This window comes from Lynx canadensis, chromosome A2 (genome assembly GCF_007474595.2).
Source record: "Lynx canadensis isolate LIC74 chromosome A2, mLynCan4.pri.v2, whole genome shotgun sequence".
NCBI classification, from domain to species: Eukaryota; Metazoa; Chordata; class Mammalia; order Carnivora; family Felidae; genus Lynx; species Lynx canadensis.
Window position 1 is genome coordinate 162623509 of NC_044304.2, and position 119421 is coordinate 162742929.

Sequence of the window (119421 nt, forward strand, 5' to 3'; positions counted from 1 at the left end):
TGTGGGTTTGAGACTGAGAGGAAAATGCCCTTGCTTCATCCTTGTCAGCCTATCATGAGGGCTCAGAGAGGTCTGGGCAGTGAGATCTCTCCTTGTCCCCCCCTACGCCCTCTCCACGCCATTCTGCATACAGGGCTGGGGACATGGGCCCAACATTCCAGCTCTGTCCTGGGAGGGACCACAGCATTGTGTGACAGCAAAGGCCACAGTCGGCAGGCATGAGGTAAGAAATGATGGTGTGGAGATAGAAGGCAGTGTTGCAGCACATACTGGTAAATTTACAGTAAACAGTCTTGTTCTTATAATTTGAGGCAGTTCTGAGAAATGGACTGACATCAAATGTATATACACAGACTTCCTGGATATGCACACGAACAAAAACCCCACTGCATTATTTAAATAGAAAACAGATGTCACTGAACGAAGCTAAAAAATTCGCTGAACGAAGCTAAAAAAAAAAAAAAAAAAGCAGGTTATTCATACAAATAAAACTTTTGCAAGACTACTTGACCTGGGTCATTTCTTGCTTCTGCCTCTGGAAATCAAAAGCAAAACTTAAACTGTTACCTAAAACCGGTATTAGGGAACCAGTTACCAGTTTCCTACCATTTAAGAAAATTCTAATATTATAACCCACCGCTTGAAGAATACACAGTCGCTGCCGTCTGACTATACAAGTGACTTTACAACCACACACCCCGGAGCCTCATCTCACATTTGGTGTGAGTGTTCATGGTTTGCACTTGTGCACAATAACCTTGTACTAATTATCACTTTGGCAATTCATTGGTTTTCCTTCTGTGATTTCTGAGTTTTTAATATCTAATAAAGTCATGCAAACTTTGGTGAGTGATGGAGAACATGTGTAAGGACAAGATGTTAAATTGCCTATTTTGTGCCAAGAGGTAGACAAAACTGACTTAATTTAGCCTGAAATGTCTCCAACTCAACACTTCTCTGATGAACCCAGAAGACAAGGCTAGTGGGTTTTTATAGGCATTGCCCTGACAGACCCCTGGTCTGGTCACTACTTATGGTCTCCCATTAGGAATCACTAATCCTCTGAGCCCACCCTGAGGTGAGAGCCTCATGCCACCTGGCTCTCTATGAATCCAGTCAGTCCCAATGGGTTGGCGTGGGCTGGGGCTTACAATACAGAGTGAGCAGGGAGGCACACATGCTGAGATGTCAATGGGAAAGTCCGACGCTGGAAAACCAGCATCCCTGTGATGATGAAGACTCCTGATGTCACTACATGGTCATAATCAGCACTATGGCACCACTCAAATGTGGTAAGACCTGATGTATTGGCAGGAAAGGGCAGAGATGATTCCAGAGGAAGACTAGGGAAAAAGTCCCATTATGTTCATGCAGGAGAACAAAGGTTTGGGAGTTCATACACTGCCCTTTGTTAGCATCTGCACAACTTCCTTGTTGAAATTCAAATTCCTGTCATCATGTGAGAGTGTTTCTAGTGGCCAGTGGGTCACACTTACAGGAAAAGGGGACTCTGCAACCACCTCTGAGCACCCTAGCCTAATGGCCTGCCTGCGTCCTGCAATTTCCTCCATCTCTTGGAAAAGAAATCATTGCTTAGTCTCCAGATTAAAGTAGCCTTTGAAGAAAATTCCTCCGTAGAGGAAAGCTCACTCAGAAAGGATAAAACCTAAAAGTAAAGGTTGGGAATGGGTCAGGTGCTGGCCACCATGCTGTGTGTGTGAGTGTGTGTGTGTGTGTGTGTGTGTGTGTGTGTGTGTTATGTATTTTGGTTGGGGTACTATCTGAGGAGCAGCTTGGGCAGAGCCTTGGAATAGCCTTTCCAGAAGAGTCTATGCCTCTCTCTACTCTTTGTGAGCACCAGGACCCATCTGTTCTGGAACCTGTCAAGACTACAAGCCAGGATTAAGGGGAAGGGTGTTCTGGAAAGGTGGGGGACTTAGATTCCCTGATATAGGGGCTAAGGCACTGGTACACTGTGCAAGAGAGAAATGCAGTGAGGTGGGAGAGAGAGTGGCAGGCAACAGTGGGTGACATAGGGGTTGGGGAGTAAGAGGAATGAGAGAAGGGAGAGAAAAGAAAGAAGATAGAAGGAACTTCCTTGTTCTGGTTTCACTTCTTTAATTTAATCCACATTTACAATGTCAAGATTATGCAATTCAGATTTACCATGTATCTGTTGCACAAGAAACCATTATCACTGTAGGCCATCACTGTAGGTCAATGACCACATTGGAAGATGTGTTTTGGCCACATGTGATCGCTGATGCACTCTGGGAAGTGAAAAATGTTGGAGGAGGGAATTGTTTGGGGCAAGGAGGGAGAGGGCAAGTTAGAAATAGGCCAAAGAGGGGCGCCTGGGTGGCGCAGTCGGTTGAGCGTCCGACTTCAGCCAGGTCACAATCTCACGGTCCGTGAGTTCGAGCCCCGCGTCAGGCTCTGGGCTGATGGCTCGGAGCCTGGAGCCTGTTTCCGATTCTGTGTCTCCCTCTCTCTCTGCCCCTCCCCCGTTCATGCTCTGTCTCTCTCTGTCCCAAAAATAAATAAAAAACGTTGAAAAAAAATTAAAAAAAAAAAAAAAGAAATAGGCCAAATAGATCAATGTCTACAATTTCAGTGGATAATATTCAGACCCAAGATAGTAAGTTAGACTTGCACAGTTCATCTTTTTTGTAAGATGCTGCCCATCTGGGGCACCTGGGTGGCTCTTTCCACTGAACGTCCAACGCTTGATTTTTGCTCAGGTCATGATCCCAGGGTGATGGGGTCAAGCCCCACATCAGGCTTTGCACTGAGCATTAAGCCTGCTTAAGATTCCCACGCTCTGCTCTGCCCCTGTCCTCTCCTCTCCTCTCCCCTCCCCTCCCCTCCCCTCTCCTCTCCTCTCCGTCTCTCAAATTAAAACAAACAAAAGAGATGCTGCCTCTCCAGTGCTATGGGTCACAGACTATACCAAACAAACCATCTAGCTGGTGTCTGAGGATTTGAATCTTTAACTCTGCTTTGATCTGTATTTGGCTCTTTTGACCTTCTGAATCTCTCCCCATGTGTTGTTTTGTTTGCTTCACCCTATCCTGGGGAAAACCTTTACTCATAAGAGAAGAATGATATCTCAAGAGTAGTGGGTTGCAGGTGTGTGTTTGGACAGAGGGGAATTTCAGTTCCTTCAGATGACACCAGATAAGATGGTTCTCCACCCCCTCAGAGCACAGAGTTTGCCTCAGAAGCAGCTTTGGTGCTTGTGGTTTCCTTTCACTAAACCAGAAAAGTTATTTTTCAGCCTTGGCAAAAACACCTAGAAACCAAGTTCTTTTCAAGACACAGTTGAACTCAGAATGAATTAGAAGTAAACATGAAAAGCTTTTGTGCAGAAGTTGTTGGTGAGGGAATAGAGGGCGGACAGGATCCTGAGTACAGGGGAAGGTGTCAGGAGACATATTGGGGCAAAGACTCCATGTGCTCACCTCCCAGGTCACATCCAGGGCTTCTCTCCAGTTTGCCTTAACCATAACTGTTCTGTTTTGGTGCACTAAGAGGGTGGGATGTAGCAAGGCAGAGGAAGTGAAGGAGGACCCCAATAAGAACACCCAAATGCAGATCATGGAACACACAACGAGGGACAGGTTTTTGAATCTATTCTTCACACAGCCAACAGTCACACACATCTGACTGTGGCCTGATTAAAACAATCCTGGAGTGATTTTCCATTTTTCGTAGGAGAATATTCAGGATCCAAACTTGATGACAAGTCCCCATATGAATTGAATCTTCTACCTCAAACTCCAGCCTCATTACCACACAATCTGACTTCTTGTCTCTGGGTTCTAGACATCCTGGCTTCCTTTGAATATCCGGGAGAATGCCATGCTGTCACTTTCCTTGGAATACCCTGTTTCCTTTTCTTTCAATCCCTCTAGTTTCTACTCACTCTTCAACTTCAGCTCATGTGATGTTAATTCTAAGAACTCTTTTCCGATTACCCCTCTCCGCTCAGTTTAGCTTCTCTCTTACATGCTCCCAAGCTACCTTGCATTCCCCTTAATAACACTCATAATGCTAAAATTTTTGTTCAATGTCAGGTTTGCCTAAGAAAGGAGGTAGTGATGGGGGAAAGATAGTGATGGTAAAAATATTATTCTCTTAAAAGATAGAACGATAATTCCTCTGGAATGGCATAAACTGTTCAGAAAAACAAGATGGCTGTCATGTTTGGAAGGAAGAGGGAAGCCCAAAACCTGATACAGCTGGAACCAGGGCAAAGGAGCAGCCAGTGAGCTGGAAAGACAGCCTAAAGTAGCTATTAGCAAATAGAATCCAGCAATACCTTAAGTGGAATGCAAAGAAGGTTTAATATTGGGAAATACTTTCATCTAATTTAATGTATTATAAAGCCATGGGGCCACGTAATCTGATAATCCCTTTAGCTATTGAAAGGTAATTTGATAAAATTCAACATCTAATAACTGGTTATTTTTTTAGCATAAGAAAATTTTCCATCTGAACCTCAAAACATATTGTTTAATGAGAAACATTGAAGTATTTCCACAAAAGTTAGGAATAAAACAAGGAGGCCTACTGTCATTGTGATTATTTGGCATTCTTCTAGATACCAGCCATGATAAAAGTGAACAAAATTGGAAGTTAAAAAGAGAATCCAAGAGGAAGAGGTAAAATGATCATTTGGGGCCCCATAAAGAACTTCTACAAATCAAGATCAAAACGTTTAACAACAGAATTCAAACATGGGCAACAAATATATAAGACAGTAGTCAATAAAGAAAACGACAATTCTTACACATATGAAAAATTTTCATCCACATTCATATTGAGTAACGCATATAAAAATCACATTAAGGGGCACCTGAGTGGCTGACTCAGTTGAGCATCCAACTCTTGATTTTGGCTCAGGTCATGATCTCAGGGTCGTCGGATCAAGCCTTACATCAGGCTCTGTGCTGGGTGTGAAGCCTGCTTAATATTCTCTCTCTCAAGGGGAACCCTCTTGCACTGTTGGTGGGAATGCAAACTGGTGCAGCCGCTCTGGAAAACAGTATGGAGGTTCCTCAAAAAAAAATAAAAAGTAGAACTACCCTATGACCCAGCAATAGCACTACTTGGAATTTACCCAAGGGATACAGAAGTGCTGATGCAGAGGGGGATGTGTACCCCAATGTTTATAGCAGCGCTTTCAACAATAGCCAAATTATGGAAAGAGCCTAAATGTCCATCAACTAATGAATGGATAAAGAAGATGTGGTGTATATATACAATGGAATGTTACTTGGTAATGAGAAAGAATAAAATCATGCATTTGCAACAACATGGATGGAACTAGAAGGTATTATGCTGAGTGAAATAAGTCAGTCAAAGAAAGACAGATATCATATGTTTTCACTCATGTGTGGATCTTGAGAAGCTTAGCAGAAGACCATGGGGGAAGGGAAGGGGAAAAAATACTTACAAACAGGGAGGGAGGGAGGCAAACCACAAGAGGCTCTTAAATATAGAGAACAAACTAAGGGTGGATGGGGGAGTGAGGGAGAGGGAAAATGGGTAATGGGCATTGAGGAGGGCACTTGTTGGGATGAACACTGGGTGTTGTATGTAAGCCAATTTGACAATAAATTATATTAAAAAAATAAAAAAAGATTCTTTCTCTCCCTCTCTGCCCTTCTCCCCCATTCATGCACTCTATCTCTCTAAAAATAAAAATTAAGAAGAAATTTTTAAAAGGAGGACATCACACTAAGATACAATTTTTCACTTATTAGATTGGCAGACAAAATTATGAGCACGGATATGGGGAAATAATAAAATGCTGATGTATGCAATTTGGTTAACATTTTGTTATAGGCAATCCAGTAATATCTATCAAAATTACAAGTACATGTACCAATTGTCTAGCAATGCCACTTCTAAGAATCTATATGGATGACCCAACTCTCTCTTGCTGTATAACAAACCACTCCAAAACTCAGTGCCATAAAACAACAATTTTATTATGCTCATGATTTCGTGTGCCAGCAATTCAGGAGGAGACAGAGGGCACAACTTGTTTCTCCTCCATGCAGACTGGGACTTCAATTGGTGTGACTGGAATGGCTTCAGGGAGCTGGGATCCAGCTAGATGAGAGCCACACGGTTGTGGCTTCTTCATTGTCAACCGTGTTACGAGGTTCTTCATGCTGTGCCTGCTGGGGCTGGAACATCAAAGATAGCTCCTCCACTCCTTTGCCAAGGTGACAGCACTCTTGACCTGGTTGTTTCAATTCCCTAGTTCCTCACACTGAGGTAAAGTCCAGAATTTAAAGGGATTATTGGTCAGCTTTAATCACTGAGAGGGGAGGGAGGTCAAAGAGCAGTCACAGTGGTTGTTCAGAGTGATTGAGATGGTGTGGGGGTGAACTGGTATAGGAGAGAGCAGAATGACCCATGCCTGAGACTTGTCTGTGTCCCATTCCAAGGAACTGAGAACTGTCTTCAAGTCATGGTACTTGATGCTCTGGAAGGGGATGATTGTGATCCGTCCTCTCAGATCATAGACAAAGCAATGGAATAAAATTCAAAATGGACATCTCTTTGCATTCCCTCACTTGCCAGCATACACCCTTGGTGATGAGATGCTGCTGGTAATCCCATAATCTAATTGAATGCTTCTGTTAATGTCTTTTGTATGACTTAAAATTTATTAAAAAAAAATTTTTTTTGGTGGTGCCTGGGTGGTTCAGTCATTTGAGTGTCCGACTTCTGCTTAGGTCATGATCTCACTGCTCGTGGGTTCGGGCCCCATGTAGGGCTCTGTGCTGACAGCTCAGAGCCTGGAGCCTGCCTCGGATTCTGTCTCCATCTCTCTGCCCCTCCCCTGCTCATGCTCTGTCTCTGTCTCTCTCTCTCTTTCTCTCAAAATATAAAATAAAACATTAAAAAATGTTTAGGGAGAGAGAGCAGGGGACAGGGGCAGAGGGAGAGAGAGAGAGAGAGAGAGAGAGAATCCCAAGCAACCTCCACACACAGCACAGAGCCTAATGTGGGGCTTGATCACATGACCCTGGGATCATGACCTGAGCTGAAATCAAGAGTCGGACACTCAACCAACTGAGCCACCCAGGTGCCCCTAAAATTTTTTAATTTAAAAGTTTAGTCATTAATTTAAAAAAAATTTTTTGAATATTTATTTTTGAGGGGGAAGGGGGAGAGAGAGAGGGTCACAGAATCTGAAGCAGGCTCCAGACTCTGAGCTGTCAGCACAGAGCATGACACGGGGCTCAAACCCAGGGACCACAAGATCATGACCTGTGCTGAAGTGGGATGCTTAACCAACTGAGGCACCCAGGTGCCCCTAGTCATTAATTTTTATACTATGAGACTGACCCTTCTTAAAACTTTGGGCATCAGTTCAAACCAGTTCCTTGGCAGCAAATCCTGTGCTATGTTAAGCTAACAATTCTTCACACTTTTCAATGGACAAGCCTCTAAATCTAACCTCTTTTAAAAGATCCAAATTGGGAGTTCTTGTTTGTTTGTTTGTTTGTTTGTATGTATGTTGTATTGTGTCTTTCGTTTGTTTTGCTTTGCACTCATCACTTCCATGAAACTTTGGAAGTCAGCAATAAACGTCAGGTATGGATTGTTCCACACTCCCCACCCCCGCCTTTGCTAGTTCACCTCACGCACTCTCACTGCACTTCTTTATGAGTGTGCTGAGGTTGCTTCAGATCTGCTGTCTCAACAACTTTCAAGGGTACAATCCAGAATTATAACTGTAGTCATCATGCTGTACGTTAGATCCCCGGGACTTAGTCATCTTATAACTGAAGCCTTTTACCTTTGACCAGTATCTCCCCATCTCCCCGTGAGATCATGACCTGAGCCAAAACCAGGAACCGGATGCTTAACTGACTGGGTCACCCAGGTGCCCCTAAGTGTTTATTATTTTTTTTAATTATATATAAGTGTTTTACTGAATTTTATATATGATTTAGAAAATTGATAGGCTTTGGCTTGATGTATTATATTTACATTATATTTGTTTTACATATAAAACAATAGGAAATAGGTCTCTGTTACTGTTTTGACACAGAATATCTTATTTTTAGAAATAGATTACTGATATTAAGCAGGAGTTACCCACATTGTATTGTTCTTTAGCACACTTAAGGAACTGCGTAGAAACGAATCTGGAAGAATACAAAGCAAAGTAATAATAGCGTGTGTAGCAAGGTAGTGATGTTCACCCAAATCCCACGGCTCCACTGCATTTCCCAGCCTTACTGTAGTGAGGCCAGGGTTGTGGGACTATTCCTCATCAGTGGGTTGGGAGAGAAAGCCACATGAGGTTACTGCAAATCTGAGATGAAGGCAATGTAAACTCCATATTCTCTCTCCCCTGCTGTGATGGCTGCCACATAAATAAGAAGAAAGAGCATTTGAACGATTTCAACTTTAACTCTTTGGTTTGTTCTTCCTGAATGCCCACACTCGAATTATTACTGTAGACACGACTAGATCTTTGATCCCCAGAAGTGCGTCCCCTGAAATTACAGAGCTGGACAGGAAAGAAAAGCCAGGGTGCCAGGAAAGCCATGAGTGAGTTATTTCAAAATGCTTTAAGAGTTAATGACTGTTAACTTCCAGTCTGACTCAGGAAGTGGGCTTCTCTCAGGTTCCTCTTCCCGCAAACTTCTGTCTCTGCACAGCACCCCATTAGAGGTGCCCCTTCCATGCTCTTGTCCTCCCCAGTCCACACTTGCCTTTAGAACAGTCGCTGCCACCAGTGAGAAAGAGGCTTAACTTCCACGAGGGGCGGGGCTTTGCACTTGGGCAAACTTGAAACAGTGAGGACACAGCCCTGCAGAGAAGGGATCAAATCTGCCAGAGGCAGTCCTGCCTTTCTTTCCTGTCCAGCTGAAATCATTCGAACACTGGTGTTCCACTACTGGCAAGAAAACACGGTCAACCTGATAGCAAGTAACTACTGATTAAAATTTCCTATTTTAACTGTTTATTGTGTGCATGTGGCATAAATGAGAATGTCAGACACAGGCACATGGTGGGGCTCTTTTGCAGCAGGGAGGCTCTGTGGAGATTGAGAAGAGGAAGAAGATAGACTGCACTTTTGTTTTATTTTCTTTCTCTTTGAGCTGAGCTGGCAAGTCACAGGTTTTAACAAGGAGTCATCTGGGTTTTTGTTTTTGTTGTTTGTTGTTTGGTTGTGGTTTTTTTTTGACAGTAAATCAGATAAGCTCACATTCACGAAAAGCTCCTCAGTGTTGATTTCTACTTCCCAGGCTATGCTTGAAAAAAAATTTTTTTTAAGAACAATTTTCCTGATTTTAAGGGAAACAATTTAGAGTGACTGCTTTGCCTGAAGTATAGTCAGTTTACAGGAACTGTAAACATCGTATAGTTTAGTTTACATGTTACTGGCAAACAGAGCTTCCTTAACATAAAGTCAGTGAAAAGAATTTGGACATTCCCATGTGCTCATGAGTTTTCTGTGCCTTGTCACTTTGGTATATGCTGTGAGAAAAAGAGCTCTTTAAGCAAAAGAGAAAAACTATCTGATGAAACAAAGCGATGTATAGGTAAAGGGATAGACCCCAGGGCTTCTTCATGCTGTTGAGGAAAGAAGAAAATGCAAGCAATTGATGGATTGAATGAAATGTATTTCTGGATTCAAAGATAGTATGCTTGATTCATGGAGTCTCTTGCAAGGACTGCAAGGCAGAGTGGTGGGGTTGGAGAGAGAGGAGAGGTAGGGAAGAAGGGAGCAAGGTGGGGAAAGGAGAGAAGGAAAGAAAAGACTGAACCTCACATCTGGGGAAGGCAGATTTAGAGAGGAAGGTGAGAGAGGGAAAGGGTGAGACCAAAGAGAGCAGGAGGGGCAGGAGGTCTTGGGAGGATGGAGGAAGTAGAGAAGAGGTAGGTGTGGAGACCAGGAGCAGGTAGGGCTTACAAACTAAACCCACTTCTCAACTCACTGGGTGACTTTGGGCAAGGGACTCTATTTCTCTGTAAGACAGATTAATTATCTCCCCCATCAGCTATGAGTAAACAAACGAGCCATGGGTATGACAGTGCTCTCGGAATACAAGAGTCTTTCATGATGCAGAACTAATAAACTAAAAACATAAATATAAATGTAAGTATATAAATGTATAAATATAAATATAATATAACATATATTATACACATATACATTGTATATATAATATTTATAAACATATATAATATATATTTATAATAATATTTATATATAATATATATATTATTGGTCTCTGGCCTCTCTGTCCCTCAGGAACAGCAATGGACCAACAGGAATGCAGTCATTCTGGTAAGAATATGAATTCTTGTGTGTGTGTGATTTTTTTACCATATTTTCTGCCTATTTTATATAAAAATCATTCTACCCTCTCTAAGCAAAGCATAAGCTATCAGATGCTTCTTCATTAGAGAGAAAAATTTTATGCTGCTCATTTCAGTATTTCCCTGGTCCAGCCATTTCACTAGTGGTCAAGAACACACCCCAGCCCAGAGAAGTCAGAGGAACCATCTCTGACCTTGGAACGGAGTCAGGTTACTTAACCGACTGTGAGATGGAACTCACAGTCTTGACTACACATCTCTGATCTTCAGAAAATGTGTACTTTAGACAGCCAGCACTGGGTGATTTGGGCAAGCCTTGCATGACAAGATATGTTTCTTTTCTTTTTTTTAACATTTATTCATTTTTGAGAGAAAGGCAGAGCGTGAGCAGGGGTGGGGGTGGGCGGGGGCAGAGACTGAAGGAGACACAGAATCCGAAGCAGGCTCCAGGCTCTGAGTTGTCAGCACAAAGTCCGATGCGGGGCTTGAACTCACAGACCACAAGATCATGACTTGAGCTGAAGTCGGACACTTAACCAACTGAGCCATCCAGGCGCCCCATATGTTTCTAAATCCGTCTCGTCCCCTGAGTATGTTTTTCTAAGATCCAACGTGGCATTCCTAGAGAAACTGAGATGTTTTAAAAATCATTGTTTGTTTTATTTGATAATGGAGTTAGCTTCTGTTTTATCAATACAGTGTATTGGAAGATTCTCTTTGCCCATAAGGTGGGAATATCTCCCATTGTTAAAAATATTCCATTGGCATAAGCAGTATATTCATGACACTGTAAACTTGCTCTACAGAACCATGTATGAAGAACCAACGTGCCAGAGGATCAGAGCTGAGAATCATGCTGGTGGGCAAAACAGGAACCGGCAAAAGTGCTACAGGGAACAGCATCCTCAGGATGCAAGCATTTGAATCGCGGCTGAGTGCCCAGTCCATCACTAAGACTTGCAGTAAACATGAGGGAAGCTGGGGAGGGAGGGAGATGGTCATTGTTGACACACCGGATATGTTTTCTGGGAAGGACCACTCTGATTCCTTGTACAAAGAGGTGTGGAGATGCTACTTACTCTCTGCACCAGGACCCCATGTGCTGCTCCTGGTGGCCCAGCTGGGCCGATTCACTGACCAGGACCAGCAGGCTGTGCAGAGGGTGAAGGAGATCTTTGGAGAAGATGCCATGAGACACACAATTGTCCTCTTCACCCACAAGGAAGACCTGGAGGGAGAATCCGTGACGGATTACATCCGCGACACAGATAACAAAGCCCTGTGCAAGGTGGTGGCAGCATGTGGGGGCAGAGTGTGTGCCTTTAACAACTGTGCTACAGGGAGTGAGCGGGATGGCCAAGTGAGGGAGCTAATGGATGTTATTGAGGACCTGGTGTTGGAGAAAAGGGGTGACCACTATACCAATGGGCTCTACAGCCTAGTAACAGCATCAGAATGTGGACCTGTGTGGTCAGAGGAAAGGTTCAAGGATTTCAAAAGAGATCTTGTGAAGTACATGCAAATTCAGAGACGTTACTCAGCTGAATCAAATGGCCTGAAACAAGGCCTAATCAAAACATTCGTCTTTATTTTATTTTGTATTCATTTGTTCGCCAAATTCCCAGTTCTGTTATTGTGTCCATTGTACAGAGTGTGCAACTTGTTTTACTGCTTTCTCGTTAGAATGTGCAGTTTGTCCTGTAGATTGCTGTTCTTTATAGCTGGAATACTGATGACAATTTTGAGAAAGATCACTGGGCTGGAATGCATAACTCGTAGAGCATAGTTACAGGTCAGCAATTATTTACTCACTGCCGTGTATGGGGTGAGTCCAAGTGCTTCCCCTGTAAAATGCAGTGCCTGACATCAGTAAATGTTTGAGATTCTGTAAAGTGTTTAAATCTTGACATTGCTTGGGGCACCTGGGTGGCTCAGTGGATTAAGTGTCTGACTTCAGCTCAGGTCATGATCTCACGCTTCATAGATTCAAGCCCCACGTTGGGCTCTGTGCTGACAGCTCAGAGCCTGGAGCCTGTTCAGATTCTGAGTCTCACTCTCTCTCTGCCCCTCCCCCACTCATACTCTCTCTACTTTCTCAATATAAATAAGTACACTTTAAAATAAATAAATATTTTTGAAAAACAAAGAAATGAGGGAAGGAAAATGAAGCACGCCCAAAACTTCTCCAATAAGAATAGAAGAATGAGGGGCGCCTGGGTGGCGCAGTCGGTTAAGCGTCCGACTTCAGCCAGGTCACGATCTCGCGGTCTGTGAGTTCGAGCCCCGCGTCAGGCTCTGGGCTGATGGCTCAGAGCCTGGAGCCTGTTTCCGATTCTGTGTCTCCCTCTCTCTCTGCCCCTCCCCCGTTCATGCTCTGTCTCTCTCTGTCCCAAAAATAAATAAAAAACGTTGAAAAAAAAATTAAAAAAAAAAAAGAATAGAAGAATGAAAATTAATAAATTCAATTCCCATACCAAAAAATACCCATGAAAAGGAAGTAAACTAAAGGAAAGTATGGAAATAATAAAAATAAAAACAAAAATTAATGTGGTGGGGAATAAAACATACAGGGCCTAATTAATAAATTAAAACTCTGGTTTGTTGAAAAAAAATAAACTACTCATCTTTTTGGATAAGAAAAGGGGAAAAGGACACAAATAAAATTTTCAATATGATAAGAAGTTGTGACAACTAAATCAGAAGAAATTTTTAAAATTTAAGACTTCTTTGCAAATAAATGTGAAGATCTGGATGAAATGGATAACTTTCCTGGGGAAATACAGAGTAGCAAAACTATTTCCACTAGACAGATGAAGGTGAAATAGACCAATTTACATGGAAGAGATTGAGAAAGCCATTCAGGGACCACACCACAAAGTAAGTACCAAGGCCAGATGGTTTTGCATGGGAGTTCTTCTGAACCTTCAACATTCAGATAGTCCCAGTGCTCTTTAAATTGTTGCAGAACATTGGAAATGAAGGGAAATTTCCCTAACTGCTTTTTCAAAAGAAGTATAGCATTGATACCTAAGCTTGATAAAGACCATACAAAAAGATGAAACTATAAACCAATATCTCTCATGAGTATCAAAACAAAAATACCAAATAAAATACTAGCAAATAGACTCCAACACCACATTCTTAAACATAAATGAAAAATTGATTCGTTATTGGAAAATCTATTAATGTCATTCACCTTATCAATAGACTTAAGGAAAAATAATCATAAGGTTATTTCCATAGATGACTTGTGAAAGCCTTTGACAAAATTTAACAGCTATTCATGATAAATAATATAATAGCTATTCACTCAAGAAAAGAGTAGACAGGGGCACCTGGGTGGGTCAGTTGGTTACATGTCTGACTCAATTTCAGCTCAGGTCATGATCTCACAGTTCTTGGGATTGAGCAGCGCATCTGACTCTTTGGGACAGTGTGGAGCCTGCTTGGGATTCTCTCTTCCTCTTTCTGCCACTCCCCTGCTCACACATGCTCACTCTCCCTCCCTCTCTCTCTTTCTCAAAATAAATTTTAAAAACTTTTATAAAAAGTGGAGAATACTTGTTTAAAATATTTATACACACACAAATACAAATTGTATACTACTGTAATCCAGTATCTCACTTACTTAACTGGGAATCACTGAAGATATATTGAGGAACAAAGCAAGCCATGTCCATCCTTTACTATTCAACATCGTGATAGACGTTTTAGCCAATGCAATGAGATAAGAGCAGTCAATTATGGGCATAAGACTAAATAAAAAAGAAGTGATAAACTGTGGTGCAACCATAAGATGGAATCCTAGTCAGCAATTAAAGAAGACAAGCTATGGACACACACCACATGGATGACTCTCAAAGTTTTTATGCTGAGTGAGTGAAGCCAGTCTCCAAAGGGACTTTGTTTTACTTATCTCTAAATTCTCAGTGCACTCTTTTGTTGTTGTTTTGTTTATTTATTTACTTTGAAACGGAGGAAAGGGAGAGTGAGCACAAACAGGGGAGGGGCAGAAAGAGAGGGAGAGAGAGAATCCCAAGCAGGCTCCAAGCTGTCAGCGTAGAGCCCGATATGGGTCCCCAGCCCACCAATGGTGTGATCATGACCTGAGCCGAAATCAAAAGTCAGTCACTCAACCGACTGAGCCAGCCAGGTGCTCTTAGATTCTCATTGTAGTATTATGGTATAAAATCTACCCTGAAGTAAAACAATCAATCAATGTTAATGAATGGATAAATAGATATAAACTCTTGAAGCTGGAGAGAAGTGAATGTGTCGCACATGTCATTCTATTCTGTGAACCACCATGTGTAATATCTATCAAGGACTTTCTACCTGCATTCTGCCATGGGAGACAAATGGGAATCACTGCTCTCAAGGTATTTCAATATTTTTTAATGTTTATTTTATTTTTGAGAGAGAGAGACAAAGACAGAGCATGAGTTGGGGAGGGGCAGGGAGAGAGGGAGACGCAGAATCTGAAGCAAGCTCCAGGCTCCAAGCCCTCAGCACAGAGCCCATGCAGGGCTCATACTCATGAACTGTGCGATCATCACCTGAGCTGAAGATGGACACTTAATTGACTGAACCCCTCAGGTGCCCCTCTCAGGGTATTTCACGTGGGACTCTCATCTCCCTAGTGCTTCTCAGGAGTAGAACCTTTGGCTTTGCCTCATCTACAGCATTAACCTGAATGCAAAGGTGACAATAATTGAATGTACTTAGGAAAGAATCGCTGCAGTTAAAGACATTTTTTTTTCAGATTAAACCTGTATTCACTTTTTATTGGGAGGTATGTGTGTCTCTTTGTTTAAGTATTTGCTCACAGAAGGTTATAATACAGTAGGATGTTAAATTCATAATGGAACTTTGGCTAAAATTCCAATAATGAAAACAGTAGATGCAAAGTGTATGCACATTCTACAGTGAAACCAAATCTATCTCAATCTGAGTGACTATTTCTTTTTTTTTTTAATTATTACTTCTTTTTAAAATTTTCATTCCTTAGTTAGCATATAGTGCAACAATTATTTCAGGAATAGAATCCAGTGACTCATCTCCTACATATAACACCCAGTGCTCATCCCAACAAGTGTCTTCCTTAATGCCCTTTACCCATTTAGCCCATCCCCCCATCCACAACCCCTCCAGAAACCCTCTGTTTGTTCTCTATATTTAAGAGTCTCTTAGGTTTTGTCCCTCTCCCTGTTTTTATATTATTTTTTCCTTCCCTTCCCTTATGTTCATCTGTTTTATATCTTAAATTCCACATATGAGTGAAGTCATATGATATTTGTCTTTCTCTGGTTGACTAATTTCACTTAGCATAATACCCTCTAATCCCAACCATGTTGCTGCAAATGGCAAGATTTCATTCTTTTTGATAACTGAGCAGCACTCCATTGTGTATATATACATCTTCTTTACCCATTCATCTGTTGGTGGATGGACATTTGGACTCTTTCCATACTTTGTCTATTGTCGGTAGTGCTGCTATGAACATTAGGGTGCATGTGTCTGAAATTTATCCCTTGGATAAATACCTAGTAGTGCAATTGCTAGGTCATAGGGTAGTTCTACTTTTAATTTTTTGAGGAACCTCCATACTGTTTTCCAAGTGGCTGCACCAGTTTGCATTCCCACCAGCAGTGCAAAAGGGATCCTCTTTCTCCTCATCCTCACCAACATCTGTTGCCTGAGTTGTTAATTTTAGCCATTGTGACTGGTGTCAGGTGGTATTTCATTGTGGTTTTGGTTTGCATTTTGCTGATAATGAGTAATGTGGAGCATTTTTCCATTTGTTATCCATCTGGATGTCTTCTTCTTTTAAACAATTTTTAACGTATATTTATTTCAGAGAGAGCGAGAGAGAGTGTGAGCAGGGGAGGAGCAAAGACAGAGAGGCAGACACAGAATCTGAAGAGGGCTCCTGGTTCTGAACTGTCAGGACAGATCCTGACACAGGGCTCAAACTCATGAACCATGAAATCATGACCTGAACCAAAGTCGGACGCTTAACCAACTGAGCCATGCAGGCACCCCTTTTTAGATGTCTTCTTTAGAAAAGTGTCTATTCATGTCTTTTTCCCATTTCTTCAGTGAAGTATTTCTTTTTTGGGTGTTGAGTTTGATAAGTTCTTTATACGTTTTGGATCCTAACCCTTTATCTGATATGTCATTTACAAATATCCTCACCCATTTTGTCAGTTGCCTTTTAGTTTCGCTGATTGTTTCCTTTGCCCTGCAGAAGCTTTTTATCTTGATGAAGCCCCAATAGTTTATTTTTGTTTTTGTTTCCCTGCCTCCAGAGACACATTGAGTAAGAAGTTGCTGCGGCCAAGTTCAAAGAGGTTTTTTTGTTTGTTTGTTTGTTTGTTTGTTTGTTTTTTACAGAAAAAAATATCTTTATTTCAACAGATAATGAATTTGGTAAAATTTAATACAAGCTCAATTTTTTAAAATGTAGCAATCTGGTAATAGGAGATAGCTTCCTAAATTTGATACTGGATCATACATCTCTACTAACATTATAGTTAATAATGAAGCAATAGACACATTCTCATTAATTAATATCTGCTGTCAGCACTTGTATTTCATAGGATGCTAGAGTTCCCAACCAGAACAATAAGATTATAGAAATAAAATAAAGGTCATAGGACAGAAGACAAAGAATTAAAGCTCTCACTTTTCACCATAATCATTGTGTATATATAGGTTCAGACAATAATAACCTCCTCTCACTCTAGAGTATTTGAATTCCTAAGCAACAATTTATTAGGAAATAAGAATCTTTAAAATGCTACAATTTATAGCAACAACAATGGCAACAACAAAAACTCCTCATATTTTTGCTGAGTACCTTGTTACAAAGGTATTGAAAAACACATTTTTACTAAGCAAATATGAAGACCTTGGAGGAAGATAAAAATTTCATTGAAATGCATAAAGAGGTTTTTGCCTGCTTTTTCCTCTAGGATTTTGATGGCTCCCTGTCTTATGTTTAGGTCTTTCATCCATATTGAGTTTATTTTTGTGTATGATGTATAAAAGTGGTCCAGGTTCATTCTTCTGGATGTCGCTGTCCAGTTTCCCCAACACCATTTCCTGAGGAGACTGTCTTTATTCCATTGCATATTCTTTCCTACTTTGTAAAATATTGGTTGGCCGTATGTTTGTGGGTTCATTTATGGGTTCTCTATTCTATTCCATGAATCTAAGTGTCTGTTTTGTGCCGGTATCATACTGTCTTGATTATTACAGTTTTATAATACAACTTGAAATCTGGAATTGTGATGCCTCCAGCTTTGCTTTTCTTTCTCAAGATTGCTTTGGCTATTCGGGGTCTTTTATGTTTCCATACAAATTTTAGGATTGTTTGTTCCAGCTTTGTAAAAATGCTTGTGTTATTTTGTTAGGGATTGCATTGAATATTAGATTGTTGGGGTACTATCAACATTTTAACAATATTTGTTATTCCAATGCATGAACATGGAATATTTTTCCATTTTTTGTGTCTTCTTCAATTTCTTTCATAAGCTTTCTATAATTTTCAGTGTATAGATTTATCACCTCCTTGGTTAGGTTTATTCCTAGGTATTTTATGGGTTTTGGTGCAATTGTAAATGGGATCGATTCCTTGATTTCTCTTTCTGTTGCTTCATAACTGGTGTATAGATATGCAATCGATTTCTGTGCATTGATTTTATATCCTGTGACTTTTGAATTCATATATCAGTCCTAAGAATTCTTTGGAGGAATCTTTTGGGTTTTCCATATAGAGTATCATATCATCTGCAAAGAGTGAAAGTTTGACTTCCTCCTTGCCAATTTGGATGCCTTTTATTCCTTTGTGTTGTCTGATTGCTAAGGCTAGGGCTTCCAATACTGTGTTGAATAACACTAGCAATAATGGACATCCTTGTCCTTCTCCTGACCTTAGGGAGAAAGCTCTCAGTTTTTCACCATTGAGGATGATATCAGCAGTGGGTCTTTTGTATATGGCTTTTATGATCTTGAGGTATGATTCTTCTATCCCTACTTTCTTGAGGGTTTTTATAAAGAAAGGATGCTGTATTGTGTCAAATGTTTTCTCTGCATCTATTGAGAGGGTCATGTGACTGTTTTCCTTTCTTTTATTGATGTGATGTATCACATTGATTGGTTTGTGGATATTGAACAAGGCCTGCATCCCAGGTATAAATCCCATGGATCATACTGAATAATTATTCTAATGTATTGTTGGGTCCAGTTGGCTAGTATCTTGTTGGGAATTTTCACATCCATATTCACCAGGGAAATTGGTCTGTAGTTCTCGTTTTAGTGGGATCTTTGTCTGGTTTGGGAATCAAGATAATGCTGGCCTCGTAGATTGATTTTGGAAGCTTTCCTTCCATTTCTATTTTTTAGAAAAGCTTCAAAAGAATAAGTGATAACTCTTCTTTAAATGTTTGGTAGAATTCCCCTGGAAAACCCTACAGCCCTGGACTCTTGTTTGTGGGGAGATTTTTTTTTTATTTTTATTTTATATATATATATGGAATTTATTGACAAATTGGTTTCCATACAACACCCAGTGCTCATCCCAAAAGGTGCCCTCCTCAATACCCATCACCCACCCTCCCCTCCCTCCCACCCCCCATCAACCCTCAGTTTGTTCTCAGTTTTTAACAGTCTCTTATGCTTTGGCTCTCTCCCACTCTAACCTCTTTTGGGAGATTTTTGATTACTAATTCAATTTCTTTACTGGCTATGGGTCTGTTCAAATTTTCTATTTCTTCTTATTTCAGTCTTGGTCATTTATATGTTTCTAGGAATTTGTCCATTTCTTCCAGATGGCCCAATTTATTGGCATATAATTGTTCCTAATATTCGCCTATTATTGTTTGTATTTCTGCTGTGTTGGTTGTGATCTCTCCTTTTTCATTCTTGATTTTATTTATTTGCATTTTTTCCTTTTTCTTTTTGATCAAACTGGCTAAGGGTTTATCAATTTTGTTAATTCTTTCAAAGAACCAGCTTCTGAGTTCATTGATCTGTTCTACTGTTTTTTGTTTTTGTTTTTCATAGCATTGATTTCTGCTTTGCTCTTTATTATTTCCCATCTCCTGCTGGTTTGGGGTTTATTTGCTGTTCTCTTTCCAGTTGTTTAAGGTGTAAGGTTATGTTGTGTACCTGAGACCTTTCTTCCTTCTTTAGGAAGGCCTGGATTGCTATATACTTCCCTCTTATAACCGCATTTGTTGAGTTCCAGAGGTTTTGGGCTGTGGTGTTATGTTCATTGGCTTCCATGTACTTTTAATCTCCTCTTTAACTTCTTGGTTAAGCCATTCATTCTTTAGCAGGACGTTCTTTACTCTCCAAGTATGTGTTGTCTTTCCAAATTTTTCCTTGTGGTTGATTTTGAGTTTCATAGTGCTGTAGTCTGAAAATATGCACGGTATGATCTCGATCTTTTTGTACTTGTTGAGGGCTGATTTCTGTCCCATATGTGATCTATTCTGGAGCATGTTCCATGTGCACTTGAGAAGAATGTGTATTCTGCTGCTTTGGGATGACATGTTCTGAATATATCTGTTAAGTCCACAGGTCCAGTGTGTCATTCAAAGCCACTGTTTCATTGGTTTTCTGCTTAGATGATCTGTTTATTGCTGTAAGTGGGGCGATGAAGTCCCCTACTCTTATGGTATTATTATCAATGAGTTTCTTTATGGTTGTGATTAATTGGTTTCTATATTTGGGTGCTTTCATGGTGGAGGCATAAACGTTTACAATCGTTAGGTCTTCTTCGTGGATAGACCCCTTAATTATGATATAATGCCCTCCTTCATCTCTTGTTGCTGTCTTTATTTTGAAATCTAGATTGTCTGATATAAGGATGGCTACTCTGGCTTTCTTTTGGAGACCATTAGCATGATAGATGGTTCTCCATCCCCTTACTTTCTATCTGAAGGTTACTTTAGGTCTAAAATAGGTCTCTTGCAAACAGCATAAAGATGGATCTTGTTTTCTTATCCATTCTGTTACCCTATGTCTTTTGATTGGAACATTTAGTCCACTGACATTTAGAGTGAGTACTGAAATTTATGAATTTATTGCCATTTTGTTGCCTGTAGAGTTTGAGTTTCTGGGGATGTTCTTTGGTCCTTTCTAGTCTTTGTTGCTTTTGGTCTTTTTTTTGTTTTGGTTCATCTTTTCTCCCCTCAGATAATCCCACTTAAAATTTCTTGCAGGGCTGGTTTGGTAGTCGCAAACTTCTTTATTTTTCATTTGTCTGGGAAACTCTTTATCTCTCCTTCTATTTTGAATGACAGTCTTGCTGGATAAAGAATTCCTGGCTGCATATTTTTCTGATTCAGCACATCGAATATATCCTGCCACTCCTTATTGGCCTGCCAAGTTTCTGTGGATAAGTCTGCTGAGAACCAGATCTGGCTTCCCATGTAGGTTAAGGACTTTTTTCCCTTGCTGATTTCATAATTCTTTCCTCGTCTGTGTATTTTGTGATTTGATTATGATAAGCCTTGTTGATCTTTGATTTTTGTTGAATCTAATGGGAGTTCTCTGTGCTTCCTGTATTTTGATGTCTGCGTCTTTCCCTAGGTTAGGAAAGTTTTCTGCAATGATTTGTTCACATAAATTTTCTACCCCTTTTTCTCTCTCATCTACTGGGGCCCCTATTATTCAGATGTTTTTCCTCTTTAATAAGTCTCTGCATTCTCTAAATCTTATATCATACTCTTTTGCCTTCGTTTCCCTCTTTTTTTTTTCCTGCTTCATTATTCAACAGAAGTTTGTCCTCTACATCGCTGATTTGCTACTCTGCTTCATCCATCCTTGCCGCCGTGGCAACCATTTGAGATGTATCTCAGTTCTAGCATTTTTAATTTAGTACTGACAAATTTTAATTCTTTTATCTCAACAGAAAGGGATTCTATGCTTTTTTAAGCTTCAGCTACTATTCATACCATTGAGATTCTAAATTTTGGTTCAGACATTTTGCTTATATCCGTGTTAAGTCCCTGGCTGTCATTGCTTCCTGTTCTTTTTTGGGGGTGAATTCCTTTGTTTAGGAAGAAAAGGATTAATAAAAGAAAAACTAAAAATTAAAAACAATACAAAAATATCACATAAGGGATGTTAGGTCCTAAGTGTGTTTTGGTCTGATTGTTGAAAGGAGCTTGATGTAACAGAGGAAAAGGGGAAAGAAAAGAAAAGAAAAAGAAGGGGAAAAAAGTAGGAAACATTTGAAAATATTTTTTATAAAGAATACAATAAAATTGAATAAAATGAAATTATGAAAGTAAAATAGAATAAAAATTTACAAAAGAAGTAAAAAATGCAGTAGAAAATTTTAAGGAAAATATTTTTTATAAAAATGGAAAATAAAAATAATTTTTCTTTCTGTACTCAAGAACAAGAAAGGAAGAGAAAAAAATATTAAATAAATGGATCAGCAAACAGAATGAAATATGAATGAAATTACATCCAGTTTCCCCTAGAAGTTGAACTATGGAGCACTTTATAGTCCAGAGAATACACTAAGCAGGTGGAGAGACGTGTTGTAGTCCTCTAGAGCTTCATTAGCGCAGTTGGATGGGGCTTGGTGTAATGGCTCTGTTCTCCACTGTATGGCGCTGCTAGGGCTACTGGTGTGGATCATTGTGGCATGTTTATGCGTGAATGCGCATGCATGGGAGAGGTGTAAATGGCGTCACCCAGGTACCCAGTCTCCAGAATCAGAACTTTGTGCTCTCACCCACTGGCAAACATGCAACCGTCCTTTGTCTCCAGCTTCCATCCACTCCCCACTTCTACACTATCCATGACCAAGCAATCAAGTGGCACCTCCCTTCTGAATTTTATCTCAGATGGAGCTGTGTTTCCAAACTCCTCATTTCTGAGGGCCCTGGGGCTTGAACCCACTCTGATCCTCTGTGGAAGTGTCTTGCCAAGCAATGGCCGGGTGCTGGTGGCTCCTGGGAATGTTTGTGTGGTGGTGCTACTGCAGATGCCCAGAGACAACTACTGCCAACCTGCCCCACAAAATTTTCACGTGATCATGTAGCAGCAGCGTCTCAGAGATTATGGCAAATCACAACATACATGTGGTGCCATAACGCCCTTGTTCCAACACCAGCAAATAGCTGTTCTCTGAAGTCCGCTGGGACCTTTGACTGTGGGTAGGCCACACGGCTTCTACCAAATGTCCTCTTATCAGGGTAACCACCTCTCGCCATGTGGCCTGAGGAGCCCTCAGACCTCACTGTCTGCTCCTAGGGATTCGCCCTCCCCACCACAGCATCGCCAAGTATTGAGCTGCAGAGTTTCCAACTCTGTGTTCCCCTGTTTATAGAGTCCCCCTTAATGGTATTGAAACTCTGCTTTATTGTTTCTATGTTTCCTTGGTCAGTCCCTTATGGGTGTTTCCACTCTTTCTCTTTCTCTCCAGCTGCTTTTGGGGGGAGTATTTTCCTGTACTCTATCCCCTGTATCTGTCCTTCTCTACACAAGCAAAAACAACTCCCTAACCTCCTTGGGTTCTCTGTCCCCAAATCACCTTTCTGTGCCTCGTACCCGCCAAGTTCTGTGGCTCAAGTTATGCAGATTGTTGTATTAATCCTCAGGTACATTTTCTGGGTGTGCAAAAATGCTTTGGTGCTTATCTACCTATATTTCAGGGTCAAGAGAAGCAGAAAACTTCCATGCTACTCTGCCATCTTGGCCCTTCTCCTGAGTGACTATTTCTAAAGAGATTGTGAGCTTCTTTGTGTTGTGCTTCTCTTATCCTCAAGATTAACTAAAAGTACAGTCTAAACCTATGTGTGTTGAGGAAAACTGGGAGAGATATATGTCCCTTCGGGCAAAATGGGTTTGGACATGGAGAAGCCAATTTCAAGATGGCAGAGCAAGAAGAGTTTCCATAAGTCACATATGACTACTAGAACATATTGGTACAACATGTAAATGTGCTTTGGGAAATGCTAGAATGGATTATGTGAGAAGGACCAAGTAGAAAAGTAGAAAAGGGATAAAGACCCTCCCACTGCTATCCATATATTAAAAGGAATTTTTGCTCCAGGAAAACCAGAAAGGCCTCTGAGGCCTTGGTTACACATAATTTCTATCAGTGCATAATGAATGAATCCAAGGAGAATGTGGTGTTTGACTGGCAGAGGGTTTAAGGATATGGCTGGGAACTTCCAAGGAAAAGGAGGAGAAATATCTTGAGGGTAGACCAAGACTAGTTCCAAAATCATCTTGAACTGTTACCAAAAAGTGAAACTCACCCCTGTGTTCTTAGAATAGGTAGCAAAAGTGGAGTGCCTGGGAGGCTCAGTCGGTTGAACATCCTACTCTTGGTTTCAGCTCTGGTCATGATCTGATGGTTTGTGGGTTCAACCCTGCATTGGGTTCTGCACTGATGTGTGGAGCCTGCTTCGGATTCTCTTGATCTCTGCCTCTTCCCTGCTCATGCTCTCTCAAATAAATCAATAAATACATTTTAAAGAAAATAATAAAGAAAATTATAGCAAAGATGTTTTCCAAGAAAAAGAGCACTCCAATTTTATAGAAATATGAGAGAACAGAAAATTTTTATTATAACAACAACAAACAAATAATTCAACTGGGAGGGGGCGGTATGTGCAGAAAGTAATAAAGGTCTGAGTTGATGGAGGTGAAGTGGCAACAGTTAGTTTCACATGAAAAGGAGAGAACTGGTTATTCAGCAAATATGTTGCATTGAAGTCAGTCAAAGAGTTGCTGTAGATATATCTGAATACAGCAAACAGTTCTCTTCTGTGTTGAATCTCTGTCTTTCAACTGCTCTTTCTGGCATTTCACTTAGTTGAGTTCTGAGAGGTCTATTTTCCAAACAACTCTTTGTTCTTCAGTGGGCAGCTTATAAGGAACAATTTGAATCCTTCTGTAAAACTGTTACTAAATAAATTTCCATTCATCTGGAAAGAATTCTATAAGCATCTCCATCAATAGATTATCCAACACAAAGAACCAATCTTTCTTTTTTTATTTTGTATTTATTTATTGAAATTTATTTATTTTTGAGAGACAGAGAGAGACAGAGCACAAGTGGGGGAGGGGCAGAGAGAGAAGGAGACACAGAATCTGAAGCAGGCTCCAGGCTCTGAGCTGTCAGCACAGAGCCCCACGTGGGGCTCGAACTCACAACCATGAGATCATGACCTGATCTGAAGTCCGACACTTAACCGACCAAGCCAGGCAGGCACCCCAAAGAACCAATCTTTCTAACAAACTGTATGGGGAAGGTGATCACTGTGTCCCAAAGGCAAAAACAAGTGAGTAGAAGTCACAATGGGAGAGGGTACACCAATCTAGAAAGAATCTAGATTTTATTCAGGATAAATAGGTAAAGTTTGGGGTCATCTTCTTAGAAGAGCATCAATATGTTTTACTCTGGAGTTCCACAAATTGAGAATTTGTCCCTCCCCTGTTAAGTCAATCAAATATCTACCAATCGCCAACAGTGAACCTGATTATACCCCTTAGTCTTGAGAGTCTGAGAGACAGAAGGAAGAGTGCTCCAAGGTTGGTGAATGAGTTGGGGGTGAGGGGTTGGGGAGGGCCAGCACAAAATGGGTAGGAAATAAGGAGATCTTCTCATTCAAGTTAATCTTCCATAAACAGGTGAAAGAAAAAAAACAAAAGCCTTCTTCAGTGCTCCTATGATAAATTCAAGTAGTCAACATTGACTCTCAATTTGATAACTGGAATTTTGTTGCTTTAGGACATAGAAAACCTCTTTCTCTGCCAATTCTCTCTCCATGTTTTGCTTCATTTCTGTCACTCCAGTTTATCTTCCAGCTTTCTGACTTTGTCTTCAAACTCCCTTCTTATCTGCACCCTCTGTCTCTCTAGCTCTGCTCTGTAAAGTTTTTGCATCACTTGTATTTGTTTCTGAATTTCCTCTTCGGCCTTTTGGTACATCTTATTAGTGTAGCATCTTCCTTCATGCTCAGCCACCACTCACTGGACCAGGGCCAGCAGCTGGTTTCTCTGGGCCTCCTGCTCAGCTTCTGTCGCCAGATTGTTGAAAATGCAGTAGCGATCACTAAACTTCCCCACCAGCTCTTGGATACCTTCTGGTGTTTCCTTTAAGTATTCATGGAAATTGATGCTGTCCAAGTCATCTTTCCGGGTGAATAAGAGAATCATGTATCTCCTAGCTCTGAGTCCAAACATTTGCAGGATCTTTTCCATGGCCTTGTGCTCTTCCTGCATGTACCGGACCAGCAGGACCACCAGGAGCAGAGCATGAGGCCCTGGGGAGGTCAGGAAGATGCAGGGAGCAATCTCCTTGCAGGTGTCAGCATCCTGTGCCTCGGTGTCAAAAATGACAGGCGTATCCACGGCCACAATTTCTCTTCCCTGCCACCTGCGGCTCCCTTTGTTACAGGTCTTGGTGACTGATGTTGCCGCAATGCTGGAATGAAACACTTTCTCTCTGAGGATGCTGTTGCCTGTGGCACTTTTCCCTGCTCCGATCTTACCCACTAAGACAAGTCTCAGCTGTGAAGCTCTTCCATCTTGGTCTCTAAGCCCTGGTACATCAAGAAACAAAAGCCACAGCATTAGGATGGACCTCCAGCTGCTTCCTTATAGGGCCCCCCATATCCCCTCACACACACCCCTCCTCTGTTGCCCCAGGGTCCCCTCCCATAAGTGACTGCTGCACTCCCAGGAACTCTATAGAAGGCTTCTAAAGAAGCCTATTCGAAGTCTATAGAAAGCCTGAAGTTCTCTTGCAATACTTGGGGAATGCCCAAGTACTTTCCAGGATTTCCTGGAGCTTCTAACTCTTCCTGGGTAAGAGATTTTTCTGTGGGCTCTAAGTAGCTCACAGAAGAGGAAACAAAATACTGTAGTTTAAGAAGAGAATTCTGAGCTGCTGCTGCTGGTAGTTGTTCCTCATAAGAGCAATGCAGCAAGTAACACAAAATTTGACTTTGGGGCATCTCAGTGGGAGACCCCTGCCACACCATTTTTATTCAAAATGGAAATTTTCTTCTGCCATTAAGAAGCCAGCCAGGGGGGTTACACAGGCCAACACAACCTTGCAGGGCACAAAAGGGATGCTTGTGTGGAAAGACAAAGTGTCTTTTTCTATTTCATGTGTGCAACCACCCTGTCAGGGATTGTGACATGAGAGAGAACAATATAATTTATATTTAAAGTTAAAAACCTTAGCTTAGAATCCAGTGAAGCTTTTATATTCTAAATTAAGACATTAAAGAATTATAGCCAGAAAATACTGACATTTCTCTAAAATTATTACAAAATCTCTTGATACACAAAAAATTAAAGAAACGGAGCACCTGGGTGGCTCAGTCGATTGAGCATTGGACTCTTGATATCGGCTCAGGACACGATCCCAGAATTTTTGGGTTGAGTCCCACATCAGGCTGCATGCTGAGCATGAAGTCTGCTTAAGATTATCTCTCTCTTTCTCTCTTTGTCTCCCTCTTCCTCTCTTCTCCGTCTCTGTTTCTTAAAAATATGGAGGGGCACCTGAGTGGGTCTGTCGGTTGAGTGCTGGACTTCTACTCAGGTCATGATCCCGCTATTTATGGGTTCCAGTCTAGCTTTGGGCTCTGTGCTGACATCTCAGAGCCTGGTGCCTGTATCCAATTGTGCGTGTCCCTCTCCTTCTTTTTGCCCTTCCCATGCTCATTCTCTCTCTCTCTCTCTCTCTCTCTCACACACACACACACACACAAATGAATAATTTTTTAAATTTTTAATGAAAGAAAAAACGGATACAGTTGAGTGCATTAGTAGAGTTATACTTTCTTAGCTTCACTAGATTAAGCATATTCTACTTCCTAGGACAGTTGACAGGTAATCCCAGCTCAGCATAACAATTCTCACATTTTTCAGAATAACTGTGCCTTAAGTTAAACAACAAATCATCTATATAGCTCTTCTGCATTTCTTTTCAGTAATTCATTGCATATCTCTTCACTGTCTCTATATGGTCCCCATCTTCAGGATTTATAAAGCACAGAACCGCCCTCGACCCAGGTGGAAGATAAGTGTGAATCATATTTGAAAGCCTGTTTCTCCAAGGAGGCAGACCCTGCCAGAACAGCCCTTGAGTGAGGCTGATTCCTGAATGGGAATCCTGTATTATACCCATCCATCTCTCTGTGAACATAATGCATATGGTATGACACTCACAACATTAGAGACACTACTATAAACTGCATTTATTTGTCAGAGACACCAACGGCATTGATCCAGTCCCTTAGACCCAAAATCTAGCAACTGCCCTCGATTCTTCCCTTCCCTTCCCTTCCCTTCCCTTGCTTTCCCTTTCCTTTCCATATCAGCACATTGTCTGAGCTCCACCTACAAATCTGTCTACTTTTCTCTCTCCACTTTGAAGGCCACCACACTAGCTCCCACTACCATCAGAATCCAGACCTCCAGCGTCTCCCAGCTGGTCTCTCTGCTTCCATTTGGTCCCCTTCCATCTACTCTGTCAATTGGAATACTCTTTTTAAAATGCCAATGGAGCAGGGGCGCCTGGGTGGCACAGTCGGTTAAGCGTCCGACTTCAGCCAGGTCACGATCTCGCGGTCCGTGAGTTCGAGCCCCGCGTCGGGCTCTGGGCTGATGGCTCAGAGCCTGGAGCCTGTTTCCGATTCTGTGTCTCCCTCTCTCTCTGCCCCTCCCCCGTTCATGCTCTGTCTCTCTCTGTCCCAAAAATAAATAAATGTTGAAAAAAATTTTTTTTAAAAATAAAATGCCAATGGAGCAGAGAAGAGATATTGCAGAAGCTCCAGCTCTGGGTTCCACAAAATCTGTAGTTGGTCCCCACCTCCTTCCAAGGATTAGCAAAACCATCCCCAATGCAGAGTCCACACATGATAACCAGATCCCTGACCTGAGACAGGTAGATTTCCAGAAACCGAGAACACTGAATACAGAATGGCTAAGATTATCAAAGGAAACATGTGGATGGGAGTTCAGATTATTATTTAGTTAGCATCCCTATGCAAGACTCCAACTTTGGGACAGCCTGAGGCCATCTCCCTAGCGAGGAGGAGTAGGGAAATCACGGGAGGAGAAACAGAAAGGTGTTTTACCCGGAGAGAGTGGACAGGGTGGACAGGAAAGAAAAAGCAGAGGAGATGAAGAGGAGATCAGATACAGGGGTGGAAACATTTTGCTCCAGCCGGATGAGGGCTGGCTGTCAGCACAAGAGAACCCCTCTGCTCGCTGTCCTCCCCCAGCCCAGCCCGGGAGGACTGGATCTCACTGATCTCACCGCAGCTGCTCCTGGGGTCACCGGGGCTGCAGCACAGACCGCTGTTAGAGGTTGCCATTCAATGTGAATTCCTGCCATAGAGAAACATAATGTGTGGTTTTAGGGAGGTGGACGGTACTGGAAGCCTCAACCTCGTGTAGCCAACAGTTTCTTCTCTTCTGCACACTTGCCACTTGGTTTCCCTGCCCTATTTCCCAAGGCTTCTCTGCTCTCCACATTTGGGCTCATCTTCAGATTGTTCCCTTTTCTCCACACAATCATGCACTTCTGGTGGTCTGTTAGCACTCCTTCAGGGTGGCCTTCCCCTGGGATACTGAGGATTTACTGACAGACCCCTTCCACTCCCCTTAAGAAGCCAGACTTGCCTAAACAACGCATTCCTTGTTAATAAATTCCTTTCTTTGTCTTCTCTTTTAATGCCGTCTCCCTGCCTTTAAAGACCTTTCTTCTGTAGCTCAGTGGAGAGCCCCCCTATTTGCAGGATGAGATGCTGCCTGATTCATGAATCTTCCATAAAACCAATTTTCTTCCTGAATAGTGTTTCCTAACAAAATTACTGGAGAAAACTTTGACAAGGACAGGCTGAAAATGCTAGTTGTTCAGGACAGGCTCCTCTGACGGGAAGTTGTTGCATTCACACGACTCCTGAAACAGAATGCTACGGGCACCAGTGAGAGTTACAACAAAGTTTATTGCAATGAGAGTCAAGGCCGACCGATCGGGACCAACACTATCAGGGTGCGGCTTCGAACAGCCGGGGTACAGAGTTTTTATAGCCGATTACATCGTTTTATCATCACCTGGGAACAAAACAGAGAAATAGTTCCCAGATGAGTTAGAAACAGTTCCCAGATGAGTCAGAAACAGTTCCCGGATGAGGTGATTATTTTAGACTTTCTGCCATTAAGTTGCAACCAGTGGATCTCCTTGACCCTGCCTCTGATGCTCTTTTCTTTGAACTTTTGTTTCTTTCATTGGTGAAGCCTAATTTACAAGAGTAAAGCAAGGCTGTTATCTCTTAACCTTCAGTGTCAAAACAAAGCTGTTATTTTTCAAGCTACAGTGTCAACACAAAGCTGTTATCTCTCAAGCTACACGTTAGCCCTACACTACAATTTCACCCTTACAAAGTCATCAAAACACATCAAAACACATCAAAATGTACAACACTGTGAGCAAGACAGACTTCTCTTGTAAGAAGAGTTCTTTGTTTATCCTTTTAGGACAGGGAATAGGAAAGAGCTTCTTGTAAAGGGAGAAGAGAAATCACAGAATTTTTAAAAACCATCTTTGGACACAAGTTGGTGTTGGTGATGGGTGTTAGGGAGGGGGAGGATAACAGAAATACCGAAACAAAAGTTATCTGGGTGTTTCTTAAGGTCCTTTTTCCAGCTTGTGGGCTCTGTTTTCATTCTGGAGTGCTGTTCTGTGTATCCCAGCTCAGATGTCAAATCAAAAGATTGCACTTCTGGACATTCGGATGGCCAACAGGCACATGAAAAGATGCTCAACGTCGCTCCTTATCAGGGAAATACAAATCAAAACCACACTCAGATATCACCTCACGCCAGTCAGAGTGGCCAAAATGAACAAATCAGGAGACTATAGATGCTGAAGAGGATGTGGAGAAACGGGAACTCTCTTGCACTGTTGGTGGGAATGCAAATTAGTGCAGCCACTCTGGAAAGCAGTGTGGAGGTTCCTCAGAAAATTAAAAATAGACCTACCCTATGACTCAGCAATAGCACTACTAGGAATTTACCCAAGGAATACAGGAGTACTGATGCATAGGGGCACTAGTACCCCAATGTTTATAGCAGCACTCTCAACAATAGCCAAATTATGGAAAGAGCCTAAATGTCCATCAACTGATGAATGGATAAAGAAATTGTGGTTTATATACACAATGGAGTACTACGTGGCAATGAGAAAGAATGAAATATGGCCCTTTGTAGCAACGTGGATGGAACTGGAGAGTGTGATGCTAAGTGAAATAAGCCATACAGAGAAAGACAGATACCATATGGTTTCACTCTTATGTGTATCCTGAGAAACTTAACAGAAACCCATGGAGGAGGGGAAGGAAAAAAAAAAAAAAAGAGGTTAGAGTGGGAGAGAGCCAAAGCATAAGAGACTCTTAAAAACTGAGAACAAACTGAGGGTTGATGGGGGGTGAGAGGGAGGGGAGAGTGGGTGATGGGTATTGAGGAGGGCACCTTTTGGGATGAGCACTGGGTGTTGTATGGAAACCAATTTGACAATAAATTTCATATATTGAAAAAAAAAGACTGCACTTCTGACAACACAAAGAAATAAAAGGCATCCAAATTGGCCAAGAGGAGGTCAAACTTACACTCTTCGCAGATGACGTGATACTCTATATGGAAAACCCAAAAGATTCCATGAAAAAACTGCTAGAACTGATCGATGAATTCAGCTAAGTTGCAGGATATAAAATCAATGCACAGAAATTAGTTGCATTCCTATACACCAATAATGAAGAACAGAAAGAGAAATCAAGGAATTGATCCCATTTACCATTACACCAAAAACCGTAAAATACCTAGGAATAAATCCAACCAAAGAGGTGAAAAATCTGTACACTGAAAACTAGAAAGTTTATGAAAAATGGAAAAAGATTCCATGCTCCTGGATAGGAAGAATAAATATTGTTGAAATGTCAATACTACCCAAAGCAATCTACATATTCAATTCAATACCTATTAAAATAACACCATCATTCCTCACAGAGCTAGAACAAACAATCCTAAAATTTGTATGGAACTAGAAAAGACCCTGAATAGCCAAATGAATCTTGAAAAAGAAAACCAAAGCTGGAGGCATCATACTCCCAGACTTCAAGCTGTATTACAAACCTGTAATCATCAAGACAGTATGGTATTGGCACAAAAACAGACACTCAAATCAATAGAACAGAATAAAGAACCCAGAAATGGACCCACAAACGTATGGTCAACTAATCTTTGACAAAGCAGGAAAGAATATCCAATGGAATAAAGATAGTCTTGTCAGCAAGTGATGCTGGGAAAACTGGACAGCGACATGCAGAAAAATGAACCTAGACCACTTTCTTACACCATACATAAAAGTAAACTCAAAATGTATGAAAGACCTAAATGTAAGACAGGAAACCATCAAAATACTCAAGGAGAATGCAGGCAAAAAAAAAAAAAACCTCTTTGACCTTGGCTGCAGCAACTTTACTCAACACGTCTCTAGAGGCAAGGGAAACAAAAGCAAAAGTGACCTATTAGGACCTCATCAAAATAAAAAATCTTCTGCACAGCAAAGGAAACAATCAGCCAAAGTAAAAGGCAACTGACGGAACGGGAGAATATATTTGCAAATGACATATCAGATAATGGGTTAGTATCCAAAATCTATAAAGAACTTATCAAATTCAACATCCCCCCCAAAAAATAATCCAGTGAATAAATGGACAAAAGACATGAATAGACACTTCTCCGAAGAAGACATCCAGATGGCCAACTGACACATGAAAAAAAAATGCTCAACATCACTCATCATCAGGAAAATACAAATCAAAACCACAGTGAGACAGCACCTCATACCTGTCAGAATGGCTAACATTAACAAATCAGGCAACAATAGATGTTGGTGAGGATGTGTAGAAAGAGGATCTCTTTTGCACTGCTGGTGGGAATGAAAACTGGTGCAGCCACTCTGGAAAACAGTATAGAGGTTCCTCAAAAAATTAAAAATAGAACTACCCTACGACCCAGCAGTTGCACTGCTAGGTATTTAGCCAAGGGATACAGGTGTGCTGTTTTGAAGGGGCACACGCACCCCAGTGTTTATAGCAGCACTATTAACAATAGCCAAAGTATGGAAAGAGCCCAAAGTATGGAAAGAGCCCATATCAATGGATGAATGGATAAAGAAGTGTGGTATATATATGCAATGGAGTATTACAAGCAATCAAAAAGAATGAAACCTTGCCATTTGAAACTATGTGGTTGGAGCTAGAGGGTATTCTGCTAGGTGAAATTAGTCAGAGGAAGACCAATATCATATGACTTCACTCATATGAGAACTTTAAGACACAAAAAAGATGAACATAAGGGAAGGGAAGCACAACTAATATAAAAACAGGGAGGGGGACAAAACATAAGAGACTCTTAAATATGGAGAACAAACAGAGGGTTCCTGGAGGAGTTGTGGGAGGGGCGATGGGCTAAATGGGTAAGGGGCATTAAGAAATCTACTCCGGAAAACATTGTTGTAAATATGCTAGCTAACTAAGGGGTAAATTAAAAAATAAATAAATCATTAAAAAGAAAGAAAGAAAGCATTCACACCTTAGTACATACTAAAACTGTAGCCCATCAAAGCAGAAAGACTATCTTAAAGGGAGTCAGAAAGAACAGACAGATGACATTTGAGGAAGGGATATTTGGAGTTATACTTTTTTTTTTTATTTAGAGAGATATAGCATGAGCTGGAAGGAGCAAAGAGAAAGAGAACCTCAAGCAGGCTCTGTGCTGTCAGTGAAGAGCCCAATGTAGGGCTTGATCCCAAGAACTGTGAGATCATGACCTGAGCACAGAACAAGAGCTGAACGCTTAACTCACTGAGCCACCCTAGCACCCCTGATTTTTTTAAGTAAGCTCTACATCGAACATGGGGCTCGAACCCATGACCCTGAGAGCAAGAGTCAGGCACTATATCAACTGAGCCAGGCAGAGTAACAGAGGAAGCCAAGAAACAGTGGAGGCAGATTCTCAGTGTGCTGAGAGAAAATAACAGCCAACCTGAAATCCTAGACTCAGAATCACTGTCAAAAATAAGGACAAAATACATGCACACATTTCAGGTAACAGAGACTGAGAGTTCTTGCCAACAGCACAATCTCATTAGAGGAACTTGTAAAGAATGTATCTGAGGCAAAAGGAAAGTAATCCAGATAGTAAGTCACAGATGAAAGAAAAAAAAGTAAGTTAAAATGAATGCCAACTATGTAAAATAATACTAATGCTTCATAAAGTTTAAAAGGGGGGGGGGAATGAGAAAATTAAACATTCAACAATAACAATATATAGGTTGGGGTTAAGGGTGGGAATGGAATTAAAATGTTCTAATTTGTTGTATACGAAGAAGATTAAAATATAGATTTCTTGAGATTTTGAGAAGTTAAGAATGTATGTTGTAATCACTGGGCGATTTCAGGAAAAGCATAGATAATTTCCAAACCAGTAGAGAAAAACATAAAATGTGGGGGGGAAAAAAACTAAATAATTCAAGTTAAACCACAAAGAAGAAGGGGAAGAAAGAGAAATATGGAACTGGTTGGACACATAGAAAGTAAAAAATAAAACTTCATGCATCCGAATAGGTCACAAGTTTTAATTATGATAAATGCACTAAAGTTTTCAGTTAAAAAAAAAATAAAGAGTTTTGGAGGGGACTGAAGAAGAAATTCAAGTCAAAAACGTTAAGTGAGGGAAAACTTGAAAGCAATAGTATAGGTAAACCTACAAGCAAATTCTAAACAAATAAGAACAGAATATCAAACTACATAGAATTTTCATTCAATAATTATCAAGAGGTTATCATGTGCCAGGCACTGTTCTGGGCAACTGAATACATCAGCAATGAGAGCTGGTAAGGATCCTTGCCTTTCTGAATCATTTAGTGGTCTTTGAAGGAGCAGAAAATGAACAAAAATTTGTAAATTACAAAAGATATGAGATGTTCCCTTGTATAAGAAGGAAAATCACAGAGGAGGGTAAAGAGGGGAGAGATCAGAGAAGATGAGTTGAATGCACACCACGGTCTCGAAACACCTGCCCTGCTCATGTAAGTAGTGTAAGTAGTCCCATTCATCAAGATAAAACACGGTTTTACAATGTTATGCACCACAAAGGGAGGCATCACATGTATAAAGGGAATAATCGAATCACAAGAGGAAATAGACAAATCTCCATGTATGGTGATAGATTTTAACACACATCTCTCATTTCTAGAACAGGAAGATAGAAAAAATAAAAAAGTAGACAGAAGATTTAGGCAACATGATTAATAAGTCTGATCTAATGAGCATATGTAGACTATTTCAGAAAACTTCCAGCCAGCTGTTTTCAAGTACATAGGAAACATTTATTATCATTACTCTTACATTTATCCAAGAAGAAATGCTTAAAATTTTTATAGTATTAAAATAATATAGACAACATTTCCTCACCACAATGTAATTAAAAGAAAAGTAAATAGGGGCGCCTGGGTGGCGCAGTCGGTTAAGCGTCCGACTTCAGCCAGGTCACGATCTCGCGGTCCGTGAGTTCAAGCCCCGCGTCAGGCTCTGGGCTGATGGCTCGAAGACTGGAGCCTGTTTCCGATTCTGTGTCTCCCTCTCTCTCTGCCCCTCCCCCGTTCATGCTCTGTCTCTCTCTGTTCCAAAAATAAATAAACGTTGAAAAAAAATTTAAATTAAAAAAAAAGAAAAGTAAATAAAATGTCATATGTTTAGCAATTGGAGAACACAGTTTTAAATAACTGAAGGGTCAAAAGAGACAAAAACAGAAACTGATCAATATTTGGAATGAAGTGTAATTAAATAACTGCATTTCAAAGCTTATGAAAAATTAAAATTTAGCTTTCAGTGTGCCTATTAGGAAAGAGAAAGATTGAAAATTAATTAGCAAAATACATATCTGCTTCTGATTCTGTGTCTCCCTCTCTCTCTGCTGCTCCCCCGCTCATGCTCTGTCTCTCCCTCTCTCTCTCTCTCAAAAATAAATAAGCACTTAAAAAAAATTTAATTTCACTGAAGTGTAAATCTTCTACTGTCCCTGGCATATGCCGCTCCCTGAGAAGAACCTGCACTGTAGACAGGGCTCCTTAGAGCTCTCCCCATCCTGCCCTTCTCCTCCTGTCCTTGCCTTGGCTCTGATTGCTCATGGGCTGGGGGAGAAGAGGCAGGAACACTGAAGACCAGTCAGGGGTAGTCTGGCCTTGGTGGGGGTGGGGGATGGTGGCAGCATACTTAGTGGCTCTTTCCCTGCCCAGGAGACCTTTAATGAGTCTTTAGAGAGTCTTCCCTGGGAATCTGCAATCACAAGTCCAACAAACAGCCACTCTCTCCCCTCCCGCCGGTTGCTTCAATGTCTGTTCCAGGTGCCTGGACTTCCAGAGCTCTGGTCCACACAGAAGCTGCGGGGATCCCTGCTGGGCCCCTGGGCAAGTCCCCTTCAAACTGGCTTTGGCTGCCTCCCTACTGTGTGGCCCACATTTGGCATGAGGAACCTAGCTCTTGCCACCCCCCGCCCATTAGTGAAAGTTTTGACTGCTTCCAAGACAGCCACCACCGTGTGGACCCTGGTCCCTCCACAGAACACAGCAATAGCCTTCATGTATCCCATGGGACCAGCAGGGAGCAAAGCCAAACTCCAAAGGACACACATCAAATCTCTTAACATATACCACCCACATCCCTCTGGCAGCATCAAAGTCCTGAGGCCACCTTACTGGCTTTCGGGAAGTGGGAACCTCCATCTCACTGGACATGGCACGCAGAGAGGAGTCCCTGTGGGGCTTCCCTTATACAGTCACACGGTTTCACCTGGGTCACCTTCTGCACTGGGGAGATGGCTGGCTCAGTTGGAAGAGCATGCAACCCTTGACCTCATGGTCATGAGTTGGAGTCCCACATTGGATGTAGAGATTACTTAAATAAAACCTAAAAAAAAAAAGTCCTTTCCTCTTGACCCCTTCAAATATCTATCAAATTAGTTGAAGGAATAAATCTCACAAAACTGGTTCTGGCTTCCAATGTGAATCTTCTGGCATAGAGCTTTTGACTGTGGGGTATTGGCAATTAGAAAGATTCAGCTGAAATTGGAGACATTTATGTTAACATCCTGCCACATTTACCCCAAAACTTTCACATAACCTTTGGACCCAGATTTCAAGTTAATGCAGGTCATTTATATTGGACCCTATCTTTGACATCTGATATTCAACTTGTCACAAACCTAACTGAACGCTGTGGCTCCTGACTCTACCCTTCCCCTGAAAATCTTACCTATCACCCTGAACTTTCCTGTTTCTGAACAGAAGCATGATCATCCCACCCATCACCCACATGGACACATTCTACACATCCTTCACAGTAGACTTCACACCTAAATCCTTCCTCAGGTCTTCTTCTATGAATCTTTGTTTAAATTCCCCATCATGAGTCATGACTATCACATATTTCAACAACAGGGATCATGCACACATTAAATGCTGGAAATACCACAGTGTTCAGCACTGAAATAGAACCATCTTCAGAGAAAATTGGGACATAAAATATGTTAAGAGAAGTGAGTGAGCAATATTTCAATTGTCAAGTGAAGAGATAATGATTTATTTGATTTACTCGTTTTTTCTCTGGGTATGTGTTACCTTCCAAAATAGAACCTAAGGCTGGGAAAAAAGAAATTAGCTCACGTAAGCTGCACATTCAAACAGCCCTCACACAGGTTAATTGTATTAAGAATGCTTCTGCATATCTCTGAGGGAAAATATCCTTTAAACCGTTCTTAAATGAAAAACCTCAAGACAGGGCATGAATACTTTGCTCCCTAGAGATACTATCACACAGATGAGTCACTTACAAGGAAGTACTTTTGAACATAAGAATTGCATGATGGCAGAGAGTACTTTAATCTTGCTGTATCATTTGACACATGTTTTCTCATAAGAGGATTTTTCTTCCGTGTTGTTTTTACTGCATTCTGAATACTTCTGATGAATCTTAGAAAGAACAGGTATTTAGAATCTTAGGTTTTCCAGACTCAATCTCTAATTTGTCTCCCTAATATTCACTCATTGGTTAATATTCTCAGTCATGTTCACAGACAAAAAAAAAAAAAGGACGACTGTAAAAATTCTAATAATCTGGATTTGGAGTGTCTGCAATCCTCATGAGTGACAGAAAGTCACCCATCTAACTGAATTTTCTCTATTATTTTAGCAAGACAGAACCTTTCATCTATTCACTGCAAATGTCACACCATGGAAGGGTAAGGAGAGATATTTCTGGTGGAAGAAAACAAACACTAGAGGGAATTTTAAGCCATCAACAACAATAAAGACGTTATGAAAGAGAAGTGGGCATCATAAGATTTATCAATCAGATTCTAGCAAGAAAAAGGTGGTCTCTCATTAGGTACTTGGAGAAAGTTTAGAGAAAGAGTACGTTACAAGCTGTAGACACAGGGAATTTGCAAATCACAAGGGACATTACTAGTATCGGTGAAAAATTACAACCCAAACCTGAGAGGGTGAACAAAGACTGGAACACAGAAGGAGAGTTGGGTACAAAGGCCACCAAGGGAGGAGCTATGACCTTTGGCATAGGACTGCAGCTAGTCAGAGATGGCCCTGCAGAGATAGAGGTGGGAGAATGGATACCCCAGCCTTGCTTTTCTACTTCCACAGGGTCTCTGACTTGGACTTTCCATTGGCCAGCCAGGCAGAAGTCAGAGAGCAAGAGATCCCACCAATGCAGTGCATATATATCAGCCTCATGGGGCAAAGAGCTAAGGTGAAGTGTGATTCTACAGAGGCAAATGAAAAATATGTAGCCCAGATGGGGATTTTTCAGATACAATTGGAGATATCTTAAGTTAGGATGGTCCCTAAAAAAAGAAAAGAGAGAAACACAGTAAAAGAAACCTGTGACTTTCAGATCTCCATGAACCACAGAACAATCTTTCCAGAGAAACCAAATACCTCCCTAACATAGGACTTGTGGCCATGCGGTGCAATGACACATGTGACCAGTGGTTCAGACACTAAACATGTGCAGGATTTCTGATTTGAATTTTCCTGAGTCTTTGAACTCTATATGCCATTTCCTGATTATGCCAACTTTGTGTGAAGAGACACAGGTGGGAAGGAGAGGCGGTGGGGACTGAGAGCTGGGAAGAGGCTTCATTCTGGTTAGTTCTCACTGCATAACAAACCATTCGGAAGCTCAGTGGTTAAAAACAAAAACCATCATTTATTTGTTCTCATAAAGCTGCAATATGGGCAGGACGCAGGGGGAATGGCTCATCTTTGCTTTCTGCAACTTCGCCTGAGATGGCGGGGCAGCCAGCAGGCCTGCTTCTGTGTTGCCTCACTTCCATGGCGGGCAAGTTGGTCTGAGTCACAAATGAAAGGTGAGCTGGGAAGTGGGCCAGTGACTTCAGGCCCTCTGCATGGCAGCCTCTCAAGAGGCAGCCTGGGCTTTCTCACAACATGGCAGTCAAGGTCCAAGGGCAAGAACCCCAAGAGGGCAAAGAAGCATTGCCCATATGTAACCTTAGAGTCACAAGGTGTTGCTTCAACCATCTGCTATTAATTGAAACAGTCCCAGATCTGCTCAGTTCCAAGGTAGAGGACACAGGCCCCGCAAGTCAGTGGCAGGAGTAACAGGGTCAGGTTATAGGAAGAATAAGTAGAAGCTATTGTCACAGTTGTCTATGGAAACTACAATCTACCACTATCACAAATCATCATAAATTCAGAAGAAAAAATGAAATGGTCTTTACTACCAAAACATATACCATATTTTTGGAAGCACCCACATAATCACATTTAAAACATGTTCAAATATGCCCTTCTCAGCTTCTTCTCTGATATTTTTTGTTTGTTCAGCATACTTCCTCTTTAGAGATTTTACTTTTTCCTCCCGTTCTTCCTGTGATTTATGAGCATATTCCTTTTCTACTAGTTTAATTTCATTATTTAATTGATCAGTGTAGATCTTCCTCAGGACTTTTGCCTGTTGCTTCAGCCTCTTCTCTGTGTCCTCGTAAATGGCATCAGTAAAGTAATCCCCTCCGTTGCTCTGCACCATCTCCTCTATCAGCTCCACCAGCTCCTGCACTTGAGCTTCCTTCTCGGCCTCTGAGGCTCTGTTGTTGAAGGCACAGTAGCGGTTACCACACTCGCTGATGATGTTTCTTAGTTTCACATCTGCATCTGCTAAGAAGTCACTCAGGCTCTGCTCCTCCAAGTTATCTTTGCGAGTGAACAATATGATCATGTGCTTCAAGGCTGGCTTCCCAAAGAGAGCCTTGATCAATGCCACGGTCTTCTGCTCTTCATTCATGTAGCGGCCCAGCTGGAGGACCAACACGATGGCATGAGGCCCAGGGCAGGAGTAGAGGACACACTGGCTGATTTCCCTGCATGTAGTATCCAGGGTGTCCTTGGTGTGAAAGAGCCCTGGGGTGTCAACAACAAAAAGTTTCCTCCCCTTCCATTCCTGGGATGCTCTTTGACAGCTGGAGGTGACAGCATGGGGAGCAACTCTAGACTCAAAGACTCTACTCCCCAGGATGGTGTTGGCCGTTGCGCTCTTCCCACTTCCAGTTTTCCCCACTAGTACAATCCTCAGAGTGTTGTCCTGAGGGTACGCCATGTCACTACCAGAAGCCTCTGGGGCATAAAAAAGGGAAGGAGAAGAAAAAGAGTCAATAGAGGTAAGTGGAAACCATCACCTCACTCTTATGACTTTTGTGTTCCTCCCTGAAATCCTGCAGTAGTCTACTATCCGTGTTGGTCCCATAAATACAGAAAGATGAAACAATTCAATCACCATGGGAGAAACAACAAAGTAGTTAAAGAGTTCCCCTACAAAAGAGTACCAGGCCCAGATGGTTTCATGGGGATCTCATTTAAACCTTTCTTAAACTATTCCTGATGACTTAAAACAGAAGGAAACCTTTCCAATTCTTTCTATGACACAAGTATGATATTGATCCCAAAGGTTAACAAAGATTTCACCAATAAATAAAGCTACAGACATGTCTCATTTGCGAATACTAATGCCAAAATCCCAAATAAATTGTCAGACACTAAAAAGTAATACCCCACAATTACATGTGATTTATTTCAGAAATACTAGGGTGGTTCAATATGAGAAAATGGATTGTTACAACACATCTCTAGTAGTACACTAAGAAGAAAAATACCTCGATGCGGAAGAGACAATTCCCCACATTCAACACTGATTTAATAGATACTTCTTTAACGTGATTTTATATAAATATAAGTTAAAAATTTTTGTCACCACTTTTTTCCCTGCAGATAAAATAGTTGACTATTACGTTCATTTGGATGAATGAAGAAAGAAAATTAGCCGGTAGAGTCAAAAAACAGAAGAACGATGAGGGAGGACTAGTTCTACCATATAGTAAAATATTTTAGCCCCTATAATTAAGGCAGTAGGACGTGTGTGTGAACAGAGACAGAACGGAAAACAAAAACAGACAATTCAGAAATAGACCAAATTGGTCGACTATATTCATGAGTATTCAGTTCAATTGTATTATGTTACATTTATCTTCCGTGAGGCATCCGTGAGCATCTCACAGCAATGGGGAGAAAGATGGACTAATAACCAGCATTGGGATAACTACAAACCACACAGAAAAAGACAAACTGCACCCACGTCTTCATGCCATTCACATATTAAACATTAGAAATATAAACACTAAAAAGCAATCCACATAAATACTAGAAGAAACTCAGACATAGCCTTTGTAACCTAGGGGCGGGGAAACTCTTTCTAAGATTTGAAAGATTGTAAGGAAAAGGATTCATACATCTGACTACATAAAAATCTAAAAGACAGTGGGAGACAATAAACACCACAGACAATTAAAATATGAATGTCAGACTATATCAAAGAGGGTTAATTCTCCACTTATACAAAGAATACCTAAAAGTAGAGAGACAAATGTCGAATACCTCAATAGAAAGTGGAGCAAGACATAGGAATAAACAGTTCAAAGAAAAAAAGAAATGTCAATGCTCCTCAACTATGTAAAAATATATGAACACTCACTTAAAGTAGAGAAAAATAAATCCAACATAGGAAAAGAAAAAACTATAACAAATTAAAATTACACTAAGATACTATTTATCCACTTACAGATTTGGCAAAAGTCCAAAAATTTGCTGCTATAATCAGTCGGTAAAGGTTTAGAGGAAACAGGTTTTCTCCTCCATGGCTAATGAGAATAGAAAAACAGTCTAAAACCTACAGGGGAGAAATTAGCAATATCATACAAATTACATATATATTATTCTTGGATTGTGAGTACCAATTTTAGGATTTATGCCTGTAGTGGACAAGGGCAGGTCACCCCTAAACGTGCAACTTTGGCATACTGACTATTTCATACAAAAGTAACTTAAGATACAGCCTGTGTGGCAAGATTAGTAAGACCGTCTTCTGTCCCCGTGCAAGCAGGAAACAAATCTCCCATGTAAAATGTGTCCCTCCTGTCCCAGGAGGTAAAGAGACACCCTTATGATCAGGGATGGGAGATTTAGAGCCAAGAAGACTGTATAAACAGCCCACTACTTTCTAATTTACTACCCCAGCCCAAAGTCTCTTTAGAATTCCTGCCTAACAGATGCTTCAAAAGTTAAGTTTTCCTTGTTTTGTCAATCCCTCAAGATCCATCATCTCTTTACCTAAAAACTATAAAACCTGCCTGCCTTGGTCATTTCTCTTGGTTTTAGTTTCATCACTGAGCATCTGTGCACACTGCTTTTTTTTCTCTTGTTAATCTGCCTCAAGTGAATGTAATTCTTAGTGCAGCTGGAAGACCTTGAAGGGTAGAGGAAGAAGTTTCCCTTTCTTATATCCCACAGCTACACTGACAAAAACATAGGAAAAGATTAGGCATACGTTTATTCTCCACATCACTATTTGTAATACTTAAACACCAAAAATCTGCCAAATGCCCACTAGTAGGGGTCTGATTGAATAAACCAAGGTACATACACACAGTGATGTACTATCCAACTGTAGAAAGGAATAAGAAATACCTCTCTATGCTGGGATGGAGAGATCTCCAGGATATTTCATTAAGCAAAAACAAGGCAAAGTGAAGAAAATAATATTTAGTTTACTGTCATTTCTCTAATGGGGAGGAACATGAACTGTAGGTACAAAATACAACATATGTTTCATGCACATGAAAAAGCAATGGCAGATCATCTGAACCGTCACCAAAGAAGTTACTGACAGAGGGATGGGAGGAATAAGGCGGGGGACAGGGTAGAAGCTGGGAACTACTTCGAGTATACTTAGATTTCATAGATTTGTCTTGAAAGCATGTACTTCCTTCTTTTTGAGAGTTCGAATTACAGCTCTTTTCCTTTATGAAAGACCTACATGTGTAGGTCTACATAAATTCAAAGAGGATTTTTCATTTGTACAAAAAAAAGCTGAACACGAATACAGCGTTCCGCATTTGTTTTACAGCCAGTTGAGCTAATAGAGAGGCCGAGTGGGCCATTGTCCACACCAGCTGCCAATCACCTTCCCCGGGAACCTCACACAGGGGTTCACCATCCAGCCACCAGAGCTGTGAGCCAGATGAGCACGTGGGCTTTCTCTCAATTGAATTTGTGCATCTGTTAACAAGTTGTGTCTAAAAGTATCAGAAACACATAAGAGAGGTTATTTGGGGGAGATCTGGGAATGCGCACCCTTTTTCCATGTACATTCATGGTAATTGCTGCTCTGCTTTATGTCATTTTGTTTCATAAAAGATTTCATAGGAACGTTCTGCTTGCAGAGAGTGAGGAACATCTGGAAATAGCTTACATAATTATAAACAAAAACTATATTTTCAGATAACTAGTAAAAATCAAAAGCAAATGCAATACATAGTATTTGGTGTAATAGACAAACCACACAAAGAATTGGTCCAAGAAACTTGAAAATGCAGTTGCTTCATTGGCTATTGTCCCAATGGGATATAGTGTAGGGCCAAATAGGGGGAAAAAACGTCAAGAAAATCTTAAATTGTTTTCAGGAATCCTGTCCTATTCTTAGATTTTGTGCACATGTGTAGTTTTGAAGCCCAAGGACAAGCCCAGTGACAATGAACACCCTTAGCACCCATACTGTGCCCTTCAAATGCCATTTCCCACCAAAAACATTAAGAATCTTAGGAGAACGTACCGATTCCAGATCTGGGCCAAGAAATGTGCAAGTGGATCTTAGACTATCTGGTCATACTAGAAAGTGAGGATGCTATCAAAAACTACTCAGACTGTGGGATGCCTGGCTAGCTCTGTCAATACAGCATGCATCTCTTGATCCCACATTCATGAGGTCTAGCCCACATTGGGTGCAGAGATCACTTCCAAAAAAAAAAATGTTTGGATCTTACCGAAAGGACTACAGGGCCAACTTGAAGAGGCTGACTGGACAGAGATGGGGTAATTTGAGTACCAATGAGAATAATAATTTCAATGGATTAAAATTCATCAAATATGTTGAAGTTCATGAATTCATATCAATACCATCATCGCAAAAGAAGTGAAGTGTTCTCTTTGGGGTATGCTAGGAAATGATGTCATCAGTCTGAACATGGACAAAAAAGAATCAAGCATTCCTTTTGGCTTATTAACTACACCTTATGAAATGAAAGTATGATTCAGGGGAAGTTTCTTTTTATAGGATTATGCCATCCAATCAATGAAGAAAGATTGATAGAATTATAATACTATAATTTGCGACCGTTAATGAAACAAAGTTAGTCTAGGCCATCATTACTGTCTGCTACATTACAGAAAGAGACAGAAGAATATATAAGGTGTCTTCTGATGGAAGTTTACAACTGCACTTATGAAATATTGCCACCCAACTAACCAGGCAAGCCTTAATCTGATCAAGCCTCTCCTTAAATTTAAATTTATACAAAACATGGAAACTAGAAGATCATGTCATATGACATCTTGAGGATTTAAAGAGCAAAATGTACACTGTCCAATTCTCTTGGACAAAGGACCAACCGTTTCTTAAACAGAAACATTTTACAAAAAGAAACAGGAAGGTGAAAACTTATTTATCAAATTAACCTTAAGAGATATGAAAGAATCGCAATTTATGAACCGCATTGGAGCTGATTTCAATTTTAAAATCTATGAGACAATCTGGGAATTGGAATACACCTGGTAATTTTTAAAAATTCTAATTGCTTTTTGAAATCTGATTATGGTATATTTTGATGACCTTTATCTTCCAGACATAGATATGGAAGTATTTACTGATAAAGTGATAAAATTTTTAGTATTCTGGTAATTTAATACTTTTTAGTATTCTAATGTTTAAAGTGTATGTATGTATGTATGTATGTATTTAATCTCTATACCCAGCATGGGGCTTGAACTCACAACCCTGAGATCAAGAGTCCCATGCTCTTCCCACTGAGCCAGATAGGCGCCCCCACTCTAATTTTTCAAATGAGGAGATTGATGTGGCTCAGAAATGCTGGGAAAGTTGCCCAAGGTCACTGCGCTAATGGGCTTTGGGCAGAGAAGGGATCCAATGCAAAGTATGTCTGACCTCTACACTCATGCATAACCCTTGCACGCTCTGGTCTCTTCCTGGTTCCTTCTCAGGTCCTTGATTCTACATTTCTGTTTACATTGGATCATAAATAGATCATGGGAGGCCAGGGGAGGTAGTTCACTCTCTGTCCAGAAACATGAACTGGTAGCAACCCTGGAATTAGGTAAGGCAACCAAAGGGCTTCACGCACATTTGTTTTCTATAGAATAGCTCATTCTCTCCCCATGGCATCCCTTCCTTACCTCCTCTGTTACACTGTCGATCACACCATTTCTCTCTTACATGTTGGAAAGGACACAGCCAGCTGAATTCTAGACTTCCTGTGCCATTTGTGACCTAGGTATCCCGGGGAATTTCATAAAACCACACGCACACTGTCTAGGATTCAGAATTTTTTTTTTTCAGGAAAAAAGAGGGATTGGGACAGACTGGTCTCTAAATTGCCTTCCAGCTCTAAAGACCTGCCTTGAGGACACTAGTTTCCCACCAAGGGAAATGGATGGGGTGTCAGGCAGCACTTACTCTGTCATGACAGCAACTGATGGAAGATATGCTGTTCAGCAAGTTTGTCCTGCTAAATAGGAGACATGTGGACATGGGCCACTCAATCTGCTTACTCCCACTCTTCCTCCCCCGGGACCCCTTGGCAGCATCCTGTTTGCTGGGCTGCTGGCACGGTATTTGGTCCCTCTCAGACCAGGACCCACACCCATGCACAGCCCTGTGTCCTGCTGCCCCTCCCCGCTCTATTGCCCTAGGACAGGCTCACCTTCTTTACAATGAGCTGATGAGTTACCCAGTGTTCTCCAAAGAAGCTGTTTGAGCTGGTGCTTTTGTTTAACTTAGAAAAAAAAGTGTTTGCACCTTTTAAACCTCTGAGGCAGGAAGCTCAGATTGGGTGGACCTAGTGAAGGAACTATTCGTATTTAAAGAAACAGAAATATTACCCTATAATTTGGGGAATGCTTTAGTTTTACCAAGGTGTAAGCTTTTTCTCCATGTGCCTGCTATCACACAAAATTCCCAAAGCTTTATTTGTTGTTTGGGGTTATAGTGGTGGATCCCAAAGGCCCTTATTAAGTGACCCAAATCATGCACACAGAGCCGGGCGTGCTCTCTGATCATCTTCTCTGATGGAGTGGGAGATGCTGGGTTGATTCTGGGAGAAAGGAACTCAGATATGTGGCTAGATGTGTCCAAATTTAGAGCCTGGGATACTTCCCAGTGATTGCATCATATGGGCTTTCATGATGGTCTTTCATGAAGCTCTCAAGTTACTCATTAAAAATTTAACAGCGCTCAGGTACAAAGCCAAAAGAGTCTAAACCATTGAGAACCAAGAGTAAAAGAGGAAGATGTAGCCTGGAAAAAGTCATCCAATGAACACACACCTTCTCTAGTTTTCTTCATATGGTTCTCTCAAGCCCAAAAATATGCGTGACCTGACAAGAAAAGATGGACCCAGGGAGGAGAATCATCTTTCCCCTAAACCTTCCTACCTTCCCCTACCCCAGACCCAGGCAGAGATAGACTTTTTCAGATTTAGCCAGTACACCCATTCCAACCTGCTCTGGAAACTATGAGATGAGAGGCAGATGGTCAAAGCTCTCATGGTTGACCAGCTGTTCCAATTATTTGTTGCATCACCATAAAATTATTATGGTTTTGATTATATATTTTTGTTCATTACTTTCAGACATGGGATTAGCCGATGCTGAAGCTTAAAAGTGGGTACTAAGAAGACTAAATGTGGCAGGAAGTAATGTATAATGGGGTGACAACCAATGGAAGGAAGTAGCTACATTTTGAAATTACCGTGTTAATTAGTATATTATTGGTCAATATCATTGGACTACTTATTGGTGTTAATGACTTGGAGGGTCCCAAGTAACTGTTTTCCAACTTGCAATAAAGACACAGACCAGGACCAGCTATGTAATTTGCAGGGTCTGGCACAAAATAAAAATGCCAGGCCCTTTGTCAAAGAGAATCAAACAAACAAACACACATAAACACACACACACACACACACACACACACACACACAAAACTTAAGAATTTCAAGGTAACATCACAGGGTCCTTTACATACCCATAAAGTTGGTCTTGATGAGGCTCCATACATAGAAGTCTAGAGGAGAGCCAGAACCATATGTCCTACTCAAAATATCTCTACCATTGCCTAGTTTCATTTCAATCTATATATTCCTTGAGTGAAACCTGTCCAGCCAGAGCCACCTTGGATGTTTTCCTGGTCAGCTAATTGCTTCTCCAGGTATTATCCTCAGGTATGCTGGTAAGTTCCCTAGTGGGAACGGGAGAGTAGTTGACACAGAATCCATGGATGCCACAGGAAATCAGATGTGGGTCTCAAATGGTAACAGTCTTGCGATCATTGGTTAAAGAGGAGCATGTGGCTCTTATCAGTCCCATGCTGAGCCCTAAGTTACGAGTGATCTCCTTCTAGAAGATATTTGATAGAGCCAGTCTTGCCCCATATCTGTATTGCTCACTTAGCCACGCTCCTCATCATTGAGGGCTTCCTTACACTTCCTTTTTTTATGTTTTCCTTTTATTATTTCAATCTCACACACACAAAGCAATGTGGATATAATGAATTTTCAAAAAGTTGTGTGGTCATTAAAAGACATTCTTTAAATTCTACAGGAGTCTTCTTGTGGGAATCAGGGAGTTTTCTGCCTCTTAGATCTAGATGGCCTCAAAGCTCAACTTATTAAAACATTGCAGAGATAATACCAGGAGATGAAAAAGAATGGTTCCCTACATTGTCCTGGTTCTTCTACATATCATCTCTATAACCTGGTGAGTCAGTTTTCCATTGTTGCCATAACAAGCTATCAAAACTTTAGTAGCCTAAAACAATATAAAATTAATCTCCAACAATACTGGAAGACAAGAATATGAAATTAGTCTTATGGAGATAAAATCAAGATCTCTGAAGAGCTGGTTCTTTCTGGAGGCTCTAGGAGACAATCCATTCCTTGCCTCTTTCATCTTCCAGAAGCTGCCTGCTCTCTTGGGCTTGTGGCCACATCACACCAATCTCTGCTGCCTTCATCACAATGCCTTCGTACCTCTTCCTTAGAAGGACATTTCTGATTACATCGTGGGTCCACTCAGATAATTCAGAATTATCTTATCTCAAAATCATTAACTTAATAACATCTGCAAAAAATCCTTATGGAATAAGGTAATATTCACAGGCTCTGGGGATTAGGGTGTGGACATATTTCTGGGGCCACCTTTCAACCTGCCACATTTGGGTAAGTTAAACTATCTGCAACTCACTTTCCTAATCATTAAAATGGAGTACTTACTTCAGAAGGTCATTGTGAAACCAGACAAAGTCGTACGCATGAAGTGGTTCTCAGACCATAGTGATCAACAGGTAGTAGGTAGTAGTAATAATACAACCCTCAATGCTAGTCTCATAGATTACCATTCTGAGGCTCATCTACACATCATAGATCCTGTCTTAGTCAGCGTGGACCGCCATAATACCACAGCCTGGGAGCAGGAACAACAGGAATTAATCTCTCACAGTTCTGGAGACTGGGCAGCCCAAGCCCAATGTGCAGGCCAACTTGTTTCCCTGGGGAGGGCTCACTTCCTGATTTGCGGATGACACAGTCTCACTGTGTCCATACATGATGGAGGGAGGAAGCAACTCTCTGCTATCTCTTCTTACAAGGGCACTAATCCCATCAAGACGACCCCAGATTCATGAACTCATGGAAACCCACTTACCTTATCCCCAAATACCATCATGTTGCCGGTTAGGGATTCTGGAGCCTTCTCTCTTGGTGCCAAAAAAAAAAACTAGTCACTTCTACTTTGTAACAATATCCTTTAAGTGAATTGTTGGATATCACTCAAGGTTTCCTGGTTTCTCCCCACTCACTCCACCCCCAAAGGCCACTGCATGAAAAGGAAGACTCAGCACCTCCACAGTCTGTCTACCAGGATAAGGGATCTAGATTATCTATACTGCTGCACTCACATGCCTTTAATGAAATTGTCTTCTGGCTTCACGGATGTGCAAGAAGAGCTGCCTCTTGCAGGATAATGGCAGCCTTGTCACAAAAGAGATATAGGTGTTAGGTGTGACAGTGCACTTGGGGCTGAATCCCTCAAAGGAAACATTGACCAAATCCTCATGAAATAAAGACCATGCCCCCCAAAGAGCCTCTTACTGTCTTCCACGATGTTATATTCGGTTATGAACCAAAACCATTAAGTCCTGTTCTCAAATAGGTCTCTGCTTCCTCCTAAGGCTTCTCCGAAGATCTGCCAAAAGTGACCACTCAGAATTTGTGTTTTCACCAGAGGGTGACAGTCTTGGAGGTTCAGGAGAAAAACTGTAGGACGTGCTCTGAAATACTGTTGCCTCAAAGAGACTCTTCAGAGCAGGTTTCCAAGATGGCAGCACTGACTCAATGCTCAGACTGTGCCAGTGAGAGAAGCCATGACTATTGGGACTCTCAGTCTGGAAGCATATGTACCTCATGAAATCAGACGACTGACTCAAGATCCAGCAGAGTGAGAAATAATGACATAGGACTGAGTGAACAGATTCAAGATGTGCCATTGTGGTTATTTGTTTGGAATATTGATGGCATTCTGTTTGATGTTCTACTTGTATGGCTATTTGTGGAAACCTTATTTCTTTCTCCTTAAACTATCTCTAATGCATGATTTAGTAGACTGTTTATTTGTAAACCCATAGCAACCATTTTTAACTGTCATCTGATTTTCACTTAACCTCAGAATTCAGAAACAAACTCTTCTACTGAGTTTCATTCACTTTCATGATGATAGAACCATTTGCATAGGTTTAATAAAAATCTGTCATCTTGTTTACAAAGATACCATTGGAAAAATCGATTCTGCAGCAAGGCCTTATGTACAGTGTGATATTTGAGAGTGTTTGTTATTTAATCAAAGACCATCAGACCACTGCTAAGGAGCAATTGTTGGTGTTATATGTGGGTCTAATGTCTCCAAAACCTTCATAAGAAAACTAATATGATGTCTGGCTTCCAGGATCCCAGTCTCTCAGGTATTAAGGAAGTCCACTCCCTCGTAGTCCAGAAACCTAGGCAAATTTTGGAGACCTCGGGAAGAGAGAAATTCACTGAGATTTATGGATACAGCATGCAAAGTTTACTGGAGAAAGTGTTTGGGCCTTGGTTTCCTACTCCTAGGATGGAAGAATGGCAGGGGCTTTGAAAAGTCTGATTCAAAATTCATTTTGAAAATTTCCAAAGGAAGCTTATCCTTTGGAATTCATACTTGCTTAATATGATTAGGCTCTAGATTTCCCGAGCAAACTCAAGGAGGCTTTTCTGGTTAATTAAGATTCTTGCTGCATCTGTATAAATAATCAGGCCATGCATAGTAAAAACAATCTTCTAGGATCAACAATACTTGTTGGAAACTGCTTATGATCACAAAGTAGAGAACGCTACGAAAATGATCCAAAACTTAGAAATAGGCAAGAGAGATTACTGGAGTGTTCTATTGTTCTGTGTGGTGCTGTGCTTGATGATCAGCTGTGATATTTTACAACACTTTAAGGACAGAGAGGTTTTTTGCAAATCTCTGCCTTATAGATACTCAGCGAATTTTCTGTCTGGTGGAATATAGAACTCAAAAATTCCATTTTACTACTCTCTTGAACACATCAACCCTTGATTTCAGATGAAGTTTGTGTTTCTGTTTGTTTGTGTTTTTTGTGTCATTCTTTGCTTATTTGTTTGTTTTTAACTAGGTTTCACACCCAGCATGGAGCCCAAACTCAAGACCCTAAGGTCAAGACCTGAGCTGAGATCAAGAGTCAGACGCTTAACTGATTGAGCCACTCAAAGGAACTTTCATCCAATTATACTATCATACTGGTTCTCTAGTCATGCCATGAGTTGAGCAAAATCTTTGATGTGTTTATACTTGCCCAAGAGGCATGATTTTGCTTTTTTTCAAAACTGCACTCAGACAAGTAAGAGAGGGAGAAATAGTATGATTCAAGCCTTGGAGGTGGAAATATACTGGACCCAGGCAGAGAACAGCTAACAATTTGGAGTGCAGGAATCATTACCAGCCTTTACTGAGGGCCCACTGTGTCCCAGGCACTGGCCTCTCCATCATTATCACCTTCGTTCCTTACAAAAGTGTAAACAGATATTAACGGGAACAATGATATCTAGAAGAATCTCATTCTTGGGAAAGAAGTTGAGACTGATTATAATGACTGTTGCATACCAGGCCAAGGAATGTGGATTCTAAGCCCTAGGCAGTAGAAGATTTCCAAGAAGTAGAGACCTAAGAAAACTATCCCAATGGGCTTAACCTGGTAACTGCAACGAGGACTTGAGAGGAAGAGATCAGGGGTACTGTACCCTCACACTGCACACACTGTCCCTCTCTTACCATCCATCCTAGGTTGAATTGTGTCCTCCTAAAGAAGTCCTAATCCTGGTACCTGAGAATGTGACCTACTTTGGAGCACGGTCTCTGTGATGTCATGTCATGAAGTTAAGGTTGAGCCCTACTCCAATGCCTGGAATCGTTTCATTCACAGTGAGAGAAGTTTACACACAGATACACACAGAGAGCACCATGTGACAAAAGAGGCAGAGATTGGAGCGAAGTACCTGGAAGGCAAAGAACAAAGCAGGCCAGCCAGCACCAGAAGCTAAGAAGCAGCAAAGAAGGATACTTTCCCAGAGACTTCATGGAGAGTATGGCCCTGGGAACGTCTCGGTTTGGCACTTGTAGCCTGTGCCAGAGAGACAGTAGCCATAACAATGAGACAGTAAGTTTCTGCTCTTTAAGCAACAGTTTGTGGTCATTTGTTAGAGCAGCCCCTGGGGGAACTAATATAGATTTTAAGGCCAAGAAGTAGAGTCCTCCTCTGGTAATTACTTAAAATGTAGGAGTCGTTTTGAAATTGAGTAATGCATGGAGGCTGGAAGAATTCTGAGGTATGTGATAAAAAGAAAGGCCTAAGAGGATGTCGGTGGTAGGACGAATATCCAGGTCACTTTCTGGTGAGGTCCCAGAGAGAGGTGGGGACCACGCTGCTGGACATTGGAGGGACGATGGCACTTGCTATAAAATGGCAGGGGGCAGGGGGCAGGGGGCAGGGAGGCACGGAAAGGGATTGTATGCTTTTTCAATCCCAGATAATATTTATATTATCCAGACTCTAAATTCTGGTTGAAACATTTTGCATATTTGTCTGAAGCATTTCCTCCTGTTCTTTCTTTTGGAGTGAATTCCTTCATTTCTTCATTTTGGATGAAAAAGAAATAATAAAAAAAGTAAAGATTAAAATTTAAAAATTTAAAACAACACAACAAAAATCAAATAAAGGATGCTAGTTCCTAGGTGTGTACTGGTCTGGATGTTGAAAGAAACTCGATAGAATAGAGAAAAAAGGGAAAGAAAGGGGGGGAAAGGGAATAAAAAGAAAATGTTTGATAATTTAAAAAACGAATACAATAAAATAGAATAGAGTGAAATACTGTAAGTAAAATGGAATAAAAAATTTTACAAGAAAGTAAAAAAATACAGTCGAAATAATTTAAAGAAAAATATTTTTTATAAAATCAGAAAATAAAAATGAATTTTTTCTCTTTCTATATTCAAGTATAGGAAAAGAAGAAGAAAAAAGAATGGATGGATGGACTAGCGAACAGAATGAAATATGAACGAAATTATATCCAGTTTCCACTAGAAGTCAAACTATGGAGAAACCTATAGTCTGTAAACTAAGGTGGTGGAGAGACTGGTTCCTCTAGAGCTTGGTTGGCACAGTTGGATAGGGCTTGGTGTGATGGCTCCGTTTACACTAGATGGCACTGCTTAGATTACTGGGGTAGATCACTGTGGCGCCTGTATCCATGAATGCACATGGGTGGGAGAGGTGTAAATGGTATCACCTACTTACCCAGTCTCTAGCATCAGAACTCTGTGCTCTCACTGACTGGCAATCATGCACCCCTCCTTTGTCCCTGGCTTCTGTCCACTCCCTGCCTCTACACTCTCCAGAACCAAGTCATCAGCCTGCCAGGTGGTACCTCCCTTCTGAATTTTATCTCAGATGAGGCTGTGATTCCAAACCCCTCATTTCTGAGGGCCCTGTGGCTTGGACCCACTCTGACCCCCTCAGGGAGTGTCTTGCCAAGACTTGCTTGGGTGCTGGCCGCCCTTGCCCCCAGGAAAATTCACATGACCATGTTGCTGCTGAAGCCCAGAGACTATGGCCAGGTGCCAACATTCCCAGAAAAAATTCACGCAATCTTGTAGCAGCAGCATCTAAGAGATTATGGTAAATCACACCACCCATCTGGCATCAGGTTTCACTGCTTCCTAACACCCTTGCTCAACACCATCCAATGGCTGTTCTCTAGGGTCTGCTGGGACCTTTGCCTGTGGGGAAGCTGCATAGCCTCTACCAAATGTCCTCTTAACTGGGGAACCACCTCTCCCCATGTGGCCAGAGACCCCTCACCCTTGGACCTTGCTGTCTATTCCTGGGGATTTGCCTTTCCCACCAGAACACCACCAGGCATTGAGCTGTATAATTTCGAACTCTGTGCTCCCCTGGTTATAGAGTGGCATTGAACTTTCTTCTTTATCCTTTCTCTCTTTCTTGTTCAGTCCCTTATGTGACTTTCCACTCTTTCTCTTTCTCTCCAGCTGCTTTCAGGGAGAATTTTTTCATGTACTCTCCCCGCTGTCTCAATCCTCTTTCCACAAGCAAAAATAGTTCCCTAACAACTGAGCCTTCTCTCTCCACCAGTTCACCTCTCCATGCTGCATACCTGTGAAGTTCTGTGGCTCAAGTTATGAAGATTGTTATGTTAATCCTCAGATACATTTTCTAGGTGTTAAAAATGCTTTGGTGCTGATCTAGCTGAAATTCAGGGATGGGAGAAGCAGAAAACTTCCAAAACTCTGCCATCTTGGCCCCTTCTCTTAAGTGACTATTTCTAAAAGGATTGTGAGCTTCTTTGTGTTGTGCTTCTCTAATGCTTGAGATTAATTAAAAGTTCAGTCTACACCGGGATTTATTGGTAGAACATGGAAATGTACTTTGGGAAACCTTAGAATGGATAATGTGAGAAGTACCCAGGAGAAAAGTAGAAAAGGGGTGAGACACCTCTTATTGTTATACATATATTAAAGACAATTTTTGCTCCAGGAAAACCAGAAAGGTCTCTGAAGCCTTGGTTACACATAATATCTATCAGTGAATAATTAATGAATCCAAGGAAAAGGTAGTGTTTAACTGGCAGCGGGGTTGAGTATGTGGCTGGGAATTTCCAAGGAAAAGGAGGAGAGATGTGCTGAGAGTAAACCAAAACTAGCTCCAAAATCATCTTGAACTTTTACCAAAAAGTAAAATTCAGTGTTCTTAGAAGAAATAACAAAGGGGTTCACCTGAGTGGCTCAGTCCATTGAGCATCTGACTCTTGGTTTCGGCTCAGGTCATGATCTCACAGTTCATAGGTTTGAGCCCTGCATCAGGTTCTGCTCTGATATGTGGAGTCTGCTTGGGATTCTTTCTCTCTCTGCCTCTCCCCTGTTCATGCTCTCTCTCTCTTTCTCTCAAAATAAATAATTAACTAATTTTAAATTAAGTAATAAAAAATAGCAAAGGTATTTTCCAAGAAAGAGTGGACTCCAATTTTATAGAAATATGAGAAAAGAGAAAATTTTTATTTTAATAACAAGCAAACAATTCAACTGGGAGGGGGTGTAAGTAATGAAGGTCTGAGGTGATGGAGGTGAAGTGGCAACAGTTAGTTTCACATGAAAAGAAGAGAACTGGTTATACAGCAAATATATTGCATTGAGGTCAGTCAAAGAGTTGCTATACCTACATCTGAATACAGCAAACAGTTGTTCTCTTCTGTGTTGAATCTCCGTCTTTCAACTGCTCTTTCTGGCATTTCACTTAGTTGAGTTCTGAGAGGTCTATTTTCCAAACAACCCTTTGTCCTTCAGTAGGCAGCTGATAAGGAACAATTTGAATCCTTCTGTAAAACTGTTACTACATAAATTTCCATTCATCTGGAAAGAATTCTATAAACATCTCCACTGATAGATTACCCAACACGAAGAACAAATCTTTCTAACAAATCATAGGGGGAAGGTGATCACTGTGTCCTAAAGGAAAAATAAGTGAGTAGAAGCAACAGAGGGAGAAGATCCACCAATCGAGAAAGAAACTAGATTTTTCTCGGGATAAATAGACAAAGTTTGGGGTCACCTTTATACCTTCTACTCTGGAGTTCCACAAATTGAGAATTCTTCCCTCCCCTGTTAAGTCAATCAAGCACCTACCAATCTCCAACAGTGAATCTGATTATACCCCTTAGTCCTGAGAGTCTGAGAGACAGAAGCAAGAGTGCTCCAAGGTTGGTGAATGAGTTCAGGGGTGCAGGGGCTGGGTGGGGGGGTGGCAGACAGTGGGCAGGGCCAGCGGGAAATATGCAGGAAATAGGGAGATCTTTTAATTCAGGTAAATCTTACATAAACAGGTGAGAGAAAACAGGAAAAACTATCTGCAGTGCTTCCATGATCAATTCAAGGTTCCTGCAATGAGTCTCACCTTCATATCTGGCGTTCTGGTGCTGTGGGGCATAGAAAGCCTCTTTCCCTGCCAATTCTCTCTCCATTTGTTCCTTTCATTTCTGCCGCTCCAGTTTATCCTCCAGCTTCCTGATTTTTTCTTCAAACTCCTCTCTTCCCTGCACTCACTGTCTCTCTAGCTGTGCTCCATAAAATTCTCGCATCTCTTGGATTTGTTTCTGAATCTCCTCTTTGGCCTTTTGGTACATCTTCTTAGTGTAGCATCGTCCTTCATTCTAGGCCACAATGCGCTAGACCAGGGCCAGCATTTGGCTTCTCTGGGCCTCCTGCTCAGCTCCTGTCGCACCATTCTTGTACACGCAGTAGCGATCACGGTACTAGCCCTCGAGCCCTCGGATGCCGTCGGGTGCTTCCTCTAAGTAATCATGGATGCTGATGCCATCCAAGTCATCTTTCTGGGTGAAGAAGAGAATCATGTATCTCCTAGCTCTGAATCCAAATATTTACTGGATCTTTTCCATGGCTTTGTGCTCTTCCTGCATGTACGGGACCAGCTGTCCCATCAGGGGCAGGGCGTGAGGTCCTGGGGAGGTCGGGAAGATGTAGCGAGTAAACTCTTGCAGGTGTCAGCATCCTGTGCCTCGGTGTCAAAAATGCCTGGTGTATCCATGACACAATTTCTCTTACCTGCCACCTGCTGCTCCCTTTCTTACAGGTCTTGGTGGCAGATGTTGTGGCAATGCTAGAAGGAAACACTTTCTCTCCAAGGGTGCTGTTGCCCAATGCACTTTTCCCTGCTCCGATCTTACCCACTAAGAGAAGTCTCAACTGTGAATCTCTGCCATCTTGGTTTCTAAGCCCTGGGATATCAGGAAACAAAATCCACAGCATTAGGAGGTAATCCTGCTGCTTCCTCTACACAGCCCCCCCATTTCTCCTCACACACACCCCTCCTCTGTTGCCCCAGGGTCCCCTCCCATAAGTGACTGCTGCACTCCCAGGAACTCTATAGAAGGCCCTTCTAGAGAAGCCTATTCAAAGTCTATAGAAACCCTGAAATTCTCTTGCAATACTTGGGAAATGCCCAAGTACTTTCCAGGATTTCCTGGAGCTTCTTACTCTTACTTTTTGTAGCTAAGCAGCCTACAGAAGGGTAAACAAAATATTGTAGTTTACAAAGAGAATTCTGAGCTGCTGCTGCTGGTAGCTATTCCTCATAAGAGCAATGCAGCAAGTAACACAAAATCTGACTTTGGGGCATCTCAGTAGGAGACTCCCCTCCCCCATTTATATTCAGAATGGAACTTTTCTTCTCCCATTAAGAAGCCAGCTAGGCAGGTTACACAAGCCAACTCATCCTTGTAGGGTACAAAAGGGATGCCTGTGTGGAAAGACCAAGTGTCTTTTTCTATTTCGTGTGTGCAACCATCCTGTCAGGTTGTGACAGGAGAGAGAACAATATAATTTAACTTTAAAGTTTAAAAGCTTAGCTTAGAATCCAGTGAAGTTTTTTATATTCTAAAATAAGACATTACAGAATTATAGTCATAAATTACTGACATTTCTCCAAAGTTATTATAAAATCCCTTGATACTAAAAAAAAAAAAATGAAAGAAAAATAATGCCTGTGTGGCTCAATTGATTGAGTGTTGGACTCTTGATATTCGCTCTGGTCATGATCCCAGAGTCGTGCGATTGAGTCCCACATAGGCTACACGCTGAGCATGGAGTCTGCTTAAGATTCTCTCTCTCTCCTTCTCTCTCTTAATCTCTCTCCCTCTGTCCCTCTCCCTTTCTATCTCTCTCTAAAAAAAATGAGGGGCTCCTGCGTGGCTCAGTCAGTTGAGCATCCAACTTCACCTCAGGTCGTGATATCACAATTCGTGAGTTCGAGCACCAAAGCAGGTTCTGTGCTGACATCTCAGAGCCTGGAGCCTGCTTGGGATTCTGTGTCTCTCTCTTTCTCTACCAAATCCCTGCTCTAGCTCTGTCTCTCTCTGACTCAAAAGTAAATAAGTATTAAAAATTTTATTAAAAACTTTTTTTAAAAAACGATCATATGATTCAGTAATGCCACTTCTGGGTATTTATCCCAAGGAAAAAACACTAACTGGAAAAGTTATCTGCATTCCCATGTTTATTGCAGCATTATTTACAATAGCCAGGATATGGAAACAGTCTAAATGTCCACTGATGGATAAATGGATCTAGAAATCATGGCATATATACACAATTGGATATTAGTCATCCATTAAAAAAAACCCAAACCTTGCCATTTGAAACAGCATGGATGGATGTCAAGGGAATTATGCTCAGTGAAATAAGTCAGACAGAGAAAAAAAAGTACTCCACGATCTCCCTTATATATGGAATGTAAAAAAGAAAAAAACAAGACAAGCTCACAGTTACAGAGAACAGGTTGGTGGTTCCCAGGTTGAGGGGATTGGTGAAACCTGGGAAGGGATCAAAAGATAAAAGATAAAATAAAATGAATATATGTTATGACAACATGCACATATATAGGCTAGTGGGAAATAGCAAGACTTGCTGGATGTATTTTTCAATTGATGATTAAATCTACTGAAAGGAGATAAATCTTATTTTATGTAAATTAAAATTCAATGAAGCTGAAAAATTGCAGCACTTTAGTACAATTGGATGCATTTAGGATAATCCATCATGGTAGATTTACATCATTTTTTTAAAGTTTATTCATTTATTTTGAGAGAGAGAGAGAGAGAGGGAGAGAGAGAGAGAGCATGAGCAGGAAGGGGCAGAGAGAGGGAGAGAAAGAATCTCAAACAGTCTCCAGGCTGTCGGTGCAGAGCCCAACACAGGGCTTGAACTCACAACCCATCAGATCATCACCTAGGCCAAAATCATGAGTCTAACTTTAAAATCAAGACGTCTAACGCACTGAGCCACCCGGGTGCCCCAACATGATTTACAATCATCTAAAACTGGCTGCAAGCTCTCATCCTACCTGTGTCCGTGTCCCGTTATGATATGAATTTGTATCTTTTCTCATCCACAGATGGAGTCTATTTCTGCATCTTTGGGAGCTCAAAGCCTCAAAGGTTTTGCAGTTTGCTTTTGACAATGTCTGCTTCTTTATGCATTTCTTGTCTCTGTTTTATAATTTGACACCTTTTTTCAACCCATGTCCTCCCTCTCATGAATTTGAAAATATCTGTAACACTTTATTAGAAATGACATAGTAAAGAGAAGAAAGGATGATTCCTGTGCACCTCACAGCTCAGTCCCCAGGAAGTCTGTAGTCTACAATCCACATTGGCCCAGTTCCCAGAACTTTCTCACAAGAACAAGAACGGTTGTTGTCAATTTACCGGTGCACAGCCACACTTCTTTCTTGTCTTCACCACAACCATTTCCTGCTGCATCTCCTGTTTTTGTCTTCCGGTGACATAGGGTTGTGAGGACCTCACAGCACACAAGGCTGAGGTGCAAGGTCCATACCCCCAACCCAGCTCTGCAGTGGAAGCCTGTAGCATTTTGGTACAATTGGATGCAATTAGGATAATCAGTTGTGGTAGATTTACATGATTTTTCAAAGTTAATCATTTATTTTGAGAGAGAGAGGGAGAGATAGAGAGTGTGAGCAGGAAAGGGCAGAGAGAGCAATCTACAAACTGGGAGAAAATGTTTGTGAGTCACATATCAGATAAAGAAAGAACTTGTGTATATACTTGATAAAGATCTGACAAAGAATAGAATGTGTCAAGAACTCTGAAAATTCATTAAAACAAAGACAGTCCAATTTAAAATAGAAAATACAAACATTTTTTTACATAATTAAAGTATGTATACACCAGTGAAACCATCATAACAAGCAAGATAGCGAATGTATCCGTCAGCCACAATAGTTCTTCATGCACCGCTCACCTGCCCCTGTCCCATAGGCACCATTTATGTGCTCTGCACACTATGCACAGCAAACTGTTCCTGATGTGAACATTTGAGTGGCCAGACCTAGATTCAGAGTTTCAGGTCCTTAAGGAGAAGGTTTTCTTACCATCAATGCCACCTTCTGCAACATGGTAATTGTTGACCCCAAACCCCAGAGAATGCAGTCCAACTTAGGAAGAATTTCAGATAATCAAGATACTTCTTAACAGGAAGTAAGAACTTCAGAACAATTGCCTCAGATATTCCATTTTGTATTTTTGTTTATAAACATAGACGATGCTGAAAATAAATAAATAAAATAAAATAAACTGAGACCACTGATTTAAAAACATGCCAGAAATTATGCAACCTTACATCCACATTCACAAATGATTACAAATGCACTCTGGGTTGTTGTTCATGGACTATGTACACAGCACTTTGGCAAATGATCGCTGGCTCTGGAACATGCATCTTCAGGGCTCATCACTCACAACGTCTCTGAAACTCTCTCAGCAGAGTCGTCTTCAGAGTTAAAGGTGACAATGGAAGACAAGTCTCTAATGTCTAGCTTCTTTTTGCTTCCAACCACTAGCATTCTTTGGTCACTCTCCCTATTTACCAGATTGAGACTGTCAAAAATGAAATTCACTCTCAAAAGGCCAAGTTGTGGTTTCTAAGTGTACTCAGAAATATAGTCCCAGCCATGCCACAAGCTTGCTGGCAAAGTCACCCACATAGATGTAAAGATCATGTCCATTCCCTGCTGTGCTCTTGACCGCCTGTCCTCTCCTCGGACTCAAGCATGTGGACACTCCGTGGCACAGATTTTTAGCTGGTCAAGTCTTGGGTCTGATTGACCTTGAATAAGTAAGACCCAGGGCCCAGAGGGACCCTGACCCACCTGAGATATTGGAGGCCCTACTCCACCTCTCTGAATCTCTAAATTCTCTGTGATTTACACATAAATGTCCCTCCCTGGTGGGATGTGGGAACTTCCTGTCAGTTCTCTGCACGGGCAAAGTGCCTGTCACCTGGATTCCCAGTGCTACACTCATAGGAAACACACACCTCAGTTACAGGAATTAGGATTGGCAAGATCTTGGAGTTCTTCTCTACTGGAATCTCCTCCCCATCAAAGTCCTCTTATGTGCAACTATGTGATTAAATAAGAGGGATGTCACAAGGACAGGGAGAGAAGACACTTATTCTTTCCTCCCATCAGCCCTTCACACTGGCTCCATCTATGCCACCTGAAGGAAACCTTGCACAGGTTCTGCCTTAAGCAAAAAACCTCTCCAATCACTCTTGGTCACATTCATGTACTCAAATCATCTAGTGTAATAATCACACTCTCAATTTAACTGAGGGGTGGGGCGCCTGGGTGACTCAGTCAGCTGAGCGTCTGACTTCAGCTCAGGTCATCATCTCGAGGTCCATGGGTTTGAGCCCCACGTTGGGCTGTGTGCTGACAGTTTGGAGCCTGGAGACTGCTTCAGATTCTGTGTCTCCCTCTCTCTCTGCCCCAACCCTGCACATGCTCTCTCTCTCACACACACAAGTAAATAAACGCTTGAAAAAAATTTCAGAAGGAGTTAACATGACAGAGAAGTAAGGGAATCTGAAGTTCCCTCGTCCCTCAAACTCAGAAGTATTGAGGCAAGAAGGCTTGAAATTCCAGGAATCCAGGCTACAGAGTGACAGAAACATCTCCAGGGGCCCATGGGGACAATGTGATGGGCCATAGATGCATGATTTCAAACTGGGAGAGATAAAAAAGGCAGCGTAGGAAAGGAGGGGAGGGATCCCCTTCTGCAGAAAGACAAAAGAAAGCGAAAGAGAGGTTGCAGAAGTGGAAGGTTGTATTTGGACAAGAGAAAAAAACATGGGTTGGGAACAGACAAAATGGAGAAAGAACGAATTTTTAACTAAAGGGCTTTCTCCGGCCTCTTTGTGTACCTGGGGAGGAGGGGAGCCACCCCAAGCTCTGTAGTCAGCTCCCAAGCACAGGAGGAGAGAGCAATCCCCTCCCTTGAGTACTGCGGGAAGAAGGCAAATAGCCATTCCAAGGACAAAAAACACTGCAGGAACCCCCGCCATGCAGAGGCCCTTTGTGACCATACCCTGGAGTGACAGTACGCCAGAACTGGGACAAGACCTGTAAGAAGCTATTAAAACACATAAGGGACAGAAAACTAGGCAAAATGATGAAACGGAAGAATTCTCGTCAAAAGAAACTCCAGGAGGAAAAGACAGCTAGAGAATTGCTCAAAACAGATATAAGCAATATAACTGAGCAAGTATTTAGAATAATAGTCATATTACTGGCCTTGAAAGAAGCATAGAAGACAGAAGAGAATCTATTGCCACAGAGATCAAGGAACTAAGAAATAGTCACAACGAATTAAGAGATGCTGTAAATGAGGTGCAAATTAAACCAGATGCAGTGACAGCAAGGATGAAGGAGGCAAAGGGTAGATTAAGTGAAATAGAAGACAAAATTATGGAAAATGATGAAGTCAAGAAAAAGAGAGATAAGAACATACTAGACCCTGAGGGGAGAAATAGAGAACGAGGAGATTCAATGAAACATAAGAATATCCATATCATAAGAGTTCCAGAAGAAGAAGAAGAAAAGAGAGAGAAAAAGGGAAGAAGGTTTACTTGAACAAATTATAGCTGTGAACTTCCCTTATCTGGGGAAGGAAATGGACATCCACATCCAGGAGACAAAGAGAACTCCTTTCAGATTTAACAAGAATAGATCTTCTCCACAGAATATCATAGTGAAACTGGCAAAATACAAAGATAAGGAGAAAATTCTGAAAGCACCCAGGGACAAAAGGGCCTTAACCTACAAGAGTAGACACATAAATGTAGAAGCAGACCTATCCACTGAAACTTGGCAGGCAAGAAGGGAGTGGCAGGAAATATTCAATGTGCTGAATAGGAAAAATATACAGCCAAGAATCCTTTATCCAGCAAGGCTGTCATTCAGGATAGAAGGAAAGATAAAGGCTTTCCCAGACAAACAAAACCTGAAGGAATTCATGAACACTAAACAAGTTTCTGCAAGAGATCCTTAGGGGGACTCTCTGAGTGGAATGCTGCAAAGACTACAAAGGACCAGAGACATCACCACAAGCATGAAACCTACAGGTAACACAATGTCACTAAATCCATATCTTTCAATAATCACTCTGAATGTAAATGGACTAAATGCCCCAATCAAACACATAACATATCAGAATGGATAAAACAAAACCAAGATCCATCTATATACTGTCTACAAGAGGTCCATTTTAGACCTGCGGACACATTCAGATTGAAAGTGAGGGGATGGAAACCATCTATCATACCACTGGAAGTCAAAAGAAAGCTGGGGTAGCCATACTTATATCACACGAACTAGATTTTAATCTAAAGGCTGTAACAAGACATGAAGAAGGGCAATGTATCATAATTACAGGCTCTATACATGAAGAAGAGCTAACAATTGTAAATGTTTATGCTCCCAACTTGATTGCACCCAAATACATAAATCAGTTAATCACAAACATAAGTGATCTTATCAATAGAAATTCTGTAATTGGAGGGAACTTTAATTCTCCACTTACAATAATGGACAGATCATCTGGGCAAAAAAATTCAATGAAGAAACAATGGCTTTGAATGATACAGTGGACCAGATGGGCTTGACAGATATATCCAGAACTTTTCACCCAAAAGCAGCAGAATTCTTTTCCAGTGCACATGGAATATTCTCCAAAATAGATCACATCCTAGGTCACAAAACAGCCCTCAACAAATATAAAAGAACCGAGATCATACCATGCATATTTTCAGACAACAATGCTATGAAACTTGAAGTCAACCACAAGAAAAATTTTGGAAAGCCTCCAAATGCATGGAGGTTAAAGAACATCCTACTAAAGAATAAATGGGTCAACCAGGCACTTACAGAAGAAATTAAAACGTATATGGAAGCAAGTGAAAATGAAAACATGACAGTCCGAATCCTTTGGGATGCAGCAAAGGCAGTTCTAAGAGGAAAATACATTGCAATCCAGGCCTATCTCAAGAAATAAGAAAAATCCCAAATACAAAATCTAATAGCACATCTAAAGGAAGTAGTAGGAGAACAGCAAAGAAACCCCAAAGCCAGCAGAACAGCAGAAGAAGAGAAATAACAAAGATTAGAGCAAAAATAAAAAATATAGACCCCCCCCACCAAAAAAATACAGTAGAACAGATCAATGAATCTAATCACTAGTTTTTTTTTTCTTTTCTGAAAGACAAACAAAATTGATAAACCCCTAGTCGGACTTCTCAAAAAGAAAAGAGAGGGGACCCAAATAGATAAAAATCACAAATAAAAGTGGACAGATCACAACCAACATCACAGAAATACAATTATCAGGGAATATTATGAAAAATTACATGCCAACAAACTGGACAACCTAGAGGAAATGGACAAATTTCTAGACACCCACACGCTACCACAACTCAAACAGGAAGAAATAGAAAATTTGAACACACACATACCCAGTGAAGAAATTGAATCAGTTATCAAAAATCTAACAACAGGTAAGAGTCCTGGGCCATATGGCTTCCTAGGGGAATTCTACCAGACATTTAAAACAGAGTTAATACTCATCCTTCTCAGGCTGTTCCAAAAAATAGACATGGAAGAAAGCTTCCGGACTCATTCTGTGAAGCCACCATTACCTTGTTTCCCAAACCAGACCGAGACCCCACTAAAAAGGAGAATTACAGACCAATATCCCTGATTAACATAAATGCAAAAATTCCCAACAAAATACTAGCAAATCAAATTCAACAGTATCTCAAAAGAATTATTCACCACGATTAAGTGGGATTCATTTCTGGGCTGCATGGCTGGTTCAATATTCTCAAATCAATTAAAGTGATACATCACATTAATAGAAGAAAGGATAAGAACCATATGATCCTGTCAATAGATGCAGAAAAAGCATTTGACAAAATATAGCATCCTTTCTTAATAAAAGCCCTCAAGAAAGTCGGGATAGAAGGAACCTACCTTACTTCATAAGAGCCATATATTAAAAGCCCACAGCTGATACCATCCTCGTGGAAACAAAGTAAGAGCTTTCCCCCAACATTAGGAACATGGCAGGGATGTCCACTCTCATGGCTGTTGTTTAACATCCTGTTGGAAGTCCTAGCCTCAGCAAGCAGACAACAAAATGAAATAAAAGGCATCCAAATTGGCAAAGAAGTCAAACTTTCACGTTCCGCAGATGACATAATACTCTACATGGAAAACATGAAAGACTCCACCAAAAAGCTGCTAGAACTGATACATGAATTCAGCAAAGTCACAGGATACACAATCAATGTACAGAAATCAATTGCCTTTCTATATACCAATAATGAAGCAACAGACTACTTTCTTACACCATACACAAAATTAAACTCAAAATTGATGAAAGACCTAAATGTGAGAGAGAAAACCATTAAAACCCTAGAGGAGAAAACAGGCAATAACCTCTTTGACCTGAGCCCCAGCAATTTCTTGCTCGACCCATCTCCGAAGGCAAGGGAAATAAAAGAAAAAATGAACTCTTGGGACCTCATCAAGATAAAAAGCTTCTGGGGGCGCCTGGGTGGCTCAGTCGGTTAAGCGTCCGACTTCAGCCAGGTCACGATCTCGCGGTCCGGGAGTTCGAGCCCCGCGTCGGGCTCTGGGCTGATGGCTCAGAGCCTGGAGCCTGTTTCCGATTCTGTGTCTCCCTCTCTCTCTGCCCCTCCCCCGTTCATGCTCTGTCTCTCTCTGTCCCAAAAGTAAATAAACGTTGAAAAAAAAATTAAAAAAAAAAAGATAAAAAGCTTCTGCACTGCAAAGGAAACAATCAACAAAACAAAAAGGCAACCAATGCAATGGGAGAAGATATTTAAAAATGACATATCAAATAAAGGGTTAGTTTCCAAAATCTATAAAGAACTTACCAACCTCAACACCCAAAAAACAAATAACCCAGTGAAGAAATGGGCAGACAACATGAATAGACACTTTTCCAAAAAAGACATCCAAATGGCCAACAGACACATGCAAAGATGTTCAACGTCACTCATCATCAGGGAAATACAAATCAAAACCACATTGAGATGGCACCTTACACCGGTCAGAGTGGCTAAAATTAACAACTCAGGAAACAAAAGATGTTGGCGAGGATGTGGAGAAACGGTAACTCTCTTGACTGTTGGTGGGAATGCAAACTGGTGCAGCCGCTCTGGAAAACATTATGGAGGTTCCTCAAAAAATTAAAATGGAACATCCGTACAACCCAGCAATAGCACTACTCAGAATTTATCCAAAGGATACAGGAGGGCTGATTCATAGGGGAACATGTACCCCAATATTTATAGTAGCACTTTCAACAATAGCCAAATTATGGAAAGAGCCCAAATGTCCATCAACAGAAGAATGGATAAAGATGTGGTTTATATATACAATGGAATACCACTTGGCAATGAGAAAGAATGAAATCCTGCCTTTTGCAACAACATGGATGGAACTGGAGGGTATTATGCTAAGTGAAATAAGTCAGTCAGAGAAAGACAGATGTCATATGTTTTCACTCATATGTGGAGCTTAAGAAACTTAACAAAAGACCATGGGGGAAGGGAAGGGAAGAAATAATTTCAACCAGAGAGGGAGGCAAACCATAAGAGACTCTTAAATACAGAGAATGAACTGAGGGCTGATTGGGGGTGATGGAGGGGGGAAAATGGGTGATGGGCATTGAGGAAGGCACTTGTTGGGATGAGCACTGGATGCTGTAGGTAAGTGACGAATCATAGGAATCTGCCCCCAAAACCAAGAGGACACTGTATACACTGTATGTTAGCTAACTTGACAATTTATTGACAATAAATTGTCAAGTTAGCTATATATATATATATATATATATATATATATATATACACATATATAGCTAACTTGACAATACAAAGTTTTGTATATATACAAAAACTTTTCAAAAAATATTGCTAAAGGGTAAATCTTCTACTGTCCCTGGCATCCCTGGCATGTGCCTGCTCCCAGAGAGGAACCTGCAGTGTAGACAGGGCTGCTTAGAGCTCTCCCCATGCTGCCATTCTCCTCCTGTCCTTGCCTTGGCTCTGATTATTCATGGGCTGGAGGAGAAGAGGCAGAAACACTGAAGATGAGTCAAGTGTAGTCTGGCCTTGGTAGGGGGACAGTAGCAGCATTCTTAGTGGCTCCTTTCCCCATGGAACACTGTTAATAGCCTTCAGAGTCTCCTCTGGGAATCTGAAATCATAAGCCCAACAGAAGGCCACTGTCTCCTCTCCCATCACTTGCTTCAACATCTGCTCCTAGTGCCAGACTTCCAGAACTCTAATGCACATACAAGCCTCTGGGATCCCTGCTGGGCCCCTGGGCAAGTCCCCTTCAAACGGGCTTTGGGTGCCTCCCTCCCATGTGGCCCCATTTGATATATGAAGAACACATACTTTTGCCCCCATGTTAGTGAAAGTTCTGACTGCGTCCAAGACCTCCACCACCATGGGTATTCTGCTCCCTCCACAGAGCAAAGCAACAACCTTCATGTATCCCATGACCACCAGGCAGCAAAGCCACACTCTGAAGGACACACAACAAGTCTCTTAATGTACACTGCCCACACCCCTCTGGCAGTATCAAACTCCAGAGGCCGCCTCACTAGGTTTCAGGAGAGAGAGAACCTCCATCTCTCTGGACATGGCACACAGAGACGACTCCCTGTGGGGCCTCCCTTATATAGTCATACGGTTACACCTGGGCCACCTTCTGCCCTGGAGAGACGATTCTGCCACAGATGAACTCCAAGAATTGACCAATACTAATTTGTCATTGTCCCTATAAATTAAATGTTCTCGTTTAAAAAGCCCTTTCCTCTTGGGATGCCTGGCTGGATCATTTGGAAGAGCATGCGACCCTTGATCTCATGTTCATGAGTTGGAGCCCGATGTTGGGTGTAGAGATTACTTACATGCTAAAACTTAACAGAAAAGGTCCTTTCCTCTTGACCCCTTCAAATATCTATCAAATTAGTTGAAGGACTAAACCTCACAAAACTGGTTCTTCCTTCTTCCTTTGGGCATCCTATATGGATCTTCTAGCATATAGCTTTGGACTGCGGGGTATTGGCAATTAGTAAAGATTCAACAGATATTAAGGGAGATATTTATGTTACCCCGAGCCTTTCATATAGCCCTCTGACCCAGATTTCAAGTTAATGCAGGTCATTTACATTGGACCCTAACTATGACATCTGATATTCAACTTGTCCCAAACCTAACTGAACACTGTTGCTCCTGACTCTATCCTTCCCCTGAAAATCTTACCTGTCACCCTGAACTTTCCTGTTTCTGAATAGAAGCATGACCATCGTACCCATCACCCGCATGGATACATCCTACACATCCTTCACAGTAGACTTCATACGCAAAATCTTTTCTCAGGTCTTCCTCTATAAATCCTAGTGTAAATTCCCCATCATGAGTCATGACTATCACATATTTCAACAACAGGGATCATGCACACATTAAACGCTGGAAATTCCGCAGTCTCCAGCACTGAAATAGAACCACATTCAGAGAGAACTGGAATATAAAATATGTTAAAAGAAGTGAGTGAGCAATATTTCAATTGTCAAGTGAAGAGATAATGATTTATTTGATTTACTCGTTTTTTCTCTGGTTATGACTTACCTTCCAAAAAAGAATCTAAGGTTGGGAGAAAAGAAATCAGCTTACATAAGCTGCACATTCAAATGGCCTGAACACAGGTTAATTGTATTAAGAATGCTTCTGCATATCTCTGGGGGAAAATATCTTTTAAACGACTCTGAAATGAAAAAGGACATGGCAGGAATACTTTGCTCTTTAGACATACTATCACACACATGAGTCACTTACAAGGAAGTACTTTTGAACATAAGAACTGCATGATGGCAAAGCGTACTTTGGTCTCACTTAGTCATTTGACACATGTTTTCTCATGAGAGGATTTTTCTTCTGTGTTTTTACTGCATTCTGAATACTTGTGATGAATCTTAGAATGAGCATGTATTTAGAATCTTAAATTTTCCAGACTTAATCTCTAATCCGTCTCCCAAAAAGTCACTGATATGGTAAGTACTCTAAGTCATGTTCACAGACAAAACAAAGGACGAATAAAAATTTTAATAATTTGGATTTTGGATGTCTGCAATCCTTGTGAGTGACTGAGAGTCACCCATCTAACTTTGAAGTTTCTCTATTATTTTAGCAAGACAGAAACTTTCATCTACTTACTGCAAATGTCACAGTAGGGAAGGGTAAGGAGAGATTTTTCTGGTGTCAGAAAACAAGCACTAGAGGGAATGTAAAACCATCAACAACAATAAAGATGCTCTGAAGGAGAACTGGGTACCATAAGATTTATCAATCAGGTTCTCACAGGAAAAAGATAGTCTGCTCTCATTAGGTACTTGGAGAAAGTGTAGAGAAGGGGCCTCTTACAAACTGTGGACACAGGGAATTTGGAAACCACAGGGACGTTGATAGTATCGATAAGAAAATTGAGTCCCACCTGAAGGGGTGAACAAAGACTGGAAAGCAGAAGAAGAGTTGGGTAGAAAGGCCACCAAGGGAGGAGCTGTGACCTTTGGCGTAGGGTTGCAGTTAGTCAGAGATGGCCATGCAGAGATAGATGTGGGAGAATGGATACCCCAGCCTTGCTTTTCTACTTCCACAGGGCCTCTGATTTGGACTTCCCATAGGCAAGCCAGGCAGAAGACAGAGAGCAAGAGATCCCACCGATGTAGTGCAACTAGATCAGCCTCAGGGGGCAACGAGCTAGGGTGAAGTGTGATTCTGCAGAGGCAAATGAAAACTATGTGGCCCAGATGGGATTTTTCAGATACAATTGGAGACATTTTAAGTTACGAAGGTCCCTAAAAAAGAAAAGAGAGAAACACAATAAGAGAATCCTGTGACTTTCAGGTCTCCATGAACCACAGAACAATCTTTCCAGAGAAACCCAATACCTCCCTAACATAGTACATGTGGCCATGCTGTGCAATGACAAATGTGACCAGTGGTTCAGACACTTAACATGTGCAGGATTTCTGATTTGAATTTTCCTGAGTCTTTGAACTCTATATGCCATTCCCTGATTATGCCAACTTTGTGTGAAGAGGGACAGGTGGCAAGGGGAGGCGGTGGGGACTGAGAGCTGGGAAGAGGCTTCATTCTGGTTAGTTCTCACTGCATAACAAACCATTCTGAAGCTCAGTGGTTAAAAACAAAAACCATCATTTATTTGTTCTCATAAAGCTGCAATTTGGGCAGGACTCAGTGGGAATGGCTCATCTTTGCTTTCTGCAACTTCGTCTGAGATGGCGGGGCAACCGCAGGGCACGCTTCTGTGTTGCCTCACTTGCATGGCAGGCAAGTTGGTCTGAGTCACAAATGAAAGGTGAGCTGGGAAGTGGGCCAGTGACTTCAGGCCCTCTGCATGGGGGCCTCTCAAGAGGCAGCCTGGGCTTTCTCACAACATGACAGTCAAGTTCCAAGGGCAAGGAAGAATTGCCCATATGTAACCTTAGAGTCACAAGGTGCTGCTTCAACCATCTGCTATTAATTGAAACGGTCCCAGATCTGCCCAGTTCCAAGGTAGAGGACACAGGCCCTGTAACTCAGTGGCAGGAGTAACAGGGTCAGGTTATAGGAAGAATAAGTAGAAGCTACTGTCACAGCTATCTATGGAAACTACAATCTACCACTATCGCAAATCATCGTAAATTCAGAAGAAAAAATGAAATGGTCTTTACTACCAAAACATATCCCATATTTTTGAAAGCACGTTCATAATCCCATTTGAACCATCTCTAAATAATCCCTTCTCAGCTTCTTCCCCGATATTTTTTATTTGTTCAGCATACTTCATCTTTAGCAATTTTATTTTTTCCTCCTGTTCTTCCTGTGATTTATGAGCATATTCCTTTTCTACTAGTTTAATTTCATTATTTAATTGATCGGTGTAGATCTTCTTCAGGTCTTCTTTCAGTTGCTTCAGCCTCTTCTCTGTGTCCTCGTAAATGGCATCGGTAAAGTAAGACCCTCCATTGCTCTGCACCATCTCCTCTATCAGCTCCACCAGCTCCTGCACTTGAGCTTCCTTCTCGGCCTCTGAGGCTCTGTTGTTGAAGGCACAGTAGCGGTTCCCACACTCGCTGATGATGTTTCTTAGCTTCACATCTGAATCTGCCAAGAAGTCACTCAGGCTCTTCTCCTCCAAGTCATCTTTGTGAGTGAACAACACGATCATGTGCTTCAAGGCTGGCTTCCCAAACACAGCCTTGATCAATGCCATGGTGTTCTGCTCTTCTTCCCTGTAGAGGCCCACCTGGAGGACCAAGATGATGGCGTGGGGCCCAGGGCAGGAGTAGAGGACACACTGGCTGATTTCCCTGCACGTGGTATCCAGGGTCTCCTTGGTGTCAAAGAGCCCTGGGGTGTCAACAACAACAAGTTTCCTCCCCTTCCATTCCTTGGATGCTTTTTGACACTTGGTGGTGACAGCATTAGGTGCAACTCTAGACTCAAAGACTCTACTCCCCAGGATGGTGTTTGCCGTTGCGCTCTTCCCACTTCCACTTTTCCCCACCAAAACAATCCTCAGAGTGTTGTCCTGAGGGTGTGCCATGTCACTACCAGTGGCTGTGGGGTGTAAAAAAGAGAAGGAGAAGAAAAAGAGTCAACGAAGGTAAGTGGAAACCATCACATTCCTCTTATCTCCTTTGTGTTTCTCCATGAAAACCTGCAGTAGTGTACTATCCATGTGGGTCCCATAAAGACAAAAAGATGAAACAATTCACTCACCATGGAAGAAACAATAAAGTAGTTAAAGAGTTCCCCTACAAAAGAGTACCAGGTCCAGATGGTTTCATGGGGACCTCACTTAAACCTTTCTTAAACTATTCCTGATGACTTAAAACAGAAGGAAGTCTTTCCAGTTCTTTCTATGACATAAGTATGATATTGATCCCAAAGGTTAACAAAGATTTCACCAATAAATAAAGCTACAGACATGTCTCATTTGCGAATACTAATGCCAAAATCCCAAATAAATTGTCAGACACTAAAAACTAATACCCCACAATTAAAGGTGATTTATTTCAGAAATAGTAGGGTGGTTCAATATGAGAAAATGGATTGCTACAACACATCCCCTTTAGTAGATTTAAGAAGAAAAATACCTTGATGCAGAACAGACATTTGCCCAAATTCAACACTGTTTTAATAGGTACTTCTTTAATGTGATTTTATAAAAATATAAATTTTAAAAAATTTGTCACCATTTTTTTCTCTGCAGCTAAAATAGTTGACTATAAATTTCATTTGGATGAATGAAGAAAGAAAATTAGCCTCTAGAGTCAAAAAACCGAAGAACGATGAGGGAGGGCCAGCTCTACCAGATAGTAAAATATTTTAGCCCCTATAATTAAGGCAGTAGGACATGTGTGTAAACAGAGACAGAACGGAAAACAAAAACAGACAATTCAGAAATAGACCACATTGGTCTACTATATTCATGAGTATCCAGTTCAATTGTATCGTGTTACATTTATCTTCCATAAGGCAGCATCTCACAGCAATGGGGAGACAGATGGACTAATAACCAGCATTGGGATAACTACAAACCACAAAGAAAAAGACAAACTGCACCCACGTCTTCATGCCATTCACATACTAAATACATTAGAAATATAAACACTAAAAATCAATCCACATAAATACTAGAAGAAACTCAGACAAATCCTTGTAACCTAGGGGCAGGGCAACTACTTTTAAGATTTGAAAGATTGTAAGGAAAAGGATTCATACATCTGACTACATAAATATCTAAAAGACAACGGGAGACAACGAACACCACGGACAATTAAAATACGAATGTCAGACTATATCAAAAAGGATTAATTCGGAGTGCCTGGGTGGCTCAGTCGGTTGAGCGTGCGACTTCAGCTCAGGTCACGATCTCACGGTTCGTGAGTTCGAGACCCGCATCGGGCTCTGGGTTGATGGCTCAGAGCCTGGAGCCTGCTTCAGATTCTGTGTCTCCCTCTCTCTCTGCCCCTCCCCCATTCATGCTCTGTCTCTCTCTGTCTCAAAAATAAATAAACATTTAAAAGAATTTTTAAAAAAAAGGGTTAATTCTCCTCTTATACAAAGAATACCTAAAAGTAGAGAGACAAATGTCCAAGAGCTCGATAGAAAATGGAGCAAGACATATGAATAAACAGTTCAAAGAAAAAAAAGAAATGTCAATGCTCCTCAACTATGTAAAAATATATGAACACTCACTTAAAGTAGAGAAAAATAAATCCAACATAGAAAAAGAAACAAACTAAATATAACAAATTAAATTACACTGAGATACTATTTCTCCACTTACAGATTTGGCAAAAGTCCAAAGATTTGCTGCTATAATCAGTCGGTAAATTTTAGAGGAAACAGGTTCTCTTCTCCGTGGCTAATGAGAATAGAAAAACAGTCTAAAACCTACAGGGGAGAAATTAGGAATATCACACAAATTACATATACATTTATTCTTGGATTGTGAGTCCCAATTTTAGGATTTATGCTTGTAGTGGACAAGGGCAGGTCACCCATAAACGTGCAACTTTGCCTTACGATTTCATATAAAAGTACCTTAAGATACAGCCTGTGTGGGAAGATTACTAAGACCCTCTTCTGTCCCCATGCAAGCAGGAAACAAATCTCCCATGTGAAAGGTGCCCATCCTGTCCCAGGAGGTAAAGAGACACCCTTATGATCAGGGATGGGAGATTTAGAGCCAAGAAGACTGTATAAACAGCCCACTACTTTCTACTAATTTACTACCCCAGCCCAAAGTCTCTTTAGAATTCCTCCCTAACAGATGCTCCCAAAGTTAAGTCTTCCTTATTTTGTCAATCCCTCACAGATCCATCATCTCTTTGCCTAAAAAGTATAAAAACTGCCTGCCTTGGTCATTTCTCTTGGTTTTAGTTTCATTACTGAGCATCTGTGCACAGTGCTTTTTTTTCTCTTGTTAATCTGCCTCAAGTGAATGTAATTCTTAGGGCAGCTGGAAGACCTTGAAGGGTTCAGGAAGAAGTTCCCCTTCCTTATGTCCCAGAGCTACACTGACAAAAACACAGAAAAACATAAGGCACATGTTTATTCTCTGCGTCACTATTTGTAATACTTAAAGACCAAAAATCTACCAAATGCCCACTAGTAGGGGTCTGATTGAATAAACCAAGGTACATACACACAGCGATGTATTATCCAACTGTAGAAAGGAATAAGAAATACCTCTCTATTCCGGGATTCAGAGATCTCCAGGATATTTCATAAAGCAAAAAAAAAAAAAAAAAAAAGGCAAAGTGAAGAAAATAATATTTAGTTTACTGTCATTTCTCTAATGGGGAGGAACATGAACTGTAGGTACAAAGTAAAACATATATTTCATGCACATGAAAAAGCAATGGCAGATCATCTGAACCGTCACCAAAGAAGTTACTGACAGAGGGATGGGAGGAATATGGTGGGGGACAGGGTAGAAGCTGGAAACTACTTTGAATATACTTAGATTTCATAGATTTGTCTTGAAAGCATGTATTTCCGTCTTATAGAGAGTTCGAATCACAGCTCTTTTCCTTTATGAAAGACCTACATGTGTACCTGCTGTTGCTGGCTGACATAAATTCAAAGAGGATTTTTCATTTGTACAAAAAAAAGCTGAACACGAATACAACGCTCCGCATTTGTTTTACAGCCAGTTGAGCTAATAGAGAGGCCGAGTGGGCCATTGTCCACACCAGCTGCCAATCACCTTCCCCGGGAACCTCACACAGGGGTTCACCATCCAGCCACCAGAGCTGTGAGCCAGATGAGCACGTGGGCTTTCTCTCAATTGAATTTGTGCATCTGTTAACAAGTTGTGTCTAAAAGTATCAGAAACACATAAGGGAGGTTATTTGGGGGAGATCTGGGAATGCGCACCCTTTTTCCATGTACATTCATGGTAATTGCTTCTCTCCTTTCTCTCATTTTGTTTCATAAAAGATTTCATAGGAACGTTCTGCTTGCAGATAGTGAAGAACATCTGTAAATAGCTTACATAATTATAAACAAAAACTGTATTTTCAGATAACTAGTAAAAATCAAAAGCAAATGCAATACATAGTATTTGGTGTAATAGACAAACCACACAAAGAATTGGTCCAAGAAACTTGAAAATGCAGTTGCTTCATTGGCTATTGTCCTAATGGGATATAGTGTAAGGCCAAATAGGGGGGAAAAACGTCAAGAAAATCTTAAATTGCTTTCAGGAATCCTGTCCTATTCTCAGCTTTTTGTGCACAAGTGTAGTTTTGAAGCCCAAGGACAAGCCCAGTGGCAATGAACACCGTTAGTGCCCATACTGTGCCCTTCAAATGCCATTTCTCACCAAAAACATTAGGACTCTTAGGAGAAGGTACCGATTCCATTTCTGGGCCAAGAAATGTGCAAGTGGATCCTAGACTATCCTAGTCACACTAAAAAGTGAGGATGCTGTCAAAAACTACTCAGACCGTGGGACGCCTGGCTAGCTCTGTCAATACAGTATGCATCTCTTGATCCCACATTCATGAGTTCTAGCCCCACATTGGGTGCAGAGATCACTTTCAAAAAAAAATATTTGGGTCTTACCGAAATGACTACAGAACCAACGTGAAGAGGCTGACTGGACAGAGATGAGGTAATTTGACTATCAATGAGAATGATAATTTCAATGGATTAAAATTCATCAATCAGTTGTAGTTCATGAATTCATAACAATACCATCGTCATTAAAGAAGTGAAGTGTTCTCTTTAGGGTATGCTAGGAATGATGTCATCAGTCTGAACATGGACAAAAAAGAATCAAGCATTCCGTTTGTCTTATTAACTACACCTTATGGAAGTGAAAGTATGATTCAGGGGAAGTTTCTTTTTATAGGATTATGCCATCCAATCAATGAAGAAACATTGATAGAATTACAATATTATAATTTGCGACCATTAATGAAACAAAGTTACTCTAGGCTATCATTACTGTCTGCTACATTACAGAAAGAGACAGAATAAAATATAAGGTGCCTTCTGATGGAAGTTTACAACTGCACCTATGAAATATTGCCACCCAACTAACCAGGCAAGACTTAATCTGATCAAGCCTCTCCTTAAATTTAAATTTATACAAAACACTGAAACTAGAAGAACATGTCATATGACATCTTGAAGATTTAACGAGCAAAATGTACACTGTCCAATTCTCTTGGACAAAGGACCAACCGTTTCTTAAACAGAAACATTTTACAAAAAGAAACAGGAAGGTGAAAACTTATTTATCAAATTAAACTTAAGAGATATGAAAGAATTGCAATTTATGAACCGTATTTGGAGCTGATTTCAATTTTATTTAAAAAAAATTTTTTTAGGGGCGCCTCGGTGGCGCAGTCGGTTAAGCGTCTGACTTCAGCCAGGTCACGATCTCGCGGTCCGTGGGTTCGAGCCCCGCGTCGGGCTCTGGGCTGATGGCTCAGAGCCTGGAGCCTGTTTCCGATTCTGGGTCTCCCTCTCTCTCTGCCCCTCCCCCGTTCATGCTCTGTCTCTCTCTGTCCCAAAAATAAAAGAATAAAAATAAAAAAAAAAAACGTTGAAAAAAAATTTTTTTAATGTTTATTTATTTTTCAGAGAGACAGAGACAGAATGCGAGTGGGTTAGGGGCAGAGAGAGAGGGAGACCCAGAAGCAGAAGCAGGCTCCAGGCTCTGAGCTGTCAGCACAGAGCCGGACGCGGGGCTCGAACTCACAAGCTGTGAGATCATGACCTGAGCCGAAGTCGGACACTCAACCGACTGAGCCACCCAGGCGCCCCTGATTTCAATTTTAAAATCTATGAGACAATCTGAGGATTGGAATACACCTGGTAATTGTTTAAAAATTCTAATTGCTTTTTGAAGTCTGCTCATGGTATATTTTAATGACCTTTATCTTCCAGACATACATATGTAAATATTTACTGATAGTGTGATAAAATTTTTAGTATTCTAATAATTTAGTAATTTTTAGTATTCTAATGTTTGAAGTGTATTAATTAATTAATTAATTTAATCTCTACACCCAGCGTGGGGCTCGAACTCACAACCCTGAGATCAAGAGTCCCATGCTCTTCCCACTGAGCCAGATAGGCGCCCCCACTCTAATTTTTTAAATGAGGAGATTGATGTGGCTCAGCAATGCTGAGAAAGTTTCCCAAGGTCACTGCGCTAATGGGCTTTGGGCAGAGAAGGGATCCAATGCAAAGTATGTCTGACCTCTACACTCATGCATAACCCTTGCATGCTCTGGTGTCTTCCTGGTTCCTTCTCAAGTCCTTGATTCTACATTTCTGTTTACATTGGATCAGAAATAGATCATGGGAGGCCAGGGGAGGTAGTTCATTCTCTGTCCAGAAACATGAACTGGTAGCAACCCTGGAATTAGGAAAGGCAACCAAAGGGCTTCACGCACATTTGTTTTCTATAGAATAGCTCATTCTCTCCCCATGGCACCCCTTCCTTACCTCCTCTGTTACACTGTCGATCACACCATTTCTCTCTTACATGTGGAGAAGGACACCGCCAGCTGAATTCTAGACTTCCTGTGCCATTTGTGACCTGGTATCCCAGAGAATTTCATAAAACCACACGCACACTGCCTAGGATTCAGATTTTCTTTCAGGAAAAAGAGGGTTTGGGCCAGAGTGGTCTCTAAATTGCCTTCCGCAACCAACGGAATGGGAAAAGATATTTGCAAATGACATATCGGACAAAGGGCTAGTATCTAAAATCTATGAAGAGCTCACCAAACTCCACACCCGAAAAACAAATAACCCAGTGAAGAAATGGGCAGAAAACATGAATAGACACTTCTCTAAAGAAGACATCCAGATGGCCAACAGGCACATGAAAAGATGTTCAGCGTCGCTCCTTATCAGGGAAATACAAATCAAAACCACACTCAGGTATCACCTCACGCCAGTCAGAGTGGCCAAAATGAACAAATCAGGAGACTATAGATGCTGGAGAGGATGTGGAGAAACGGGAACCCTCTTGCACTGTTGGTGGGAATGCAAATTGGTGCAACCGCTCTGGAAAGCAGTGTGGAGGTTCCTCAGAAAATTAAAAATAGACCTACCCTATGACCCAGCAATAGCACTGCTAGGAATTTATCCAAGGGATACAGGAGTACTGATGCATAGGGGCACTTGTACCCCAATGTTCATAGCAGCACTCTCAACAATAGCCAAATTATGGAAAGAGCCTAAATGTCCATCAACTGATGAATGGATAAAGAAATTGTGGTATATATACACAATGGAATACTACGTGGCAATGAGAAAAAATGAAATATGGCCTTTTGTAGCAACGTGGATGGAACTGGAGAGTGTAATGCTAAGTGAAATAAGCCATACAGAGAAAGACAGATACCATATGGTTTCACTCTTATGTGGATCCTGAGAAACTTAACAGGAACCCATGGGGGAGGGGAAGGAAAAAAAAAAAAAGAGGATAGAGTGGGAGAGAGCCAAAGCATAAGAGACTGTTAAAAACTGAGAACAAACTGAGGGTTGATGGGGGGTGGGAGGGAGGGGAGGGTGGGTGATGGGTATTGAGGAGGGCACCTTTTGGGATGAGCACTGAGTGTTGTATGGAAACTAATTTGTCAATAAATTTCATATATATAAAAAATAAATAAATAAATAAATAAAAAATAAATTGCCTTCCAGCTCTAAAGACCTGCCTTGAGGACACTAGCTTCCCACTAAAGGAAATGGATGGGGTGTCAGGCAGCACTCATTCTGTCATGACAACTGATGGAAGATATGCTGTTCAGCAAGTTTGTCCGGATAAATAGGAGACATGTGGACATGGGCCACTCAATCTCCTTAGCCCCACCCCACCTTCTACCGAGACCCCTGTGGCAGCATCCTCATTGCTGGGCTGCTGGCACAGTACCTGATCCCTTCTAGGACCAGAACCCACACCCATGCACACCCCTATGTCCTGCTGCCCCTCATGGTTCCATTGCTCTGAGGTCAGGCTCACCTTCTTTCGAATGAGCTGATGAGTTCCCGAGTGTTCTCCAAAGAAGCTGTTTGAGCTGGTGCTTTTGTTTAACTGAGAGGAAAAAGTGTTTGCACCCTATAAACCTCTGAGGCAGGAAGCTCAGATTGGGTGGAGCTAGTGAAGAAACTATTCGTCTTTATTTATTTTTTTTTTTAATTTTTTTTTTCAACGTTTATTTATTTTTGGGACAGAGAGAGACAGAGCATGAACAGGGGAGGGGCAGAGAGAGAGGGAGACACAGAATCGGAAGCAGGCTCCAGGCTCTGAGCCATCAGCCCAGAGCCCGACGCGGGGCTCGAACCCACGGACCGCGAGATCGTGACCTGGCTGAAGTCGGACGCTTAACCGACTGCGCCACCCAGGCGCCCCTAGAAACTATTCGTCTTTAAAGAGACAGAAATATTACCCTATAATTTGGGGAATGCTTTAGTTTTACCAAGGTGTAAGCTTTTTCTCCATGTGCCTGCTATCACACAAAATTCCCAAAGCTGTATTTGTTGTTTGGGGTTATAGTGGTGGATCCCAAAGGCCCTTATTAAGTGACCCAAATCATGCACACAGAGGTGGGCGTGCTCTCTGATCATCTTCTCTGGATGGAGTGGGAGATGCTGGGTTGATTCTGGGAGAAAGGAACTCAGATATGTGGCTAGATGTGTCCAAATTTAGAGCCTGGGATACTTCCCAGTGATTGCATCATATGGGCTTTCATGATGGCCTTTCATGAAGCTCTCAAGTTACTCATTAAAAATTTAACAGCACTCTGGTACAAAGCCAAAATGTCTAAACCATTGAGAACCAAGAGTAAAAGAGGAAGATGTAGCCTGGAAAAAGTCATCCAATGAACACACACCTTCTCTAGTTTTCTTCATATGGTTCTCTCAAGCCCAAAAATATGCATGACCTGACAAGAAAAGATGGACCCAGGGAGGAGAATCATCTTTCCCCTAAACCTTCCTACCTTCCCCTACCCCAGACCCAGGCAGAGATAGACTTTTTCAGATTTAGCCAGTACACCCATTCCAACCTGCTCTGGAAACTATGAGATGAGAGGCAGATGGTCAAAGCTCTCATGGTTGACCAGCTGTTCCAATTATTTGTTGCATCACCATAAAATTATTATGGTTTTGATTATATATTTTTGTTCATTACTTTCAGACATGGGATTAGCCGATGCTGAAGCTTAAAAGTGGGTACTAAGAAGGCTAAATGTGGCAGGAAGTAATGTATAATGGGGTGGCAACCAATGGAACGAAGTAGCTACATTTTGAAATTACTGTGTTAATGAGTATATTATTGGTCAATATCATTGGACCACTTGTTGGTGTTAATGACTTGGAGGGCCCCAGGTAACTGTTTTCCAACTTGCAATAAAGACACAGACCAGGACCAGCTATATAATTTACAAGGTCTGGCACAAAATAAAAATTCCAGGCCCTTTGTCAAAGAGAATCAAACAAACAAACACACATAAACACACACACACACACACACACACACACAAACAAACTTACAAAAAACTTAAGAATTTCAAGATGACATCAATAGAGCATTAAACCTTTCTGGGCACAGGGTCCTTTACATACCCATGAAGTTGTTCTTGATGAAGCTCCATACATAGAAGTCTAGAGGGGAGCCAGAACACTATGTCCTACTCAAAATATCTCTACCATTGCCTAGTTTCATTTCAATCTATATATTCCTTGAGTGAAACCTGTCCAGCCAGAGCCACCTTGGATGTTTTCCTGGTCAGCTAATTGCTTCTCCAGGTATTATCCTCAGGTATGCTGGTAAGTTCCCTAGTGGGAATGGGAGAGTAGTTGACACAGAATCCATGGATGCCACAGGAAATCAGATGTGGGTCTCAAATGGTAACAGCCCTGCGATCATTGGTTAAAGAGGAGCATATGGCTCTTATCAGTCCCATGCTGAGCCCTAAGTTACGAGTGATCTCCTTCTAGAAGATTTTTGATAGAAGTAGTCTTGCCCCATATCTGTATTGCTCACTTAGCCACGCTCCTCATCATTGAGGGCTTCCTTCCACTTCCTTTTTTTATGTTTTCCTTTTATTATTTCAATCTCACACACACAAAGCAATGTGGATATAATGAATTTTCAAAAAGTTGTGTGGTCATTAAAGACATTCTTTAAATTCTACAGGAGTCTTCTTGTGGGAATCAGGGAATTTTCTGCTGCTTAGATCTAGATGGCCTCAAAGCTCAACTTATTAAAACATTGCAGAGATAATAACAGGAGATGAAAAAGAATGGTTCCCTACATTGTCCTGGTTCTTCTACATATCATCTCTATAACCTGGTAAGTCAGTTTTCTATTGTTGCCATAACAAGCTATCAAAACTTTAGTAGCCTAAAACAATATAAAATTAATCTCCAACAATACTGGAAGACAAGAATATGAAATTAGTCTTATGGAGATAAAATCAAGATCTCTGAAGAGCTGATTCTTTCTGGAGGCTCTAGGAGACAATCCATTCCTTGCCTCTTTCATCTTCCAGAAGCTCCCTGCTCTCCTGGGCTTGTAGCCACATCACACCAATCTCTGCTGCCTTCATCACAATGCCTTCGTACCTCCTCCTTAGAAGGACATTTCTGATTACATCTTGGGCCCACTCAGATAATTCAGAATTATCTCATCTCAAAATCATTAACTTAATAACATCTGCAAAATCCTTATGGAATAAGGTAACATTCACAGGCTCTGGGGATTAAGGTGTGGACATCTTTCTGGGGCCACCATTCATCCTGCCACATTTGGGTAAGTTAACCTCTCTTCAACTCACTTTCCTAATCATTAAAATGGAGCACTTACGTCAGAAGGTCACTGTGCACCCAGACAAAGTCGTACACATGAAGTGGTTCTCAGACCATAGTGATCAACAGGTAGTAGTTAGTAGTAATAATACAACCCTCAATGCTAGTCTCATAGATTACCATCCTGAGGCTCATCTACACATCATAGGTGCTGTCTTAGTCAGCGTGGACTGCCATAATACCACAGCCTGGGAGCAGGAACAACAGGAATTAATCTCTCACAGTTCTGGAGACTGGGCAGCCCAAGCCCAATGTGCAGGCCAACTTGTTTCCCTGGGGAGGGCTCACTTCCTGATTTGCGGATGACACAGTCTCACTGTGTCCATACATGCTGGAGCGAGGAAGCAACTTTCTGCTATCTCTTCTTACAAGGGCACTAATCCCATCAAGATGACCCCAGATTCATGAACTCATGGAAACCCACTTACCTTATCCCCAAATACCATCATGTTGCCGGTTAGGGATTCTGGAGCCTTCTCTTTTGTTGCCCGCAAAAAACTAGTCACTTCTACTTTGTAACAATATCCTGTAAGTGAATTGTTGGATATCACTCAAGGTTTCCTGGTTTCTCCCCACTCACTCCACCCCCAAAGGGCACTGCATGAAAAGGAAGACTCAGCACCTCAACAGCCTGTCTACCAGGATAAGGGATCTGGATTATCTATACCCCTGCACTCACATGGCTTCAATGAAATTGTCTTCTGGCTCCACGGATGTGCAAGAGCTGCCTCTTGCAGGCTAATGGCAGCCATGTCACAAAAGAGATACAGGTGTTAGGTGTGACAGTGCACTTGGGGCTGAATCCCTCAAAGGAAACATTGACCAAACCCTCATGAAATAAGGACCATGCCCCCCAAAGAGACTTTTACTGTCTTCCATGATGTTATATTCGGTTATGAACTACAACCATTCAGTCCTGATCTCAAACATGTCTCTGCTTGCTCCTAAGACTTCTCCGAAGATCTGCCAAAATTGACCACTCAGAATTTATGTCTTCACCAGAGGGTCACAGTCTTGGAGCCTCAGGGGAAAAACTGTAGGACGTGCTCTGAAATACTGTTGCCTCAAAGAGACTCTTCAGAGCAGGTTTCCAAGATGGCAGCACTGACTCAATGCTCAGAATGTGCCAGTGAGCAAAGCCAGGACTACTGGGACTCTCAGTCTGGAAGCATATGTACCTCATGAAATCAGACGACTGACTCAAGATCCAGCAGAGTGAGAAGTAATGACATAGGACTGAGTGAACAGATTCAAGATGTGCCATTGTGGTTATTTGTTTGGAATATTGATGGCATTCTGTTTGATGTTCTACTTGTATGGCTATTTGTGGAAACCTTATTTCTTTCTCCTTAAACGAATTAGTAGACTGTGTATTTGTAAACCCACAACAACCATTTTTAAACATTACCTCATCTTCACCTACCCTCAAAATTGAGAAACAAATGCTTCTACTGAGTTTCATTCACTTTCATGATGATAGAACCATTTGCATAGGTTTAATAAAAATCTGTCCTCTTGTTTACAAAGATACCATTGAAAAAAATTGATTCTACAGCAAGGCCATATGTACAGTATGATATCTGAGAGTGATTGTTGTTTAATCAAAGACCACCAGACCACTGCTAAGGAGCAATTGTTGGTGTTATATGTGGGTCTAATGTCTCCAAAACCTTCATAAGAAAACTAATATGATGTCTGGCTTCCAGGATCCCAGTCTCTCAGGTATTAAGGAAGTCCACTCCCAGGTAGTCCAGAAACCCAGGCAAATTTTGGAGACCTCAGGAAGAGGGAAATTCACTGAGATTTATGGGTACAGCATGCAAAGTTTACTGGAGAAAGTGTTTGGGCCTTGGTTTCCCACTCCTAGGATGGAAGAATGGCAGGGGCTTTGAAAAGTCTGATTCAAAATTCATTTTGAAAATTTCCAAAGGAAGCTTATCCTTTGGAATTGGTACTTGCTTAATATGATTAGGCTCTAGATTTCTGGAGCAAACTCAAGGAGGCTTTTCCGGTTAATTAAGATTCTTGTTGCATCTGTATAAATAACCAGGCCATGCATAGTAAAAAGAATCTTCTGGGATCAACAACACTTGTTGGAGGCTGTTTATGATCACAAAGTACAGAACGCTATGAAAATGATCCAAAACTTAGAAATAGGCAAGAGAGATTACTGGAGTGTTCCATTGTTCTCTGTGGTGCTGTGCTTGATGATCAGCTGTGATATTTTACAACACTTTAAGGACAGAGAGAATTTTTGCACATCTCTGCCTTGGAGATACTCAGCGAATTTTCTGTCTGGTGGAATATAGACTCAAAAATTACATTTTAGTACTCTCTTGAACATATCAACCCTTGATTTCAAATGAACATTGTGTTTCTGTTTGTTTGTGTTTTTTGTTTTATTCTTTGCTTATTTGTTTGTTTTTAACTAGGTTTCACACCCAGCATGGAGCCCAAACTTAAGACCAGAGCTGAGATCAAGAGTCAGACGCTTAAATGATTAAGCCACTCAAAGGAACTTTGAACCAATTATAGAACCATACTGGTGCTCTAGTTAAGCCAGGAGTTGAGCAAAATCTTTGATGTGTTTATACTTGCCCAGGAGTCATGAGTTTGCTTTTTTTGAAAACTGCACTCAGATAAGAAAGAGAGGGAGAAATAGCATGATCCAAGCCTTGGAGGTGGAAATGACACAGGACACAGGCAGAGAACAGCTAACAATTTGGAGTGCAGGAATCATTACCAGCCTTTACTGAGGGCGTACTGTGTGCCAGGCACTGACCTGTATATCATTATCACCTTCGTTCCTTACAAAAGTGTAAATGGATGTTAACGGGAACAATGATATCTAGAAGAATCTCATTCTTGGAAGAGGAGTTGAGACTGATTATAATGACTGTTGAATACCAGGCCAAGGAATGTGGATTCTAAGCCCTAGGCAGTAGAAGATTTCCAAGAAGCAGAGACCTAAGAAAACTATCCCAATGGACTTAACCTGGTAACTGCAATGAGGACTTGAGAGGAAGAGATCAGGGGTACTGTACCCTCACACTGCACACACTGTCCCTCTCTTACAATATTGTAGGTTGAATTGTGTCCTTCTAAAGAAGGGATAACCCCTGGTGCCTGAGAATGTGACCTTCTCTGGAGCACGGTCTCTGTGATGTCATGTCATGAAGTTAAGGTTGAGCCCTACTCCAATGCCTGGAATCGTTTCATTCACAGTGAGGGAAGTTTACACACAGATACACACAGAGAACACCATGTGACAGAAGAGGCAGAGATTGGAGTGAAGCATCTAGAAGGCAAAGAACAAAGCTGGCCAGCCAGCACCAGAAGCTAGGAAGCAGCAAAGAAGGATCCTTCCCCAGAGACTTCATGGAGAGTATGGCCCTGGGAATGTCTCGGTTTGGCACTTGTAGCCTGTGCCAGTGAGACAGTAGCCATAACAATGAGACAGTAAATTTCTGCTCTTTAAGCAACAGTTTGTGGTCATTTGTTACAGCAGCTCCTGGGGAAACTAATATAGATTTTAAGGCCAAGAAGTAGGGTCCTGCTCTGGTAATTACCTAAAATGTAGGAGTCGTTTCGAAATTGAGTAATGCATGGGGGCTCGAAGAATTCTAAGGTACATGGTAAAAAAAGGCCTAGATTGCCCTTAGAGGATGTCGGTGGTAGGATGAACATCAAGGTCACTTTTTGGTGAGGTCCCAGAGAGAGGTGGGGACCACGCTGCTGGACATTGGAGGGACGATGGCACTTGCTATAAAATGGCAGGCGGCAGGGAGGTGGGCTAAATTGAGGTGGGCTGCTGGGTGGAGAGTAGACCATGTAAGTGATGAACTTGAATATTTAGCTGAGGAGAATTCCGAGAACAGTGTGGAAGGTGCGGCCTGGTTTCTCCTTGCTGCTTCTAATGAAATGCGTGAGGAAGGAGAGTGGTGGCCTATCTCCAGCCAAGGAGCACCAAGATGGCCAGCTGCCAGCAGAGCCCAGGAAGAAGCAAACAAGGTCCTCCCCTCAAGGCTTCAGAGAGCACACGCCTCTGCTGGCATCTTGACTTTGGACTCCAGGAGCTACCACACAATCCATGGCTCAGCTGTTTCAACTGCAGTTTGGACGACCTGTCATGCAGTGCTAGCCATCCAGCATGTCCCCTCCACCTTGCCCCTGCCTGTGTTCTTGTCCCATCCTCTGAGAAACCCAAAGGGCTCCCCTTCTGTGGCACGGTGTGAACAAGGCAAATCTTCTAGACTACACTCTTCCTCATTCCCGCCACATTTCTGGCCCAAATAGACCCCGGGTCTCCCTGATGAGAGAGAGCTTGGGGCTTTCTCAGAATTTAGATTTCAGCCCTCTGAAGACTTTTCTTTTTGGAAACAAATATACAACACCAAAACAAAAACTAACAATTGTTTCCTTTAAAGAGACACACAGGAATTTAAGGCCTGGGAGTGGGGTTAAGGCCTCCTGAACACTTAAGGCAAACAGGCAGACTGTCAGGGTGCCATGAGCTGGGGGGTCAGAGGTAAAAGCAGGCCCCAGTCCCAGCAGCAAGAATCAATCCCTCACTTTTACAGAATACCAACACCGCACAAAAGGACTATTTTCTCTTAGTCAGCAAAAATGTCTCCTTAATATATGAAAATCAGTCAGTGGAAAAGTGTGTGGGCCTGATTCTGCCACGATCAAGATCTATGGCTTGGAGAAAACCCAAACACAAACAGACCCCAAAAACCCACAATCCCCATGTGCCCCAGTATCTTTACGGATAAGAAGTCCCAGATTGTCTCAATTCAATGCGTCCTACAGTACAGCATCATGTGAGACTATCTGGGCCTCTCCCAATGAGGACGAATCCCAAGTCTCTCCCCCGCGGCATGATTCATGAGCCTGGGCCCATGTACCCACACAACTTCTCAGGTGTTGGTTGGCTGTAGGTATAAATCTCCTGGGGGAACAGGGACCTGTGGCCCCCAAAGGGAGACCCTGAGGAGGGCCCAGTCCCAAGACTCCTGGCTGGAGGATGCAGGTGTGAATACAAGTATGGGCCTTCTTTCCCCAGGGCTTTGGTGTCCCTGGGCCATCAGAGTAATGGACACTTACAGATGGTTATGGACATCACCTTTATTTACCAGCCAGCACCAACAGCCATGAACACAAGAAGCAAAGGCACAGGCATGTTTCACCCCGAGTTCTCTGCTACTCTCCACACACACAGCATCCTTCCTCACTCATCCGCCTAGACTTTCCAGTCCCACGCCTCCAAACCCCACAGCCTTTGCTTGGATGGACCCTGGATTCTTAGCCATTCCTCGGTACCAACGGTGGAAGAGGCAGTTTGGGAGAATGGGGGTCAGGGAAAGAACTCACAGGCTGCCAGGACCAGCCGACAGCCTTCAGTGATCTGCCCTCTCTGGGATTTAGAACAAAGTTGGCACGGTTTCTGCTGTTACCTTCGTTTCTTTCTTTTGGTTTCAACTTGACATCTTTTATTGCTTCACTCACATCTTTGTGGAGTGTCTCGAGTGCTTTATTACAAATGATAAACACGGTAAGTAAATCTTTAACGAGGGATAAAGGAAAGACTGTTACATTTATGGCACCATATCACAGCACAGTTTTTTCTGTTATTGTTTCCCACAGTCCCTTGCATTTTCAAGAAACGGGCAACAGGGTGATTTCTCGTAAATTCACTCATGCAGAGAAAAACATACATCTTACTTCAGCCCCAGCAATTTCCTGCCTCACCTCTCCCGAGTCTGTCTTCCTCATCAGGCCACAAAGGCAAGGTCACAGGTTCATGTCTTCTCATTTGTGGCTGCTCTTGTGCTCAAAAGGGACTGGGGCAGGAAGGCGGGGCCAAGGAGGAACCCCACCATGGAGATCTCACTGGCCTCTGCACAGGATAGTTTTTCCATCTCTCCCCAGGCTGGTGCTGGCCTGAGGATGAGGTGGACGTCTTCCTGGGAATCTCCAACCAGGGCCCGTTCAAAGCAAGCACAGCAGCTAGATCTTTTGACCCTGACGTGGGCTGAACAAGTCAGTTCTGCTCTTTATTAGAACAGGTGCACACGGATGCTGCTATCTTCCAAAATTTTGACCAATTTTTCTACTGGTTGTTTGTTCACTGAATGATTGATTGATTGATTAAAGTTTATTTATTAATTTTGAGAGAGAGAGAGAGAGAGAGTGAGGAGGGGAGGGACAGATAAAGAGGGAGAGAGAGGATCCCAAGCACACTCCTTGCCAGCACAGAGCCTGACACAGGGCTTGAACTGACAAACAGTGAGATCATGACCTGAACTGAAACCAGGAGTCAGATGCTCAAGCAAATAGCCCCTCACGTCCCCCCAAGTTTTAAAAATTTTTCACTCAAAACATAAATAGCTAACAAACAGCCAAGCAGCTTTATTATTTTTCACTATTACTTATTTCTCCGGAAGAAATAGAACTTGCAAGTTGCACTGAAATGACTCATGTCCAAGCTGTGAAAGAATATAAACCACTCTTTGGAAATACAGGGAGAGGCCAGCGTCTCTCTCACCCTCTGCAAGTTCACCATATCTGCAGTTAGTAGGACAGCAGGACTCCGTATAAAAATGGCTGTCGGTAAGACGGTGGTAACTGCTGCCTGGCTCCCTTTTGACGGTGTTTCGTTTAACTATAATAAGACACCACAAGGGGAAGACAAAACGAGGCAAACTCCAGGCAGCCAGCAGGAAGGAAGAAGGGGAGGGTTGACAATGTGGCCAGAGTTTGACCCAAAACTAGGACAGGCTTCCATATGCCCTGGAGGAACTCTACAGACCTAGTACTGGTGGGACAGCCATAAGTGGTGCAACGTATATATTTTTAAAAATATATTAAAGTCTCTTAAAGTTGTTCTAAGATCATTCAGCAAACGAAGAAAGACTATTTCAAAAAAACAAAAAGTCTACTAAATAGTAGTAAGAACTGCATTCTGGCAGGTATGGCCATGAAGCTGGGACTCCCTATCCCCTCAGCCTTCCAGCAAGACAGCAGTATCCTGGGAGGAATCAGCTGGCGGTCAGTAGGTTTAACCGCTGGGTATAGTATGAACAGACAGAGTGGTTAGGGTAAGACACACAGAGTGGGGCTAAGACTACTGTCACCCCCCGGGACTGTGCAGACCCAGGCTGCATCCTCTGAAGACAGACACTAGAGGTTTCACCCTGCAGGGGAAGCAGACTTCACCAGGAGAGTCCAGCCAAACACGCAAACCCCCTGCACAAAGTTGCAGTGAAGCGACCAGAGCAGATATCCTTGTCTTATCTCTGATCACTGGGGCAAAGCACTCAGTCTTTCATTAAGTATGGTACCAGTGGTGGGAGTTTTCACAGACGCCCTTCACTGAGTTATGGGCATTTCTTTCCATTTCTAGTTTGTTGAGGGGTTTTATTATGAAAGGGTGTCAGGTTTGTCAAATGTCATTTTTGAATCAATGGTGATGGGATATTGTCTCTGTAGCCTTTTTTACTTCTCTAAGTGTGATTTCCTTTAGTTCTTTCAACATAGAATTCCTGCTTGGAAGCCCTGTCTTCTAATTCAATATGCAGGGCCTCTGCCAGGCAATTCCTGTGGCCTCAGTTTTTCCAGTATATGGGTCACACCTTCCTGTTTCGTTGTACATCTTACAGCTGTTGTTAAAAACTGGGTATTTTAGGGAACATGGTGTAGTGAATCTGGATACTATTTCCTTTCTGCCTTTCTAGGCCTTGATTTGCTGCTGTCTGTGTGTCCATAAGAATACAGAAATTGCTGTTTTAAACAACAAAATAGAAATTCTGCAGCGGAAAAGTATGACTGAAATGAACATCTTACTAGTGGAGCTCAACGATAGATTTGAATGGCTAGAACAAAGATTCAGTGAATTTGAAAATGTAATAATTATAAACACACATGAACTTCACAATTGAGCCCCAAAACACAGGAAGCAAAAAATAACAGGCGTCAAGGAGAAATAGACAATTCAACAACAAGCTGTAGACTTCAATGTCCATGTTGAACAACGCGTACCACAGCTAATCAGAAAGTCAAAACAGAAACAGACGATGTGACCCACATAAACCAACTAGACCTAACACTAGAGCACTTTACCCAACGAAATAGAATATGCATTCTTTTCAGGTACACAAAGAACGTTCTCCTAAATATAACCAGTAGGCCATAAAATGAGTCTCAGTAAATCTAAGAGGCTTGAAATCCTAGAGTACCATAGGGAGTAAGCTCCTTTACATCAGTCTTGGCAATACTTTTTTGGATTTGACCCCAAAAGCAAAGGCAATGAAAGACAAAACGAGCAAGTGAGACTACATCAAACTAAAAAGCTTCTGCCTAGCAAAAGAAACCATCAACAATACGAAAAGGCAACCCACCGAATGGGAGAAAATATTTGCAAATCATATATTTGATAAATATCCAAAATATATAAAGAACTCATATAATTCAATAGCAAATAATGATCAATTCAATTAAAAAAGGACAGAGGAACTAAATAGGCATTTTTGCAAAGACATACATATGGCGTGTAGGTACATGAAGACATGCTCAGTGTCACCATCATCAGGGGAAATGCAAATCAAAACCACAATGACGTGTCACCTCACACCTGTTAGAATGGCTATCATCAAGAAAACAAGAGGTAACAAGTGTTAGGGAGGATGTGGAGAAAAGGGAAGCCTTGTGCACTGTTTTTGGAAATCAAACTGGCGCAGCCACTGTGGAAAACAGTAAGGAGGGTCCTTCAAAAATTACAGGTAGAATTACCATGTGATCCAGCAATCCCACTTCTGGGTATTATTCCAAAGGAAAGGGAAGCAGGATCTCAAAGAAATATCTACATTCACAAGCTCCCTGCAGCATTGCTCACAATAGCCAAGATATGTAAACAAGCTAAGTGTCCACCTATGGATGAATGGTTAAAAAAGATATATAGAGATAGATAGATAGATAGATAGATAGATATAGATAGATGATACATATATATATATATATATGATATGCACATATATGTGAACTTGATATGGAACTTGAGGGCATTATCGTAAGCGAAATAGGTAGGACAGAGAGAAGCAAATACTGTATGATATCACTTTTACATGGAATTTTATAAAGCCAAACTGATAGAAATGGAGAGAGAAATCGAGAGTAGAATGGTGGTGACCAGGGGCTGGGGGATGGGGGGATGGGGAGACATTGGTCAAAGAGTACAAAGTTCCGGTTATAAGACAAATAAATTCTGAGGATCTAATGTGCAGCACAGTGATTATAGTTCATACCACTGTATCATACATTAATAGTTACTAAGAGAGTAGATGATCTTAAATGTTCTCACTCAAAAAAAGAGTAATGGTAAAGATGTGATGTGATACAGATGTTAGCTAATAATACTATAGTGGCAATCATTTTGCAATATAGAAGTGAATCAAATCAACACATTGCACCTTTTAAACTTAAACAGTGTTACATTTCAAGTAAATCTCAATAAAGCTGGGTAAGGTAGGGGGTGGGGATAAGGTGAAGGGCCGTGAGTTAGGTGTCTTCACTAGAGTGTTTAACTGGCAAGACTGGGTAAGAATCAGACCCCAGAACATTAGCTTTAGATTAAATGAACCCCCTCACTACACACAAGGAGAGTTGACTCCAGAAGCTGTAAGTGAGTTAGGCAGATCACAGAGTTGATTACTGACCTAACCAGGTCCAGGGCCCATAGCACCGTACCCTGTTGTAACCTTTTCTCCACACAATATCTGGCTATTTTACTCACCTCTCTCATGACCCTCCAGAGAGGAGAAACAGAAACTTGGGTCAGAGATACCAACTGAAGCTAGACTAAGCCTCGTATGAAAATTTCATCCTCTTCCTGCCATCTAATCTTTAATAGCTGAAAAGACCTCCTTTTCTTTAAGAATGATAAGACTAGCAGAAGAGCATAATTCTCAGTCATATGGGATCTACCCTCTTGACTGACTCACCTCCCAAAGGTCCCAGCTCCTAAAACCATCCTCTTGGGCACGAAATTTTCAATATATGAAACCTGTTGGGGGACACAAACATTCAGACCAAAGCAGACACTGACCCTCCTTAATACTGTCCTAGTTCTTATACCCAGCTAGATCTGGCCCTTTGTGACCCTTGGATGTTTTATTATCACCCGTGAAGGTGATGTCAGGGTCATACATATTAATGTTTACTTCTGATACATCGGTTTATTTCCTTTACAATAATTTACTGCAAAAAAAGAGAAATAACTATACTGAAAATAAAACAGTTCCCAAGTTTCTAGCACTTATTATGGCTCGTGTCTTTCCAAAGTGAAGTCGAAATTTGGGGAATGTCTTCCTCATTGTGCTTCTCAAATGGATTACTATGCAAAAAAAGCAAAACAAACAAACAAATAAAACAAAACAATACAAAACCCAGAGGTCGTCTCACACAATGGAGAAAGAGGGAGCCACAGGTGCACTGGTGGAAAGCCTCAGACCCCGACATTCCACTGCTATGGTGGTACTATGGAGTTTAATGGGGGTAGGCCAGCCCATGAAAGTGCTTGACCGCCACATCACTAGAAAATCAGATGCCATCCTTAGGTTGTGTAACCAAACCCATAGGGTTTCCTTATTGCTCTGTCACAATGTGACAAAACACTTTCAAGGAAGTTGGCTCCTCTCTTCAAATCAGCCATGCTCTAGTCCGGAGGTGTGGATGCAACAGGAGGCACCTACTGACCTGGCCCGGGGTCAGGGGCTGGAAGGAAAGTGGTGTTGGCGGGAGGTGGGGGCAGCTCCATGTGGAGAAGGTGGTTGTTGGGGGGACCCCTAGGGCCATCCCAGTTCCACGTGGATTAGAAGGGCCCGTGTGCGCCTGTGCTTAGATGCCACTAGTTCCTGGGGCGCCAGAGTGGGGGTGGCAGGTTGGACTTCGGGGTTATGGTGAGCTGTGGTCAGGAGGCCTGAGGGCCCCGGTGGCCCTTGCAGTGAGCTGGGCTCGGTGAAGTGCCACTGGGCGGAAGTCCGCCATTAATCTCCGTCTTTAGCGTCCTCAGCAGCCCTGCGGGGCTCACACAGGGGCTCTGAGCGAGGGGTGAATCCCTTCGGTAACCCGGCAACTCGGGGACCCGCGGGGCAGCAGGGAGGGGGACGGGGTTGGGGGGACGGCCGCTGTCCCCAGCTCTGCCTCCAGGGCCGCGTGTGCACGAGCATGCACTGTGGGGCTGACTTTAACCCGTCATTCTTTCATTTCATGTTGTCTCGTGACCACGTGTCCACACACGCCCTCCAATTGTTGTTTGTTTCTGTCTTGTTTGCATATAGAAATGGGAAGTTAAAATAAATATAAGTATTATGGCTTTTAAATTCGCATATGGAAATGTATGCTTGAATCAAAGGAAGGCTTCGACACCCACGGGTAAAAAGCCCTACTTGGGACATGGCGAGGGCGTGTTAGAAGGAGTAGCGGAGAGAGCAGGGTGTGGCACGTGGCCCCGGACTTGTGTCTGTCTCAGAGCCATCCCCTATGCACCTGCTCCAAGAGGTGGGGCCGAAAGGGGTTCCGTTTCTTTATTGAGATGATCACATTAATGTTCATCTTGATAGCTTTCGTGTATGATGAAATAATATGATAAAACCACTTTGTAGGTTAAATTCCATAAAACTGTGATACAGAATCATCAAATCCAAGAGGAAACTTTTCGTAATAGTAAATACTCAGAAATTAAAAAAAAAAAAAAAGATTTCACAAACAGATACATTTCACACTCATACATACTCCACAGGTATTATTCACAATAATAAATACTGCACATTATTGTGTGTATATTCCTGGGAGCTAGTTGAAGTATAAGGTAGGATATGATTAGATGCCAGTTACAAAGTGCAAATGTGGAAAGATTTTGATCTATATCTATGGATATCTATATAGTAATAGTGTATTGAGGAACCTACAACGTATGTGAAAGTCAGGCATATGACAACACCCAGGAGACAGAAATTGTAAGTACACTAATGTAAGTTTCTTAAATGGCATGTGAAGTGGTCTAATAGTACTTCCATGTAGACTGTGATAAATGGTCTAAACATCCCAAAATAAAAAGCAGGGACTGTAAGATTGGATTAAAAAGCAAGGCCAACCACATGCTATTTAAAAAAAACTCACTATAGGGGCGCCTGGGTGGCTCAGTCGGTTAAGCGTCCGACTTCAGCTCAGGTCACGATCTCGCGGCCCGTGGGTTCGAGCCCTGCGTCGGGCTCTGGGCTGATGGCTCAGAGCCTGGAGCCTGCTTCCGATTCTGTGTCTCCCTCTCTCTCTGTCCCTCCCCCGTTCATGCTCTGTCTCTCTCTGTCTCAAAAATAAATAAATGTTAAAAAAAAATTTTTTTAAATAAAAGAAACTCACTATAAATATAACAAGTGCATTACTTTTTTATCGGTGCCTAACAAATGACCTCCAACTTAGCAACTTGAAACAACATATGCTTATTGGCTCCGTCTCTGGGGGTCTGGAGTCTAGGCAAGGCCTGACTGGGTCCTGTGCTCAGAGTTGCTTGAAGCTTCAGTCAAGGAGTCAGCTGCTCAGTGGTGTCCTCTGTGGAGTTCAGGGTCTTTTTCCAAATTCATTCAAGTTGTCAGCAGCATTGAGTTGCTTGTGGTTGTAGGACTGAGTTCCTCCTCCCAGAGGGTCACCCTGGCTGCCCCTCTTGATAGGCAGTTCTCAATACGGATATTCAATATGGATATTCTCTCCAGTGGGAGAATCTCTTGCTTTTGAATATTTTTTGATTAGGTCAGGCCCACCTGGTATAATCCCACCCCACCCCCTTTTTTCTAAAGTTTGTTTATTTTGAGAGAGACAGAGAGTGCGAGTCGGGGAAGGCAGAGAGTGAGAGAATCCCAAGAAGACTCTGCACTGTCAACACTGAGCCGGATGGGAGGCTCCAACTCATGAAACCATGTGATCGTGACCTGAGTTGAAACCAAGAGTCAGACGCTTAACAGACTGAGCCACCCGGGCTCCCCTATAATCCCCCTTTGACTAACCCAAAACCAACAGATTAGGAACCTTAATCACATGGCAGAATGCCTTCACCTCTGCCATGTAAAGTGACATCCGTCCTATTCACAGGTCTGCCCATGCTCAAGGGGAGGGGATAGTCCAGGTCTTGTGCTCCAGTAGCAGGGGCATCTTGGGGCCCATCTTAGAATTCTTTCTACCACAACAATATAGATGGGTTAAAAGCAAAAGGATGGGGAAAGAAATACCATGAAAACACTAATGAAAAGAAAGCTGAATCACTATATCAATAGAAAGGTAGGCTACAAACAAAGAATACTATTAAAGATAAAGACAGACATTATAGAAGGATAAATATGTCAATTTACCAGGAAGACATAACAGTCCTAAAAACGCATGCACCTAAAACTTCAAAATACATGAAGCAAAGGCGACACAAATCAAAAGGACAGACAAATCCAAAAGTATACTTGGAGACTTTAACCTCCTTTCTTACTATTGGGTAAAACACATAGACAGAAAGTCAGTAAGAATACAGAAGGCGTAAGACTAGATACTTTCCCATTAAGGTGAGGAAAAGGCCAGTATGTCCCTCCTTATCATTCCAGTTCATCATCATACTGGACATCCAGCCAGTGAACTAAGACAAGGAAAAGAAATGTCATAAAAACTGGAAGGGAAGTAATAAAGCTCTCTTTCATCAGAGATGATGTGATTATCTATGCAGAAAATCCCAAAGAGGGGAAAAAAATTCTAGAGGGGAAAAAATATTCTGATTCTAATGAATCAGCTTAGCAAGGTATGATAATGCAAGATCAATGTGCAAAGACTGATTATATTTCTGTGTACTAGCAATGAACAATTGGAAATTGGAATTAAATAATCAGTACTATTGTAATAGCATTAGAAACCATGAACTACTTTGGGATAAATCTAAGATTTTTATGCTGAAAACTATGTTGGTGAGAAAAATCACAGAAGGTCTAAATAAATGGAGAGATATCTCATTTGTGGATAAGAAAATTCAGTATTATTAAGATGTCAATTCTCCCCAATTTCATCTATAGACCAATCCTGATGAAAATCTGAGTGGGGTTTTTTTGTTCACGAGCTGCTTCTAAAATTTATATGAAAAAACAAAGAACAAAAACTATTTTGAATAAGAAAAAGTTGGAGGATTCACACTCTCTGATTGCAGGATTTGCTGTAAATCTATATGCATCATAACTGCAAGGTATTAGTAAAGGTTACCATACATATGGATCAGTGGGACAGAATAGAGTCCAGAAATAGACCAATGGAAATATGACCAATAAATTCTTGGCATTTTTTACAAAAATTGAGAGAGAAAGAGAAAGAGATAGGATAATCTTTTCAAGACATGGGGATGGAAAATGGGCATCGATTTGAAATAAAAAATAATCTTGATGCATACTTTATACTGTATAGTAAAATTAACCATGTGATTTTGTGAGTGGCATTCCTCTACTCTGGGCATCAGTCTCCTTATCTGTAAAATGAAAGGGAAAAAAAGAAGAAAAACTTCTGGATGAGCTCGGAGATCCTTCTAGCTCTCACCTCCCATGGCTGTCTTTCTTGCCTTCTGTCTACACAGAACTTATTTATTTACTGGGTTAAACTTGCAGATGAAAAAATGTATACATGCACGTCTCCCGAATGCTAATGGCAGCAGAGGCTGTGGGTGTCAGAAATACACAAGCTATGGCCTCTCATGACTTCTTATGTTGTCACTGAACTGTTTCTAGCACCTCTTGTGCAAATCAACCCCCTTTACCACCCCCCACAGAGGAATTGGTTTTGCATTCACTTTTTACCTCACCCAGTGCTGTGCTTCCTATTATCTGAAGGATGGATTGGAGAAGTTTACTTTCCCTTTGGATAAAGGCAATTAGCTAACAGGTGGTCCTCCAAATTACCAGGTGAATTTAGGGTGAACTGTGTCTAACAAATAATACAGTCAAGTCTTCTTACTTGAGGAATAGTTACAGTTTATCCTGACCACATATGCAGTGGGCTGCATCTGCTTGGCTACATAGCAGGCTACAATTTCCTTGTCTTTGCAATCTCTTTGAGGATCACCTGTGATGCACATTACCTTCTGGTTTAATGCCTGTTCCAAGATAAAACTGTTTTATTTCTCTTCTATTTTGATGGAGAGGTTTTCTGAATTAGCGAGAGATTGTTTCAAACTATATTCCCCCCCAAAATCTCAGGCAATGATTATTAGGTGACGCTAAGCCTAACTTTAAATATGAGCAGAAAGGAATCTGGAGATTCTCTAGGATAAGACTGGGCTCTGCTTAAACACGTATCATGCTCTGATCTTGCTTTGCAACATAATTGTTTTTGATTGGTTGATTTTAATTTCAGTATAGTTAATATACAGTGTTGTATTAGTTTCAGGTGTATATACAGCAATTCAACAATTCCATATATCACTCAATGCTCATCATGATAAGTGTACTCTTAATCCCCATCACCTATTTCACCCATTCCCCCCACTTCCCCTCTACTAAACCACCAGTGTGTTCTCTATAGTTAAAAGTCTGTTTCTTGGTTTGTCTCTTTTTCTTTGTTCATTTGTTTTCTTTCTTAAATTCCACATGTGAGTGAAATCACGTTATTTGTCTTTCTCTGACTTCACTTAGTATTATACACCCTAAAGCCATCCATGTTGCAAATGGCAAAATTTTGTTCTTTTTATGGCTGAGTAGTATTCCATTGTATATATACACCACATCGTCTTTATGCATTCATCTATTGATGGACACATAGGTTGCTTTCATAGTTTGGTTATTGTAAATAATGCTGCAATAAACATAAGGATGCAAGTATCCCTTGGAATTAGCGGGTTTTTTTTAATTTAGGGGGTAAATACTCAGTAGTGCAATTACCAGATCATGGGGTAGTTCTAGTTTTAATTTGTTGAGGAAGCTCCATACTGTTTTCCACAGTGGCTGCACCAGTTTGCCTTCCCACCAGTAGCGCACAAGGGTTTCCCTTTTGTTCCACAACCTCACCAACACTTGTTGATTCTTGAGTTTTTTTTAATGTTTATTTATTTTTTGAGAGACACAGAGCATCAGCGGGAGAAGGGCAGAGAGAGAGCAAGACACAGAATCTGAAGCAGGCTCCAGGCTCTGAGCTGTCAGCATAGAGCTCTATGTGGGGCTCAAACTCACAAACCGTGAGATGATGACCTGAGCCAAAGTCGAATGCTTAGTGGACTGAGCCACCCAGGCACCCTGCTTCTTGAGTTTTTTACTTTAGCCATTCGGACAGGTGTGAAGTAATATCTCGGTGTGGTTTTGATTTCCATTTCCCTGATGATGAGTAATGTTGAGCATCTTTTCATGTGTCTGTTGGCCATCTGGATGTCTTCTTTGGAGAAATGTCTGCTCCTGTCTTCTGCCCATTTCTTCACTGTGTTATTTGGGTTTTGTTGTTGAGCCATATAAGTTCTTTATGTATTTTGGATACTAACCCTTTATCAGATATGTCATTTGCAAATATCTTCTTCCATTCACTAGGCTGTCTTTTAGTTTTGTTGATTGTTTTCTTTGCTGTACAGAAGCTTTTTATTTTTTTTTAAATTTTTTTTTTCAAGATGTTCAGCGTCGCTCCTTATCAGGGAAATACAAATCAAAACCACACTCAGGTATCACCTCACGCCAGTCAGAGTGGCCAAAATGAACAAATCAGGAGACTATAGATGCTGGAGAGGATGTGGAGAAACGGGAACCCTCTTGCACTGTTGGTGGGAATGCAAATTGGTGCAGCCGCTCTGGAAAGCAGTGTGGAGGTTCCTCAGAAAATTAAAAATAGACCTACCCTATGACCCAGCAATAGCACTGCTAGGAATTTATCCAAGGGATACAGGAGTACTGATGCATAGGGGCACTTGTACCCCAATGTTCATAGCAGCACTCTCAACAATAGCCAAATTATGGAAAGAGCCTAAATGTCCATCAACTGATGAATGGATAAAGAAATTGTGGTATATATACACAATGGAGTACTATGTGGCAATGAGAAAAAATGAAATATGGCCCTTTGTAGCAACGTGGATGGAACTGGAGAGTGTAATGCTAAGTGAAATAAGCCATACAGAGAAAGACAGATACCATATGGTTTCACTCTTATGTGGATCCTGAGAAACTTAACAGGAACCCATGGGGGAGGGGAAGGAAAAAAAAAAAAAAGAGGTTAGAGTGGGAGAGAGCCAAAGCATAAGAGACTGTTAAAAACTGAGAACAAACTGAGGGTTGATGGGGGGTGGGAGGGAGGGGAGGGTGGGTGATGGGTATTGAGGAGGGCACCTTTTGGGATGAGCACTGGGTGTTGTATGGAAACCAATTTGTCAATAAATTTCATAAAAAAAAAAAAATTTTTTTTCAATGTTTATTTATTTTTGGGACAGAGAGAGACAGAGCATGAACGGGGAAGGGGCAGAGAGAGAGGGAGACACAGAGTCGGAAACAGGCTCCAGGCTCTGAGCCATCAGCCCAGAGCCTGACGCGGGGCTCGAACTCACGGACCGCGAGATCGTGACCTGGCTGAAGTCGGACGCTCAACCGACTGCGCCACCCAGGCGCCCCAGAAGCTTTTTATTTTGATATAGCCCCAATAGTTTCCTGAGGCAAGAGAACCAAATGCAAAGTAATTGTTTTATATTCATTACTCTAGCCTGAAATGTGCAATCAGTTGACAAATAGAAGAGCCACGGCCTCCCAAACCTGCCCCAGGAATCAATGGACACATAAGCGCCAAACCCCATTAAGCCCCTTAAGACTGGCTTGTCAGAGGACAGGCAAGGGGTAGCCAGCACGGGGGGTCTGGAAAGCCCTTGAAATCACATCCTTAGAGTTGTTCTTTCAGCCCCTCTGTGAACCAGCACAGCCTTTCCGTCCCTGATAAGCAGAAGCATTCTAGAAACAGGAGTCTGGGTACCATCGGTGCTGAGGGGAGTGCCACACTGGGCCCTTCCTGGGTCACTGGAGGTGTTTCTTAACCTGGGGGTCCTCCACAGTCTTCAGAGCCTCTACCCCCAAATTCCGTTTATTCTAACAAGTCCTAAAAAGGAAATGGGAGGATGTCTTCTTTAGAGAAGTGTCTATTCATGTTTTCTGCCCATTTCTTCACTGGATTATTTGTTTTTCAGGTGTGGAGTTTGGTGAGTTCTTTATAGATTTTGGATACTAGCCCTTTGTCTGACATGTCATTTGCAAATATATTTTCCCAGTCTGTCGGTTGCCTTTTAGTTTTGTTGATTGTTTCCTTTGCAGTGCAGACGCTTTTTACCTTCATGAGGTCCCAAGACATCCTGATGGTCAACAGACACATGAAAACATGCTCAACCTCAACGTTGCTCCTCATCAGGGAAATACAGATCAAAACCACACTGAGATACGACCTCACGCTGGTCAGAGTGGCTAAAATGAACAAATCAGGAGACTATAGATGCTGGAGAGGATGTGGAGAAACAGGAACCCTCTTGCACTGTTGGTGGGAATGCAAACTGGTGCAGCTGCTCTGGAAAACTGTGGAGGTTCATCAAAAAATTAAAAATAGAACTACCCTATGACCCAGCAATAGCACTGCTAGGAATTTACCCAAGGGATACAGAAGTGCCCATACATAGGGGCACTTGTACCCCAATGTTTATAGCAGCACTTTCAACAGTAGCCAAATTATGGAAAGAGCCTAAATGTCCATCAGCTGATGAATGGATAAAGAAATTGTGGCTTATATACACAATGGAACACTACTTGGCAATGAGAAAGAATGAAATATGGCCCTTTGTAGCAACGCGGATGGAACTGGAGAGTGTTATGCTAAGTGAAATAAGTCATACAAAGACAGATACCATATGTTTTCACTTTTATGTGGATCCTGAGAAACTTAACAGAAGACCATAGAGGAGGGGAAGGGAAAAAAAAAAAAAAAAACCTGGAGAGGGAGGGAGCCAAACCATAAGAGACTCTTAAAAACAGAACAAACTGAGGGTTGATGGGGGGGTGGGAGGGAGGGGAGGGTGGGTGATGGGCATTGAGGAGGGCATCTGTTGGGGTGAGCACTGGGTGTTGTATGGAAACCAATTTGACAATAAATTTCATATTATAAAATAAAATAAAATAAAATAAAGTGAAGTGAAGTGAAATGAAATGGAATGAAATAATAAAGTAAAATAAAATAAAATAAAATAAAATAAAATAAAATAAAATAATATTGGGGGGGGGGGGAAGGCAATGGGAGGAGGCATGGCGACCCCAGCAGGCTCAAACAGGAATTGTCCCCTTATGGGAGCCACACAGCCACCCACTCACTCGCGGCTCTCCAGGTGCTGCGGACCCCAAGGGACCGTCCCCGTCTGGGCCGGGCGGGGGCCAGGCTCCCTGATCCCCTTTGCCTTCTGGAGCCAAGGCCGAGCCCTGGAGCCCGCGGCCTCCCCCGCGGTTCCTCCCTAAATGCACCCGCCCCGCTTCCTGTTGCGCCCTCATCGCCCTGAGAGCCGCCCACGTCCCCGCCCTCACCCCACCCCCCATCCCCGGGAGCCACCCGCGTCCCCGCCGCCCCGAGAGCCGCCCCGAAAGCCGCCCGAGAGCCACGGGCCTCCGAGAGCCTCCTGCCGCCGCGTCCCCGCCACCGCGAGAGCCACGTCGAGCACGCAGCCCGCAGCGCCGCTCCTGGTAAGGGGACGGTCCCAAAGTCTTTAGGGGGTCTGAGGGCCCAAGGTTTAGTCCCACCCAGTTCTGGTGTGATCTCACCCAGGGTGCAGGACTTGTGGGTTCGCCCCTCAGTGAACCCGGATGGTGATGGTGGGAGTTACGGGCTCAGGGGATTCGGGGTGGCTGGAAACAGGCTTGGAACCACTCAGCCTGCACTCACAACCCAGCACATTTCATGGCGCCACAGGCCAGTTGTCCACTTCCTGGCCCCTGTGATCCTCATGAGCTTCGCAGAGTTTCTTAAAGCAGGACTATTGTCCTCCCCTTTGACAGATGAGAAAACTCAAACGCCCCAGGTACCCTAGCCAGGTAGGGACACACGTCTCAGTTTCAATCTCTTAACCTCCCCACCACCCTCGATCCCTGACTTGTGCCAAGGCCCAGAAAGGTCTGGGAGAAGAGGACGCATTCCTAGGGTTGCAAAGGGCAAATGTGGGATTATTATTCCCTCACCCCCACACACACCAGTCCCATGGGCCAGGTGTTCCAAAAAGACCCCTCAGGGGACATTGTCCCATGACTTTGATCAGAAGCCATTCCATTCTCCCCCAAATACCCCCCCCCCCATCTTTTGTATGACACGATACAGGTAGGACTCTATTCTAGGGCAAACATACTATGCTCAGGGCATATGGGAACAATCCTTTTGTCTGCTAACCCTTGGTGGGAGTTGTGTCACAACCTCACAGTGACTGAAGTACAGAACAAGTGAGCCAAACCAGGAAATACAGGGACTGGGCAGATGAGTGAAGGAGATATTTGTGAATTAGGCAAGAAATATGTTTTATCTTTCCCAGAACAGCATTAGAGAGTCTGCTTTCTCATGGTTTGATAAAATGAAGTAGCATCATGATAAAATCAGGCTCCTACAATTTTAAAATCAGAATGCACATTATGTTTGCTTTCAATTCCTACCTAGGCTAGATCCTCCTACAATCCCTGTCTGATTCTGTCATTTCTGCTTACATGCTGCCTGCCACTCTCTTATGATACCTCGCCCCATTTTGGAGAAGGTTAGCAGAATTTTCCTTTTGGAGAAGAAATCTGCCTTCGTTCCCAAATCACTCACTTTTGCCTGTGCTGAGGTTGACACGTACCACATTCTTTCAGGTATACAATCCTTCCCCAGCCTTTTCCGAGGCTTTATTCCACCCTGTTAATATTTTGTCTGTGACTCATTTTAACATTTCTGTCAATATCCTTTCAGACTTGCCTCTGGACACTTCCTTATTTGTTAATATCTGCCTAAAAATCCATCCCTCAGGGGGAGGTATGTCTCCCCCCGGCAGCCTGACCCACTCAGAAGATAGTTCAGAAGAACCACTATACTGCATTTCCACTAATGTAACCTGAGTTGATTGGCCTTTTGAGACAGCCACACTGCACCATTTGGGTCACACTTAATCAAGTCAAGCAAAAACACCAGATTATTTTAAACCAAACTACTTCAATTCAGAGCAACTCCTGCCTCCTGCAAATTTTTTTGAACATATATATATATGTTTTTTTTTTAGAACATGCACTCAAGATTTTGCAATAGGGGCGCCTGGGTGGCTCAGTCAGTTGAGCAGCCAACTTCAGCTCAGGTCATGATCTTGCGGTCCGTGGGTTCAAGCCCCGAGTCGGACTCTGTGCTGACAGCTCAGAGTCTGGATCCTGCTTTGGATTTTGTGTCTCCTCTCTCTGCCCCTCCCCAACTCACATACTGTCTCATGCTGTCTCTCAAAAATAAATAAATGTAAAAGAAAAATTTTAAGGATTTTGCAATACAATTCTCCATGTTGATTCTAAGGCAGACATCCAGCCTGTCAACACCAGTTGATGTTCTGACTGTGGGATGCTAACATTGTATGCGGTGTTCCAAGATGATGGTGGACTTCTTTGGAATAATCTCTTTTACCCCCTGTGGAATCAAGGAGGATATGCAGGCAAAAGGGGCCTTTTTTATAGCTTAGCTCCATGGCAGTTGGGTGACCTTGGGCAAGTCATCTGATGCTCAATTTCCTAATATTTTAATAGAAATTTCAAGACTATCTTGATCACATCACAGGGAATTTATTTCTTTATTTTTTTTTTGTTTTTCTTTATTTTGAGAGAGAAAGAGAGAGAGAGGGAGGGAGGGAGGGACAGAGAGAGAGAGAGAGACAGAGAGAGAATCCCAAGCAGACTCCATGCTCAGCATGGAGCCTGACGGGCTCAATCCCACCACCATGAGATCACAACCTGAGCTGATATCAACAGTTGGACATGTAACCGACAGCCACCCAGGCACCCCTCACATCACAGGGAACTTAGAAGAACAGTTAGAATCGTGGACATGAAAGAATTCTGAAGGTTATAGATGACTGCACAGAGGATGTTCACAGTGATGAAACCCATCATCAACATCCTCATCCCTATCATCATCGCCTTTACGGAATCAGTAGATTGATTCCAGCATGTTTTATGAGGTTCCCAAACCTCAGAAAATGTCGTCTAAAAATACAAAAGATGGCAGAGAACTTGAGGAGTTTTAGCAAAAGCTGGAATATAATTCACCAAAAGCAAAGGACAGCATGTGAAAGATGGTGAGGCAAATGGTCTTCTCTGGGCTTAAAGAAGGGAGGGGAGGAAAAGGAAAGAGAAGGAAAGGAAGAAGGGAAAAGAAGGAAATTGTCTTAATATATTCTGATAATGTGGAAGAGGATGGTTTCCCCTAAGGAGGGCCAAACAAAACAAAACAAAACAAAAACAAAAACAAAAAAAACACATCCACTGCATGAGTAGAAAAGCATGCAGAAGTTATTTCTATATGACAGAAGCCACCTGAGTAGCCAATAAGCTATGACAAACACTTTTGATTCTATGGCAATTAGTAAAATTCAAGTTTAAACCAATTAAGATATCCTTTTTTATGCCCAGAAGAGCGACAAAACATTAAGTCTAATATCACCAAATGCCAGTGAAGGTTTGGGAATTCTCATATGTGGCTGGTGCCAATGCGAGTTAGCACAACCATCCTGAGGGCATAATTAGCAATACCTAGTCAGATGGCAGCTGTTTATCCCAGGTAAATTGCTGCGCGTATGCACAAGAGGACATACATGGGGATTCTTTTGCAGCATTGTTGATAGTACAAGCACATAGCTTGAAACAGCTCAAAGTTTGTTGATAATTGATAAAATGTTCCATAAACAAGGTCATCTACATAAAAAGCTTAAAATACAAAACCAGTACTATACATTATCTATAGAGACATGTGTATGCAGAAGTATAAATAGGCAAACGAGAATGATCCATAAAATCCTCAGAATATTGTCTTTCAGAGGACAGAGGGAGGGGCAATAAGACTGGGGAGCCAAACAATGTTAATGAAACTACATGTGTAATGTTTGACTTTTTAAACAGAATAGCTCCAGTAAAAATGCCCAAATATTTACATTTGTTCATTGCAAATGGTAGCTACTTCATGCATTTCTCCACTTAAAAAACGTGTTCCAAAACCGCGTAATCTTTAAACCTGGATAAAGACAAAGAACCTCAGAGTTCATCTTAATTATATTGCATGTCTCGTGCCTACCTTATCTAATGCTTACTTACCTTTCCTAATACCAAGAAGAATGACCCAATAATCTGCCTCATTTGAATGAAACATTTATGCCAATCCTGGTGCCGATTTCTGATTAAATCCGCTGAGATACAGAAAAGGCGATTATCTGGGGACCAGGACCTCAGAGCCCACCAGGAAAGAAGTTGGATTAAGATCTGAGCAGGCAATGAGTTTATCCTGAATTTGTCCTGAATGTTGATTCTGTCCCTTCAGTCATGGCACCACCTTCTCTCCACCAAACTCTCTGGCGTGGGGCAAGGTGGGGGATGGGGTGGTAAGGAAGGTGCTGGGGCTCGGCCCTCTACAACTACTTCCTCTGCTGTCAGTGCCTGAAGTTAACCTTGTTCCCATCCCGCTGTCCCACTGGAAGGAACATTGTGCTTTCCTCTTTGCCAATGGAGTATCTGACACAGTTTCTGGGAGCAAAAACTCTCAGTACTTCAAACAAACCAGTGTTATTTACAGAAAGGCAGGGTTTTGTTTTTTTTTTTTTTCTCTGTATTCTAGCAAGTTTGCCTACTTTGATTCCAACTAATAATAATGCCCCACTCCTGGTTCCATAGAAGAATGCTTTCTTCATTTCATTCCTTTTCAAGTTGGAGAAATAAAAACCAACTGATTCCGTTTTAAAAATCTTTCCTAATTTCCTATAAGTTGAAAAAAAAAAAGCAACAGTGCATTGCGTTAACATAACCTAACTTAACTTTGCCTGGCTTGCATAGTTATTCATAGATGTTTGGAAGTATAATATGAGCTAGAAAATTAGCAATGGAAATGGCTCATCCTAGGATAATTATTCTTAGTTGTCTGAATTGAAAGTGTTCTCAGGCCTTAGCAACTCCCATATGGACACTTGCTTTTATTCCTTTCCTGTTTTTTATTCCAGAAGAGAATGGAAGGGCTTCAGAGAAGCAGATATGGAACTATGACTGAAGGTAAGAAAGCCTCGGCGTTTGCAGGAGCTCCAGGCACCTGGGAGCATCACTGTTCTGTCTCCACCGACTCTCACCTCAAACACGGGGACAGAAACCCAGTTACTTTAAACTGAGGAGGTGCCTGGGTGGCACTCTTTGGTGTGACACACTGTCCAGAGAATGAAAAAATATAAGCTACAGACTGGGAAAAAATATTGGAAAAATCCATACCTAATTATGGTATATACAAAAAAGAAATCTTCATGGGGCGCCTGGGTGGCTCAGTCGGTTGAGCGTCCGACTTCAGCCCAGGTCATGATCTCGCGGTCCGTGAGTTCGAGCCCTGTGTCGGGCTCTGTGCTGATGGCTCGGAGCTTGGAGCCTGCTTTGGATTCTGTGTCTCCCTCTCTCTCTGACCCTCCCCTGTTCATGCTCTGTCTCTCTCTGTCTCAAAAATAAATAAATATTTAAAAAAAAAGAAATCTTCAAACTTAATACTAAGACATCAAAAATAAAATAAATAATAAATAAAAAATGGGTGATATGAAGAAACATATCACCAAAGACAATACACATAAAGAAGCACCTGGGTGGCTCAGTCAGGTAAGCATTCAACTCTTGATTTCGGCTCAGGTCATGATCTCATGGTTTGTGAGATCCAATCCTGCCACAGGCTCTGTACTGACAGTGCAGAGGCTGCTTGGGATTCTCTCTCTCTCCCTCTCTCTCTCTCTGCCCCTCCCTTGCTCGTGCTTTCTTCCTCTCACAAAATAAGTAAACACACAAAAAAAAATAAGCTGAAGAAGAAAGAGACAACTGTCACCTGTTCTTCCCCTTCCCTGTCATCATCATGCCCAGCACACTCTCGCCTGCACATGATCGGTGGGAGATGTGGAGGTGAAACTTCACGTCAGGGTTTGGAGGATTTGGAACCAGGCTGTGAAAATGATTTCTCTTTCCTTGTCTGCTCCCAACTGGAAAGAGGAAGAGTTCCCGTAGAGATTTAGTAACCCTGCATGCTCCAAATGCTTAAGGAGAGGAGGAACCAACACCAAGTAGAAGGAATAAAATAACAGATTTTAGGAGCCTGAAATGGCCTTAATTCATTTGAACTCATGAAGACTCTAAAAGTCCTCAGGTTCTCACCCCCCTCCAACCCTTGAAGATTTTAGCTCTTGGCTCGTGTCACCCCACCTCCAACACCTCCCTGTGCAGTTCACTCAGCCAGTTTCCTGTGTAGTTCACTCAGCCAGATATCTCCAACACATGTGCTTCTAATGTCCTTTCTTCCACTTCTCTTCAGCCTCCCATCCAGGGGCATCTCCCAGACTTTGTCCTTGACGTTAATGACCTTCTATCATCTCAGTTTCAAGCCTCCAACTGCCCACCCACAGAGCAGCCATCCAGGGACATTCAGCTAGTCCTTGGCGGGAGGTCACTGAAGCTCTGACAGCTGAGATGCACTTTACGCCTGAGGTTCATATGTGTGCATTGAGCCTGGGGATTTGTGGGTGGAAAAGAGGTGATAATGTTTTCTCATTCGTGGCTTCTCATCCTCTGCCTCCTTCTAATCTCACATTTATCTAGCATGAAATTGACCAAAGCACTATCTATGGAAAAGCCCTGGGATCACATTCCTTTAAAAAAAAAAAAAAAAAAAAAAAAGCTGTATTTTCCCTGCTGTAGATGAAGTGCTTAGAGCATTCTTCTCAGTGGAGCGGTCCCTCCCTTGGCTGTGGGTCCAAGCTTCTAATTTCTAACATAGGCTTTCTATGATCCAAGAACATCCTAAAGGATACGAACTTTCATATGCATTTAGATGTGACTGTTTTGGCGACAGGGAGATCCACGAGTTTTCATGCGATTCCATGAAGGTCCCTGCCCTGGAAATCTTAATCACTAACTTAGTAAGACACACACAAATTGGTTTTTTCATAGGCAGAGGGGAAGATAACTGGTTTGCAACATCGTCCTCACTGAGGATCATCCTGGTGGGCAAGACAGGCAGCGGGAAGAGTGCCACAGGGAACAGCATCCTCTGCCAGCCAGTGTTCGAGTCCAAGCTGAGGAGCCAGCCTGTGACCAGAAAGTGCCAGGCAGAGACAGGGACCTGGGATGGAAGGAACATCCTGGTGGTTGACACACCCCCCATCTTCGAGGCAGGGGCTCAGACCCAGGACACGTACAAGGACATCGGGGATTGCTACCTGCTCTCTGCCCCGGGGCCCCACGTGCTGCTGCTGGTGACCCAGCTGGGGCGCTTCACCGCCCAGGACACGGTGGCGGTGAGGAGGGTGATGGAGATCTTCGGGGAAGAAGCCATGAAACACATGGTGGTCCTCTTCACCCACAAGGAGGACTTGATGGGCGAGTCCTTGGACAATTACGTCGCAAACACGGACAACCATAGCCTGAGGAGCGTGGTCCAGGAGTGCAGCAAGAGGTACTGTGCCTTCAACAACAAAGCCACCGGGGAGGAGCAGGGGGAGCAGCGGGCCCAGCTGATGGCCGTGGTCGAGAGGCTGGAGAGGGAGAACCAGGGCGCCTTCCACACCAACAGCCTCTTCTTTGAAGCCCAGATGCTGCTGCAAGACAGGGGCAGTGCCCACGGGGAAGAGCACAGGCGCTTCCTGACCAAGGTGCAGGAGTATGTGGAAAAGCAACAGCGAGCCCTGAAAGAGAGAGGCAGTAACTGGGCCTCCAGGGTGCTCCTCAGAGTCAAAAACTGGGTGTTTTCTAACCCTGGGATATCTGCCTTCCTTGTTATATGCTTTCTGATTTTTCTTGCCGTTTTAATTAACTTGTGTATTACTCATGCACACTGAGCGTTTTCAGATGATTTCTGCAGTCAGCTATATTATTTTTTGAGTCCCCGTCTCTGTCTGTGTCAGATTCTTTATATGCTTTTTTACATAATTTCACTTCAGTTTCTCTTCCTTGCATTAGACATGCCAGCTTTTCTTTTTTTTTTTTTCAAGTGCTTTTAGGTAAATAAAATCCAAAGGAAAACAAATTTTTTGTTTTTGTTAAAAATTGTAGCAGTAAGAACAAAAGGGATGAGAAACTAACTGTCACAGGATGTCTGCAGGAAGGAAGGTGGTGGACCGTGAAGCTGTGCGGATGTCCTACCTCTGGGCCCTATTTTGTGCAACGATGCTGTCGAGGGGAGACACGTGTTACATTAAAAGCTGGTGGCAGAATTCTTGGGGCGCCTGGGTGGCGCAGTCGGTTAAGCGTCCGACTTCAGCCAGGTCACGATCTCGCGGTCCGTGAGTTCGAGCCCCGCGTCGGGCTCTGGGCTGATGGCTCAGAGCCTGGAGCCTGTTTCCGATTCTGTGTCTCCCTCTCTCTCTGCCCCTCCCCCGTTCATGCTCTGTCTCTCTCTGTCCCAAAAATAAATAAACGTTGAAAAAAAAAATTTTAAAGCTGGTGGCAGAATTCTTTATTTTATTCAGAAACATGCTCTGATTTCATTGGAGTTGGTCATAAAAGACGCCCATCCCCATCCCCACACCTTCGAGAGAGGATGATGAGGTTGTTGAGGGGACTTGGGGGGACTTTCCAAAGCAAGAAGAAGTCCGGGACGGAATGCACAAGAGGGGTCTGGCATGATGAAGGAGAGAAAAGGGGCCACCACAGCGGGGTGGGGCTGAGCCTTAGGAAAAGCAGTCACTGAGAAATTCCAGTGGCGGGGAAATGAAGGAACTGTAATGTCTTAAAGCAGGGGTTGGCAGGGCCAGATAGTGAATATTTTACGCTTAAAAATGGTCTATAGTCTGCTCAGCTCTGCCCTGGCCACCACAGGCAATGCGAGGCTACATTCTTATAAAACTTAATGAACAGGGACATCTGAATGTCATGTAACTTTCTTATGTGGCCATGAAACATAATTCTTCCTTTGATTTCTTCAACCATTTTAAAATGTGAAGGCTTCTCTTCCCTCACAGGACATATGAAACACACAGCAGGCCAGAGTGGGTCTATCTTATGGTATATTTCCTGTTGCTGGTCGAGCTATGTTATAATGCAACATCTTAACCTCAAACCCAGGAAAGGCCAGTTCAATCATGTGTGTTCTCCGTGGGACTTTGGGAAAAGGGTCGTGTCCAACTGTTCAATGGTAGTAAAGAGAAGAGGGCAGACACTGGGGTGGAATCTGAGCAGAGGTCATGAATTCAGCAGAAACAGGAAATCAGATGAGGGTGTGTCTGGTGGCCCCTCCCCTGCCATCTTGTTGATAGCTGCCCCTCCTTCTGTGCTCCTTTGTACCTGTGAGGGACCTGCAGTCACCCCAGGCAGCCTGCGACTGGATGTGGGGTGAGTCTCAGGAACTCGATGTGACACCCAAGCATCATTCTCCAAGCCTGTATTGGTAATAAAGGTGCCATATTGAACCTTACAACTGTATCACATAACTGACTCCAGACATGTTCCACGAGTGTTAAGTTTAAGCTCCTCAAGCCCTGGACACACTAAGGAACTTTGAGTTTTCAGGCCAAGGACCACCTCCTGAAGGCAGTAGTCCCAATTTGGCCAGCCTTACTCGGTCTCCCCTTCCTTGAGTTAATCTGGTCCAGCTCCACATGCGTTTACTACGTGAGTACTGAGTGCTGGGTTCTACGTGGGCACCAGGAATAGAACATAAACGGTACATGGCTCCGGCTTCACGCACGTGACTGTGTGGTGGAAGGGTGAAGGGCACGTGGAAGTGGGTATAAGGGAAATTTACTGGAGAAATAAGGTGTCCACCAAAAGGAGAGTACACAGGCTCCCTAGATAGGCTGCTGTGTGCTGTCTAAGAACATGCTGGCCTCTCTGGGCAGTCACTTTGGGTTGGGGGAGGCCACTGTCAAGGACGAAGAGGTGAATCAACATGCGGGAGGATTGGGGCAGGGAGAGACAGGGCTGAGGGGGGTCCTGGGCATCACCTCCGGGGCTCCATGGCTGTCTCCTACAGAAAGGAAGTCACTGGAGGCTTTTAAAGAGCTTAGTATATTTTAAGAAGTTCCCGTAGCAGCAACGTGGTGGTTGGATTATATAAATGTAAGCCCGGGGGCAGGGACAACATTTAGAAGAGAAGATTTCCATCTCAGCCGTCAGGGCCTGAGCTGTAGCAAAAGAAATGGATGGAAAGGAGAGGATGTCCATGGGCAACACTGAGGAGGGGCAGAATCAACACCAGGTGGTCCTAGACAGCAACACAGGCTGTCTGCTTTTTCCAAAAGCAGGACATTCCTAGGAAACCTTTTGAAAGCCAACATGGCATAAAGCAAAGAAACAATTACTGTTAATTTATATGAAAATTTTTTGAGCATTCCCAGACCCACAAAATAACCATTCTTCAGGCACATGTCGCTAACAGGTGCACAAAATCAGTTGAGATAAAGCCCAGAGCTCCGGAGGCTGGATGCTGAGACGCTGTGTGGAGCTCCAGGGGAAAGCACTGACAGGGCCGCCCTCACTGCCTGGGGTGCATCTGCCCCTCCAAAGTCTCATTGCAAAACCAACGCTGAAATCTATTTTCACTTTTTGCTGTTTGTCATAAAAATGGAAATCCTCTTCAGATTTCTTTCACTAAGCAAAACAGGTACTAATGTAAGTCTTCCATAAAAAAATTTTTTAATATTTATTTACTTTTGAAAGAGACAGAGACAGAATGAGAGTGGGTTGGGGCAGAGAAAGAGGGAGGCACAGAATCTGAAGCAGGCTCCAGGCTCCGAGCTGTCAGCACAGAGCCTGATGCGGGGCTCGAACTCACGAGCTGTGAGATCATGACCTGAGCCGAAGTCAGACACTCAACCCACTGAGCCACCCAGGCGCCCCTGTAAGTCTTTTATAAAAGCAAAGTGGCGTACCATGAACTTTCAAAAGAAGGAGATTCCTGTATCAATCAGGGAGGGAACCAGATTTCTGTCTGGGCCACCCTGTGACATGTAGCTCCCTTCACTGCCCTGCACCTTCAGAGGGAGAGTGGTTTGAGCAGAGCAAGGTGAAGACTTTGGATCTGAATGTGCCAACCTTGAAGCCTTCTGAGACATCAGTACAGATCCAGGAGACAGTGGATGATCTGACCTCCCTTCAGGAAGGCATCTGGATGAGGCATAAACAGCCCAAGAAAGTATCAGCTGCAGCAAGGTTACAGGAGGAGAGCCTCCCTCCAGGCGTGCGGCTGGTCCATCCCCAGACTCCCGGTCCTGCATCCCACCTCTGTTGCTCTACAGGGGGAATAAAGCTGGAGAGCTGGCCCAAAGGTATTTTATAGCAGAGAGGAAGAAATGGTTTTGTTAAACATTTACTCACATGAAAATGTTTGCCAAAGAAATTCCTTGGAAAGTGTTCAAAGGTAAGCTCTGTTTCTCCTAAAAACTGTAAAGGAAACGCACAGAAGACTTGCCAAGAGAGGCTCATATTTCCCCTACTGTCTCCCATTTTATCAAAATCATCCAACTAAATGGAGTTTTCACATTACTCAGGATTCGCTGAATGTCTACTATGGATCAGACACATTAGTAGTAGAGAGAGGCCTTTCCCGATTCTAGGAATAAGAAAAGAGAAACCAGTTCATCTGTTCTCAGTCCCCTGTCCTCAGAAGAAGCATGGGAACAGGAAAGATCTGAGAGATTTAAAGATTTTTTAAAAAGGAATATGGAGAATTCTTCATTAGTTCAAATATTTCCAAGTGTAGTTCCAAAAGAACTGAAGCATCAGGAAATTTGTAGGTTAACATTTCTGAAATCCAGAGATAGGGTGGGCTTCAGGACTGGCTGGTTCAAGGCTCAGGTTTGTTCCATCTCTCTGTCTGCTTGGAAGTTGTTGCCTTCAAGATCAGGATGGATGCAAGATGGCTGCTGGGGTTCCAAGCATCATGCTTACATCCAACAACGCCTAAAAGAAAAGCAGCAATGTTCTGAAGAGGGTTCTGCACTGACAGGCTAACAGCAGTGAGTCCAATGTGGGGCTTGAACTCACACACTGCAAGATCATGATCTGAGCCAAAGTCAGACCCTCAACCGACTGAGCCACACAGGTGCCCCTGAATGTCCAGTTTGAATAAGAGTTATCCAGATTGAACCACACTACTGGGTATTCAAGTCAGGCTCTGCTTTTATGTCAAAGCAAGTGTGGGTCTGCTGGATGGAGATCAGCCCCAAGAATTTTCTGTCATCCTGCCATCCATGAAGGGGCCTGTCTAATCAAGTGTGGTGGTTAATCTTAGGTGTCAGCTTGGCTAAGCCATAGCACCCAGTGATTTAATCCAACACTGATCTAGGTATTGCTGTGAGAGTGTTCTTTGGATGTCCTTAAGATTGCCTGCCAACATGGGTGGGCCTCGTGCAATCAGTTGAAGGCCTTAAGAACAAAAAGCAGTTTCCCAGAGAAGAAAGAATCCTGCCTCAAGACTTTAATTTCCGCTCCTGCCTGAGTTTCCAGATTGCCAACCTGCCCTACAAATTTTGGACCTACCAGCCCCCATAATTACATGAGCCAATTCCTTAAAGTATATGTATTCATATATATGTTCTATTGGTTCTGTTTTCTGGAGAACACTGACTAATACATCAGTCTAGCCCAGTTCCCCCTACTGAAAGTTGGGGAAGGAACAAAGCTGAACATAATTCTCATCTTTGTCTGGTTCTTTTCAAGGATGGAGTTTCAAAGATGGAGATTTTTTTTTGGTGGGGGGGGAGACGTGATTGCATGGGTGGTGGCAATGCTGGAAGCTGATGTTTTTGAGATAACAGCTTATTTTCGATATTGAGGATTTTGAAACCAAGGTGGTCTGTTTTCCCACATACTGACTGTCCTTGGATCGTCTTCGGTGGTGGTCTCCAGAGGGGGAGCACGGCCAGGAAGGGGGCTGGTGTGCATAGACTGGCAGAGAGAGGACCTTGGAGTCAGGTGACATCATCAGTTCTTTTACCTGTGGCGGGGAGGGGGGGAGGGACAATGCACTGCGGGGCCCCTAACACGGCAGAGACACGAAGCCGTCTTCGCCCAGGACCGCAGGATGGAGGGACGGTGGGATTCAAGGGGCTGCACCTGCCTAGACCCCTCGGTGATTCTTGCCCCGTGCGTGGGGGGGGGGGGGGCGCAGAGTGGGGAGGGGGGTGACCGCCCTCGGCCCCTAGCCCGGAAGCCAGACTGAACGGAAGAGAAGTGAAAAAAAGGGTCCCTCTCCAGGCCATCTCAGGCTTTCTCAGCTTCCTCAATTGTTTAGGCGGAGTGGGGGAGGGCGGATTTTTCCTTCCCCAGTCACAGTGCTACTCCTCCAGTCCAGCGGCCATCTGGGGCCACACGGCTGTTGCCACCCCTCCCCGCTCCGTCCCCGCGCTTCGCTGTGCCCTGGTGGCCACTCAGTCCCCTCTAGACATCAGGCTTCCCCCCTGCTCAAAACCCTACTCAGGGCTGCCCATCCAGCCGCCTCTCATCTCCAGCCATCCATCCTCCCATTAATCCGTTAATAAATGTTATTAAGCGCCTCATCCGCTTGGTGGACGGCGGGGGGCGGGGGGGGGGGGGTAGACAAGAGCTCCTTCCTGCCAGGAAAGCATCTCTGAGAGAAGGAGAGTGAAAGGGGGTCCCCTGCATCCCTCTTGGGGAGCCCTGCGTCCTGCAACACTCCAGCTAGTGGTCAGAGAGAGCGCAGGGAGAGGAAAGGTGGAGCCACCTCTGGGGGAAGTGCAAAGTGGTCTGAAACTCACTGTGGTTTACCCAGAGTAACAGTAATGTCATCCCTCCTTCCCCCACTGGAGGGGCTGGAGATGGTCCGCGCTGATGTGGGAGCAGAAGCAGGTGCATTTGTAGGAAACCGCCAGTGAGAGGGTAGAGGCCGGTCATCTCCCAGGAATAGAACCCTGCTGCTTATAACTACATTCTGGCTAACGATGAGGTTTAAATAAATTTTTAAACAATAGCGTGTGTTTCTTTATCAGAAAAAAAAATGTTTTACCTGAGCAGATCACTTTGAGCCATACCCCCTGAAATCGTTTTCCCTCGCTTTAGAATGGAAACTGTTTCCACCAAGTTGGGTGGTGTATTCAACAAAAACAAGTGATGGAAATGAAGATTAAAATCAAAAGACAAGTTTTCAGGGGTGCCTGGGTGGCTCAGTTGGTTAAGCATCCAACTCTTGGTTTCTGCTCAGGTCATGATTCCACAATTTGTGGGTTCGAGCCCCACATCAAGTTCTGTGCTGACGGTGCAGAGCCTGCTTGGGATTTTCTCTTCCTCTCTCTCTGTCCCTCCCCCCACTCAAAATAAATAAATAAACTTTTTTTTAAAAGGCAAGTTTTCAGCCTGTTTTTCAAAGGGCATCCTATGAGTTCGGGGGGAAAAGTAGGGGAGGAAGTTAAAGCATCTTTCCTTGCCCAGCAGCGGGGATGGCACCCTACATGTGCACCCAGGTATGGGTGCAGCAGGGGCTGTGTGTATATGTGGAAACGCTTTTGCACAAACACAGGAAATAAGCTTGTATCGCCAAAGGGCTTTTCATTGCTCTGAGCTCATTCTGTTCAAAATTTTAGGTTCTGAAAAATATAGCATCAGTAATATTTTCAGTTTGCTCTTATTGAGGGCTTTAGGGTATATAATCCTTGACCCTAATTATTTAAGAATAAAGATAAGGTTTAGAAAGATCAAATGTCCAGATTGACACAGATGTTACTGGTGGACCTGGGACAAGAAGGACAGGGATAGACAGAGACAGAGGACAGAGATAGAGGGAAATGGGGAGAGACAGAGACAGGGAGAACCCTGTTATCTGGTGGGCCCTGGATATTTTGCAAGTTCTACAGAGGGTGTCTGAGCAATCTTCCCCTCCCTCCTCTCCTGTGCAGCTCTCTCACTGGCTTCTGGTCTCTCCAAACACACACACACACACACACACACACACACACACACGCAGTGAGAGAAGAAAAAACTGGCCACCACAAATTCTGTCTGGTGAGGGGAGGTGTTAGACCGTGTCCCTGGGAACAGGAAAAGAACAACAGGTGTGTTTCCTCAAAAAGCCATTCTCCAAGTGACCCAGAAGCCCTCGGAGACTCCAGAGGAGAAGAGTTTTCTGTTTTGTTCTGCTTTTAGTAACGGCTGCATTCCTTTCTCCCCACCACAGCTTCACAATGCTTCTGTGCAAAACAAGTTCTCTACCCAAGTTAGTCAGGAGAATGGAGACCCAGAGAAGCCTATCAACCTCTGAGTCACCCCAAACCAAGCCAGCCGCTGCCTTTCACTGGATCCCAAATGTAGTGGTTCTGGGAGAAATAAAACTTTCAGACTGGATATGCATCTCCCTATCCCTGCCACATACCTCTCTGGGATAAAGATAGTTTCTTATACGTGATTCGAGATGGCAGTGAAGGCTGGCTCAAGGCCAGCATCTTGCTGAGATGGTCTCTGGCTCTGCCCTCTCTTATTTCTCTGCCAAATGCCCTGCACTTGAGTTGCTGGTGCTCTGACCTGAGAGGTAAACAAGGTTTAGTAGGTTTCTTCCCACACAGGTGGATTCGTACATGCACAGAAACCAGGGCGACATCCGGTCCCACCCCACGGTGTGATTGAGGCAAAGCGACAAGCACTGAAGGGGTCAGGGGTGCTCTGGGCCCCTCACACTGCCCTGGGTAATGCTCCACCTCTCCCTGTGCCCACTGGCCCTGCTGCAGAGCACCTGTGTCCTGGGTGGTTTAAACGCCCTTCTGGAGACATCTTTAAGTTGCATGGGGCAGAGTTCCACTGATGGCTTGCACATTTGAGTTCAGACTGCTTCTTGAAGAGCACCTAGAAGAAGGAAAATGAGATACAGGTAACTCTTGGTTCTTGGCTTAGTTTAGAGAGAAGGGCAATCATAGTGCAGATAAACACAATTCACATTTTGCGATGAAAGCCATGCGTGACTTACAAAATATTCTCCCATATTAATATTTTAGTCTTCACTTCCCAAATAATAATGGCTATTACACTGAATGGGGTGGGTATCTGCCCTCTTGCTATGGAGGACAGAATGGCATGTGTCTAATGCATAGAAGATATCATTTTCTTTCACCAGCTAGAAATACCTCTGATATCTCATTTTTGCCAAGATTAAAAAAAAAAAAAAAAAAAAACAAGGCTAAAGATCAGCTCCTCCAAAACAAAAATAATTATTATTTTTTAAAGGTTTATTTTTTTGAGAGAGAGAGAGCAGGGGAGGGGAAGAGAGAGAGGGAGACAGAGGATCCAAAGCGGGCTCCACGTTGATAGCAGAGAGCCTCATGTGGGGCTTGGACTCACAAAACACGAGATCATGACCTGAGCCAGAGTCAGTTGCTTAACCGACTGAGCCACCCAGGTGCCCCAATAATTATTTTGAATAGAACTTTATCAGCTCTAAACTGCTTTATCATGAATTTTATTTTATTTTTATGCCTGAAGCCAACTCATTTAGTTGCTTCAGCATATATTTTGTAAATAGTTAACATGCAAGAAAGGGACCTTGCTCAAAGGTATCAAATGCATGGTTTTCATGGTTGAGGTGAACGTGTAAACTACCCAGGCTAATACTCCTGTGTCTCCACCAGAGACAGAAGACTGGATCTCAATCAGCTACTTTCTGTGCCTCAAAGAAAATACAAATTAACCATTGAGGGAAAAAAAGAATCTTGATTCTGTATTTAGGCATTTCCTCAGCTACTCTGTAGACTGAGGTGGGATGGCCTTCTATTTGGGACGGTTTCCTTTTCCTCTACACATTCGCTTCAAAGACTTGGTTGATTTTTTTTTTCTGTTAAATTATATGTATTTTTCTAGTTGATTCAAGAAAGGCCTTTATTTCTGATTCAAGAAAGCAAAATATCAGCCACTCTCTGTTACACCTGCTAACAATCCTTTTTTGCCCATTTATTTTCTGCATTCAGAGTTTATAGCCATTCGGTCTCTTCTTTTCTCTCAACATTAATTCATGGAATTACAGTGACAGCACTTCAAACACTGGCGAGAGAAATGTCAGCAATAAAGAGGGGGGGGATTGTTCCTTTTCTCCTACAGCTACAGAGAAAAACAGCAAATATTTGGTCCTACAAAGAAGTCTGTGAGCTAGTCAGTGTTTGAAAATTGTAGCTCTGTCCTGGGCGTCACCTCCAAAAGTCTGGAGAATTATGATTGTCCTTCTTAATAATAGTTTCCCTATCAGTGAGATGTATACTGAAATCTAGTGATTCCTGAGAGATCTAAATACTTACAAAATTTCTTGGACAGATCCAAAAGAGATCGCTGATATTTCCCTCTTCTATCACAGGCACGCAGGTAATACAATAAAACAAAATAGAATAACCAGAGTTTGGAAATCTTAATGTGGTTTAAATTCACTGTGTGCTAAGCAAAACAGAATTGTCAAAGGTTGTCAAATGTCTTGCAAATACCACCCCCTGCTGTCTGTCATAAGTTAGTTATGGTACATTTTTAACTAAGTCCAGAAATTACAACAACTGTTTTCTTTACGGTTTCTGTTACTCTTAGAAAGTCCTCCCACCCGCACTTCCTCCCTTTATTTAAAAATATATTACTGGGCACCTGGGTGGCTCAGTCAGTTAAGCGTTCAACTCTTGATTTCAGCTCAGGTCATGATCTCAAGGTTCCTGAGATCAAGCCCCCCATTGGGCTCCCCACAGTCAGCTTGGGATTGTCTCTCTCTCTCCCTCTCTCCGTGCCCTTCTCCTGCTCATTGCGCATTTTCTCTCTCTAAATAAATAAATAAATAAATAAACTTTAAAAATATATATATTACTTATGTCCATGTAAAAATCTACATGGACATAAGTAATATATATATTTTTATAGCATCTGTATATTTATAGCTGCTTTATTCATAATCGCCAAAATGTGGAAAAAACCAAGAGATCTTTCAATAAGTGAATGGGTAAATACACTGTGGTACATCAGATAATGTAATATTGTTCTGTTTTAAAAAGAAACGAGCTACCAAGCTATGAAAAGACGTGGAGGAAACTTAAACGCAGATTACTAAGTGAAAGAAGCCAGTATGCGAAGACTACATACCATATGCTTCCAACTTTATGACATTCTGGAAAAGGCAAAACTATGGAGACAGTAAAAATCACTTGGTTGCCAGGGTTTGGGGGATTGGATTAATAGGTGGGGCTAGAGGATTTTTAAGGCAGTGAAACTACTCTGTACGATATGATATGGTGATGGTGGATACGTGTCATTATGCATTTGTCAAAACCTATAGGATGTACAACACTAAGAGGAAACCCTCATGTACACTGTGGACTTTCATTAATAATAATGTATCAACACTGGCTCATCTATTAAAACAAATGTACCACACTAATGATAAGCATATGAATATGTGGGAACACCAGCATTCAGACCATAGAAAGCATAAATTGCCTCTGTCAGAAAAGAAGAAAGTTCTCAGAAAAGTAATTTTGCATGCACCTTAAGAAACTAGAGGAATGAAAACAAAGCAAACCCAAAGCAAGCAAAAAGGCCAAAAAAGGACAAAGA

The 119421-nt window shown here is 42.3% G+C and overlaps 4 protein-coding genes and 2 pseudogenes across 10 annotated transcripts; 2 read left to right on the forward strand and 4 right to left on the reverse strand.

Annotated features, from left to right (window-relative positions):
* The first annotated feature begins 8737 nt into the window (after positions 1-8737).
* GIMAP2 (GTPase, IMAP family member 2) lies at positions 8738-12254 on the forward strand. 2 transcript variants are annotated; one of them, XM_030308803.1, is made up of 4 exons: positions 8738-8964; positions 10041-10138; positions 10295-10330; positions 11169-12254. In XM_030308803.1, exons 3-4 carry the CDS (start codon positions 10303-10305, stop codon positions 12146-12148), a joined length of 1008 nt encoding a protein of 335 aa, XP_030164663.1. In that variant the 5' UTR covers positions 8738-8964; positions 10041-10138; positions 10295-10302; the 3' UTR covers positions 12149-12254. The 2 variants fall into 2 exon arrangements, with proteins under 2 accessions (XP_030164663.1, XP_030164662.1); XM_030308802.1 differs by lacking the exon at positions 10041-10138 and having other exon boundaries at positions 8739-8964.
* A 12308-nt stretch (positions 12255-24562) lies between these two features.
* LOC115509378 lies at positions 24563-45895 on the reverse strand (annotated as a pseudogene).
* On the reverse strand, positions 38680-73124 carry LOC115509379 (GTPase IMAP family member 7-like). Of its 3 annotated transcripts, XM_030308805.2 has the most exons (3): positions 45835-45901; positions 41622-41729; positions 38680-40123 (listed from the first exon to the last, which is right to left on the reverse strand). In XM_030308805.2, the coding sequence occupies exon 3, from the start codon at positions 40104-40106 to the stop codon at positions 39231-39233; it is 876 nt and encodes a 291-aa protein (XP_030164665.1). In that variant the 5' UTR covers positions 40107-40123; positions 41622-41729; positions 45835-45901; the 3' UTR covers positions 38680-39230. The 3 variants fall into 3 exon arrangements, with proteins under 3 accessions (XP_030164665.1, XP_030164666.1, XP_030164664.1); XM_030308806.1 differs by lacking the exons at positions 41622-41729; positions 45835-45901 and adding an exon at positions 73080-73124; XM_030308804.2 differs by lacking the exon at positions 41622-41729.
* Positions 54788-59476, reverse strand: LOC115509375 (annotated as a pseudogene).
* On the reverse strand, positions 69921-86555 carry LOC115509380 (GTPase IMAP family member 7-like). 4 transcript variants are annotated; one of them, XM_030308808.1, is made up of 2 exons: positions 86546-86555; positions 69921-71344 (listed from the first exon to the last, which is right to left on the reverse strand). In XM_030308808.1, the coding sequence occupies exon 2, from the start codon at positions 71328-71330 to the stop codon at positions 70455-70457; it is 876 nt and encodes a 291-aa protein (XP_030164668.1). In that variant the 5' UTR covers positions 71331-71344; positions 86546-86555; the 3' UTR covers positions 69921-70454. The 4 variants fall into 4 exon arrangements, with proteins under 4 accessions (XP_030164668.1, XP_030164670.1, XP_030164671.1 ...); XM_030308810.3 differs by lacking the exon at positions 86546-86555 and adding an exon at positions 78786-78846; XM_030308811.2 differs by lacking the exon at positions 86546-86555 and adding an exon at positions 77261-77330.
* A 14691-nt stretch (positions 86556-101246) lies between these two features.
* On the forward strand, positions 101247-108931 carry GIMAP5 (GTPase, IMAP family member 5). The gene is made up of 3 exons (XM_030308801.1): positions 101247-101376; positions 105891-105939; positions 107857-108931. The coding sequence occupies exons 2-3, from the start codon at positions 105897-105899 to the stop codon at positions 108741-108743; spliced, it is 930 nt and encodes a 309-aa protein (XP_030164661.1). The 5' UTR covers positions 101247-101376; positions 105891-105896; the 3' UTR covers positions 108744-108931.
* The last annotated feature ends 10490 nt before the right edge of the window (positions 108932-119421 follow it).

Coding starts and splice junctions, on each gene's coding strand:
- LOC115509380 (XM_030308808.1), bottom strand. CDS start 71,330: ATGGCACACCCTCAGGACAACACTCTGAGGATTGTTTTGGTGGGGAAA.
- LOC115509379 (XM_030308806.1), bottom strand. CDS start 40,106: ATGGCGTACCCTCAGGACAACACTCTGAGGATTGTACTAGTGGGGAAA.
- GIMAP2 (XM_030308803.1), top strand. CDS start 10,303: ATGGACCAACAGGAATGCAGTCATTCTG. Junction 10,331..11,168: donor ACAGGAATGCAGTCATTCTG/GTAAGAATATGA, acceptor CTTGCTCTACAG/AACCATGTATGAAGAACCAA.
- GIMAP5 (XM_030308801.1), top strand. CDS start 105,897: ATGGAAGGGCTTCAGAGAAGCAGATATGGAACTATGACTGAAG. Junction 105,940..107,856: donor ATATGGAACTATGACTGAAG/GTAAGAAAGCCT, acceptor GTTTTTTCATAG/GCAGAGGGGAAGATAACTGG.